At 43.3% G+C, this 144,179-nt stretch overlaps 5 protein-coding genes and 1 long non-coding RNA gene across 22 annotated transcripts; 2 read left to right on the plus strand and 4 right to left on the minus strand.

Moving 5' to 3' along the window:
• Window positions 1-885: 885 nt before the first annotated feature.
• Window positions 886-2,784, minus strand: LOC311019998. The gene is made up of 4 exons (XR_014597849.1): window positions 2,591-2,784; window positions 1,796-1,930; window positions 1,407-1,434; window positions 886-1,318 (listed from the first exon to the last, which is right to left on the minus strand). It is a non-coding gene; the product is annotated as an uncharacterized lncRNA (long non-coding RNA).
• Window positions 2,785-5,833: 3,049 nt separating this feature from the next.
• Window positions 5,834-19,100, plus strand: tmprss4a (transmembrane serine protease 4a). 4 transcript variants are annotated; one of them, XM_084019696.1, is made up of 13 exons: window positions 5,834-5,852; window positions 14,459-14,500; window positions 14,679-14,820; window positions 15,009-15,161; window positions 15,268-15,394; window positions 15,510-15,629; window positions 16,049-16,092; window positions 16,401-16,563; window positions 16,659-16,825; window positions 17,092-17,187; window positions 17,279-17,421; window positions 17,610-17,762; window positions 17,849-19,100. In XM_084019696.1, exons 3-13 carry the CDS (start codon window positions 14,709-14,711, stop codon window positions 17,858-17,860), a joined length of 1,290 nt encoding a protein of 429 aa, XP_083875822.1. In that variant the 5' UTR covers window positions 5,834-5,852; window positions 14,459-14,500; window positions 14,679-14,708; the 3' UTR covers window positions 17,861-19,100. The 4 variants fall into 4 exon arrangements, with proteins under 4 accessions (XP_083875822.1, XP_083875819.1, XP_083875820.1 ...); XM_084019693.1 differs by lacking the exon at window positions 5,834-5,852 and adding an exon at window positions 9,515-9,868 and having other exon boundaries at window positions 14,459-14,501; window positions 14,677-14,820; XM_084019694.1 differs by lacking the exon at window positions 5,834-5,852 and adding an exon at window positions 9,515-9,864 and having other exon boundaries at window positions 14,459-14,501; window positions 14,677-14,820.
• Window positions 19,101-19,610: 510 nt separating this feature from the next.
• On the minus strand, window positions 19,611-25,181 carry mre11a (MRE11 homolog A, double strand break repair nuclease). 2 transcript variants are annotated; one of them, XM_084019460.1, is made up of 20 exons: window positions 25,162-25,181; window positions 24,484-24,560; window positions 24,199-24,331; window positions 23,910-24,070; window positions 23,735-23,822; window positions 23,476-23,617; window positions 23,234-23,348; window positions 22,791-22,976; window positions 22,521-22,692; window positions 22,331-22,411; window positions 22,119-22,248; window positions 21,917-22,017; window positions 21,637-21,807; window positions 21,492-21,551; window positions 21,245-21,410; window positions 20,870-20,956; window positions 20,650-20,711; window positions 20,501-20,565; window positions 20,247-20,346; window positions 19,611-20,011 (listed from the first exon to the last, which is right to left on the minus strand). In XM_084019460.1, the coding sequence occupies exons 2-20, from the start codon at window positions 24,501-24,503 to the stop codon at window positions 19,973-19,975; spliced, it is 2,079 nt and encodes a 692-aa protein (XP_083875586.1). In that variant the 5' UTR covers window positions 24,504-24,560; window positions 25,162-25,181; the 3' UTR covers window positions 19,611-19,972. The 2 variants fall into 2 exon arrangements, with proteins under 2 accessions (XP_083875586.1, XP_083875587.1); XM_084019461.1 differs by having other exon boundaries at window positions 20,247-20,341; window positions 20,499-20,565.
• Window positions 25,182-25,478: 297 nt separating this feature from the next.
• Window positions 25,479-30,983, plus strand: cep57 (centrosomal protein 57). The gene is given in 12 exon segments (XM_084019184.1): window positions 25,479-25,677; window positions 25,977-26,163; window positions 26,458-26,637; window positions 26,709-26,803; window positions 26,806-26,832; window positions 26,944-27,072; window positions 27,257-27,334; window positions 27,456-27,551; window positions 27,756-27,836; window positions 27,946-28,154; window positions 28,235-28,379; window positions 28,475-30,983. Coding segments are annotated over 12 exon segments (1,461 nt in total). The 5' UTR covers window positions 25,479-25,629; the 3' UTR covers window positions 28,661-30,983.
• On the minus strand, window positions 28,193-33,647 carry LOC311019618 (uncharacterized protein). Of its 5 annotated transcripts, none has more exons than XR_014597825.1 (4): window positions 33,223-33,647; window positions 32,290-32,512; window positions 31,773-32,214; window positions 28,221-28,319 (listed from the first exon to the last, which is right to left on the minus strand). XR_014597825.1 is itself a non-coding variant. In XM_084019186.1 (3 exons), the coding sequence occupies exons 1-3, from the start codon at window positions 33,512-33,514 to the stop codon at window positions 28,298-28,300; spliced, it is 540 nt and encodes a 179-aa protein (XP_083875312.1). In that variant the 5' UTR covers window positions 33,515-33,647; the 3' UTR covers window positions 28,193-28,297. The 5 variants fall into 5 exon arrangements, 3 of the variants coding, with proteins under 3 accessions (XP_083875312.1, XP_083875313.1, XP_083875311.1); XR_014597826.1 differs by lacking the exon at window positions 28,221-28,319 and having other exon boundaries at window positions 30,995-31,908; window positions 32,013-32,214; XM_084019186.1 differs by lacking the exon at window positions 31,773-32,214 and having other exon boundaries at window positions 28,193-28,322.
• Window positions 33,648-35,792: 2,145 nt separating this feature from the next.
• dock10 (dedicator of cytokinesis 10) lies at window positions 35,793-91,066 on the minus strand. 9 transcript variants are annotated; one of them, XM_084019176.1, is made up of 57 exons: window positions 90,771-91,066; window positions 65,458-65,577; window positions 63,590-63,679; window positions 62,633-62,715; window positions 61,653-61,725; window positions 61,233-61,367; window positions 60,975-61,109; window positions 59,526-59,712; window positions 58,506-58,594; window positions 58,003-58,086; window positions 57,764-57,922; window positions 57,434-57,682; window positions 57,228-57,350; window positions 55,700-55,782; window positions 55,490-55,612; window positions 55,324-55,403; window positions 55,045-55,232; window positions 54,835-54,900; window positions 54,608-54,700; window positions 54,342-54,465; window positions 54,125-54,243; window positions 53,898-53,981; window positions 52,903-52,995; window positions 52,589-52,707; window positions 52,394-52,463; window positions 51,239-51,352; window positions 50,994-51,065; window positions 50,767-50,913; window positions 50,543-50,626; window positions 50,357-50,453; window positions 50,177-50,209; window positions 49,791-49,969; window positions 49,221-49,337; window positions 48,317-48,434; window positions 48,083-48,204; window positions 47,583-47,697; window positions 47,250-47,316; window positions 46,857-46,904; window positions 44,206-44,316; window positions 43,602-43,714; window positions 43,283-43,398; window positions 42,755-42,892; window positions 42,479-42,661; window positions 42,285-42,395; window positions 41,988-42,203; window positions 41,842-41,899; window positions 41,154-41,255; window positions 40,553-40,659; window positions 40,310-40,432; window positions 40,109-40,222; window positions 38,832-38,978; window positions 38,504-38,714; window positions 38,193-38,383; window positions 38,016-38,116; window positions 37,204-37,342; window positions 36,973-37,072; window positions 35,793-36,807 (listed from the first exon to the last, which is right to left on the minus strand). In XM_084019176.1, exons 1-57 carry the CDS (start codon window positions 90,876-90,878, stop codon window positions 36,749-36,751), a joined length of 6,630 nt encoding a protein of 2,209 aa, XP_083875302.1. In that variant the 5' UTR covers window positions 90,879-91,066; the 3' UTR covers window positions 35,793-36,748. The 9 variants fall into 9 exon arrangements, with proteins under 9 accessions (XP_083875302.1, XP_083875300.1, XP_083875303.1 ...); XM_084019174.1 differs by lacking the exon at window positions 90,771-91,066 and adding an exon at window positions 72,342-72,539; XM_084019177.1 differs by lacking the exon at window positions 90,771-91,066 and adding an exon at window positions 67,783-67,923.
• Window positions 91,067-144,179: the final 53,113 nt, after the last annotated feature.

Raw genomic sequence — 144,179 nt, forward strand, 5'->3', positions numbered from 1 at the left:
CTGGCAGTGGTTTAAACACATGACCTTTTAAACCTACATGATACGGAGGAAGTCAAACATTAGTCTTAGACAATATTACGTATTACTTGTTTTGCAGTATGTGTCCAATGATGACCATGATGGTCATCTTCTTTTTTTTTACCCCTCCATGTTAGACTGGATGAAAGTGTTAACCTCTCCTGGTTGAGCCCCTACTGATCCTTACATTGTGTCCACTTCTACTCCAAAGCTGGAATAATACTTTTTGTGTTACTTTGTGACAATTTGTTTTTCAAAAACAAAGTTAATAAAATACCATTTTGATGCAGGGTTTTCACAAATAAATTACCAACATAGTATTTGTATTTGTGTTTCTGTGCAGAGAAGGAAGCCTAAAGTCATCTACATCGACTTCAATTATATTCACAAACTTCTAAGCCCTTTTTTCTGCTTTGTGCACGTCTTAACTGTGATTTTGACTGAGTGGGAAACGTGATCTCTCTTCACCTTATTGTAGGCAGCATATAATCAGAAAAACATCAGATTCAGAGAAACGTGCTATCGTTTCTTCAAAAGGAAAATATATGAGACACGGTTCCGCCAACAACAGAAACTAAAAAAAGGTAGTAAACATATGGAGGGAAGTCACTTGCAGCTTACAAGAAAACTGATCTGTGTGGTTACTGTGGTTAAGCTGTTCATGTTTTACCTTCGCCTCCTCTGAACGCATTTATTCTCTTTCTGTGTGTGTGTGTGTGTGTGTGTGTGTGTGTGTGTGTGTGTGTGTGTGTGTGTGTGTGTGTGTGTGTGTGTGTGTGTGTGTGTGTCTGAGTGTGAGAGCGAGAGAGAGACGCCACAACACGTCAAACTTAGACAGTTGTCATGACAAAAAGACAAACTATGAAGTGAAATTGCACAGCGATATATATTTAAATGTATAACAATGTCATTAAAATTACATAAAAGCAGAAATTTGCATACACAGCAGCATGTAAGGCTTCTCTTTCCGTTCCAAAATAAAGTGAGCCCTTTCTTTTCCAAGACGGAGTTGGCCGTGAGGCAGTGATAAGTGTTGAAAGTATGACATGATACAATTCATGTAGAAATAAAGGGGTGAAATCCCTCCTCAGGTTTAAAACATCAACATGAATAATAGCAGCACGATACAAACAGGAACAGATACCAAGTTCAAAGATAGGTGATGCATGAGGAAGCGGCAGACGAGGCGGCGCCTCCCGTCATGGTGCTTTCTGCTGGAATCAAATGCCATCGAGTCAGTCGTCATTTAATGACGCTGCTGATGGCGAAGGGAGAAGGGGACTTCTTTAAGCCGACTTTGCTGTAGATAGAGAGACCAACCGTGGAACAATTATAAACGAGCAAAATAAAACTTTGTATTTGAACAGGCTGTGAGGAAAACTACTTACTTGAGCACTTTGTCTTTCAGTGACGGCTCTATATAGAAAGAAGAGGAGATGGCAGTTAATACGCATTTCTATGTGACAATAGCGTGACAGATTCATCATATCATAGCTGTTAATAAATTAATCAGGTGTCGTATTGAAATGGTCAGTTCACTGAAAATATCGAAACCATCTAGATAGTTTTGGTTTTATGAGTCATACAGGTTTGAGATAACTGTCTCTGAGCATTGTGCGTCTTGTTAATACAGAGGAGGTGAAGAAAATATGTGAAAAACAAACTGATGACACATATCTGAAACCTGGGCAAGTAAGACCAAACCTACCTGCTCAATACCACTAGAGATACGTTGATGTTTTGTTTGTGTGAACACAATCATTAAAGCTTTGCTCACCCTTTTTCTTGCAGCATTCTTTGCACCTTTTGCATTTGTACTTGCCGCAGAATTGCACAAGGGCTATGCTGAAGAGGATCCCCAGGATCACGAAGCCCACGATGATCCCGACTGCCGTCGTGTTTACGCTGCTCCCTAATAATACAAATACAGAGAGGTAATTATAGTCATGGTTTAACACTGGTAAATATACAATATAAAGTCATCTGTCTGCCTGCCTTGGCTTAATCGATCAATAGGTATCGGTTCTCTATGAATTGATATTCACTCTGATGAAATGAGATTGGGAAATCAATCTCTGGGAAAGATGCCGGCTTTTAGCTTTTAGAATGAAAGTTTAAGAGATTTCAGCTGACACGTTACAGTGGAAACGTTTATTTCTATACATTGTCCTTTTGTTTTCTCACCTAACTGCTAACAGGATGCATCAACATCAGATCTGTAGCAGCAGATGGGGACATTTCTAAATTGTATTTACCTTATCCATTCGAGCAACAGTATACATGCGCACAGTGAAGCCGATTGTGACATGCACATTTAATGTTATTTATAAGTTCCAAGTTGCCAGCTAAAACCATGACAAGAGATTAGTTAGTTACAGGCAACAAGCGACCCAACAAAACATTACGATGCTGAATCCAAAAGCAGAAAAGTGCATTTTGTTGGAATTCAGGAACAACAATGTAGTAAAAGTAAAATGGTAAGGTAAATCTGGATCACTAAGCAGAGCAGTTTTATTTGTGGAAGTCACAGTTACTGCAAACATAATTGAAACGTCAGCTGAAAGGCCCTTACCATTATTCCCCATAGCCGACCAGCCAGGATGCCGATGTTATGTCTCGTCTGTCTTCTCCTCCTGGTGCGTTGGATGTTGAGCCCTCTCAATCACTTACTTTACATCTGTCTTTATTAAATGATTTGTCTCGACTGTAAAGAGCCGAAGCAGCCGACTCTCCCTCTCTTCAGCCTTCTGTTGCCTTAGTCTGTCTGTCCATGTCCCCATACCAGTCATTCCTACAAACCGGTCCATCTTCTTTCTTTATCTTGCCTCTCTGCTACCCTTCCTTCATTAGCATTATTGTCAGGACAAAGTGGCTGTGGTGGCCTGTTGTTCTGGCATGTCATGATTAGCGATCCTTGCTTTGAAAATAAATTACTCTGGAGTACTTTGACAGTTGTTGTTGTTTGACAGACTTTTAAGCTTTCAGACAACTACAGGAAGTATCCTTCTTTTATCCATCAGGTTCTTAATCAACGCTGTTGTTGTGCGTTTCTAAATCGTTTCTGCACTCTGTTAATGTTACATAGAGTTGGAATTGGCCAAAATTGTTGCTGCATACCCCTCTGACACTGGGTAGTTGCGCTTCTGCCCTAACCCTAAACCGAACCCTATCCCTAACCCTAACCCTAAACCCAACACTAACCATAACACTAACACCCTGACACTGACACTTCCTGGTGCCATCTGGTCAAACAAATCTGCAATCATTACGAATATTGGATTCACAGGATGTTTGTATCACGATGATGATTTTCTATAGATGTTTAAATATGAAACAGCCAACCGCTCACACCACGAGTCTGAAGCCCAAGCCCGGCCCAGAATCCTGCTGTGTCATACAGTAATCAACAGTATTTTCAGTCATAAATCTGATCAATAGCGGGGGGCGATCCAATAACGAGGGGACGGCCTATCGATTAAAGCCTACCTCATGTCCACATTGCGTACCTGTGCATGTCCTCGTGCATGAACTGTACCGTACTCAAATCCACCTCTTCCAAGCAGGCCGGACTGGCCAAACAAACCTGACTTTCGGCTCAAGCGTGCCCAGGTGTGGTACGGTTGGTGAAGTGTGAGTGCGCCCTTACAGATAGTCAGGTAATAACGCCTGGATCAGGTGGTAAATGGGGACTCCTGTTGGATGATTGAGTTACTACAACTCTTCATCACCACTGTTGATAATAAAAAACTATATGAATCTAAATTTAATGTGGGCTGGGAAAAGAACCAAACCCTCTGACTCAAAAAGAAGAAGTCCTGGTGTACTGACTCAAACTCCATTACATTCAATGTATTTTAAAAAGGCTTCCTCAAAAAGAAGATACTATCTAGCTGTTGCATTTGTTGGAAATATAGGCCCCCAGTCATACAATTCCTCCTCATTTTAAATTATATATTCTGGAAAAGTATTATTATAAGAATTACTTGACAGGCTTATGACAACCGGCAACAATCCTGGATATAATTTTAAGAAGGAAGGGGGAAAATTACAGTCATAGTTATAGAGTGGAACCTAGACCGGGATACATTTAAATGTTCACATATTAAAGGCTATGATGGGTAACAATTCATTTCTGTGGTGCCATAGAACTGTACTTCCTTAAATTAAAAGTGATTTACACTCAAATCCTACATAAAGCAATGGGAGCTTGATAGTATTCAATAGTGTATGTTGTTTTAAAATTATTTGTATTTGTATTTGTATTTTTATTTAGCACATAAAAGATGTATAAAACAGCATATTAAAAAAGTGGAACGACAACGACAAGAGACTTACAAAGTATACAGTAGATAAAGCAAATGTGCTGGAGAAACCAAAAAAAACCCTAAGGGCTTAAAATTTTAAAATTATATTTTAATGTACTGATATTTGCATCTTTAACAAAGACATGTGTTGTCTTTTATGATGTGACTGAATCCTTTCCCCCCAACTTCCTGAAAAAAATATTGCCGATTATTTCCTTGTGTATTCCATACATTTCTTTACAGTTCATTTTGCAGAGACTTACATGAGAAACCAGAAGGCTCTGTCTAGAGGTACAATAATCCACCTACCAGCACTTCTTGAGCTCATCCGGATCTGTAAAAACACAAGAAACAACAGTGCAAATAAATCCATACAGACTGTATCCCTGACAAAGTCTGATATCAATATTATGTGTTCAATAAATTAACCAAGCCAATATCTAAGTATATATAAATACTGTACATTTTTCACTGATGTAGCCTATGCCTGTGTCTGTGTGTCAGTGAGCAGGAACAGGAAGGAATATATTTTCAGAATTTGTTTGGGAATATCTCGGTATCTCTGCAGCAAACTTCCAGGATACAATTTCATAATACCATTACATCAAAGAGGAGTGTCACTGATCCTCTTCATGGTAATCAAGGCAATAATATATTATAAAGGCGGCAAAGGGTACAAGCAACCTACTTAAGTTGCATAATTCCAAGCAGCACAGCAAAAGTACTTCCTGATATGGTCATTTCCAGTATTTCATTATGTCGGCCAGGTGAGGTGATTGGAAGCTAACACAAATACTTTTTTCATATTTTATTTTTTCACCTGACAATGACGCAAGAACTTGGACTTGTGTTGATCATTACTGGAATACGAACACAATTAAACCATTATCATGATGTAATTTGAATGCCCACAATAACATATTTGGTATAATTATATATATTTTTGGACAGAAAGTATGTATTATCACAAGTATTCTTGGGGAACTTCTGCATCTCTTTGTTTCATCCACTCTGTTAATGTTGTTAATATATTCCCTCCCTTTGTTTTGTCCCATTTTCCCTCTAAAAACCCAACAAATGTGCAAAGAATTGTTGGTTTCCCCATATGAGACTGGGAGTCATGAGTCCAGGGAACATGACATGGACAGATGTTAATTATTAACTCAAACAGCACTTCCTCTAACATTTCTCTGGCTTAATACCTAGCTACACAAAATGCACACCTGTGTGGACAAAGGAGGGTCTGGGTGCTGGGTGACGGATGGGGAAACAGTGATGTATCCTCTTTGATGGTAAGTGGATGTAGTTTGCATGTGTGGGTGTGAGAGAGAGAGAGAGAGAGAGAGAGAGAGAGAGAGAGAGAGAGAGACAGACAGAGAGAGGGAGACAAAGAAGTGGAGTGGAGGGCAGAAATATGCAGTATTTTCAGACACCCAGAGTACTTTTCTCCACCACCCGTGTGTTCACTAGCCTCACTAGCCTTCGGACGCTTTTCTGAAGAGGAGCGACAGAGTGAAAGCGACTGTACAGGTGAGGAAGAGTACAGTGGTGAGGGGGAACAGTGTCTGTTTGTGTAGTTATCTTGTTTTATTACTTGTGCCTTTTTTTTTTGTTCAATCCATCATGGCATTATTATAATTAATGTGTTTCTATCGCAATTCTATCAACAAAATCATTGCGTTGAAGAACTAAAGAATGAATAGCATGCTATATGAGTATAAATGATATTTAAATATGTTGTGATGTTTTACAAACTCAAAATAGAACTACCCATTTCATGCATGATGCTAAATGCTTAAAAGAGAACCAAATTTAATTTCATGTTTTCAAGCACAGTGGAGGTGCTGTAAGGTCAGGAAATATATTTAAAAAATAAGGTACCTCTTAAATTCTAATTTAGATTTTCAAAATCTACAAAATGTATGTCAAATTAAAGTAAACTATGTACAACTTAATCTGTTTTGCTAGTAAGAAACTGTTCGTGTTCATGGTGCTTTTGATTTGTTCAAAATTGGTCTTGAAATTAAATGAAATTCTTGAACAAAATGTTTCAAAAGAGTGAAGTTTGCTCAGAATTGTAATCCGTTGCCGGCCACGCTGTTTGCAAGTCACTGAGATATAAAATAGATTAAACCTTTTTTCAAAGACGTTAGACAATAAATAATACAATGGAATGGTTTTACCTCCAGTTTGCACATAGTCTTAATTACTTTGAATTAAAAAATCTGTTAATATGTAACCCGTCTGGACTAGATTCAGTTCAGGAGGTCAGCAGTCAATGTAGAGCTTTACCTGCACCCAGTTTGAAAAGAAAAACTTAACAACAGGTGGATTAAACGACAAATTATTGAAGAACAATGAACAAATAAAGGGAATCCTGTGATATGCTGTCATGAGCGCTGATGTCATTCTGAACTTAATGAAGCTTCTTGACTCTGTAGAACAATAAAAGCCTTGAGTCAAACAAGGGCGTACAATTGATTCATAAGATCCCTGAATTGCGCTCATCTTCTCTTTTATAGCGTGTTCAAACATCTTGTTAGTCAGTTTAACCCTGAAACACCCCTTGTTGTAAAATTACAACGTTACCTTTAGCCATCCTAAAAAACAATCTGGTATATTTTATTTTGTTTTTTACCACATATACATAGTCATTGGGTTCTATTGTTCAGTCTCACAATGCTATTAGATCATACATTCGTTTATAAGTCCCGCTTTATGGCCATGAACTCACACAACCTCTCAACAACATCTCTGTTTCATTGGACTGGATTCATGAGATTCAAGTAAGTAAAATATATTTTAGTGTAGTAAGCAATCAACCTTGCAAATGAACCCTTTGTTGTTCTGAATTGTTGTTCAGACAACGTGAGCACAAATACAGGAATTCTGCTCGCATCCTAGCCCAATTTTGCAATATTATTATTTATTATTATTATTCTCTAAAATCATAGGCTACATAAAAAAAAACATTTTTTTAACTCTTTAATTTCTGCATCAAAGGCCTCCTACAACAACATCTGAAAGGTAAAATAACTTTTTTTTTGGTTTTTCTATATCTGGGTCTTACAGGGTTAATCGTGTTGGACTGTCAGACAAGATAATCATTGTGACTGCACAAATATCCATGTGCCATTTCAGAGGAAATGGAAATGCCAATCATTCATTTACTAATTGGTATCTAAATTACACTATATTGACTTTACGTAGGCCCTGCGATAGACTGGCGTCCTGTCAGCTGGGATCGGCTCCAGACCCCCCGTGACCCTAAATACAGGATAAGCGGTAGAAAATGGATGGATGGATGACTTACGTAAGCTCAGTCCTGCACTAGATTTAGCACCAGGGTGGAGCCTTGACAACATTATAGTAACCTGAATATCAACAAGTTTAACTGAGGTCACTGACTGAAAGAGACCTTGCATGGAAAACATTCAGGTCATTAACACATTGATCCATCTATCTATTCCGCATTCGTATACTCAACAGGAAACTAGAGTCCATAGACCAACTTTTATTCGTGAGGACAGGTTGGAAGTTAGCTGTAAGGTTCATTGCATTTAATATGGCAGGTGACGCGACACAGTCAGCTTCTATTTAAAACAATGGCTCTTTCTCTTGAGCCAACCTCAGTCTGTTTTCTCACACTCCCAATAAAACGGGTTTCCCTCCCTCAGTTATCTATGCTCAGTGTCCCATAACATTGTGACCTTGTGACCACTGACTGCATCCTTAAAAAGGTAATTTAATACTTCAGTCACATAGGACAGATATTTGCTGCTGGATTTTTTTCTCTGAGTTGAAATGTTCAGACATGTTGCACCTTTGGCCACAATCCAATCACTGATGTCAAAACAGTTTCACGACATCCATGACTTTCATCTGCAGCATTCTTGTACATTTTTACTGGAAGTGAATCTTTGGCTTCACAGCGATTCGATTAACGATACAGTAGTTGGCGATTCGATTCAAGGACTTTTTTTTTTTTTTTAACAATTCGATTCGATTCAGTAACTTGTAACCAAAATTCTATATCCATGAAATAAACATGCAATAATGTGAGTGAGACTATCTGTATTCTTCTGTAAGGTGAAAAATAACATATTTATTCTATAAAAAGTAGTCCTGCATAATATTTTATGCTGAATACAAAAATGTAATGCTCAGTTATTTTTAACATTTTTCAATAGACTACATGCTGGCAGGGGAGAGTGTGTCTTAAACATATTAAAACATTAATCATAAGTAAGAATCACAATTCATACGATTAAACGCATTTATATCAATTATTGGTGAAGTCAAAATGATTCATTGTATTTATTTATTTTAGCAGATCGATTTAGTTGAATCGGTAGGAAGTAATTTTTACAGTATAAAATTGTAATTCATGGTTTCCAGAGGATGAACGCTAATGACTTTGGTGATCCCACGACTCATTGTCGAGACACAATGAGGTTGACATTTTAGTTTTCTGTGAAATCTCAACAGCTTTTGGACGTATTGCCAGGAAATTAAGGACAGACATGCATGTTCTCCTTAGGATAAATTACAGTAATTACCTTGACTTTCAATTTAGTTGGTTTGTGACTGCAAAACATTCCCATCATCCTCAGCTGTACATTTTTTGTTTCGTATAGATTTAGCAAACGTAAGCATGCTCACATTCTAATCTAAGATGAAAAAACCTAAATTCTGCTAAATAACCAGCACAGGATCAGCATGTTAGCATTGCCATGGGTGCTTGGGTTAACTTGGGATATTCCTGTTGTGTTCATGCTATGAGACGTGACACGGCATGAGTAATAATTTGATGCCAGGAACTCCTGACTGATACCAACTGACTTTCAAAACAAATCAGGTGACAAGAGATACACACCTCGGCCTCAGGGCATGTTGCACACCAACAACCGACTGTTGACATCATGTTAGGTCTGAGTTTGTGTATACGTGAGGTACTGTGACACGTCTTTGCATTTACATGTATTTGTTTTATGTGCAGATGCATGGCTGTGTGGAGGTGTGTTTGGGTAAAATTTGAAAAGCAAAGACAAAGGCCACAAAAAAAGATCAGAAAAGGAGATGGTGCCTTTGTGTCCAGAAGGCTTCAAACATTTGCATTGGGAGGAGGAGCAGTGACAGAGAGGAGGGTTCAAGTTTCAGGTTACCTGCATTACTTTAGTTTTGTTTTGTTTTGGCTGCAGGGTTTGGCCATTCAAACACAGCTCTCTGAATCCGTGGAGCGTCGAAACACAACGCTACACATCAGCATTCTATATTACTGCCTCGGGGTCTCGGAGAGGGCCAAGTCAGGCACCCTTCTCGCCGGATTTAGTTACACTGCTGTAGAAAGAAAAGGGGAGGGCGAGAAAAAGAAACGAGAGAGAGAGACCAAATCAAACCAGGTTTTGTAGTTTTAGCCAGTGTAGCAGGAGGACAGTGAGTTACTGCGGAGTCCCACCTCCAGGGAGGGAGGACAGTGTTTGCTCTGTCCTCCGTGTTGGAAGGTACGTCTGGGCCTTACCAAGAAGGGCAACTACATCATGTGGGTGAGTGTAACTGGGAACTGGAAATTAAACGTTGTAAAGATGGCAAGTGAGGTCACTTGTTTGGACTGGAAGCGTCATTCCAATATCATCACCACATCCTGGTAACGCAAAGTAGTCTGTGTTTGCTTACTAGTGCTCAACCAGTTTCTCTAGCGTACTGGCTCATAAGAGCAGCAATGTTTCGCATGTTAACGATACTATCTGCAACTAAATGCCAGGAGATACAGATGGCTGTAGCCGATACGTTAAGCATATGTTGCCCTGTGCTTTATATACGGTATCTTATCTTATCACAGGTCTGTGATCAGTGGCAGCTTCTGGTGGAAGTAGGAACATGTTGGCTCACATGGATACAACCGATGCTTTTTGTTTGTGCAGTTTTGAGTTTATTTTACCTGTGGATTACCTGTGTTCCACTCTGCTGGGTGTTGGTGTCTCTAAATAACGACTGCAGTGCTGTGGAGAAGAATTTCCCCCTGGGAACAGTAAAGTCTAAAGTCACAGTCATAAAGCCATCTAAACATGTCCAGTCCACTGGTCTAGATCTCTGCCTTTGATTAAAGCTCATCCAACATGTCACGCGTAGTTTCTCAAAAGCCCTTTTGTGAATGCTTCACTTAAGAGGAACATAATCCAACGAAGCTGAGAAGCAGCAAGGGGAACACCTCGTTTGAACAAAAGGTTTAACTTGTCAAGGCATCTGTTCATGCTGACCCAGTTATTATTTTTCGCTGGAGCAGGCTCCACCGTATGGGTCAGTCTGACTCAAAGAGAAACAAAATTCAGGCTTTACACATCAGCTGTTACCGCAAAAGTAAGATTGGGATATGATAATGCTTGGCTATCTGATTGACATGTTTCTCTAGCGCATGAAGTGGTTTGTATTAGTCATGGTACAGATGTCGACATTTATGTTTTCCAGAAGTCACTTGTCGGTATGACAAAACAGAACTTGTGTTTTGTGGTATGCGTCCGTGCACTCTCAGCAACAAGACTTTCTTTAGCCATATTTCTGGTTTCCCAGGTAGGTGGACCTCCCACTTTTTTGCGCTGTGATTCGTCATGCATTTATTCCTCTCTCACTTAATCAGTTCCTACTGTGCACCGTCAGCTGACGATGACCTGGTTTCTTCTACAGTTTTTTTTCCCCACTGAGATTTCTGATATCAGTTATGAGTGTGTGTGTGATTCATTTGAGGATGTGCACATCCTTCATTTGAGGATGTGCAATTCAGATATTTTGATTTGATTTGATTTATTTAATTGTATCAGCAATGTCTTACACACATTAAAAGACATCAACAAAACACGATTAAGGATAGAAAACACAATAGAGTAAAAATAAAGTCCAGGATTTATTTCCATTGTGGTCCTCACATAAAACATTAGGACAGTACAAGACAAGCCACGACCAGACACTCACAGAGTGTATTACAATCTGTAAAAAATTAAATAAAACCACATTTTTCTGAAATATTTTGTATTTATTTAGGGTCCATACTGTACGTCTATGTGAGGTGGAAACTCTGCACTTGAGTCACAAAAAATTCTCAGTCTTTTGATTGAGTGGGAGGACATCTCAGGATCTCCTTACATCCTGTTACATAAAGTGAAACATATATGGCCATAGACAAACTATATGAAACCAAATAGAATTTGTATTCTAAGCGAGTGCAACTATTATGTTACATACTAAAATGCTGCAGGGCTTAATGCACTCAGTGAAACATTCCTTGTTTCAAGTTAAAGAGAAATCTAAGAGAGATTTGACATCACAGCATGTTGACGTGTGCAGATTTTATGCTTTAAGTTGGACGTGATCAATTGAAATACTGTCTTAAATGAGAGTGTCTCTGGGAGCTTCTCAGCAAAACAGTTCCAGCTCTCGTACATCAAAGTGGATTTTGAGCACACAAATGAGGGACTTTACCCTAATACTTAAAAGGAGAAGTGAAACATATGAAGAAGTATATCAGTGTTTGCCATTAGCTGTTTTGTTCATATGGTCCCAGGCATTTCCTCATTTAACCTAAAGATTCTGCCCTAAACACCTAAATTATCATCTAATGTCTACTGTATGTGTGCAGTTCAAACAATGACTCAAATGCTGCGAGGACAAGACAAAGGAAGAACAGCAGGTAAACGAAGGCGTTCCTCAAACCCAACCCGGGAATCGAACCCGGGATCCTCTCGCTGTGAGGCGATAGTGCTACCCACTACACCACCGTGCAGCCCCTCAAACCATTAGTCAGTTCCTATTAACCATCTGCTGAAACCCTCCAAATAGGCCAGCAGTCATATTGATGTGACACTTGAGCTACAACACTACTGGATTAATCGTTTTCGCCTTTGATGAATAACATGAAAATCCTGTACCAACTACAGGAGATGCACTGTGAGTAACACACAACACTGATGTTCTCCGTTTATGGACCAGAAAATGGGTTCAGATTGAGTAATGTCACTAGGGATGGGATGATATAGGATTTCAATGCGAGATAAAATATCCACTCACAATAATCAATTTCATTATCGTATAATCATAAATATCGGATATTGAAAAAGCTCTCTAGCTTGTTATCATGGTTGAGAAGTGAAAAATATAGCCTGCTTTTTTTAAAATACAGGATCAAAAAATACATTTTGAAAATGCATTTATCATTTAAGCAGGGAGACCATATGACTCATGATCATGTTACGCAAGAATATTCTTCACTCAAAGGATGTGCACTAAAAATAGTTGTGCGTCTTATTTCTGTGACGCAATAAAAACAATATTTGATTCTAAACAAAATGTTAAAAGATTTCATTCTACTGTTGAACTTTTCCACAATCCCATGGAGTTGCTTCAACATTCAGCCAAGAAAAACACTTAACAGCCCTCTTTATCTTAATTTGGATCCTTGCAGAACTCAATATCCCATAATCCACTGTGCCCTTTTCAATTGCTTAACTGTGTATTTTATTAACTGGTGGAGCCATGTAAATAATGAATAATCGAAAACGAACACACAAATGCCATGATCACCACGTGTTTATAATATAATGTACCAAAGAAAAAGGACAACGTGATGAATAGCTCCTCTCAGCTTCACAGAGCTTGATGGAGTTCTAGCTCATTTACTTGCCCACAACTTTATCATTTAGTGTATGACAACAGCAGCTTTCATGAAAAAACTCCCAAAAAAACACAGTAAACTAACTTTACCTGCTCAGCACCAAACAGCAGAGAGACAGTTAGCTACATAGCGAGGCATTCAGCAGCTAAAGAGCCAGAGGTTTCCTTCTGTAGTTGGTGGAGACCAAAACCAGAGTGAAAAGAGGGGGACTTACATTCACTGGGTGACCGGAAACACGACTTCAACCGCCGGATGTGTAGCAAGTTCACCGTATAAACTTTAATGATGCTACACAGTAGCTAGTTTAACTCTATCATTGGTGTGGCCGGTGGCTAACGCGGCTAACAAGTCACAACATTTAGGCTAATAAAATAGGGCGGTTACTTACCGGTAGCATAGACGTCTACGGGTGGAGCTGGCTAGCCGGGGGGGGGGGTGGACTGACCGGTTCCCTTGGGCCAAGCTAACACTTCCGACTTGCTGCTCAACTGAAGAGACACGTGTCTTCAAAATCCCGGTAAGAGCGAACAAACCGATACCACGCATCGCTCAAGTAACGGTTTGTTGGATTATTAACTCCTGGATGTAAATGCTCAATTTTCACGATGACGAGTTAAGCACAGGGTTTGCAGTTTAAAAAACAAGAAATAAAAAAATAATCATAATATTTTTTTTTTTTTTTTTTTTTTTTTTTTTAGATTTGCGAGTGTATGATGATTTTTAACCCTCTTGTTAAATATTAGAATGCTTTTACCTCTTCCAAGTGAAATAAATCAGACGTGAAAACTGCACAAACACGTGCATCCTCATTTGAAAGGGTAAAAAAAGGGTGGGAACCCTCAGCTTGGAAGAATCCTGACCACCTGTACAGGGACATAACTGTCAGTTAGTAATCCCACACACACAATGTACTGCATGCAATTATGCAAGTGAGATACAGCCGATGTGCTCTAGGGGATACTCGAGTAGCATGGGGCTTTTAACCCGGCTCCTGTGGCTGAGGGGCGGCCACCCCGTCTTCTTACACCAAACCTGCAATATCAGTATTCTGTCTCCACGATATCAGTTGCATTTGAATGGAAGATACATTAGGTCCCAGTAGACCAGACCATGTCACACCACACCCCACCATACTGTACATTCAGCGTCTATCCTTTTCATGTTGGGGGTCAGCAGCCATTTCCGATAACTAAGATTATGGGAACTGCCTGCAGCGTGTGGTGCGACAGACTGATGTACGCAGGACGGCACATGGGTGTAACGTGACGACTCATAGTGGCACACTGTGTTCCATGTGTTAATGATCAGTCATCCTTTTGTGCCTCCTCCCCTGGATGTGTGGCGTGTACACCCGTTTGCCACATGGCTCACGATGCACAATTTCAAACCTGTGTATTTTTCTGTCGACCCGTGCAATGCACACTGCTGACGGCACCTGCTCACCTTGTCTTCTGCCTCCTTGTTATTCCAGGTGCCTGAGCAAAGCACTAGACCATTGAATCCCGGGCTGTCAGGTAAGCTTGTTGGTGTTGATTTCATGTTGATAAGTTTATATTTCTTACCATGTTTAATACATGTAAGCTGTAGTATAATACTTGTAAAACAAGTCTATTCTTTCATCCCCGTTTTTTCAATCATTGCCTATCTGATGTTTCTCTTTCCCTTTGCTGTGTCTTTTTACCTTCCCAGCGGTTCCACGGCCAGGCCGCCACAGAAGGCCCATGACAGCTTCAAAGACTCAGAGTGACAAGACGTCTAAAAGGAAGAGAGTGTTGCTGACTGTCCTGACAGTTGTGGTCTTACTGGGCATACTGGTCACGGCAGCATATTTCAGTGAGTCAGTTCTTAGGAGTAGTCTCACCAGGACACCACAGGGTGCATTTCCATCAGTCACCACTACTCGGATACTACAGAAACATGTTTTGCAAAGAGTATGTTTCAAATCGTCGCAGCAAAATGCTACCCTAACCTGCGTTTTGCCCTTCTCTTCTCTTCCATTTTGCTCCTCCATTTCCCTCCAGTTAAGCAGCTGATCGACAGCAAATATTTCTTCTGCAGGAGTTCAGTGAAGTTCATCCCGATAGACAAAGCCTGTGACGGGAAAGACGACTGTCGTGGAGGAGAGGATGAACTTACATGTGTGGCAAGCTTTAGGGTCAACACTACCTTTCCAGGTAAAATAGAACTAGCGACTCTTTGTCACTCACAGACACAAAAAAGAAGCTTTAAAAAAAAAAGCCTGACTCCTCTTCTCTTGCTGTGTGCCGTCCCTCCCTACAGTGCGTCTCATGACAGGCCAGCAGATCCTGCAGGTGTACAGTCGTGGCCCAGGTTGGCGGAGTGTGTGTAGCGACAACTGGAGCGAACAGCACACACAGACAGCATGCAAACAACTGGGCTACACGTAGTGAGTTCACACATGGATAGGACATTGCATCCATAGCATAGTCGGTGTTACAAATGTAACGACCGTGATATTTGGACTGAAAGCAAATCTAATTGTCCCCTTTCTGCCTCAACAGTAACCCTAGTAGCACCAGTGTCAGAGTGGACACCTTGATGTCGTCCCTGAAAACTGGACCATTCACAGCTGTCAGGCCCAGGACAACGAAAACACCCATCCATGAGGCTACCATAGACCGGTGAGTGAGCATCATGAACGGGAAAATCACAATTAAGCTCAGACCTGAGGGGGAAAAATCAGTGCTGTTAAGGAAACTTACTGTGTGCTTTTAACTACTTTAAGCCAAGACAGACAAAGACAAGGCAAGATAGAGAGCTGATTCCCATCTGGGGACAAACTGTCCGTAGTCTTGAAAAATAAAAGCCCACTTCTCCCTTCTGTTCTCTCTTTCTCTTTCAGCTTTTAACTTTTGCTCTCCTCCTTGTTTTCTGTTCCTAAAAGAGAGAAAAAAACTGTTTCTGTTCTCTGTATTTTCCCCTATAAACAAAAAACAGTTAACTCAAACAAAGCAGAAGAGAAACGGAGAAGAGAAGTTTAGCATTGAAGGATGACGTTTGACAATTGATTGTGTATTTTGTCCCCCCCCCCCCCCAACAGCAAAGTATGCAGCTCTGGATCTTTGGTATCTTTGTCCTGTTCAGGTGAGTTTCATTTTTTAGAAAAAGCAACCATGACATTAACCTTGTTTACAGTTTTTTTTTAACAAGGCAAAGTGGGACTCATAGGCAGTGGGTGGAAGATGAGACCAGTTTCACACTAACAGGCCTATACACGTCTAGCAGCAACTATTTCTTTGCAAAATATGAGCAGTGCCATAAAAAAAGTATGTGGACGAGGAAAAGAAACTCATCTAACCTATTTGAATAGAAAGATCTAGAAAGACTTGCAATAAAAGTTGGACAACAGTAACAAAAAAAAAAGATCTTAACGAGATAACTTTGTGCATCAGACTGTGGACAGGTGGGCTCTCAGGACCGTATTGTTGGGGGCACAGATGCTTTAATCGAGGACTGGCCCTGGCAGGTTAGCCTGCAGCAGGGAGGTCAACACACATGTGGAGGCTCTCTGCTGTCACTGCGTTGGGTCGTCACTGCCGCCCACTGCTTTGCTGGGTCAGTGCGGTTTCCATATATACCATTTGAAATTCATTTTTAATTGTGGTTTACATCATAAGCTCATGCTCACACGCCTCCTCCTCGCCTTACAGCAGTAAAAAGGAGCTGACTCGCTGGAGAGTGGTGTCCGGCCGCACATACATGGGCACGCTCGGAGGTTCCAGTGTGGACAGGATCATATTGAATGGACACTACGACATGGCACGAAACGACTACGACATCGCACTGATGAGACTCAGCAGCCCGCTCAAAGTGGGAGGTGAGTGTTGTATATTTATTAGTGTGTTATTTTACTGACCTTGTGCAAGCTGTAGTACAGTCAACCTGAATAGTACTGATAGTAGTAAGGAGTCCGTAGGCTTTCCTCTATTGCCCTCTTGTGGTGTACATGTCAAACAGCATGCTCGTCACTTGGGATCAAATTCAGCCAGTGTAATCAACACTTTAACTTTAACTGTACCTTTTTATTTACCAAACCTTTGACAGAAGTAACATAATAAGTAATGCACTGTACCTGTCTTTCAGTGGGCCGCAAGCCGGTCTGTCTACCTCCAAAAGCCTTTGGCCTTCCGTCCAAAGCCTCCATGGCTGTGACTGGCTGGGGATACCTGGAGGAAAATGGTGAGAAACCTACATCATCATCAAATGTCACCTTGTGCACAGGAACAGAGGTTACCTTGATAACTCAAACATTGTACCCTTGCCCCTTCAGGTAAGGTTTCTTCTTCACTTCAGAGGGCCTTAATCCCCCTGATCGACCGGGCTAAGTGTTCCAGCCCCACCGTGTACGGTAGTGCCATAACCCAAAGGATGATCTGTGCTGGTTTCCTGGAGGGGAGAGTGGATGCCTGCCAGGTAACAGACCACTCATTCCAGTCACAATCAGTATTGATTAAGACTGCAAAAGAAAAAGAAGTTTCCACAGCTGCAGCTCTGCATTAGTTGTGTTTTGTAGAAAGATCCAATATTGATTTTCTCTTCTGGCAAACGGTTTGGATATTCAGGTGTTATAAAAAACATTATTGTGCTGTTGTGACTTGCAGGGGGACAGTGGGGGTCCTTTGGTGTACTTTAGCTCCTCTCGATGGCATCTGGTTGGAGTGGTGAGCTGGGGCGTTGGCTGTGCCCGGGAGAGAAGGCCCGGTGTCTACTGCAACGTTGAAGAGATGCTTAACTGGATTCACACAGTCATGGAGGTACAGCACACCACGATACATACAAGAATATGAGAACTCCAATATATACAAAGCTCGCCCTGATCATTTTAACGTCATCCCTCTAGAAAAACCCCTGAGGTCGAGTCGCCACCTCAAGGCTCCACTCAAATCGACCTTGGACGGCCGGTGAAACTAGGAGAGAGCTTTTGTTTCAACGTGGCTGATCGCAGACGGGAGACAGGACAAGTGAAGGGGGAGGTCGAAGGTCGATCTCAGCAGATGAACTGTTAAACAGAGCCCCACACACACACACACACACACACACACACACACACACACACACACACACACACACTTCATACAACCTATTTCAGGTTCTTATCTCAGGGGAAGAGTACATTTATGTTGTTATGTGTCGCTGGTCAGTCTGGGAAGTTTGAAGCTTTTACAATGTTTTTAAAGAAACAATATTAGTCGTTGGTATTGACATGACATTAACTGTACACACTGTTTTAAGATTTTGGACTTCACCAGACTTGCAGACCTCAGCCATAATGTACTTGAATACCATGCGCTATGATTTTAGGTGTGCAATGTGTTATGAGGGTTCACACGATAACACTGCAATGTAAAGAAAGGTGACAGACATTGTAAACGTGTGCTGTGCTAACGCCAGCAGGTCAGTGTGAAGCTTCCGGTTAATATCACCAATATAAGCCATGCCAAATCAGGAATTTCATGCATTTGTGGTGCCGATTCAGTTGATCTGACGCGGGTCCCGATTCCAGGGAAAATGCACCTTACACAGCACAGATGTTGTGCTTGCTTCCTACCACAGGTTGATTTACACGAGCACTTTAAGTGGAAAGTGAGAATTAATTGACCTTACTGTATGTGCAGATGATAGGTTGTCCAATAATGTACTGAAAACGTTATGTGTACATAGTGTCTCCACACCGAGTTTCAAATTGTAATCAGATATCCAGCGTGCCTTCAGAAATAATCACACCAGGAAGAGAATATTCAGAGTGGTGGTCACTGAATGTTTTGCCTTCACAGCTAAAAGTGGTATATAAATGTAATTTCCCATCATGTAAAAATGCGTGGGATAAACCCCAACTCTATTTCTTCATTTTAATCATTCTATTTGCTGCAAAATTGGGGTATAAATTGGCACTTCTGAATTTAAAAATAATAGTTATTATACTTTATATATTATAAAATAGTTGGACAGATGTAGCATTTCATTTAAGGTTTGGTGCGTGCCATGGTGGCTGATCACATTTGATTGTATATATGGTATAGTTTGTTGATTTTCTTTTTATATATACACATCTGTAAATAGGTTGTAAATATAATAAAGACGTTCTTCTGCAACTTGGCAAATGTTCTATCACAACTGACTTGATATTTTAAGTGTTTGTGCTGGAAACTGGATTTTTCTTTGTTCCACTGCCATCGTCCTCACACTCTCCGACCCAAAGTGAAATTCTTCCACAGTCACCTTGTCTTGGACTTATGTCGCCCCCCGGTGGTTGATAAATGTCCCTTTCTGTCTGTGAGCAGTTCTCCACCTGTACCACCATCCTCACACGTGTCACATTTCTACCTTGAACTGCTGCAGAACCAGTTTTGGCATCAAGACAGCAGAAAAAGAGTTTGGTGCTCCAGCTTCATTGCTTGGACCACTAAAACTATTTCTATTAGACACTTCAGTTTTTTAGAGAGAAGTGAAATCAGCAGAGGATGAAAGGCCAAGAGGTGTGAGAATGACTTCTTTTCTTGCTGCATTCGACAATGTATTGCTCTATCAGCACTTTCAAAGGCTATTTCCATGAGTTAGCAGCCGCAAGACACATAATTCAAAAACAAGGAGACAGCTGATTATGTATGAAACACATTTATAACTTCCTGAATATCACAAAGGTCAATAACACAAGGCAACTCTGACCAGTGTTGAACAGTAGCAGAAAGATTGAGGCTGTGAATTACAGACTACGTACAACAAGTATATCTCCACCTTGGCCCTCTACAGCCTTTAGCCGAGCACTTTCACCAAAACAGACTGATTGGACAGTATTACCCTAAGCAGGAGCTGATCAACTTGCATTAATGTGCTGTGAAAAGTCAAACATGCACTTTGAAGTCCTTCAGAACAACATGCAGCAGCTCACTGCATAAATGAGCATTTACAGATATCTTTAGAAACCCAACAATATTACCAAACATTACATTCCAGATGCACTTTGTTATCTCCGTGAATGACGGCTTGGGCCTTTGAATGGGTCCTGTATCAAAAAAATACATGAAAAAAGGATTAAAGCATTCGCCAAGTTAACATAATCAAATATAGTTACGTTAAGCAAATATAGAACAGCATTCTTATCAATATTAATTACCAGAAAACTGCTTGGTTACATAGAAATCCCACTTTAAAAAAGGACGTGTCACTTTTCACCAAAGGCAAAAGCAAACTCAGTGCTCATCCAGCAATCTACATCATTTTCTCTGATCTCTTTTTACCTCATCATCATCACTGTCATCAAATGCAACTCCTTTAGATGACTGGCTCTGGCTCTGAGAGCTGTACTTGGTGAAGGACGACGACGATGATGCTGCTTGTCTGTGGTGAGCGAGAGAAGGAGCCAGGGTGAAACATGTGATTAAAACATGAAGGTAGGGAAAGAGACGATCAAGGCAGATCGGCCAGCTGTGTCTCTCTGCAGGTTTTTCTTTTCTAAATGTACTGGACTACCCCATCGTGAACACACACACACCTTGGAGGAGGTCGGGTAGCTTTCATTACCGGTATATCTTCATCTGAGTCATCATCAATGGTCACCTGGAGATTGATAATGGCGTGAGGCAAACTTGGAGATCGGTACAGTTTAAATACTGCAAGTGTGTGTCTCGTCACTTGACTTACTTCTTCTACGTAGGATGTGCTGGCTGCAGTCCGAGATGACCTCTGGGACGGAGCTTGAAATGCTGATAGAATGAGGTTTAAAGAAGAAGGAGGGGAGACACACAGAAGTCATGGAAGATATTGAAAGTGATGCCTTGGTCTGGTATATATTAGTGTTGTATATAGAATGTTAACTTGTGGCTCTACAGATCATCACACACATACTGTCACACTCTCCTACCTTGCATAATGTTTCTGCTTTGGGTTGCTGCGGAGGATTTCTGGGAACGGCCCCGAGCCGCTGGCTTTGGTTCAGAGGGAGTTGCACCTGGATGGAGGGTTGAACAGTTCAGAACAAGGATTTATGTATAGACCTTTGTTTTGCTATTAAAAGTAATTGAACATATAATGTCATATGCCATTCAAAGAGCCACTCAGGCACTTAGTGGTGTATTTGCTCTGAGTCATTGCCCTGTATCAAGCCTACATTGTCAATTAAGCTTTGGAACAAATATTTGCCACTCCTGTAATGCTCACTTGTTCGTTCTCTCTCTCTCTCTCTCTCTCTCTCTCTCTCTCTCACTCTCACTCTCACTCACTCACTACGGTAACTCACCTCTGCCCCTTCCCCGGCCACCCCGCCCCCTGCCTCCTCGCCCTCTGCCTCGTGTGGGGGGAGGGGCTGAGCCTTCATCAGAGTCCAACGCAATCTCACTGGATATATCAGAGGCTACAGGCGCATCGCCACGCTCCAAACGGTGAGCTTTGGCTCTGTTGATGGCCTGAGAAATAGAGACGTACAGTGCACGCCGTTAAACACAACAGACCACACCATTTTTGGCTTGTGGTTAATCGTTACTCACTTCTTTGATTTCATTCTCTTCCTCAGTCGTGTTCTTTTTGGAGTCTCTGAATCGCTTGATCTGAAAATGTAAAACCATGCACTCTTGTAATAACTGTCTGTAAAAATGTCTCTGCCCCTACCTCCAATGCAAGCCCAGCCCTTACCTCCTCGTTTATATCCTCCTCCGTGGTCACTCCTCTGGCTTGGAGGTGGCGCTGCGTCTTCTCTAACTGGTAAGTGATCAGCTCCTCAATGGCGTCCTTTTCATCTTTGTCTACAAACTCCTGAATGGCCTTCCCCATGCCCTGCTCGGTCAGAAGTGACAGCTGCACTGTCTGAGAAGACATACACACACTTTTAAAACAAAGAATACACTGTAGAACTAAGTGGAGGGAAAGAAGTGTTACCACCCAGTGTGTGAATGTAAATCTGTGTGTGCAGTACCTGTTCGGTTGCCTCAAAGTACTGTTTAACCAGGTCCTCCACTCGCAGCCCCTCAACTGCTGTAGTTTTGAATAGCTTGCCGTAGTCAACATTGACCTCATCTAAAAAGTGCAGAGATTAAAACATGTCAAATAGACAATGCTGCACATCGGTGAGTGGTGTATACCGTAGATCCATAGCTGTGTATTTTTTAGTGTCTGACCTTTGATGTCCTCCTTCTGCTCACGGCGTCTGAGAAAGTGAATGATGTCTTTCGGGTTGGCTACGCGGTCCACAAACTTCTGACTGAATCGAGAAACGTTGAACGTCTCAAAGCCTCCAGTGTAGTCCACCTGGCGAAGGCGATGACGATGACCAATTTGAATAATGTGCAAACAGGAAGATGTGTGCACAAGCTTTGTGTGTCCATCTTACCCTCAGGCGAATAAGAGGTTTCTCTGGGGTGAGCGGACATCCAAGTCTTTCTCTTTCAGCTTCTTCTAACATCTCTGTGACCTTCAGAATGACAGATAAAAAGAGACAGGCGAGGGGAAAGATTAGTAAGACAACGGAGCAACGGACGTAAGGCTGGCTCTGTATGTTTGTTGGTGATTTTAAGTGTTACCTTCGCATAGCACAACTCCTCCACCTTCTTTGTGACATGCGGTGTTTCAGGTGTGAAGAAGTCTTGGTTGTCAGCCAGCACTACATCTTGGATGAAGAACTGACGCACCGTCTTTAAGGGGATCTTTTGCAGGTTCATCTTACGACCTTTCACCTTCAGCAGCCCTATGTGCCTAGATCCATACAAACAGAGTGTTAAGGCTACTTAATACCTTTCTATATAGAATATAGAGTTTACCATCCATTGTGTGTGTATCTGTGTATAATGTACTTCTTAGTTGCTTCTCCAGGGGACAGGGAGGTGGCTACAGAGCTGCCAGGTTGCGTTACATAGAAGAGCTGCTGTTCATTTCTGGTGGGTGCAATCAAACACTCATGCTCGTGACCCCACACCACCAAGTCGATAAAATCATCCAGGAACTGCTCAGGGATGTAGTTAGTAGGTCCGTGTTTACTCCTAGACAAAACACACCGACAGAAAAGACCACAATTCAAAAAAAAAACAGAAGGTGTAGAGTAATGTTGGGAGAATGTGGTGGTTTAAATCCCTGACTTTGTGATATAATGCAAGAAAAAGTAAACCTCAATGCATCAAGCTAACAAACATTGGCAAGTCAACCTATTATTAACCTTCTTAAAAATGAGACTTTACACTTACCAGCAGCGACTATCGTAAAACTTTTTGCTCCACTTTCAACATAAACATGCACACACCTGTTCTGGTGGATGGTGAAGAGGTTGAACCACTCATCTTGATCTTCTTTGGGGCGAAGCATCGTAACCTGGTTGTTGACAAACATCCTGTACAAGCGCTCATCTGGGATAGAGCCTACACACACATCCATATATAATTAATTAATCTTATATAATTAAGATGAAAACATGAATTCATCTTGGCAGAACACAGACAAAGATGGTTTTGCATCCCACCTTGAAACAAATAAACAAACTCTTACCAAGACCGAATAATGCCAGCTTAGTGCTGCCTTTCTGCATGAGGATGGGACTGATCTCTATCTTCTCCACTGAGTGGGAGTGACCAAAGTGATTGACAAGACCGGAAGCACTTAGCAGATCCAACGCACACAAACCTTCAGCCTTCAGGAAAATAAAGGAACCGTGTCATTAAAACAAATATATACAAGAACACATACTTGCATATTGAGATCTCATGTTGTGTCTAATCATTTATTTTGTGCTGGACTCACAACTCACCCCAGTTGGGTCGTCATGATTACCGTGAATGCTGAATGCAGGAATAGAGATGTTGAGGTTTTCATCCTGATAGTTAACCCAGGGGAACCTACAGCACATCACATCACACATGAATAAAACATTAAAGTAACAACAAGAATACAATGTTTTGATCAAAACAAACAGCAGAACTGACTGGGTGGTATTGAAGTTGACAGTTTGGTCACTGAGAATGCTGAATTGTATTGGCGTGTCTCCCATGCAGTATTGTCGTAGCATCGTGATGCAGTTGTGGAGGCATCGGCGTGACGGCTTGTTGTCATGGAACAAATCGCCTCCCAGCAGGATGAAATCTACCTGCAAGCAAATAAATGAGCAAACAGAAAGCAGTGGGCTTTTACAGAGAGACTTTCTCATGTCCTTTCAAGCAGACAGTGATGCACATGCAGAGTCAACCACATACACATCTATGGCCTTGTATGTACCTGATTTGTCTTGGCACATTTCAGGATTTCTTCAAGTGTGTTATAAGAGTCACTGCCACGGATAGCATCCTTCTCGAGGTAACCGAGGTGAATATCTGTAGCAATCAGGATCTTGAACGTATCCTCATCATCCCTGGAGGAAAAGAGACAGCACACAATCGTAAAAAATACCACTCAGATTGTTTTACATCCAGATATATAACTGTAAATGATCTAGAGGTAAATGTCAACCAGCACAATCACAGGTGGTAAAGAAAAGCTTTGCAGGGATTTAAACAGACTCACAAGGTGTTCTCTGAGGACATGATGATGTGGAAAAATGAGATCTCACTCCTGACAGGTGGTCAGCAAAAGGGCATTCCCTGGAGAAATACATCCACCGTTAACCCTGGACATCTTGTTTAAATATATATATATATATATATATACACACACATACACACACACACACACACACACACACACATAGTATGACAAACATGCTACCAAAATACCACACTAATATAATAATCAAATTATGAATGTAGGCTACTAATGTGTATAAAACACATGGTAATATTAAAAGAGCTTATGGATATAGAAAGTCACAATGATAAAGTCGTGAGCAATTCTTGAGAATACTTCTTGTGAAGAGTTCCTGAAAGAAAGACATATTTATGATATCTAATACACAATACAACGCATTACGTTAAGATGTGCGATAGCTAGCTAGCTAATGATCCGTTAGTAAAGGCGTAGCTAACAGCAACGTTACTGTGAGGATGGTGAGTTAAGTTAGCTTTCACTTTCTCAAGTTATAAACGCGATAGCTAACACGGACTGAGCTTGTGTTTAGCTATCGGATGTGTGCAACTTTAACCTACATATCTATTGGTAACGTTAACTTGGATAAACATTACGTTGTGTGTGCTATAAGTTAGAACCACAGGCTACAGCGTGGGGAAAATACTACTTGCTACTTACCTCCTGTTGGGGTCTAAGATGGTAAATAATGCCAGAAAAATCCCGGCAAGTCTTGCAAACCCTCTCCCCGCCTCTCGCGGATGGCTCAGAGTTATTGTAGTTTTATTTTGGAATCGCCGCGTTCGAAACGGCAGAGAGACCGCGGAAGAAAAACTACACTTCCGTTTAACAGCTCGTGTACGTTTGTTTTAGTGTTAAAGTTGCGCCGGCCCAGCTGCCCCGAACACAACGTTACGTTAACGTGTATGTGTTTATCTGACGGGACATGCTGGTGTAAATATCATTCAAACCCCTCACAAACCCTGTATTGGGTCGCTTGTCAAGCGATGTTTTCTTTCCACAACACACATATTAGCAGCACTGGCAGCAACTAATTAAAAAAGGGTTGGCTATAATTTCAGGTTAAACATATTTTGTATATTATATTCACTTGTTCAACACAAGCGAGACAGACTGGATAGGAGTTCAATGGAGACGCTGTCAAAAACACTCGGTGATGAAGCTACGCGGGAGAAGGTAACGTTAGCTTTAACGTCAACTAAATATAGTTAGCTGGACTAAACGGTAAAGCGAACTAGAGGAAGTTGCTAAAACTCAGTCCAAATGATGGAGTTACACGGAAAGTAGCTGTTCTGAAGTTTCACTGTGCTCTTTGACATCATGTTACGCCTGGGGCAGTTCGTGACATTTGAAGTTTTGGGCTCATATTAACTTAATTTTTGGTCAACGTGTGCCGGTTATCCTATTTGTGATAGGTGGCAACCATCACTGCAATATTCCCATGACTCGTATATCGAAACCCCGTTTCTCTGCAGGAGCTCCGTCCACCACCAGCACCCAGTGGAGTAGTGTCTGACAGCCCGTCACTCCCGTCCTATAGACAGTATCCTCCTCACCGTCCCTTCATCGCTACACTTGTGCATCACACACCCCAACCACGTACACATCACTCTTGTCGCCCATCATCGCCCATCAAGGCATTCCCAGAGACCAGCAGTGCAGGTAATTGTAATATATGCATCCGTGTGTGTGTTTCTTTCTCTAAGTTTCCACTGTGGTGTTTCAGAGCTCCATGGTAACAGCATGTGCAACATGATGCCACACTACTTGGATGTCTCAGTTGCACCGACGTCTATTCATTCTTTCACTCTGTCCTCCCTCTCGTTCCACCGTCCTATTCTCTCACACCCAAACTGAAAAATCATATCTTATTACACCAAGGCTGTAATCTTGCCCTAAATATGTCCAGTGTATCCCCAATTATTGTATCTAATCCACGTGTCTGTGCACGTGTAGAGATATTATCTGCCTTGAGGAACCTCCAGGAGAAGATCAGGAGGTTGGAGTTGGAGAAAGAACATGCACACAGTCTGCAGACCGTGGGGAAAGAGAAATCACACACAGTCACACCGAGACTCTTAAAGGATCGCACGGACACAGAAGGGGAGATACGTGGCCAGTCTGACTGCAATCAAGGTTGGTGTATGATAACGTATTTATTTTCCTCTGATTCCTAATATATTAAGGGGTCTCATTTCTCTCCACAGTGTTGATCACCCACCTTGCTGCTGCAGAGTCACGCTGTGTGAAGCTGGAGCGACAGCTGGATCACATGAGGAGGATGTTACGCAGTGCCAAGGTATAGACGGGACCAGCCTGCTCAAACAGCAGGTTCACCGAGTATTCACCTAGAGGGCCATAGAGCTACAAAAATCACCTGCTCCTGTGAGATTGATTTAAAGCTTCTCATATGAGTGTATGAATTGTTCTCTACACTTTCAGGTATCCATGGAGACGACAAAGTCAGCTGATCAACAGTCTGACACACGGTCCGAGCATGCCCAGGTGGAGAAGCTGGAGCGACTGGAGCAGGAGTATCGTAGGCTGACACGCACACAAAACAACGCTGAGGTACAGACAAGGACTCAGTACTGACATGTCAGTTAGAGTAATTGTTTTTGTTTTGAATGCTGAACGCCTTAAGTCCCAATTTGTGAAGGAAAAAACACACCATTGTTAACTTCTTGCGTTTTCGGTAGTCACTGATGTTATTATTAACACAATAATGCTGATTGTGCATGTCTTATTTTGTCAGATGAAGATTCGTGAGCTGGAGATGAAAATGCAGCAGGAGGAGCACCAGAGAAAGCTGGTCCAGGATAAGGCCAATCTGGTAACAATGTTTCCTTTACTTAAAAGGAAGCTTAGTCTATTGTTTTACACACTACATGCTTAATATTAATGTACATTTTTAAATTTCCACACTCTCACTTTGGTTTGTGTGTGTTCCTCAGCTCCAGACAGGTCTGGAGACCAATAGGATACTGCTGCAGTCGGTGTCACCGTGCCTGTCCAGCAGACAGTCCAAAGAGAAGAAGTCCAATTCAAATGTAAGAACCTTCACAAGAGTGGTGGAAAGTTTTTACTAGGATAACCTGATTCTTAAGATAGTAAAATATTCTCTGCTCTTATTCCTCAAAACATTTTTTTATCATTTTTGGATGTTAGTTGGACAGAAAAAAATACTGCTAACCGGATTACTCCCAAATGTACATTTCCGTGTGGACTTGAATTGCTTATGTTTCTCCCTCCAGAAAGCTTCACTCCAGCAGTCATCCTACACACAGCCACACTATCGACTGAGCCTCGGAGATGTACCATTTGTTGCTGGAAAGGTAGAACGGGCGCCTAATCATTTGTCCATTTAGCATTGGAATAAAATGCTACACTACCCTAAGACTGTCTCTCCCTGACTCTCTTTCTCCTGTTCTACATAACCTTCAGTCGGCAGGCTGCAGCCACTCAGTCCGAGCAAACGTCCAGTCAGTTTTGTCTCTCCTGAAGCGACACCAGCCACACCTCTGCAACAGCCGCGTCCTCTCTAACAACGCAAGACATTCAGATGGCTCCTCTTCTTCCTCCTCCTCCGCTAGCGGGGAGGAGATATCGGAGCTGCTGCAAGCACTACAGGAGGAGCTGCAGCTCATGAGCTTGTGAGTGTTGTCTCTTGTGAGCTCTGTAAGGAATGCCTTGCTTAGAGAAGTGATGGATTTTATTCTGTCCCGTGTTGCAGGGAGCAGGGCGAGTTGATGCGGCAGATGGAAGTCAGTGTTTCTGACCAGGAAAGAAAAGGACTTCAGAGGGAGCAGGAGAGGCTGCTGCTGAAAATGGAGAGGAAAGGGGAGCAGATCAGTAAGCTCTACAAACACAAAACACAGGTAGGTTTTCCCACAAAAACAATCCAGTTCACACAAAGACCAATTGTAAAACTAAGATGTTGTTTTCCTAAACCTTTTCCTCATATCTCTGCTAGGTAAAGAAGTTAAGAAAGAAAGCTAATTCCAGGCGCAACAGTGGGAAAGAGGTGGGGGCGACTACCACAGTGTCCACTAGAGGTCGCTCTGCTGCAGCAGTCAAAGTTCGCCCAGGAGAGAGGAGCAAGAGCAACCTGAGGCTGCTGAGGGACATGAGGGCTCTGCAGACCTCATTACAGACCTGAAAGCCACCATGAACACATTAGGTTGATCTTATTGGTGCTACCTACCTCTGGCCAACATTTCAGGATCAACACAGTCTCCGTCTCATGAACGTATGCCTATGATCCCTGGGGAAATATTTAATTCTACTGTAGTAGGAGTGTTTAACACATCTTAAAGACCTGATTGTAATCAGTCCACCCAAAGTGCAATTTGTTGTCTGACTTCCTTTCAAATTACTGTTTCAGTGAAAGAAGGGGCTCTGAATGATTTACTTATTCTTTATTAAGGAAACTGCATTTTGTTCATGGAGCATGCTAAAACATATGACTAGACTTTGCTTAATGTTTAAGTCATTTACCAACAACAGAGCTACATAATTGTAGAGCCAATGAGGGAAACAATGGAAAAGGTTATTTCTTTAGTTAGTTTTTCATGTAGTTTTCTGACCATGGAAACACATTTTACAGTAATGAACAACCTGCATTTCAATGAGTAAAACAAAGAATCCAAAATGTTTGTCCTGGTGCTAAAACATTGCATGGTTGGTTGATAGTATTCTCACACTTCAGAAATATACATACAGTGGATGCAGCAAGTATTGATAGTGTTAAGAATCTGCAGTGATGACATAGTTTGATACATATGTTTAGTTTGCCTTATGTGCTGAATGACCCAAAATGCACCGCTGTATTTGGTTAAAACAACCTCTTGTTGTGTTATGATCAGAATATTTGTAATGATTTCTACAAATATGTGTAGGATTTTGTTACAATCAACAATCATGGGCCCTATTTGTTCTTCTCTAAGAAATAAAAGTATTTGCCTTTGCATATGACTGCAGTACACTTTTATTTTGGTGACAAATGCATCACCATATAAGCAGATTTATGTTTATTAAGTGTATCCTGCTCTGTCTACTTCACAGTAAAAACAAAGGAGTAGCCTAACACTGACTAACAGCAGGTAAAATAAATAAGCATTCATATTTTGTGTTAACATTTAAAATCATACAGTAGGTTTTAAAACTAAAACAAATTAAATAGTGTTGCTTTCTGCTTTTGTTCATTTTGTCTTGCTGGAATGAAACCAGAGGTTGTCTGGAGGCAGTTCTGGGAATAATTCTTTGTGTTTTTCAAACATTCGATCTATGATCACACCGCTGCAGATTCTCGGAGGAAATCTATTTGAATTCACTTTGAATTTGGATGCAACTCATAGCTACCAATCTCCTAGGGCCTGTTCATGTGCCGGTTCTGTCTGGTTTTTAAATCCTGTTTTTCATATTCTGTGAGATTAAAACTGATTCTTGCAGGAAATGAATGCACCATCATTTCAGGTGGAGAGGAAGTGGTGGCACCATGCTTCTCTACTATGATGCTGGCTGTTGGCTGACAGATGTAATGCCATGATCTGGTCTGAGGTCAGATTTATTTTTTGGGGCCATTTTTGCCTTTTATTGAGAGTGAAAGGGGGAGAGAGATGGGGTGACATTGCAGAAAGGGCTGGATTTGAACCCAGGGGCCACTGTGGACTCATCCAGGACCACTGAGCCATCCCGGCAACCCGAGGTCAGATTTATGATCTGTGGTTCAATCAATGTGGTTCAAGTACATTTTGTGTTACTAATAATTTACTTATAATTTAATAATTTAGTATTTTTATGTGGTATTTCTACTTTTATCTTAAATCACCACTGACAAGCTCCACCTGAGCCCAACTGTCAGTTTAAACATATTCATGCTTTAAAAACACATGCCTTCTTACACACTTTGAAGTATACCAAGAACCCCGTGAGTTCCTCATTCTGAATTCCCCTCTCCACATTTCCTAGGGCTTTGAAGAATGAAAGCTTTGTCATCCAGAAGCTCGGGGAGATCAAGGTGAAGGGCAGAGAAGGGCGTTTACTTTCTCGAAAGTAACAGCAAGCAGCAGATTATGGCTCTCTCAGACCTGGAGACTGGGCCTGGACCGCCAGATGAGCTGCCCATCAAGACTCCACAGTCCAGGCCTGTTCAATCCCCTGATTCTAGTGATTTACTTTAAATTGGATAACGAGGACTTGATTGACTAATCAGAGGCCAAACATAAGTAAGGAAACATATGGACACAGAGGGACAACAGCTGATTACTGCTGCCGTGGAAACCAGCAATCAAAGCAAACACACCAGAACCAGGTTCTGTGGTCCCTTGGCTGACTGACTATAAATGATTCAACCACCATGCAGCCTGTTTAACACATCGCTACTGAACACCAGCCACTGACAAAAGAGCTTTTGTGTAGCTGCATCATTCATGCTCACTATTACATCAGCCAGCTCCATTCTCTGCATCGTCAATGTTTCCCTCCAGAACCTTTGGATGCAACACATCAAACATTACACATGGTTTGATTAAGCCTATGTATCTGACATAATTAATAATAAATGCATTCCGTCAGTGATTGGTTCCCAACAAATCTGATGAGAACAGAAGGTTCTCATTTGTTTGCAACATGGTGAATTTAGCGAGCTGGAGGTAAACTACACTCACAGTTAAACAGTAAAATAGGGGTGTCATGAAATCCCACTATTGATAACCGTGATATTTATGTTAAAAATGCACTCGTATTTTGAATGTAAGTAATTTTCTCAAAAAACAGAAAAAATGCACAATAAACAATGTTAAAAAAAATGTCATTGATAGCATCATTTGTTTTTTGTTTTTTGTTTTTAGATATTGTGACGATCCATATTCTAAATGATTTTGCCTACAATAATGTGAGTGAGAATATAGTGACAACCCTAATTTGGAGGTTGGATAGCTTCTGAAAATGAAATTTATTTGCTGGACACAAAATGAGCCTCTTAAAATGTGCAAAAATAATTTACTAATAATAACACTGCATAATATGTCATGTAATAGCTTATAATGACTGTTAAAGGTGCCTTACACCACCTTTTATATTGGTGTATCAAACAGTGGCATATTTAAAAGGAGCCTTGCATTCAAACACTGTCCAGAAGCAGGTCACATGTTTAAACACACATGTGACCCCTTGACTACCCATTCCAGCTTACATGGTGATAGAAACAACGATGAATAACTGATTGAGTCTGAGTCAGCCACCGCAAGTGTCCGTAAAAGGGCCGTCACCTGCAGGTGTGGGTCTCCGAAACGACACCCCGGGTCCGGAGAGGAGTCCAGACATCCGATCCTCGCCGCAGAGGGGCCCCCGTGTAACATCGCGGCTAACTGGCCCTGGATTTCGGTGGCCGGATGAAAGCGACACCTGTAACCAGAGTCTTCTGTTTGTGTGGTCAGGTGTGATCAAATCGGTCTGCTGGCTCGCTCATTAAGAGCCCAATCCACACTGACCTAGATAAAGAGGCTAACCTGCTCCGAGGCTCATTTCATGTGTGCACGTTTTTGTCTCAAGGGCCACAAGTCTTAAAAGGTCTGCTTCCATCAGGAATCCGTCTCCGTTATGGGAGCCAGCTCGCTGATCTTAGGCCCCTCCTGGGGTTTGACCAGAACGGGCCGGTTGGTGTAAATGTCGTCCACGGGTAGAAGGAATGTGACAGTTTTGACCTTTGCCCTGAAAGGTCAAGCACATCACAAGTTGCTCGACTACAAAGCTGCGACCTAGAGAAAGCATACGTGACATATCTACCTGTTTTTGTGTACATATTCCTGCAGCGAGTGCCTGTTGGTAACTTTTCCCAAATCTCCTCTGGCCGAGTTAGCGTAGACACCATCGCCATGCTGGATCTGCTCGTGGAGTCTTCCCCACCCGGAGTCACTGGGCTGGGCCCGGCCGGTCCTCCCCTCTGTCATGGTCACACCAGGCAGGTTGGAGCTCATGGAGTACCTTCGGACAGTCATGACAGCGTTCTCTGGGAAACAACATGACCTTTAGGAATGGATTCATTCTTAACACTAAGGAACGTTTCTGATGTCTAATCTTTCACACAATTGGAATAACTTTCCATAAACCCAAGGTATTCTTGTACTGTTGCTGTGGATAAGAGGGCATTTCATGTAAAATGGTAAATGGCCTCATTTATATAGCGCTTTTACAGGAATGACTGACATTCACCCATCCACGCACACATTCACACACAGACGGCAGAGTCAACCACGCAGGGCGACAGCCAGCTCGTCAGGAGCAATTAGGGTGAGGTGTCTTGCTCAGGGACACCAGGCACTCAGCTAGGAGGAGCCGGGGATCGAACCGGCAATCTTGCGGGTGCCAGCCAAACGCTCTACCGCTCTACCTCTACCAGCCAAACGCTCTACCTCCTGAGCTAAACCCCCCCTTCATGTGTCAATAAGAGGCTATTTTGTTGCATTATGGGAGTTGTAGGATCCAGAGCAGTTGACCAATACAAAATATCAGGATATCTCGGCTCTTAGATTTGAACTCTTCTCGTGAAGACTCCAACTCAATGAAAGTGTGATGCTAAAGTACTGTAGTGCTCCTTTAAAATAATAATTACACATGCATTATTCCACCAGCAGATCACTTGTTCGTGTGCTATAGGAACGTGATGTGATGTCGCCTATATATGTTATATATTCATAAAAGCCACCCGCTGCCTCTGACCGTTGTATTGCCCCTCCAGGTCCGGCGCGGACGCATTCCGCCTCAGGTTCACGTACGGGTTTTCCTCCGCTGCTGAAGCCACCGGGTTTGCTTCCCCCGGAGCCCGCTGGCCGTAGTCTCCCCGCAGCTCCCGGTTCTCCGCCTCCAGCTTCTTGATTTCGTCTCGCATCTCCATGATGACGTGCGCCAGGCTGCGCGTCCTCTCCATGGCGCCGCCGTCGCCGCTGCGCTGCCAGAACCAGGGCTTCCCAAACACCGGCGGGGAGTCTCCGTGCTGCTGCGGGTCTAACATCCCGCTCCGGGAGCTGCCTTTTTAGTTGTCCCGCTGTGTGCCTTCCTCCTCAATCTCAGTCCAGATCTTGTTCTGGGGGAGATTATGTCGCCTTTCACCACTTATACAGCTGAAAGGGCTCCGGTGATCAGCCAGCAGCACACAAAGGATGTTTTATTCATCACCCGGCGTCCGGTTTCAGGAAAAACCAAGCAGGGGTCGGAAATGAAATGCGCACTGCATCAGAGCCCGGATGGAAGGAGACCTTTGGAACTCTACCTTGAAAATATAAGAGTTGATGGCAACGTGTATGTGTATGATGTAGCGACGTCATGTTTGAGCTCCAGAGAGGATGGAGAAGATCAGATCTGTCTGGACGCATCACTCCTCTTGTAATGATCGTGTCTCTGCTGGGATTACAATATCCTCCCTTTAAAATATTCATTACGTCTGTCAGCAAAGATAAATCAAGGAAGGAACAAAACCAACATCTTGAGCCAGAGGTCAGGGGTCAGGGGTTCAAACCAATGATGATGGGCGGTCTTGGAAAAAACCATGATAACAAAAAAGAGGAAATCACTGCAGCAGACATCAAATACAGGCAGACTGCACACAAAGGAGAGAATTACAGATAATTGAGGCCTCCAGCTGCTTGTATGGTCAGGTGCTGCAGTGGAGCGGTTGTAACCCAGTATGAGTAGACCAGACAGTTAACTGGTCCCACTCCATGAAACGGTATAACACTAATATTTGAAATAATAGAACATATGGAACGTTGTCAGAGGGCAAGCAGGTAGCAGGTTTGAGTTATTTTGTCGTCTGTGACCTGAACTGAATGTTGCTGGCTCACAGCAACCTGACCCCGGCAGAGTCTAGGCCACTAGGGAGACAGGCGTACATAAGCCGGTCTGTAGGAGAGAAACCAGATCAGGCCTCTCTTTCTGGTTCACAAAATAGGCTACAGGGAGGGAGGGAGGGAGGGAGGGAGGGAGGAATACTGATCGGATCAATCTGCCCCTCAGGTGTGAGAGTGAAATGTCTCAGCTGTCTCATCAGACAGAGATGAAAAAATAAATAAAGAAATAAAAAGACAAGAGAGACATCTTTTACTACCAGTTGAGTTCAGGGCCACTCAACCTCTTTCTGAGCGCAGGGCTCCAACCCCAGGCTGAGCATCAATAAATAAACAACCACTCCGCTGCTCACTCGGTAATTATACCCAACTATTGGAAAAAACTGACACCAGATCCTACCTCAGTCATTTTCACTTTCAATGAAACACATTTTATACTGGGTGCCAATACATTTCATCAGACTATTACTTAATTTGCCTCTGGGCATATGTGCATGTTTTCAGTCTGTCTTTAGGAATCAAATACTAAACCTGTAAGAGGCCTATTTGAGGAAAGATGTTCATAAATCAGCACTTTTCTGTGAATTCTGTATGACTTTCTGATAACACCTTGCTTTACCCCGGACTAATGACCCTTTGCAGCAGAAGAAGGCATGCCGACCATAATACTGCAGAAAAGGCTCCAACACAATAGACAACACCATTCCTCATTTTGGCGTAGGCTCGTAAATACACACAAAATACTGCATGTAAGGGAGTGTAAAAAATCTGGCTTGTTTGGACTAAAATATAATATTAAAATTTCACATGACTTGAAATGAAGTCTACCAGAGGGTAGCATAACCTTTCCTAACTGGTATTTCCAGATGGCGTCTTATCGACCCACACTAGTACAACAGGATGTGGATATGGTTGTAGTGAGGAGTCGATGATGAAGATGTGAAGCACAAAGGAAAGCAGAGCTTCAGGGGGAAACACAACGGAGACGCCACAACAACAGACAGCGATGATGAGAACCTCCGGGCTCCAGCAGATCAAAACAAACTGCTCGGATTTGGATTTATTTGGCTACTGACTTTGTTCTGACCCCTCCGACTTCGAAAAGAAATCAATGATCTAAAACAAAGGATGGTTGCTTTTCATTTCTGTCCGTTTCATTTAAGGCAGGAGTACTGCACAGCTCCGCCTTTAACAGTAGTTTCTATAATCCATCCACTTACCAGACAATGAAATATGCCTGAAATGCCTGATATATATATATATATATATATATATATATATATATATATATATATAATTATTTTTTAAGACAAGACAGGCCACAACTGATGATAGTTTCACAAAAATGGCAGTTCAACCTCTACAACCTTTGTGTGTTACAATTGGGATTAAAGATGTATACAGCTGCTGTCCATTAACTTGAGCACCATTTTTTGTTTTGTTTTGGACATTAACAAAGTTTTATTTAAATGTTATACATAAAACTTTAGTTTGTTCTCTTTTTTTTCAAATTCAGCTAAACAAATATTTATATATTGTATATTTTATAAAAAGAAACATTTCAAACGTTTTAAATATTAATATTTCTTATTTACAATTCAAAACAGTACAGGAAATAATAACAGTAACAATGCAATTTCCATCATAAAAATGTTACAAAACATATTTTTTTTGTTTGTTTCCATTTGAAAATCGGCAAGCTGATATTTCCAGAACGTTAGCAAGGATACAAAGTAGCAATGTGGAGCTGCTCTACATTCAAACGGGAACAGGAGGCGCGTTCAACTCTTGATGCTTCGTTAGTTAAAAAAAACCTGTCACCCAATTTTTTTTCACATTAGTCATCTTACTCTCTTGAGATAGTTTGAACGATATTCCACAGAAAAAAATTGTAAAAACCGTCATCAAAAAAATGCACCAGAGAGCTCTCTGTTCCATCGACAGCTGAACGCACCTCGAGCTCATAAGGTCACTGTTCTCTAAAGGGACTGGGTTGTGGAGAGAAGGCGCGTGTTGTGTGGATGTGGATCTGAACATGTGCATGTGTGTGTGTGAGAGTCTCTCAGCATGGACGCTGATGAATCAGCCGGCAGGGCGAGGGGGAATCCATACGACACGCGGGTCGAGTCTCTAAAAGCAAAACAAAGACGGTAGCTAACAGTCCAGCAGCCGGGCCTCTACTGCAGATAGTCAACGTTCAACGACAGGACTACAGACTATCACGACCACAGTCTACACACTTCTTCCCTTCTTTTCTCTACACTGGCCATCGGTCACGGTTCCACGAGAAACAACTACAGTCAGAAACAAGCAAACGAGCCACTTTTGAGGCTCAGACTGGCACTCCAAAGCCAGTTATGGAAACCAAAGAAAAGGAAAAGTCCTCCCGGCACAAAGGATCTCTACTGGCCATTCAGTAGGCGCTGTGCCGTTCCGTTCCTGGTTGTCTTGTGTGAGGAATCTGGAGAGAGTGAGAATAAAAAGCTTTCGTTGGAACAGGAACATTCAAAAGGAGGTTTAGCATCCAGACTTGTATGGCTCTTGGATATGGGAAACAGATAAAGTGGGTAAAGCAAGTAGCAAGACAACAAGATGCTTTATGGAGAGCGTTGATGCCATGACATACCGGCCTTAGAAAGAGTGGCCTGAGAGCTGTGAGAGAGGAGGGAGGGACTGGCAGCAAGAACACTTTTTTGGAGCAAAGGTTGGAGAAGAAGTGGAGGAAACTGTAAAAAAAAACAGAAGCTGATATAATAACATAGGAGACGTTATGTGGAGGCTCGCAAATGAGGGAGGGGAAAGAAAGCAAGGACGTGGTAAAAACACATGTGTGGAGGCTCATGGGTGAGAGTGAGACCTGTTCATTCATGATGCCAGACAGCTCCGTCAGCATGTCCCGGTAGTGAGCTCTCATCTCCTCCTGGTACTCCAGCTGGTCCTCCTTGATCAGACGCTCATTCACATCTAAAGCCTGACCGCAGGCTTCCGCAAACTGCCTGCAGGGGGCGAAAGCACCTGACCTTTAATGATCTGGCTTTTAACATCACTGAATACACATAAGCAGGTTTTCTGATGGCTGCTTTTTACACTTTGAAGAAGGTTGCTGCATTTATAAATCCCAACGTGCAGCAGGACCAAATAGGAACTGCACTTTATGAAGGTTTTCCCTTTATATTCCACATGTATTCAACAAAATCTGCTTTATTGTAAAATAATCATAATTAGTGCTGCAAATCGTATCCTTAGAAGAATCCTAAAAATAAGCTATTACAATTAGTTGGTGTCGCTTTATGTTTATTCACTATTAAAATGGATTTTGATTTAAAATCAAGACTGTAAACATGTTGAATTAATCATGATGGTTGTGAAATATTGAAAACTGGCATTATGTTGCTTTTTACACCTTGTAGGTTTGCACTCGTGAACAGCTTTTTACTGATATTGTGCTCCTTTTTTTTATTTTCGTATATTTTTGGTGTGATTTTATTTAGTTGAAATGTTTTTTTTTTCTTATCGATGTATATTAATATTTTGTACGAATGCAACTAGATCTAAAAAAAATACACCTTTAGGGTTAATTGTGTTGAATTTTATTATTATATTCCATAGAAACATATATAAAAATGTAATTCTAACCTTGATGGAATGGAATTTCGCATTTAATCCTACCTGAAGATCTCCTTGAGCAGTTTGACCTGGTTGTCTGGGTATTTCTTGGCATTCTTCTCCTCTAAAAACGCCCTGGCGTACGCCATGGGTCCTGCATTCACCTGGAAATGGGACGATCAGGTGAGACAAAATGAAAAAAACGCCTCAAATCCACTCCACTGTTGGAGGAACCCTCACCTTGACACTGACGCTGCCCTGCAGTTTCAGCTGCAGCCGGATCATGTCCACCTCCTCCATGTTGCAGAGCTGGTTGAGCTCGGAGACTTTACGGGACATCTCATCGATGGCGACCTCGATGGGGTTCATTTCCGTGCTCTGCTGCTCCACCACCTGGATACGCTTCTTTAGGTAGGGGAAGCTGGAACTCGCTGGAGAGACACACGAGTCAGACCCACTACAGGTTAGACTTTCCACTTTTGGAAGGACAGAACCTGCTCAGACCTGTGTGTGTGGTTTGTGTTGACAGGAAGTGGGGAACGAATACATACTGGTCAATATGGTGCGTCTCTTGCACTGCTCCTCCACGTCGCCATGCTTCTTCCCAGACAGAGTGAACGGCGTCTCAAACACGAAGCGGTTGATGTTGTGATGTCTCTCGAAGTCCGTCCTCTTGTCCTGCTGTTCTTTCTCGTCAAAGTAGGGCAGCACGTACGTCACCTGGATGTAGGCGAACTTGGGGTCCAGGTCTTTTGGATTCACCTGTTTTTTAAAGGATGTTTGGTGAGGAATAGTGAAATTACGCGTCCACAAACTCAACAGTGACTGTTATAACAACATCCAGGCCAATCGTTCCATTTTAATGTGACTTAAACAGACCTTATTGGAGTCCTGGATCATCTTGACGTTATCGGCTCCAAACTTGTCGGAGTAGAGTTTGAGTAATCTCTGGGAGATTTCCGACAGCCCCGTCAGCTTCGGCTCTTTATAGATGAACTCTTTGCTCTCCTCCTCCTCAAAGAAACCCTACCAGAACACACATGCACGTTCATTAGCCAAGCCCGTTACATCTGTGGGGGGTTTCTGTGGGAGTGCAATGCACTAATATTGGGATGTTGCTTTTGCTGTCACAACAAGCTGTGTACATGTCAGTGTGATTTTATGCTGCCCCCTAGTGGTTCCTTGAGACACTGGCTGTACAAACGTGTTAGAACAGCTCGGGTGTCAGTGTTACGCTCTGGATGGGACAGTTCTGAGGTCAGATTTAAAGCAGCACCGGAGGCAAATGTCAAAAGGGGAATGAGGTTTATTAAATAAGTTATCTTTCTGTCCGCTGCGGCTGCTTGACGCCAGCTCTTCTGAATGTTAAGGGAGGGAACGACTTCATCGTTGGAGATTATGTGACGTAAAATGGGCCACAGCAAGCTTGATACAGATTCTTCAAAGGGGGAAGAGCAGCAGATGTTAATAGTGGTAGAAGGAGGAGAGAGGTAAAAGTGGTTAGCACTGAGGAAAATGGAAAAGTCAAAGACATACAGAACACTTACCGCAATCTTGATTTAGAATATCATTTTTTTTAAAGGAAGAAAAGAGCAGACAGAGAAATTAAGGACACCGACTCGTTATCTTTCCACCTCCATGCCTCACTGACGAGACGTTGTATTTCTCTCCTCCTTTTTTCCAAATAGAGAGACGGTTTCACGTTCTCATTATCAGCTTTTTAAACTTCACTTCAGAGCTCTGAAATCAATGCATGGAAATACCATCTCCTCATTTACAAACCGTGTCAAGAAACAAGCCAGAACCGCACAGCGCTTCTCCACTGACAAATCTAGAGATTCAACGATAATTCACCTGTCATCTTTATACCTGTGTATCAAATATGCTTTTACACTTTCTCAAGAGGCAGTGCAAAAACCCACCTATCCTTGGTGGCATCTAGCTATGCAAATATTATTTTACTGAGATTGTTTACATTAAAAAATGACATTGGAAAAACTAAACAGAAAAGCCTCTTTGTTGTTATTGTGTCCTATTTGAAAAAAATCTAAACAAGCACCACGTTGGCCTTCATACTGTAGAGCAAAGTTACTGTTGTTGTGTTGATGTGCGTGTGCAAAAACACCCGTGTAAGTGTGCAGCAATAAGGAGCTCACCTGTCCGTAGAAAGCAACGCGGTAGTAGCGGCCGAAGAGACGCTTTTCTGAGTTCACCACCTCGGTCACCTTCAGGTAGGAGCGATGGATGTCGTAGTAGAGCTCTGACAGCCTCTGTGGTCGCACATGTAAGGTCAAAGGTCACTTGGTATGCACACACACACACACACACAAACAAAGAGTGGAAGGGTTAACAGTTACCTTAAAGTCCCTTCTCTTTTCAAAGACGGCGATGACAGGTTTGTTGATGTCAGCGATGAGCTCGTAGCGCTCTGATTTCCACAGGTAGTCCACACACAGCTCCAGCTGCTCCACCAACGTGTCCTACACACCACAGCAGGACGCACGTTAGAGAGGGGTCTTCTCAAAACTTACAGTAACGGGTACGATCATGAAACGCTTTAAAGGAGCAGAGCGTGATCAGGATTAAAGGCCAACACTGACCTCAGTGTAGGGCGTGTCTTGTGTACCAGTGTCTTCCTTCATGGCGCCCTCCTCCTTCACGTTGGGGCTGATGGACATGAACGCTGCCCAGCCCATAGAGAACGACGCTGGCGTGGTGAGAGTGACATCGAGGTTAGCGACTTAGAAAGACATTCAACTTGTGTTCAGCTCGTCGACTCGCAGAAACACAGACATTCTCGTGTCGGGAAGATGGTTCACTGTTTTGCAGTCAAGCATTCGTCATAAGTTGCACCATTTTTGCAGAATAGATAAAACAGTTCCGACGTGAGCGTGCTTCACATCCAACCTCAGTGACGCTGAACGTCTTGAGTGAACAGCGAAGGTCAAACAGTGACAGTCATTAGTGATAACACACAATGCCATTTTAATAAGGCAAGAAGAAGTGGTCATCAAACGTATTTAATGTCCAACAGCAGACGGGTAAGGATCTGAACTGGCATGATAACAATATCAACAGCTGCCACCCAGCTAAGTGGTTTCAACATGTCAGTGCACACCCAGTCTGCCCCACCACGCTCCCATCCTTATCTTCTGAACTCCCAACCCCTCCACCCAGCAGGCCCCAGGCGCTCACACTCACTGTCTTGATCTCGGGAGGTAGTTAGTAAGGAGCTACAGTTAAAGACAGGGCTTTCTTCAGGGGACACACTGGACATCCGGGCCTTGTCAGCTCTCCAGTAGCCTGTTTGGTAGGAGGGGAGGGAGGAGGAGGAGGGTTTATAAAGTCCACTTGCTTTTGCCTTTTTAATGTTCAAGGACGAGGCTCACAAATCAGCTGAGCTTCAGGCATGCTAGGTGTTAGCACACAGGCTCAGTGAGGAATGCGCATGCAAAAAGATGTCAGGAGATCGGCACATGCCTTAGTCGGAAATGAGGAAGCACATGTGAGGCAAAAAGGATGGAGCATGCAGCGAAAAGTGTCTCTATTCCTACTGGACGTGGTACTTGGGATGCAAAGAGAGATCTCTATGACGGCATGGGAATCCATCTTTATTGCTGATTAATGTCACACAGACACACACTCGAGTCACTTTCAGGCGTACACGTCAACCCCCATGACGAGATGAAAGACTGACGCCTGAAGGTGGAAGTCATTTGCAGAGAGATGCGATGTTAGTAGAGAGAAAAAAGAAGGCGTTCTGGTCGACACAAGATGGCTGTGATAGGAGTTTTTCCGTGTCTGCAAAGATGCACACACAAGCAGCGACATATTTGTGCAGACCTAAACACGTGCAAGAAAGTCAAAGCAGCAGCGTGTGTGCACTAACCTCTCCTCTTCAGCGATTCAGCAATCAGGGCTGAGATGTGGATGTAGCACATGGCAGCCTGATGGGGAATTCAGACACATTACCGTTCAATTTCATTCATACAACAACAAAAAAGTGAGCGGCTTGGAAAGTATAAGATGTATAACCTCCGAGAGGTCGCCGTTGCGGACGTGAACCTTCGCCATGCTCTCCAGCCAGGTGCACCGGAGCTCGGGGGTGCTGGCGTAGGAGTTAGCCAGACTGTACTGAAGATCCACCAGCATCTCCGGATCCTTCTCATGCTCCTTCATCTGGGCCGTGGCCATCAGGACCGTCCTGATCCGCTTGGTCAGGTCCTTCACCTCGGCAGGGAACGGAGTGTTCTAGGGGGGAAGTGTTATGTTTTTAGGAAAAAGCACTACGAATCATAATAAGCTGTGATATTAGCCTAGAGCCTACTATACCTTAAGGGGTGAATCTCCATTGGCAAAGTTATTGATGATAGCGAGGGACTGCTGAAATCTGGAGCCTCCGATGCCGGCATCTGCTATCAACTGGCTGACGGCCTTGATGACCTGAGATGGGAATGAGTTACCGTCACGCTGAAAACACGACTCACAGAACTTACACTGCTGAAATGATATGTGACCTCACTGACCTGCAGATGTGAGCGGACTATAGACTTGCCCTTGGTAAACTCAAAGTTTTTTCTCATGAAAAAGTACAGCAGGGCAGCTGCCTCCGTCTGGGTGGAGCTGGAACGGTGGTTACAGCACTTGAGGATCTCATAGCACAGACAGCCACACAGGTCTGCCTTCCCCTGGAAGAATGCACTGGGGAACTGCATGGACACAAAGAGATGTGGATGAAGCCACACACCAGGAAGAGTGACCAGTCAATTAGATGCTGTGCGTTTACATGAAGCTCTCTGGACCTTTTGTACAAAGAGCCTGAGTCCAGCGAAGACATGCCGTAGAGTGGCCGTTGATTGGTTGATCTGAAAGAAGAGCAAGTAGGTGTCCAGCACCTTCTTCATCAGTGCATTTTGTCCTTCGTCCAGCAAAAGCTGCTTCTGTTTGGATGACATAGATTTCTTTAGTTAGTTTAGATTTTTTAGTGTCAGCTAAAAGATTTCAGGTTAAAAACACAACTTCTCGCCACCAGATGGCAGCAGAGTATCATTGGCTTGGCTTCAGTGTGCATGAAATACTGTATGTGCTTGATGTACAATTCATTCTGGAGCCTAAACATTTACACACAAAACATTTTTTTATTTTTTATTTTTTGTATAAAATAAATAAAACAGTGATTTGAAAACACAATAAATTTGAATACAATAAATACCTTATATTATATACACGTAACATAGACTGAAACAGATTCCTCTTTAAAATAAGACGACATACAGTGAGAGCGTGTGACATGGCGTTTCAGGTTGTAAACTAAGGAAAGGACCAAAGACCTTGTGATGGTGAACGAAGAGCTCCAGTACATCCAGCACAGTGAGGGCCACCTCGGTGGCCATGTTTGCCTCGATGTCTGTCGGACTCAGGGTGTCCCCATCCTGAATATTCCCATCTGGAAACAGGATCAGATATCAATAAGTCAAATTCATCTCTCAAAGTGTGTGTGTGTGTGTGTGTGTGTGTGTGTGTGTGTGTGTGTGTATGTGTGTGTGTGTGTGTGTGTGTGTGTGTGTGTGTGTGTGTGTGTGTGTGTGTGTGTGTGTGTGTGTGTGTGTGTGTATGTGTGTGTGTGTGTGTGTGCGTGTGTGTGTGTACCTGTCTCCATCATCTGCAGCAGCTTGGGGTTGGTGAGAGCATTCTTGCCCCTGATGATGGGCATGGTTTGGGAGCGAGCGTGCCGGTGGCCTTCCCCTCCAGACGACGCCATCCTGGATGCAACGGCAGGGACCAGCATGGTTCAGTCAGATCACGCGTTCTCTGATGCTTGTTTACATTATAATGCAGTGAATGTACGGAAGAAGAAGTATCGATTTTGCCCATTTTAGTCGGCAGGTAAATACAAATGGCATCCATGTCCCGAGGACATGCTGTGTAGTCTATTAAGACACGGGAGGACGGAGACAGAGACGGACCACACAGAACACTGCAGGTATGAGGAGGGGCATGCTGGGAACACAGTTACAGTCTAAACACACGATGGTCACATCAATGATGAACATAGGACAAGCATGTGTTTTTATCTTAACCCAAGTGTTGTTGATCTGTATTCAAAGAGTCTGGCTCGTGTACGTTTTTAACTCCATAGTAATTAACTTCACCAGACATCATTAGCATTAAGAACAAATTTGAGTAACCAAAGACTTTTTAAAGCGATTAACTGCAACGTGGCCGAGGTGTTTTCCTGCTGGAGGGTGATTACCATTGTGGGAAGAGGCTCGAGGGATGAGAGGACTGGGAGGGGTGGTTAGAGGCCTTCAGGATGCCATTGGCCTGGGTGGACTGGGCCAGCTTTACTGCCGCTGCTAGCTTCCTGTTCACGAGCCAATCACATCAAAGCTAACGTTAGTTTGTTTATTTGAGACCGTCATTGTTGAGTGTTCACCATTACTCAGTTCTATTAACTATGTGTGGCGTCCTCATAGTTGAGCATGCCAGCAATCAATGAATATTGACCTGATATATGCAAAACGCTTTGCGGTACTGTTTGCACATTTGTGACCTTGGTGCATGTTTATAGCAACTGGGTCACGTTGGATTCCTGTTAGACTAAATGAGATGCTGAGAGCGTACAGGATGTCCGTTCAATCTGACCTTGGCGTGATGAGAGAGGCTAAAGTCAGAGAGAAACGACTGGTAAAGGGAGGGCGCTCAGCCAGATGGAAAGGTTAGTGCCGTAGCAAAGTCAATGGTTTGGTTTGCTATGAGTAGAATACAGCGTGAATGTTATATCAACGCTTGGGAGAGTGTTAGTGGAGAATTGAGCTCAGTAGACAGCAAGGAGATCGGGATGTGGAGATGTGACGAAAGCAATGGGCGGTTGAGCCGCGGCACAAATCAGCTTAGTAACAAACAGATGTTCAGCGTATCGTATTCTCATGATGCTTAAATACAGCTCCATCTACACAAAAGCGCACGGCGCCAAAAGAGGGGAGGCTTAACGACTGTTTGAGCCAATCAACACAAGAGAGCTCAACAAGCAGCAGGTGGAGTCCAGCCAGTCATGAGGCAGAGCGTGGAGGCGGAGGGAACACAAGGTCAACATGCAACACAAAGGGTGTAGAGAGAATGTAACTAACATGCAGCACCGGCGTGAATACCACAGCATTGTACAGAACGGGTGACTGGATGCTATAGATGTGCATGTCACACACAACAGCTGCATGGTGCAGGAAGGCAGGGAGAGCGTGGGAGAGCGTGAGGCATGCGATGTGGTGGAGACGACAGCAGCAACACGGAGAAGATACTCCGAATCAACTTTCATTGTCACACGTTGCACAGCACACAGTGGAATTTAAACTGCATTGAAGCCATCGTAGGAGGAGTGGGCAGCTGAAATACAGCGTCTGTGGAGCAGTTTGAGGGTTCGGTGCTTTGCTCAAGGGCATCTCAGCAATGCCCAGGAGGAAAACTTGCAACCTCTCCCAGCTACCAGCCCACACACTCTGTACTTGGTCCGCGCTGGGCTTGAACCGCCGACCCTCCGGTTCCCAAGTCCCACGGACTGAGCTGCTGCTTATAATGGGTTTATTAATTTAGTGTATATTGTGTATGAGTGTGTTTTTGTCTTAGCTTAAGGCTCAAATATGGCTTAAGTTAAGGGATTCAGGCTCCCTGCCCCGACACAGACGGGAACAGGAGAAGTGAGAAGAATGTCCCGGGTTCTTTCTCAACAAGCTTCTCATGTTCATTGAAACCATGCAGAACACAGTTGTTCCTGGCCAAACTTGAAACACTTTTTGATTGATTGTATTTTTGTTTTTCCTCTGTTCCCTTCTCCACAGTTTGAAGTGGGCGGGGCTGAGTTTAGAAAACGGTCCATGCACCAATCAGGACTTCCCTGACATTTGATCGGACCACATCCACACATTACCGACGAAGCGCATCAGCAGCTCTTTCTGCTTTAATCAACGATATTAAATATTATGTCTGGCTGATTGTCCTCCACCCTGCTGGTGTAACTCATCTCTCCTGAACTTCAGTGGGACTCAGCCAGGCATCAAAGAGCTAGCAGAGAGACAGACACGGGCCTAAGACTGTGAATCCCCCCCCCCTTGTGGCCCGGTATTACAGACGAATGTTAAGTAGCTAGCAGCTCCAGACAGCCTCAATTGTGTCTGAGCGCTAGCTCGGCTTCCAGCTATCTTTATTCTGTTAATGTCTCCACACACAGTGAAGCAGTGTGTTCTCCCAGCCTTTTGTTGGCTTACATCTCAGCATCTTACTGCTGAAAGGAAAAAGAGAGCTAATTTAATTAGCTGGGAGGAACCAGAGGATGGAGGAGTCTAGCAGTGCCAGTGGCTCAGCTCCAGTAAGAGCACACACACACACACACACACACACACGTATGATAACATCCCCCATCCTGTGCTTGCCAACTACTACAGTACAATATCCAGCCGTGCTTTTCTCTCAACAGATCCAGGAGTCCCCCCCCCCCTTCCTTTTCTTCCCCCTTTACGTCTTCCCCTCTTGAAGCTCATCCCTGAACGTGCACATGCATACAGAACACATATTAGTGTTTCTGCCCGACTGTGTCCGTTCATTTATTTGTGTGTGTTTGCACACGTGTCTCTGTGTGTGTGTGTGTGTGTGTGTGTGTGTGTGTGTGTGTGTGTGTGTGTGTGGCTACATTTGTGCATTCGTGTGTGCGCATGATTATACAAATTATGTGGGTGGGGGGGGTGATGCAACCTTTGGCTGCGGCATGTTTTTTGAGTTAATAAGCCGCTTTCAATGTATGCAGCGTTAAATAGGATAGATAAGATATATAAATAATAATATAATAGATGCATGTGAATGAGACCTGGTCCTGCTCTTTGTTGGAGAAAGCAGCGAGGAGCGTGCACTCACCTGGCTATGTGGCGTTTCCCGAGGAACCTGAAGTGCTGAAGACACAGCCTGGAGAAAGGGAAACAAATGCAACGTTTTTGCTTGTTTCTATGCGTTTTGTAAGTTATGAACACAGGACGAATGAAGATGCTGACACACACAGGAAACAGTTAATTAAGTGCACTGTTCAGTGGACAGGGAGCTCTCGTTGGGATCACCGTCTGTTTTTCTTCTCTCTCCCTCGCTTGCTGTGTCATTACTTTCATCTGTTCCCTTCTGGCTGCTTTCTCCTCCTCTCCGTCTCCTGTCCCCAACCCCGTCTGTCTCAATGTTCTGTCCCTGCACAGTATCACCAGTCAGCCCGAACGGGAGCTGTGGGCCATCCCCCGCTATGAAAACAAGGAGAGCACTTACTCCAGGATGTTAAAGAAGTCGGAGATCTCCTGGTGGATGGCCCGGTGCCAGTAGGACACCAGCACATCTGGAAACAGGAAACAATGGACATGTAATACACCACGGCAGGTTTCCAGAGAGTTAGCCAAGTGCCAAAGACAATTACAGTCATACAGTCAGTGATTTTATACTGAAATGGTTTTGGCGTGAGTGAAACAGGCAAAGGTTCAAAAAGTTACCAATAATTACTGTTGTAAAACTTCTGGGCCTCTGTTGATCATGTTTAAAAACAATTCAACAGGGCTCTGGCCTGGATTGTGTACATCTTCTGTATTGTTTGTCAGCATTTCTTACCCTCGGATATGGTTTTCATGATGTGCAAGAAGCACATGAGGAGACTGCGGGTCTCCGCCTGGTCCAGCTTGTCACAGCGAGAACCGTAACCGATGAGGGACTGTGGCCGTGCGAACTGAAGAGAAGCATCCAGAAAGAAAGATTACGGTTAGCGTGGAGCTATCATTGTGGAGATCTCGTACTCAGTATTTTCTTATGTGAATCTGTGGGTTTGAGCAACGTGAAGTATTGTAGTAATGTGAAGTATTTTCTGATAATAAAGATATGGACTACTTTTAGGCAAAAGAGCAATTTCCTACCAAAATTGTATTCCAGGAAATCATTTTGTTTTTTAATTCTTAAGAGTTCTTTTTTGGTGTCTTTGGTGTCACAGTGAAGAAAATGCAGTTTATACATCAAACGCACAATAAATGTAACTACACAAGTCCTATTGATCGACCTGCTCCAGAGAAAACGATCACAGGAGGTCGGCGGCTGTTAACCGCTTCTCTTTTTCTCACCTTCTCACAGCCGTCCATCTTCTCACTGTTCCTGTCACTGTTGCTGGGGTTGGAGTCCACGCTGATCAGTGAACCCCGAGAGTCGGCCTGGTTGCCCGTGGCAACTGCCAAGGATGAGAAGGCTGGTGGAGGGGAGGGGGAGGGGTTTGTCAGCATCAATGTCCTCCTTCACACGTTTTCATACAGACACTGGAAATAGATACAGCTACATATAAACCTGTCAGTCACGGTTACCTGTGATGGAGTTGAGTACTTCTTTGGAAAAGGAGGCGTCGACAGAGTTGCCATGGCGAGTAACAGGAGTCACCCCTCCTGCCACTACCCCTCCTACACTGAGGTCGTCTCGAGAGCCCTGGTGGGGTTGCAGACGGTCGTATTATTATTTTAATTATTCAGACTGTTATTCCTATTAGTTAACAAGCTGCAAAGATACGGCATCAGTGAAGGCAACAAACACAGGTCCCATGAAGCTTTCTCATTTTAAATATTTGACTGTAACCATCCAACTGACAAACATTTGGCTTATTTCATTCAAATTGCATTACAATCGACCATTGTATTGCTGTACTTCCATCTCAACTTGCAGGATGATTCATGTGCAGTTACCACGGCAACGGTGGCGCATGCAGATGTGGCGGCCGGTAGCTTCCACACACTCAGCCGTACTACCAGACTTCAGAGCAGCGTCTTTCCTCAGGCAGTCAGACTCCTAAATTCACCCTTCACTGTATGATATGTAGTTTGGTTTTTGTGTGTGTGGTTTTTCTTTCGTAGCAAGTGGGACGACAATCTACATTTCGCTGTGCAAATTGTACATTTGTACACACAAACCTTTGTTACCATGTGATGGAAATCAAAAAGATGAGGACAGACAGACAGAAAGACAAATCATGCTGCAACTAGGATGACCTAGACAGCATTCCTGTAGTAAGGATGAGAGTCTGGGTATGCAGGTGTTCGGAAGACTCTACATGCCTGAAATGATTGCACTTCATAAGGTAACATGTTGTCATAACGAACAGGAATGAGAGCTAAAAACTATGAAAATAAGACCAACATCATGTACATTCAAACACTGCAGAAAAAGCACAACATTTCCTCTCAGCTGAATCATTTCATCTTCCATCTCGACTCTTACTTGGTCACTTGAAGTGAAGTAGATGGGGAAGAGTTCCCTGAGGAAGAACCGAGGCATGTTGTCCAGGATGAGGCCGTACAGAGGCAGGTAGAGGGATGCTATTCTTGCCTGCTTCTCCTGGAAGGGCAGCAAATGAAGAGCAGCATTTAGAAGGTTCGCGCAAATTATATATATTATATATGCATGGATATACATCCAGTGGCATCATCTGTTTATAACAAAGGAATATGCTCTTTGATTTAGAAAGCTCGTAATCACACATGTAATAGTTTTGCAATGTCCTCTTTCCTGGCAGGACTCGGGTAGCAGCTACATAATATTTCATATGTCCTACAAAACCTGATTTTCCTTGCATTTGGCTCACATTTGGTTTCGTTTAACAGAGGGCAGATTACTGGCTGGATCTGATCTGGAAACTTCCCAGCATTCATTAAGACATTGCAGCTGCCACGTACAATCCCACGTCAGCGTGTCTGCGTTGCGTGTGAGTCACATGGCAGGAATGTGTGCTGCGAGCTCATGACTCATCGTGTTCGTTTTCCCTCCTGTGTAAACATGGGTTCTGTCTACCTTGGTGGCATAGCGTGCATCCAGAGAGTGTTTGGCCATGAGAGTCTTCAGGGTGGCCAAGGCTAGGTGTCTCAGGTCCTGCTCGTACTGGAGTGCCCGCCCCAGTTCCCATAGCAACAGGCCGGTGAGGAAGTGCTTCCTGCAGAACTCTCCGGTCAGGTTGTACTCTGGCACTGACACTTCAGAGGAGAGAGAGCACAAAAGAGTCCCGTTGGGAATGGAAACGCACTGAGCTGATTTGAATAAGGCTCCTGCCAATATTTGTTTTCCATCAGGGAGTTAATTAATCCGCTACGGCGGATACAGTGAGCACATAATGGATTATCATTCTCATCACACCACTGTAGCACACGCAACATTAAAAAGGAATGAGTGAGCGTATTTACCATGAGTGCTTTGTGGCTCTGGTGATGTGTGGTCTGACATGGACAGGCAGAGGAGATGACAGGAAGAGGCAGAGAGAAAGACAAGAGTGTTAATAGACGAATGAGCGTGACAGCTACTGGATGCATGATGGAGACCACGTTAGCACCGGCGTCACTGAACCGCGGCGACGCGAGACACACCTGCGATGCGAGAGGAGGGCAGCGGCAGGCTGAGAGGGATGTAGTGCTCGTGGTTACACACCTCTCTCAAGAATTCAAACTTCCGCTCACACAAAACCTGTCAGACAACAAAAAAAATATGTGTTATTTAATGGTGTCAACGCTCATCAATACAGTTTCCCCTGAATTAGATTCCAATGTCGTCACCTTGCTGTCCGTGGCCGTGATCATGTTTATGTAGTTGCTAATCAGTTTGAATGTGAAGCCTCGGTCTATGAGAGTAAAGCAACGCTGCAAAGAGACGGAGACATCAGCTGATCAAGACAGACACTTTAACGCAGATGGGAATGGAGACCATCCTCATTTTAAGCAGTTTGTATTGAGCAACATACAGTGAATGTAATTGAAATGACAACACATTGTGCTCTCACCTTGACGAAAGCCGCCACAGCCAAGTTTGCGCTGCGCGTCTCTTCTGCCAGGTCTTTGTTTTTCCAGAAGATGTGCTCAGACACCGTTTCCACCAGGGTCTCCACGCGGCTCAGGTAGGACGAGGGGAAACGCTGCGGCCTCGGAACCTGAGGGGACGGTGACACAATTACCTGCTGTGTCCCAGACCTGATTATGAGGACCATCATGGGGACGAAGGCCACCTTACCTTGACCTTGTCAGAGTCGACCAAAGTTTGGGCCATGGACTTGACAATCAGCTCAAGGAAGAACCAGGAGAACTGAGACAAGGAGACGTCAAAAAGAAACTCTTCAATGTGTATCCAGCATGTAAACAGGGAGAGAGTCTCGCACAGATTTATTTTAGGACTTTAGAGACATAAACATCAGATTCCACACTCAAGAATAAAATAAATAAATAAACTGAGGAGGCGGTATGAGGCGCGAGACAAACCTTCAGGACATTCCTGACGGCCGCCTGCTCGTTGCTCTTCAGGTCAAAGGTCATCCCCTTAGCCAGCTCCTCGTGAACCGTCCTGAAGCCGTGGGCCTCTGACTTAAACACATACTACACACAGGGAGAAGAGGAAAGGAAGCGCTTAGAGGTGTATACAATTATCTTCATTATCAATTTAATGGGCTTTCTTTGTTTACTGGGAAGCAGTGGAGCGATAACAGGAAACGAGATGCCAGGTGTGTTGCAGTTCATGGTTCCAACTAGAGCTGCAACCATTAGTTGGTTTTATGATAGGTCACGTTAAATAAACACTAAACACTAAAATTAGATTTTACCTTTTTTTTCAAATTAGAGAATTTGCTGCTTTTCTTTGTCTGTGAGATGGAGCATTCGGCTCCAATATGTACAAATACACACATTCACAAATACTGTAGATGCATTATACAGCAACCTGAAAATGTAAAATGTTCCAATTGGCTAACTAAATAAAAAATACCACACATTTTCAGGATGAAATCATGTAATATTCCTACATACTATTATATTCAGGCTGCAGCAAATTAAATCCACCCTCATTCTTCTCCTTGAACACGCATGTATTCACACAGACACACAACCACTCACTCAGCACTCTGAACTGGGCACCAGGCGTGTTTGTTAAAGCGGATAAATCAGTGAATGGGAAGAAAAACCACGAGACCTGTTTCATGTTGGCCACAGTGAAGGAAAACCACCGTGCTTGAAGAGGCAGCAGCAAAAGAAGAACGGTGGGAGGACTAGAGGGGCTAATGGAAGCGCGGTTGCCATAGTAACAGATTGGCATGTTCAGTAGTAGTGGACCTTGTGAGTCTGATTGAGCGGGCTGAACGTCCTAGTGTCCTCCTACTCAATCAGCCTTTCTCAGACTTCCCTACTTGTCTGTTTGTGTTTGTCTTCTGGGCACGCGGCCCGATCCACACGCCTGCTGGCCCAAACACACGCAAACACACACAAACATACAAACACATAACGCTTCAGAAATCTGCACAGCCACAACAACCGCCTTCATAATTATCATACGAGCATCCCGAGCACACAAACACACTCTATTCCAGTGATTGCTACCAGCACAGCGAGCACACTGCCGTATTGTTGGTATGCATGCGATTATACCTTGATATAGGAGTGCAGGTAGTGATCCAGGTTTTCCTCATGGCACTTTGCAACAATGTGGACCAGCACTCTGCAGACAACAAAGACTTTTATCCTTGACGGCCTTTTATCATTAAACGATGACAGAAAACATCCGTCCATTTATGGTACTAGATTCATCAAATAGTGAAAGGACACTGTAGTACCACTGCATACCTGGTGGTGGCAGTAGTGACCTCGTCATTGTCATTCTGAGTCAGAACCTTGAACAGCTGGTTGAAGAGCACTGGCAGAAATCGGATGATCACTGGGATCCTCTCCATGCTGAGAAGACCCTGGAGGACGGTGAAAAGGCACGTAGGAGGAGGAAGAGGTGGAGAAGCGTGGAAACAGATAAGACACATAAATCAGAAAAAGGCAAGAAGCTCAAGTTTGTTTAGCAGTGTTGCACTGATTAGACATGCAGGCGTTGCTTTTTGTCTCAGACACAATAAATGAAAAGTGAGGGGATGTGGCGCCTTCTCTCTGACCTTCAAGCAGTTGAGGAAGTTGGAGGTAGGAGGTAGCGAGAGGTCCAGCTCTCTCTTCTGGCACTGCTGGAAGAACCGGTTCAGGTGGGGGTCCTGGCACCGACGGGAGAAACCATGACTGTCAGCATTAAGCATCTGCAAACATACTTAGTGGACCGGCTCCTTTTTAAGTAAAAGTTCATCCTCAAATGTGAACTTCATCACCTCGCCACAGCGGTCGTTTTCAATTTCATCAAAGTATTTTAAGGGCTTTAAAATGAACAGAAAATGATTTTATTTTTGGCCGACCACTATGGAGGCCGATGCAATAAAGTTGATACCAAGAGGAGATTTATAATCATTCAGTTGTTTGGAAAATCAGTTCACAATAAATCGGCTTTTATAGGAACTGATATGGAAATGTGTGTTACTGTTTTTATTTGATAGACGTGGGGGGGACTACTTCTTTTTTTTTCATTCAAACTGTTATTGAAATCGAAATTGGAGTACATTATACAGCACAACATACATCATTTACTTTGTAAATTAAAAAAAAAATAATACAAAAAAATAATAATAATGTAACTGGGCTACTTCATTTTAATTGAATAAGCCTCACTTACACGATCCACTAATCCTCTAATTTGTTTCGGGACATCTTGGTAATGTTATGTTTGCAATTCCACACAAGCAGACCCCATTCACTTTACTTGTAGAAAGCTGAGACGGAGCAGCCAAGGTAAATGGACAATTACCTCATTCCAGGTCAAGAGTTCCTTTGAGGCTGAGACCTTGACAGTGCATGTCGTCATTCTGCCTCATTTTAACAAGGATTCACTGGCAGAAATCAGTGATTAATCTTTTTTTTTTATACCTCTTACCCAGTTCGGGTCCAGACAAGGCTGTAAACTATTACAGCGTTCACAGATCACACATCAGCGGTCCATCACAGTAGCAGTACGCCAGTAAAAACAAAGAAAGTGAGGAAACAGCAGGAGAGCAGATGAGCGTTTTACCTGAGTGTAGACTGTGGAGACGACGTTGGTGGATACTTTGAAGATAGCTTTTCCTCCATCCACCCATTTCACATCTGCCCCGTTCTGTAAAATGGTGAAAGGGAAAATGCCACCAACCCATGTTCACTCATGTTATGATTAATAGCCTTCTTCTCACAGATGGTTTGTATTATTCATCACTATTTCTAATATTCATACATCCTGTACCCTCCCGTCCTCGTTCTCACCTTGGTGTTGGCTTCCTTGATGGCCAGGTATCCAGGCGGCAGGTTACAGGAGATGGGGACGCTGAACTCCTGGGACGACAGACGGCCTTCTTTGAGGAGAGGCAGCCAAGAATACCCCACTGTACAAATAATACAAATGTGTACATGTACACATGTTTACACAGCTGTATAATACATGTTTCACAGTATCACAGCATCACATCGACCGCCAGCTCACCTGGAGTCTCCAGGGCTTCTTTCCTCTTGGCATTCGTCTTGGCGTTGATGTCACAGGTGACGTGGTAAAAGGAGAAAAGAAGGTGGTGCTTTTCATGGAGTTGAGTGGGAAGCTCAATCTTCACCTTCGTGACAAAACAGCATGTCATGGGTTAGTTTGCTGCAAGGATGCTGCAGTTTGGTGGCTTATCTGTAAACATGTTCTTGTTCTAAGGAATGCTAAAGTCAATCTGCCTCTTATGATATTTATATCCTCATTCCGTTTACCTCGTCGTAGAAGTCGGGGTTCTGGGAGTGATGCAGGACTGTGGAACAAGCAGCTGTCGTGAGGACGGGACCTCCCGGCTTGCCATAGATGCACTGGAAAAACAGCAGCAACAGGAAAAAAAAGGGCTCAGCCAGTTTCTCATGATAGACAGCGCTCAACCGGAGAAAATGGAGCTGTGTGAATGGCAATAAATGTCCCATCGGCATGTTTTTGGATGGTTTTGTACCTTTAAAGGTTTGGCAACTTCTTCGTCCGAGCTGCGGAACTCCACATAAACCGAAAGGTTACGAGCCTGCGAACAAGAGGATCATTGTAACATTAATAATTGCCCACATGCAAAAAAACAGACAAATAAAAGTACATGAATGTAGTATGTAAAATCAGGAGGCATGGTGATTTTTGGATGAAATGATGCTTTAAAGCTACTCTGCTGTACCTTGGCGAAGCTCTTCTGGCTGTCGTATTTGAGGTGTTTGGGGTAGACGTAGACGTGGTTTCTGTAGACGCGGTGCGGCTGCGTGAACTTGGTGGTGTCCTGGACAAACTCCTCCACCTCCACCGTCGGCTGGTGTTTGCTCAGCTCTTCGAATGGCTTCACCGGCACACAGGAGGATGTCACGCAGTCTGAAAGCACAGAGCAGAGTGGAGAAATGAGACAGCAGAAAGGGAACATGAATGAAAGCAGAGAGAGGTGTTGCCTAAAAAGCAGACATACTCGGATGCTCCAAGGGAATGTAGTCGACGGAGATCTCCAGCGTGCCGGGAATAGTCTGCAGTTTGCTGGTCTTCTCAGCCCTGCACGCACACAAAGATTGAGTCAAATATCGTGAGAAGCGTTTATCTTGGCCAGAGGAGCCTCGGTGACACACAGTATGCTTTACCTCCTGTACTCCGATACCAGCTTAATCAAGTCATCCGTGGAGATCTTGTTGCTCTCCTGTTTGAAGAGCGGCGAGAATCGAGACTCTCTGTCCAGAGCGCCGTGGTTGTCCTTAAACACTGACCTTTAATAGAAAGAAAGAGACGTTTTGGTTAAAGATTAGATCCAGTGGATCATTTCAAAATGTTAAGGCAGCTGAGGGGACACTGACCTGACGGACCAGGCGAATGGCATACGGTACTTTCCCAGTTTACTACAGAACTGCTTGTTGGATTTCAAAATCTTCTGAACAGTCTGTAGAGGACATAAGCAGAGAAAGACAGAGGGAAACGTGAGCCAGACACCACAGCTGATATATTTAAACACAATGGGATGTGGTCCGCCCTGAGTTCTAGACAGAATGACAACCAGAGGTCTAAAAGAGGCTGCAGGTAGGCCTGTCATGATAACACTGGGCGATTAATTGTCCCAGAAATTATTGCGATAAGCGATAATATTGCCGTTTTGAGACCATTTTCAACTGATATAATGATAATGGCATAATAATGCAAGTACACCCTTTCCAAGATCAAAACGTTTATTTCTAAAGATTATTTAACATGAGAACTGGAAAACATTTAAAATATCCAAAATAAATAAATAAATAAAACAAGTCCTTGAAGAACAGGTCACTGCCAACCAGGAGTCACCAGCAGACAACAAGGTCGAGAGAGATAACGGTGAAGCTCCTCAGCAAGAACTTTTATATATATATATATATATATATATATATATATATATATATATATATATATATATATATATAAAAATGCGTTAAGTTGCTGTTGTTTTCCAACGAATGCGACATACCAGTCATCCAGGTTGAGTGGTGGCGTTTGATGCTTTTGGTTATGGTTGCCATGGTTATGGTTGCCATGGTAACCGTTGCCATGGTTACGGTTGCCAGGGTTACTGTTGCCATGTTTCTGTAGTAGAAATGCTGTTTTGGTGTATTGCCATATGGTTGCTATTGGTTATGGTTGCCATGGTTACGGTTGCCATGGTTGCTTGTTTTGTTTTCAAACAAATGACATACCAGCTCATTCAGGTTGAGTGGTTCACCGCGGTCATCCTGTTTGTAACCGAAGTGTTTCCACACAGCAGCTGTTGCGTTTGACTTTGAAACCAGTTCCATCTTTTTAAAACTCCAAATCTCAACTAGCGTGTTTGCTACTAGCGGGGCTCCGATGCTACACGCTACACCAGGGGTCCGTCTCCCCACACAGAGAAAAATGTAAATTATCGTGGCTGGCAAAGAAACCGAGCTCATTAAAAGTTATAATGCGATTAATTGATTTATTGCTTATTGCGACAGCCCTAGCTGCAGGTTGAATGACTGGTGGTTCACTTAGCCGTTTAAACAAGGACCGCATGGAGCAGAGCCAGCAGGGAGGCCAGGAAACGTCTCGGCTTGGATGTCGGAAAAAAGACTAAGTATCCGACCGGACTGGCATTCAGTGATGAAGATAAACTCTGGCCTTCCAGGAAAACCATTTTGTAAATGTCACGCATTAAACTCTTTGAGTGGATTGAGCCATTTCCTGTAGAGTAAACGCCCTAACAGCATGCTTCATGAGCCATTTCTCCCAGCTTGCTTCAAGAGATAAGACAATAAAAAAAGGCTCAGCTCCATGTTGTTGCTGTCTATGAATGAATATTGATGCAAAATAAGCAACGAAACGAAGAAATGGCTTTCTGACCTTGCTGGAGTCGGTATTCTTGATATACGGTTCTGCCCCACAAGCGATATTTCCCATCAGCACCTTCTCCACCCTCGCCACCATCACTATGTCTGTGTGGGGGTTGGTGACTGAGAAGATAGCCTGCATGGAGAGCATTGAAAAAGGCATATAAGACTCGTTCTACATGTGACTCGTCTAAACATATAGTAGTAGCATCCTTGTACCTGTTTGGGGAAGCACAGCCAGTGCTCCAGGTCCAGGCTGAGACAACAGTCTCCTGGCTTCTTCTCGGCGGGAGAGCACAGGCCGTTTTCCTGACCTCCGACCCCCGGCGCGGGACCACCTGTCCCGTTACAGCAGCCCCCGAGCATCTGGCGCACAGTCTCGTGGTTGAGGTCCACGTGGAAGTCCGCGGACACCTTTCTTCCTTCTCGTACGTCCAGCAGAGCCAGCGACACGAAGAAGGGTTCAATCTAGTGGAGCGGAGTCAAACTGTTAGAGCTTCATTCAGCAAAACTCCGTTCTGAAGCATTGACACATGTTTCTGTTCTCACATTAGTGACGGGTCCAGTTTCACTCTCGTTGATGCAGCCCTGCAGCATGAGGTTGAGCGATCGGCACGTTATCATAAACCTTCTGCCCAGCTTCTCCTCGAACGGACGCACCGGTGCGTTCTCGGCTGACGAATGTTCGGTCCGCGGGCTCCTCAGGACCTGTCGGCCGGTGAAATACAGTTACAGGATTGTGCTCATGAGATGTGGACGTATACAGATCCACGTAGTGTAATACATACAGGAGTATCGGGGTCCAGCGAGAACAGGTTCAACCTCTCTTCTCTCCTCGCTGAGCGAATTCCTTCGTCCGTCTCAGAGATATACTGTTACAGTAGAGACGGAGATATGGGGCAGTTAAAGAGCAACTTGGTGCAAATAATACAGTACATTGATTATTATGAATTATGATATCAGTAAAACAAGGGAACAAGGGCATGTTTACGTCCGGTGTTTCTCACCAAAATGAATTGTGTGAACCCCCGAGGCCAATAAAAACATGACAAATTCCTTCCTCATAAAATATTTACAATGCCAGTTTTTTGAATATGTGAATATTGGCAGTGTTTCCATTCACGTTTATTGTTCTTTTTGTTCGATCGGTGACGCTTTGACAAGAAAAAAAATCAGGACGATGTACCTGCTGCATGTGCATCCTCATGCAAAACAAATGGTCAAAACCTCCCAACCTTTAAATAGACTGTGACAGCAGTGCATGCATGTAGAGTTATTAATCATAGCCGACCTTTGCTAGCTCTGGATTGATGCCGTTCTCCGTCGTCGTATCTTCACTCTCCTGCAAACAGCAGTCACTCAACGACAGGTCGAACACATCTGGAAGGAGAACAAACCCCATCAGGACTCATGTTCATGAGCGATGACTGCCAACACCGAGTGGATGGGAAAGTTTATCTAAGAAGTCCATTTTCCCAAAAGGTTAAGAGGCCATATAGCATTTTCTAAAACAGGCAGTACATTAAATACACACTATCCGGAGCCAGCAGACATACATCCATCTCGGAAATAAAATATGACTCCATTTGTGGTATTTACGGGTAATAAGGCAGGCAGGCTGCCATGGCAATATAACCTCCGTCCATGTGCCTGGAGCAGTTCTTCCCAAAGGCCATGCTGAACACAATGTCTCATTAATGGCCGGTCACCACACGCTCGCAGCCTGATTTAGAGGCACGCTAACAGACCGCAGAGCCATGACGGCGGAGGCTATTACATCACTCCACCGCGTTTCACTGGGCAGACGCTCAAGTCAGCCGGTGTGTGTTACGTTACAGGCCGTGGTCCCTCGCTCAGAGCTGGCACACGAGGTCGACCTTCATGAATTATGCTCCCATGTAGTCTTTTAATCACAGAAGTATGATGTATTAAAGAAAGGTGGAGTCGCCAGTTGGTGTCAGGCCTCATTTCCTGATAGTGATGTTATGGATTGAGCCCTAAACCAAGCTGAAATTCCCAATTAAGCTTGTGGCAAGATGGTGGATATCATTTAGTTAAGAGTAAGTCAGAGAGAGAGAGAGAAGAGGTTCATTTTTTGCTGACACTGAGTAGAAAACCTTCCTCTCTTAAGGGCAGTATGATTTATACATGTGATGGAATTATGCTAAAATTTCCGCTCCTTAAATACCCCTTTCGCCACTAAATTACCATTCGTGCTTCCATCCCCTTTGCTCTTTCCAAGTACGCCTCTCTCTCCCTGCATCCATTGGAGGTAGACGCCGCGGGTTCCTAAATGCAAAAGCAGACTCACCCTGCCGATGGTCAGTGAGGTCCAGACTCTTGCGGTCGGGAGCCGGAGCGTCGTGGGGGCTGATCTGCAGGATGCGGGTCAACGTGCTGATCCACTCCTCCATGTCCTGCTCACTCTCCGCGGCCAGCACGAAGTACGTCACCTCGTTCATCTTCAGCTCAAAGGCGTGTTTCCTCAAACGGTTGTTCTGTCGGGTGAATGGAAGGACGCATCGGATAATGTGGTCACACAACAAAACGAGAGCTTGGTTACGTTTTTGGAAAATCTGACTGCTTCTTCCACATGTTTTTTGTGTCATACAGTATGCCCGTATTATAAACTGAGCCTCGCTAAGCTTAGGTCCTGGATGTCGGGTGGATTAAGAAATCCCTCTCAAAATATCAGAAGGGCATATTAAATCATAACAATGAACTGATGGTTTGGAACATCTGCCATCCATCAACCGTAGCCTTAAATAAATAGATGGATTTATGTGACAATAATGAAGATAAATAGACTGCTTAAACATACAATTAAGTTGCAGAGGATAAAAACACAATAAAACTAAAAGCTCACTTCCATTGTGGTGGTGGTGGGGGGGGGGGGGCTGCAACTCCCAGAACACACATACAGTACATCCAGCAATTACTGTAAAATTAAATTCAATAACTGTCTTTATGCAGCACGCAGAGACGCATCAAAGTGTTGGATGTCACTCAAATTCTCCTAAAGCGTAACAAAGCCAATAACAACAACACAATAGGAACTTGACCTGGACATGTGGTGTCATTATCCCCCACATTATCAAGCTACTCGCCACATTTAGAGTGGTACGACTATAAAACACCTCATAAAAGATAATCACTGCTCAGTTACAGTTACAACACATGAACCTTTATCGTTCACAGGGTAGTTCGTCTTCAGCTCACCGAACACAAGAAAACAACAACAAACAACAACAAACACAGAGACAGGTCATACTGCACATTACAAGAGTCGTGTCAGTGGCTGAGATCATTCATTTGGGACGGAGATGATCTCTGAAACACATGTTTAGCTTCCAGGAGGACTCTATAGCGCCTCCTGTGTGAGGATGTTGTTTTGTGTTTAACATAAAGAAGGCCAACTGAGGCGAAGTCATCAGCATACTTAAACAATCTCAAATGTTTTTCAGTGATCATAGTCGTTGATAAGTGAGAGTATTCAAAGGGGAAAGAACACGTCTGACACCCGACACAGACCCTCTGTGGGCGGCTTTGTGAAGATAAAATATTTGACTTTATTACACTTTATTATGTGTTTGATCTTTTCTCTCTTTGCCTCTTTTTGCATTCGGCACATTCTCGGTTTGTGCCGTAGTCTTACAGGGAAGGGAGCCTGAAAAGCCTCCTTATATCACTGTCAATGATATCTATAATGTAGTTCATATAGTGCTGCGCTCTTACTTATATGAATGATTTAAAACCCCACCTGAACCACACCAGTGCATGAGTCAAGGAAGATGCACCCTTTGGGTTCCTTGGAGATCTTTTCATCTTTGTAGAAGTTCATGATGTAGGAGTTATCTGTCAACTGGGTGAGCTGGAAATATCTCCTCTTGAATGACTGCACAGATAGAAGAAGGTACAAACACTCCGTTAAGATCCATAACATTTATTACCAAATATAAAGCGACTGTCTGTGATTCTCTCAGAAGTCTACCAGGGAGAGCATCAGGAATTTCCTCACCCGCACAGTGATGCTGTTGTTGACGGTGCTGTTAAAGTTCCCTTTGTAGAGCCAGCCTGACCGAAACACACCGATGCCTCCTCCTCCACCCCCTCCTCCCCCTCCGCCCTTAGACGAGGACAGGGAGGTGGTATCCTGTAAAACGCAAATACACTCAGTTAGAGAAGCATTAGCTTCCCTTCATCCCTCCGACACAGAGGATCAGATGATCAATAGAGAACAGGAGACGTTCAGAAGCTCCTTCCATCATTTCTCAGTCAAATTATGTTCATGAACAATGTCCCACTGACCTGTAATGAGCTAACTGCTCCTGCAAAGTATATTTTAACAGCTTTGAGGCTGCAGTAAACTAATTTAAACAGGATGTATCCACTATGTAATGTAGTATCTAAAAGCATCTGTCAGAAGAAAGTCGCTGACCTCATCCTTGTCAATGTCCTCGTGGTCAATCTCAAAAGAATGGGATGGCAGCTTCTCGGCTTTGTACAGTTTCCTACAAAAGGAACGGGGAGAGGAAATGTGGAAATATGATAATGAAATATATCGATGCGAGGAGAAAAAGACTCAGGAATAGAAATTCGTCCACTTTATTTGAGTGGTGCAAATGAGTGTGGGTGGCTGACTCCGCTCCATCGTTGCCTGTCAGCGGTTCGACAAAAGGCTCGATGCCGCTCCACTGATTTGGCGGGCCGATCCGCCTTTGTGTGCGAGCCGTGAGGTAAAAGCGCCTTTTGTGTGTGTGCTGTGAGCTGCAGACAGCCGGGCTGCAGTCGGCGAAGGGTCACGCCGGATCCACCCTCTGCTCAAAAGTCAGAGTCGTAAAAAGCTGTCTGAAAAAGCTCAGTGGAGGGGACGATGGTTAGGAGATGTCTGGTGATTGCGGGCTGGCGACTGACGGAGGAATGCTAATATTGGCCTGCAGGGGATGAGAAACCGCTCCGTCACAGCGGTGACAGCAACAATATACAGTAGCTGGCCGCCTCCATTGTGCTACGGTTCCCTGGTGGATTTCACTTTCACCTTGTAACGTATAACAAGTCTGGATTTAATGGTTGGGTAGCTTGTCTGCCTTCGAACAAACAATATGATAGTTTGTGCTTATTACACAGCTGCTAATTACGCAACTAAAGTGGGTATGATTGTGTCCCAATTTGTATCTTATTTTGTAGCTCGCCCTGGATGTGAATTCAGAGGTCATGTGAACTGACGGAAAGTCCAGTGGCAGCCCATGGGACAGCAGAGGGACATTCCTGTGGTGGTGAGCAGGAACTGCAGAGACGCTCTTGGTCAGTCTCACTGGGACGGACTCAACTCCAGCTGACTGACTGATTTAAATAAACAGCTGACCGACTGGATGTATGACATTTAAAATAAAGGGATTGAGGGAGCGAGTGTATTACCTGGGCAGCAGGCGGTAGTCTCCAGCGTAGTCGTCATACTTGAACTGGACCACATTTAGCTCAGAGTTGTAATAGTTACAGGCCTGGAGGAGAGGAAGGAGGACCAGTTGAATAGATCATTAAATATTAGCTTTTAAAAAGGATGGCCTCTTTGGGGCAGCTGGAACGTCTGAAGACAACCAAGTAAGCTACACTACAGTGACAGTACAGACAGACGTCAGCTCTCCTGAGGCCGCCTACTTACCGATGTGCAGGCCTGGATTCATCATTAGACTAAAGTATAGAAAGGAACTGAATTAAGACTCTGTCCCCGAGGAATCTAAAGATACCTTTATGTCTTTATAGATTTTTTGTCCGTCTCAGGCCTTCCATTAGCACTTTCATTGGTTACACACACACACACACACACACACACACACACACACACACACACACACAGGAGTTTCACATCCTCTCATCTGTCTGCTTGTTGTCTTCTTAAATCCACTTGTTTGTCAACAATGTCACAAATAATAAAACAGACCAAACATATTATTAGCCACAATCATTCTCACACACACACACACACACACACACACACAGACACACACTTCTCCAGTGAGCTGTGACAGATCTGTCTGCAGGGTTTCCGTCTACTCAGGGCTCACTTTGGATCGACCAGCCATCTACTGAGTGGAGAAACAATATCGGCTACACACACACATACACACACACACACACACACACACACACACACACACACATATCCATCAACACATGCACACACGTCTAGTTTATATCAGAGGTATGATGAAATTGCACCACCGGTATCAGGATGTCCTTAAAGAACAGACTAACTGTCAAACCACCACCAACCAAGACCTTTTTTCATTCCAAACCACAGCGGCTTCAGTTAACACACCAGGATAACACACACACACACACACACACACACACACACACACACACACACCGTACCTGTCTAACCAGCAGACATTCAGCCTGTACTTCTGCCCCGTCGGGAACAGTTGACCTGAGAGTCCGTCTCTCCTGAGGCACAGTGGAAACCTGGAGAGGGAAGAGGATCAAAACAAGGATAATGATAAGAGTTGTGGAATGTGGCGCTAAAATAAAAAAAACACCTCCACAAACATAAAAACGGACTTAATTCATTACAGGATAAAATGTTTGAACCATCCATATATTTACTTTCAAAGTCAATTATTAATAAAAAGACATTGTATAGATCGATGACATGAATAAATGATGATGTTGTTTTTCCCTGAATTCTTCACCCATCTGTTTATTTAAATGCAGATAATCACAGCAACACAACTTATGCTAACCACATAACCCCACTGGTAAAAATGAACAATTTACAATGTAGTTCTGATCAACAGCCACCAAGCTCGCCTTAATGTAGGAGACAGTGGACTCTGGATTTATTACAGACATTTATGGTCCCCAGAGGATGTATCCTCATCTCTATTACTTTGCCTTTCATTTTGCATCTAGTGCAATAGGTGAAAATTAAAATGTGATCAGAAAGGGTTAAAAAGACCTTCTTGTCTTCGGCTATTACTTTGCCTTTCATTTTGCATCTAGTGCAATAGGTGAAAATTAAAATGTGATCAGAAAGGGTTAAAAAGACCTTCTTGTCTTCGGCTCTACTTTAATTTTCGCATTCACATCACCAAAATAAATACTCTTCCAAGTGATTTTACAGAATAAGAATGAAAACAAGTGAGATCTTTGTGTGTGAACAGAGACAGACTATGATTGATGCAACCCAATCAGCCGGAGCGCTGAGCTCACTAACCAACCATCTAGTAAATTCCTTTTTGTGCAATAGCGATACTCTGCCAAGCCACTTTCACAGAGTCACAATTATGGAAATTCACTTTAGGCTGCGTCCACATGCACTGACGCAGAGACAAAGAAAAATCAGAGGCGATTGTGTCGTAGCCAGACAGAGCTGGGAAGCAGCGGAGTCAGGCGTTAAAGCTACAACTCCGCAAACTCCACAAACCAACGTTTCCCTTTCCCACGAGCAGCCAATTAGATCGTCTTAATGTCTGCAGTAACAACAGTATTAATGAGGGAATGAAGTGTTAGCTGTAATGAAAAGACAGTGTGAATACGTGTGAATAAGTGTGAATACGTGTGAATAAATGTACGGTGCCGGAGTGGAGAAAAAACGCATTTTGCATTTTGCATTTTAAACAACCATCCAACCATCCATCCATCCATTTTCTACCGCTTATCCTGTATTCAGGGTCGTGGGGGGCTGGAGCGGATCCCAGCTGTCATTGGGCGAAGGCAGGGTTCACCCTGGACAGGACGCCAGTCCATCACAGGGCCAACATGTAGAGACAAGCAACCATTCACACTCACATTCACACCTACGGCCAATTTAGAGTCATCAATGAACCTATCCCCATCCTGCATGTCTTTGGACTGTGGGAGGAAGCCGGAGAACCCGGAGAGAACCCACGCTTACACAGGGAGAACATGCAAACTCCCATTTTAAACATCAATGCATCAAATTAAGAACTGACGACTTTGTCCGAAATCACTTCCCCTTTACTATGTAGTGCACTTTATTTACTGTCCACCAAGTGTCTGAATTATATAGCACCTAAAGTTCTCACGAGGGAAGAAAAGACAAGTAATGGCCATAGCACTGCTTTCTGCTAACAGTGCAATGTGTTGCATTTGATAGATAAGTATTTGCCTACTGTTGTGCGACTGGATCGGACTGCATTAACCACTTAATCACCAGGTCCCCACCTGACCACACACACACACACACACACACACACACACACACACACACACACACGTACCGTGAAATCATTGTCGGGGAATAGGAGCAGGTCTCTCAGAGGGTCTTCCTTCAACTCGTCCCCCAGTTCAGAGATGACAGTCTCATAGTCAAGAGGATCGATCAGCTTCGGCTTCTCCTGCTGCAAATGGAAACACAGACACGTGTGATGAGTGTTCACTTGTTAATAAATAATACATTTCATTTATATAGCGCTTTTCTGAACCCAAAGACGCTTGTTGGGCATCAAACTCAATGGAGACAGTTTCTATTCTTTTTTTCAACGATAATTATTTAGGGTGCTTTTGTATGTAATTTATTCTATGTAACGTCTTGTCATTTATCTGGACCCTGAGTCTGTAATAAAGCTTTGTGGCATCTACTCTGTAATTCGGCTGTTTTATTTTTAGATTATAAGCTTAAAAAAAAGTTATTTCTAATTCTGTATATAATGGAAACTGTAAAAGCAGAAAAAAATACACAGTATAAGTAGAGTTATGTTCAACATCGTCTTTGCAGCAGACACATTTGATTAAAAGCAGTATCCACGATAGTGATTTCCTGTGTTTTGCCATGACATCAAGAGGATCTAAAAGAGTCGTAGAGGAAGTAACACTACAAGCTGAAGTGAGGCTGTGACACACCACACCTAAAAATACATATTAGGTGTAGTTGTTTCAAATGATTTTGACGTTAAAATCAGAAAGATTAGATACCAGCTGACATTGTATGACCTTTAACATGAAGCCACCAAACTAAAAACTTCTAAAATGTTACTGCACCACAGCCAGTAAGCAAGAAGTGGATGACGTCATCATGACGTCTTGGATTGTGCACTACACTTTTGAAGCCTAGAGTTCGGCATGTGGGCCGTCACAGTCTTGGTTTTTTGGTTAAATCATCTTGGAACCAATAAACGGAAGTGACCATATTTGGAATGCGGAGGAGCGACAGGTGGATCTGAGTGGCAGAGAGACAACCCGACTGCAGCTTGCTTCTGGCACGACGCTGTTAACAAAGTTAGCTTCCGTAATCAAAGTCAACTTTACAGCTAAGTGTTAAAGTAATCTCATTGGTAGCGTGGTAGCGATCAATCATCAGGAAGCCCCGCCCCCTAAAGCAATCCATGCTTTATCGTCTATTTGACTGGAAATGGGAGCATAATTCACAAAATGAACACCATGCTGTGCTGAAGAAGACTGGAAACTAGAGATTGTGACCATAAACTCAGTTGCAATTGGACTTTTCTGTTTTGCAACCAGAGGAGTCGCCCCCTGATGGCCAGTAGAGAGAATACAAGTTCAACGCACTCCAGACTAAACAATCCATTACAGACTAACTTTGTCTTTTGAAGGATCAGAGTCACACATGCACACAATTCAACATTTTAAACATGTGTTTTACACATAGATGGTAAATGACTTCAGTCACTCAGGGCAAAGCAACGGAGCAGCAGCAGCAGCAGCAGCAGCAGCAGCAGCAGCGAGGCTGTGGTGAGCAAGGCGGAGGAAGTAATGATCTCTGGTTTGGTTCACACGCATGCAGAGCCGGCTGGGGCTTTTACACCACGGCTAGCTTAACAATAAGAACAGGCCTGTTGGCACTCAACCAAGAGAACAAAGGGGAAAGGAGCAAGACTATAACTCAAGCCAAGGTGATATATGTTTGAGGAAAGCCATTAGTCTAAGTACTGCCCTTACCACACACACTCTATACCATTAATATTCTACCACATGCAGTATTAAAAACCGGCATGCTGATTAACGACTCCACAGTCCATCTCGCTCTTCGTTCCTCTTCAAACTTGTAAAGTAGTTTTACTTTTACAAGTACATCTGTTAGTTGATTAGCCAAAACAATCGGAATGATTCATCAATTAAATCAATTTGGCAAAAATGGAAAATGGGAGCGTGAATGACACGAGTGAAACTGATAGATGACGGCAGAAAGCGACAGGCAGGCGAGTAGATGGAGCTCGAGGTTTTCACATGTGCATTGTGACTGCTCTGACCCACTGTGACGTCAGAGTTGCTGTTTCACGGGAAAGTCTTTGGCTTTCCCCTCGTGAGTCGACATCTGTCATTAGCTCTGCGGGGCGTGCATCATTACAACAAACATCTTCCTGGCTCAATGTGGCGTAAGAAATCTTCAAACGGAGGAGGAAATGAAGTGCACAGGTATCATTAAACTCTTTATATAACGTATAATCGCCACTGATTGTGGTCTTTAATCATTTAAACTGTGTAAATCACAGCTATGATTGCCAGCATCTAAACACATGTACGTCACTGATAGTAAACTGTAACCTTCAGATAGACCAGTAATACTAGAGAAAGAGAATACATACAATACTCAGCCGGCTGAAATCCGAGCGCACTCGTTTGCTCTTTATTTTCCTCCTGAAGGTGATTTTGCTCCTGAAGCTCATTGCCAGCGGCATCGAGTGTTAATGTGTATAATCGCAGGCGTGTGCTCCGTCAGAAGCAGAACTAACACTGAGAGGGTTTTGTGAGCTTGTGTCAGTGCACGTGGAAGTAGAGGAAGTTGATGTTTGATGTCCAACACACACACACACACACACACACTCAACCACACACACACACACACTCACACACAGAAAATCCCCTGCAAACGAGAAACGAACCGACCAGATGTTTCTGTTTCTATACATCATACTCTAAAGGTGCTTTCTGACACTTCAGCCAGACACTATTATCTGTACTCAACAAATTAAAAGCTTTCAAACAATCTTTTTTTTTAAACCGTTACACATGCAAACCCCTCTCTCACTATCATGCACTCACACACACTCAAAGTCAAACTCTCAGCATCTTATCTTCCACTGTCCAAATGTAACAATAGCACACAAATACACGAGCCTCGGAGCCAGTGTGCAAAACATCAACATGGTGCCATCTGCAAGACAACATATATATAAAAAGACATGCAAAAAAGGTGTTCACTGATGCAATACACACAATATAAATACACAATAACACACACACACACACACACACACACACACACACACACACACACACACACACACACACACAGACACTCACTTCCTCAGAGTAAACCTCATAGCAGAACAGAGATCTGTACCAGAGGACACACAACTCCTGACGATACAACAAACTGCTGCTATCAGCTGTGAACACATTACATAATGAGCTGCCATTCGGCTCTCCGGGAGCACTAATGGATTGCACATGTATTGTACTGCATTTTCCCACATTAAAGGGTAAAATCACCCATATTCCAAAGGCAAACACATATTGTATGACTTACTGAATATAACAATGTTTTTTTATCTGCACACATTTAGTTTGAAATTGTCTGAAATGTGTCTCCACAACAATGAAATACCAGTCATGGTGCTCACAGCACTGAGAAATAAACATTAAACATAAATCCTGTCCACTTGAATTGTATTGGAGGAGAGGAAGCGATCTCAAAACCTAAGCAACCAAAACCAAGAACTGTCTGCATGGCCGCACACAGCAGGACCAGCCCTCGGGGGTCGCAGAGTTCCTGCTGGGGGTCCCCAAAATGATTTGATCCTAAACTTTTTTTTCCAAAAAATCAAAATATGTCCAAAAAATACACATTAACATGAATACAACAGATTTAAGCAAATACTCTTCTTATTTGTTGTATGTTATGAGGTGAAATTGTGCTTTTTTTGTAACATTTATTTTAATGTCTTAGCATTGTATACATATAGAATACTTTTATACATGGCACTATAAGCTGCACTACATATTATTATTGTCCCGGTTTCATATGCAATATGTACGGGGTCCCTCCACCGTGTCACTAATAAGCCTTGGCTTGAAAAACCTTGAAGACCTCTGCTTTAAAGCATTTGTGATTAATTTGATGTTGAAATGTAGAATATTCTTGTTAACGTACACATCTGAGGCGTCACACTCCTGTTAAGTGTGTGCACACATGCTGTAGATTACAGTATGTGGAGCTCAGTTGGTTATGATTATGACAGACAATTTGAGGTTAAAGTGCAACAACGGTTCCAAACGTAACGGAAATGATGCATGAAATGCAACGGTTTGTCTGTTGAGCTAACATCTCGCTATTTAAGAGCCTCCATGATTCATCCGAGATGACGCTACGGTACGTCACATGACTGCAGCTCTGATGCTCACGAGAGAGAGGGATCAACACACTGCGAGTCTACCAGGTCATAACATCTGTAAGTAATCATTCGTCTCAATCTACTGTATATTTTCCTGATTTAATAAGAATTAATAACTCTTTGATGTTTTGTTTCCGAGACATGGATCATAATTATGCTGTTAGCGCTGCACTCCTTCAAACCCATTTAACGTCCGCAGCTCAACCTCCCTCCTCTTCTTCACTCTCTCTCCCTCCATCTGTCCTGCAGCTGCCTCCCTCCCTCCCTTCTCATCCCTTCTTCATTTCATCAAACATCCTCAGCAGCACACTCCTTCGTTTCTTCTTCCTTTGATTCTCTCTCTCTGTCTCGTCCCCCGATCCCTTGTTCTCACCCTATTAAACATCCCTTTTAACATCTCTCCCTTCAGTCCCTCGCTGCTTTGTTTCCCTCCCTCCCTCTAAGCAGGGGTGAGATAGAGCGGGTGTTGATGTTGGTAAACTACAGCTGTGCGGAGGGCACGGATAGACAGGCTTTCCTCCAGCATAACGAGACACAGGCAGAGGAGGACGGGGGGCTCTGGATTGGTCAGAAGAAGAAAAGAAGAAGAAGAGCAGAGTGAATCAAAGCTGGGAGACGGTTGGGACAAAGATGGCGAGGATTTGCAGGGTTCAACTCTTTCCACGTTGTACGCACAAGCTGCTTTGTGTCATTCTCAAGCACAGATTTAAAGGCTTATCATCCTGTTAAAGGAGAGATGTGAGGGAAGTGTGACAAAAACAAAGAGAGGGGGAGATTGGAGGGAAAAAAAGAACAAGTGTGAAAGATTGATAGGGAGTATGGGAGAGAAAGGGGGAGGGCGGGGGACAACTGAGAGCAGAGAGGAGAAGAAAGGAGACAGAAGTCATCTGCTTTACATCATTAGAGCGATGCAAGGTCTGGGGAGACATAGTGGGACTAATGGGGATTTATAATTCAAAGAGAAGAAAAAACACTTTTCTTCGCTTTCGTAAGGCAAATGTGACGTGTTGAGTAGATGTGACAAGAATATGAACCTTTATTCTAACTTTCTCAAATTCTTCCAAAACTCACACCGCCTGTTTTCGTGGTGGCTGTGGACTTCACACATCTGCTGCTGGTCCATGCAGCTGTGAAGCACCAGGTGACCGAATGTCAAGCTTGAGGTCATCGAGATGTAAGCTACCGCACGTCTGACAGCTAGAGGACAATGTTTTATTAGGTCTTATTTGGGGATTTTTCTGAATTCTACGTGTTATAATTTAAGCACATTTTGTCGTCAGAAAAAAATGTATAATCATGTGATTTAATACAATTTCAACAATTCAGAACAATCGAATTGTATTGGAACACCACACTGCATGTTTAAATCTTGTATTTAATCTTGTATTTAAAGAAATAGTTTTAAAACAAAATGTGCTTTAAATTTAGCTCCTGGTGTCAAAATCCTCAGATTTGTAGATGAACAGGCAGCCTCTTCCCCCAAGTTTCCCCTCAACACGTGTCTTTCACTCTCATTGGCTAAAGCTCCCCAACATGTCAGATACTCAGCTTGCTAGGTGGTGATTTCTGAGCCAATTGTGTTCTCTGGCTCACAGACACACACACACACACACACATACACGCACACACACACATACACACACACACACACACACACACACATTGATTGATTGCCTGCAACTACCAATGTCTGCTAATTCTGGAGACAAATGTTAAAATGTAAGATCAGTCATCATGAAGGGTGGGACAATATAGGATTTTATCGCGCATCGAGATATAAACACTCACAATAATCGGTCGTGGGGTCATAAATATTGTCGTGAGTGACTTGAAAAAGATGTTGAGCTCACTATTATGGTAGAGAAGTGAAAATAGCCTGAAATCAGCCTTATAAAAACACAGGATGCTGTATTCTGTTCTAGATCTGCACACGCTCTTATACAGTACAAGAATCAGCAGGCAAACATGACTTTGCAGTGTAAGCCATTACGGGTCTTTGCCACAGAGACCAGAAAAACAGCCATCAGAAGGTTTATGGAAGGAACGAAAGAAAGGGGAAACAGAAGAGGCGAGTATAAAGATCCTACTCTGCCAAAACTATAACATTTTTTCCACTGGGGTTACAGAAACCAGGGTCTTCCTGGGAATAAAACAATGTGGCCAAGACTTGTGGATACAGACACCAAACAGATGTACTGACTGTACTGAAAAGAAAAGTCTGTGAGGAGACACAAACTTTTAAGTGAGCCAATCATCGATTGCTTCATCCGGTCAATCATTCGCTCAAATAACTCTCATCCAGCGTTTAATTCATGGTTCTGTTTGAATAGCTATTTTTATCATCTTCTCTGTTGACCATATGCAGAGCAAGCAGATTTTTCCCACAGAAACTAGATTCCTCATGTCTGACCCCACCATCCCCCTTCTATTCTCCTCCCTCCGTTTCCGTCTTTCTGCCTCTCAGCTGTGAAGGAAAACAACCAGGCCTCAATCACGGATCAACCTCAGCAGCAGCTGACAAGGAATGGCAGCGATGTAAAGAAAAAAAGATTGCACATGGTAAAAAAAAAGCTTTTGGACATCCATCCATCCATCATTGAAATTCAAATCCCAAAAATATACACTCATGCACATCCAGATATGATGCCACCCTGCACCCCCGCATGCTGTAGCCCCCTCTACCTGTCCACACATGCATTAGTAGAAAGGCAGAGCTAATGGGGAGCTGCAGGTGCAGCGTTGCTGGTTACCATGACAATGATGGTCAGAGGTGAGGTGGTAGTGGTGTAACCCTCTAGGGTGGGAGTGGCGGCGTCCAGGGACATCTGGTTCCGTCGTGCACACATGTGTCCGCAGTCGGCCCCGCCCACCGAGCGTAGCAGCAGGACCACGCTGGCCGAACAACCCATAATCCTCTGCTGTTGACAGCCAGGTCCCGTCCAGCAGCGGAGGCTTCACCTGAACCTGAGGTGCCCTCGTTTATCCCTGAACCTCGAGTGTCTGCCCTGATGACAGTCCAGGTCAGTCCGGTCAGCCTCTGGTCCAGCCAGTGGTGGCGTGTTCTGTTCAAGGGCAGTAGGATGAGTGAAACTCCATCCTCTACCCTCCTCGGTCTTGATTTACATCAACCAGTACTGCTTTGCAAGCGTTCTGTTCCTTTCCTGCAGTGCTCCACTCCAGTCTCCAGCTCCTAATGTTGCTGAGCTTACACACTGGCAGCCTTACATGGCTCTCTCTCTTCCCCTCTCTCTCTTCCTCTAACACACACACACACACACACACACACCCAGCAGCTGTGCACGGTTCAGCCCAGCCCAGCTCACACAACAAATCACAGTCCGCAATAGCTGTCAGCTGACCAGAACCAGCTGCCACACACACACACACACACACACACACACACACACACACAAATCTACATCATTTTTCTGCTTTTCTTCTGCAGCACTCTCCTTCAGCATTTTTCCTCCCAGTCACACCAGTCCTTTCAAGTCACAGTTCTGCTGGCTGCGTTTGGCGATGTGCGGTTTGTGCATTGAAGACATGAAGCTGGAGACGCAGTCCCACGGTCTGATTCATTCAAATAAACTGTTGCTTTAAAAGTATAAAATGTGTTTGCATATTCATGTGTTTGCTACATTAAATCCAGCTTAATGTTCCAGAGTGGAGGTTGGTGTGTGTGTGTGTGTGTGTGTGTGTGTGTGTGTGTGTGTGTGTGTGTGTGTGTGTGTGTGTGTGTGTGTGTGTGTGTGTGTGTGTGTGTGTGTGCAGCTCCAGGGAGAGTCGAGGGCGTGGTGAGAGAGGCTATTGAAGGGAAAGTGGGGAGTGGGCGGCATTTCAGATGAAGCGTGGATGTGGAGTTTTAGGACTGTAGAGCGAACATGTGAAATTCCCGTCAGCACAGACGAGCAAACTGACACCGACTGGGCTTTTGGTTTCATCTTTAACACAAAACAAAAAATAGAAAATTCCATTACATCAGTTCTGATGTCCCCGAGTCCCCGCGACAATAACTTTAACCGCTCCAGTTGTTCTCATGTGGTCTCGCTTCATTCTTCATGTTCTCGTTTCATTGTGTGTGGATCAATGGAGATAAATAAATTAATCTGCACTGTGAGAACAAAACGTTTTTTTGCAGCAATTTGAAATTCTTCTCATTATAAAATATATATATATAAATATATAAAATCCCCCTTTTTTATTTCTTGCCAGTTATACTTGAAGTTATGGATGTAGCACCGGTTTTGTCATCCAGAAGTTTCCTAAGGGACCCTTTGAAGTCTGGATTTTGGTTAACTCTGCTCTGCCATCTTTGTCATGCACTGGAATTTAATTTGGTTAATAGGGAGGAAGCGGCCCGAGGCAGGGCCAACCAGCACGACAAACCCAACGTGACGGGCCGAGACAACTGTCAATCAATCAAGCACCGCTCAGAGCATCCTCCTCTTATAAGCCGTACTGTTTCCTCAACGGCACAATGGTTGTCAAAATCACCACCAAGGCACACAATAGAGGAAGTGAATAGAACTAAAATAAATGATCCAATAATGAATTGACTGTATTCAAAGAAGAAGGAGAAGTTGGAAGATTTTTCCATTGACCTCAACACGGAGTTTTAAATGGAACTAGAAACGGCACCTCAATGCAGACAGACAGACAGACAGACAGACAGACAGACAGACAGATAGATAGATAGATAGATAGATAGATAGATAGATAGATAGATAGATAGATAGATAGATAGATAGATAGATAGATAGATAGATAGATAGATAGATAGATAGATAGATCAAAATAAATACCAAAGATAAATATAAAATGTAAAGAATATATAATTAATATAATTAATTGGTGCAGAGACGACATAATCTCTTATGTTCTGGGTTAGAACATTTTGCAATTTAAAAACCCTTTGGATTGGCTGAAAAATGCAGTGCCACAATGATGAAAACATAACTGATAAGCTGCATGGTTCACTTGGCAACGACAGGCCTGTGTGAAAGCTGATGAGGGGACACTTAAACAATGACAGGAGTAGACATTAACAATGCTGCAGAACCTCCGAAGCGTGACTGAAATAGAAACCCTCACCTTGGGTCATTTGAGGGCAGGTCTTACATGTTCTCCTTAATAATACAGATTAGAATTTAGCTCGACTGCATGCATTGTTTTCAGCTGATCTATAACCACGTGACACATAATGTATAGGCAATGACATTTGCACACTCTCAGCTCCCTGCAGAGTAGGAGGTAGCCATGGTGATGTTGTTAGGTCGTGATTAAGGTCATTAGTGTCGACGTCAATGTGGCAGCAAACCCCACCCACCACCCTCCTGAATGCTCATTATTATAATGCTTCAGCTAAATATAAACATGCACACATACAGAATTGCTCGCACACAGTGTACAGCTGTTAACTCAGTAGGAGATGACGGTGCATGTGTCCAGTGAACTGATCAAAGGGGAGAAACCTTAACCACGCCCACCGCCATCACCCCTCCACTCTGCACGCCTCCGAAAACCACGGCTTCTCACCAAAGGCTCCTCAGTGCAACATGCCTGCTAGCGGCAGCTAAAACACACAGAAGACACAGAGACGGGCTTTGTTCCTATGCCAGGCCTCCACAATGGTCCTGTCATGCAAATAAGCCCACGCAGACATGCCCTGTAGTCGCCAGCGAAAGTGTCCGCGTTAAACGGCCCGCGTGGTGTTCAGCTCCCATTCAGTCCGCCTGCCGAGTTCAAACGCGGATTCTATCACCACGCTGGCTGCTGCGAGCACGTTTCCACCAACGCTTCAACCAGTCGTCGAGCCTTTCCATTATCTGGCGGCATGCAAACGTTTACAAGAGCGGGATGAAGACATGGGATCATTTTGAAGAGCATCTCAGACGTGGCATTTGTGTTACTTGCTTTAAATGGATCTCTCTGAGCCTAGTCCTTTAAATTCCTTCCAATATATTGGGGTGGGCTCTCTGGTATGTAACAGTGGGTGGCGGTAATATTCTGAAGCTGTGTCTACACTGCCATAAATAAATTAAGAAGAAGAGAATGCAGTCCTGCTCGTGTATATTCAAGAAGTATGTTTTAGCTTTAGCTTTACCAGACTTAGTTGTTTTTCTTCACATTATGTTTATGCACAAATGGAAAATAAATGTGCATTTAAGAGTGATGGAAAGGAGAGATGCAGTCTGTTTGTTTAACTGTATTATGTCACTTTCACCATTAATGTGTGTATGAAATGCAGTCTTGAAGCAGAGCCGGTGCAGGTGGCCAATGGAGGGAAGCCACAATGTTTACAAATGTCTCCACATTTTTGAAATTGTTGCACTTTCATCTGTTTTATAAAATAGAAAGGAGAATTTAAAGCTAAACGCCCGAGGCGACTTTCAGCGAACGAGGTGGTGAGTGTTGAATAAGTGATGAGGACCTTGCACTTCCACGGAAGGGGATGAGGAAACTGACACATGGAAATAGAAGGGAGCGAAGCAGTTGGGCTCCCAGGACACCTGTCTGTTACTTGGCGTCGATTGGGAGAGTAAATAAATCACACAATGATATAACATAACGCAAACTCTACAAGGAGAGTTTCACGTTTCCCGGACAAAACCACAAACAGCCGCACAACCACAATATGATCGAGATAATCTGCTTTTTAGTTCTTCCTTCTGCCCCCTCGTTTTAGTCCCCTGTCCCTCCCTATGTCTGCTAAAGTCATCATTGGTAACGCAAAGATCCAATTTCTGAACTCCCTTGGGGGGATAATGAATGCCAAAAACAATAACTGTATCTTTGGTAATGCTTTATTTCATGGGTCATTTCATTTCCAAATAATTTCCTTTAAACGTACTGATATATCAGGGTAATTTCTAAGATGAAAAATGTAAATTGATGCTTTTTGAGAAAATTGAGAAAAACTTTGTAAATATCTAGTTCTGACTGTGACTTCAGGAGAAAATCATATTGTAGCTACACAGATTATAAACAAGCACAGTTGAGTTCTTCAGTAGCTGTATTTCCAGAGATATTTCAAATAATTTTTAAATAATATGAATTTAATAGGCTGCGAATTAATGAATTTTATAATTATATTATTGTCCATATTTTTAAATTGTATGCTTGCCTTTTTTTGCAATAAAAACTATTCAAATGTTTGACTTAATTTCTGCATAAGTTACATGTTATCAAAATACTCCATTTCAAGTTTACTTGACTTAAAGGAGTTGTTATTCATACTACGAGGCACGTTTTATTTGTTATTTCTAGTCATTACTTTTGTAGGTTAAAGGTTAAGTGCAAAGCATAAAGAGTGGCTTTATGATGTTGCATGTTCTGCTGACCTGATGAACACCAAATAAAACGGGCTGATAAATGTGCCACGCTGATGTATGACTTTCTTACAAGCTCGTAGCAGTTATTTACCAATCGTAGCTGCTAAATATGTTTTTGATTTTCCAAAATGTTATAATAGGAAATCTCACAGAAAAAAACTGTTGCATATCAGGTAATTAGTACACTTATCAAGAATCGTGTGAACCAGTACAATAAACCATTACATTCCATGTGTGTCCTACAGCAGCCTATGTGTCCTCCCTGTGCTTGGAGTCGCTTCCTTGAGTGACCCGGGTGAAGCTGGCAGTCTGAACCTCCGTCAGCGATGACATCATCGGGGTGTATATGGCAAGTGTTCTGCAATCATTTGTGGGGTTAATGTTTTCCAGCTGTGCAGCCTCAGCCTCTACAATCCTTCTGTTACTCGCTGAGCAACGCTGACGGTGACAAAGTGGCAGTTCTGTTCTCCAGACGGGTTTGATGTGTGTGTGTGTGTGTGCTGCATACACGTGTAGGTTAACTACTGAGACAAAAGAACAAAACAAAAGTCGAAATACCTCAGCCAACTAGGCCAAGTAGGAAACCACAGTCCATTAAAAGTCCTGCCTTGTAAGCAGTTCGCTCTGCTATAGTTAGGTTCCCTGTCGCGCTGGAGGCTGACTCATGGCAGCCGTGTTTGATGTGGTGCAGAGCTTCACTGGGTTTACTTGGGAAAACACTCTCCTGTTCCCATGGCGACCACAACAGGAAGGATGCTGTCACTCAAGGAGTGCAGGGTTCTCAGCGAACGATACGGGTTGGCCCTCTGGCACTCACAGAGCAACGAGAGGGACCCAGGGGTCAAACCTTTTCTGGCTGCCATCCTCCCTATTCTCACGCAGCACGCACACATGGCGTTTCCCTACGAGGCTGCAGAGACGGAGTGAGTTCACTGCCTGGACTCCAAAAAAAACAACAACTGGGAAGAAGTAGAAAAACACAGTCAGGAGGAGAAATCTGGAAACTGCAAACTTCCAGATGAAGTTAATCCTGTCTCATTTTCTTTGGAACTCGACTGCAGAGAATGCACGTAATCATTTGATGCGATTTGTTGGGTTAATCTTCATCAAAAGATCTGTATGTCTCCTGAATTCTACCTCTCTGGTGTTGCTATGGGTGTGAATATTGGCTGAAACGCCGGTGAGCTGTTCTCAGTAAAACCTCAGCCTGCAAATGCAACACAACAGCCACCACCTCTTGCACAAACAGGAAGACAGTCTACCGAGTATCAGGTACCCCACGCATCGATTTCTGGATAAGTCAACATACAGTGACAACCGAAACAGTCTTGCTAGGAATATACAGTATAAGGGGCACATTTCATTTAAAATCCCTGCATGCACCTGGATTTGAGCAGGTTTCCTGCTCAGATGGCAGATATTTGAGGCATTTTCATGGCCTTGAGCGCTCCAACACATTGTATTGTGATGTTGTATCAGGTGGTTGTATACATTTAAGGTGTTGGCCTGCTGTGCTGCAGCTGTGGCAAAATAGTGCTTGAAAAACAAATGTGGTTTTTGTGTCTGAAAAAGTTCCAGAGAGCAGATGTAAAACCTTTTCCTTTCAGCGCTTTGTTTGACCTGGAGGAGTTTTCTTGATTCTGACTCATTTTCGCTCTTGATGTCGTTGCTCCTCCAGAGATTTTCCTTTCACTGCATTACTCCTCAGTCATTCTCTTTAACGCACAATTTGTCTCTGCCCACACTGACGGCGCCCGCCTTCCACATGATGCACCGTTGTCTTGTTATTTTTTGAAGCAATTTCTTTGATGCAACCACTAACACTGCATGTACATTTTCATGTGAGAATGCAGTTGCAAATATGAATCTCCTGATTTATTTGTACAACCTTACTGTAAGTAACAACAACATCATGCTGTAATGTCTGACTATAGGAACAGAGCTCCTTCCCTGGATGGGTTACCAGAGACAGCACACTGCCAATGCCATCTAGTGCTGAGAGGCGCACACAGCAGGCTGCATGGAGGACGGGAGGGGTGCCAGTCTCCACACCTCAGCGTCGCAGTTGCCCTTGTTGCCACGTGTTTAATGAATGACCTCCAGGAGGCGCTCTGTGCCAGAGATACTATCGGGTCTTCTGGCAGCTGGTTTGTTTGGAAAAGGAAGCTATTAAAATGTCTTTAACGGAGCACTGGAGTCCCGAGGCACGAGGGATGTTGGGGGAGGGAACAAGAGAGGGGGAGACGGGGTGGAGAATATGGGAGAGGGGAAGTTGGAGAGAAGAAACTGCTGGGAAGGGGGAGGCATTGTTCAAAATTTCCATTCAATCTCCTTAGATTCACCTCCCTCTTTAAATTCACCCACCCCCAACGACCATCCACCTCACCTTCTGTCCTGCACATCCGTCTTACTATACTCTCCAAAGAACTCTTTTATTTACAGCATTTCTGTTTTTTCCATCAACAATTCAGCAGAGATAAACACAAACTGCTGATGATGTGCATATCTTTATTATAACAGACAACCAGGCAGCATATTGGGTCAAATAGAGGAGACAGAGGAGCAGCTTTAAATGGTAAGCAAACAAGGGGAGACTACTTAAGCATTTATATTTAGTCATCATTCAAATGAAATATAAGTGGGATATTGCACAGAGATGGGCTTCCATTCAATGCCAGATCGGTTTCAGTAACCGTTTTGCCGAGGTGGGGAGCCCCCCAGATGTTGATGTCCCTCGTCTCGCGGTTAGTCGTCACGCTCATTGAAGGCATGCCATTTGCTCCTTTTCACCTAAAATGTTACATTTTATTTCATAAAAGCAGATTCGTTTTTACAGTTTTGCTGGAGGTGGTCCTTGTTTCAGGTGAGGTGACCCACATCGAGTATAAAACACTAGCTAGACTACTGCAAGTATGTTTTTGTTCTTTTATACTCTGTACAACACTTCTAGCTTGGAATAAAAGGCGGTAACAACAATAAAAGCTCGTACCTACCTACCTACCTGCTTCCTCTTAACGTTCACTCACACACTAATAAAGAATCTGGCCTGTGAGATGTGAAAAGCAGATGACTGGTATTATATAGCAGCAAAAGCAGCAGAAACACACAGTTACTGTACTGTCAGCTGGTGCCTCATTAATTCACTCCCCCACGTGGCATCTCTCCATATCTCCCTGCTGTTCCCCCCCCCTACCCCCGTCCTGTCCCGACTCGGGCCTCAGCAGTCAAGCATAGACGACTTCTATAAGTATTGTCTATAATACCCATCCTGTCTAAGGAAGTAACACTTTTTTGGGGGGGTTGCTTTGAAACAGGCGTATACTTTTAAATTGGATTCAGGAGAGCATTAAGGTAATAGCAGCAAGCTGAGCTTTTCCTTAAATCACGATTTCCTGCCCAAGAGGGAGAACATTCATTAGAAACAGAAACAGTGCCTTATGCCAGCATTAATGTGTTTGTCATAACCTGATATTTACTGGAAAGAGTAGTGCAGCAGCATAATAAACACCAGTCCAGTACGGTAGTCGGGACTTCTCTCTCGGCCTCGTTTCTCTCCGATCTTATCTGGGCCATTTACACAGCTGTGAGACCTCTCCTGTTTCCTGTCCAGGTAAGACAGTTCACGTATTGCATCTGGCCAAGTCAAACTCCCAAATACTCCAAACCTCTGCTTCCACTGCATGTCCGAGCCTCTGACACTCGGAAACCGTAACTGTTCCTCGGGCAATTATCCCTAATGATTTCTGTTTCCTGTAACTCTGTTAGCTTGCAAAATGTGTCCTCACTCTGAACCTGCCATATTAATCCCAAAATCAGGCCCAAGGCAATATTTACTTTCATGCAGACATGCCAGAAACACATACCAGCACAATGGACGCTGTGGTTATAAGCTACTATGGTTAGGATCGGTCACATCATTCCTGTCTGAGTGACAGAATAAATCATAAGACTTTATGCCAACCCCCGGCCTACACCCTCACACAGAAGAAAAAGCCCACTCGAATGCCTGGTTTGCAATAAATCATTCAGTCAGGACGCCTACATGACACCTCCACAAAGCCTACATGTAACCTCTGTGTAACCTCCATACCAGTGCTAACTATCTACCAGACGCCCACTCAGCAGAGCTCCTTCTCCCTACGGTCCCTGTTTAGGCCGAGGACGCAGCTGTTCTGGAGACTTTTTTTCATATTCATCATCATGCCTTACCTTTCCCCCTCCCCCCAACATTCTCAACCCCTTCTTACACGTCGTCTCCTCCAATGCCCGGTGCTTTTTTTCCTTATTTCTTTTGCAGATCCCCTTTCAGCTCTTTGGCTGACATTTAAGGCACACAGAATCGATGTACTCACAGATACAGTCAGACATACGCACAGGAAGGCTGTAAATCCAGCACCGCGACAGACAATCGCTTCTTCGCCTTAACTCCGTTCTGAGCGTTTTTTGGCCTCGCGGCTGTGTTTCCGTTGGGACAGAGCGAGTCTCTGTGACAGTCAGGGAGGATAGCAATGAGTGGAACGGGCATATTTCAGTCAAATCCATCTCCACTCCCGCCACTTGACAGAAAGAGGCCCAATAACTCAGAGAGAGATCTGCAATAATGCTATAGTATTTGTTTTATAAACATGTATACAATTTAAATATAAATAAAAGTGCATTGATTTCCTTTCTCATTGACTTGTCATTCGTCGCCCCCCTCCAAGATTAATCTTGAATTAGTTGAGCGGGTCTCAACTTACATATATACCTTGGAGTTGAAATTGAGGAGCACTTAAGATCCAGATGTTCTAGAAATCTGTCTTGCAGAGCGCTCTGTATTTTTGGACTGTGCTGCACCTTGGAAATATGAGTTTTAAAGAGCATGCCAAACTGCAGTGATCAGGATCCAGGTTGACTTAAGGTTTGTACTCTTCTCTTACTTTCCTTCAAAAACAGTTACGGTATTATAGTGTGTGTGTGTGTGTGTGTGTGTGTGTGTGTGTGTGTGTGTGTGTGTGTGTGTGTGTGTGTGACTTTACTGCGACTTGAGTCCAAATGTCTGGTGTCCAACCATCTCTGGTGTGCATACATGTGTGTACTTCTATCTCTGTGCACATGTGTGTACTTCTATCTTTGTGCACATGTGTGTACTTCTATCTTTGTGCACATGTTGGATGTGGGGAAACCTGAGATTGTGCTGGTGGTGAAACAATAATAATGGCAGCTTGATCCCGTCTCTGTCTGCTGTGCTTTCTGACACCGGGGGCCAAGAGGACAGACACGGTCGGACGGGATTATTGGCCGGTCAGCCAGGTTGATCAAAGCCAGCGGGGAACAGTGAGACAGGCAGAGGAGGAAGGGACAAAAGAACAAAACATCTTAAGAGGATTCAACCATGTAACAAAAACACAGTTCTGTTGTAGGATTTATAGACTTTGAGGATTTTATGGTGGATACGTTTTATTCTCCTTGACTAATTAGATCATGTACCCTCTCTGTCCAGCCAGCGGAGACAGCTAATGAGGGGAAGTCCACATCACATATCACTGCCACAATTATACAGTGTGTGTGTGTGTGTGTGTGTGTGTGTGTGTGTGTGTGTACAGATACGACAGGGCAAGGGCAGCGGGGCATGGGGGTCGGACGGTAATGGCAGTAACATATTCAGGCCTCCTACTCTGGAATGCAGAGTGAGGGAGAGACACAACACTGCAATTCACTCACAGCGAGTCACTGAACTATTCTTGGTCCAGTATGTGAAGTGGACCCCCCCCTTCCCCCCCTCACCCCCTTTCCCCGGGGGCCGTGAAAAGAGTCTGGACAGCGAGTTGACGTGGTGTCTATTAAAGGTATACGGGGCCAGGACGGTGAAGCTGGAGGGAGAGCTTCACAGAAAGAAGGGAGAGAGGATAAAAGTCAAGCTCCAGTGAGGCAAAGCCTGGTCAGCTAAGTGTGAATGGAGCAGTTCACTGGCTGTGAAGCCTCTCCAAAGAGCCTATTGTGAACGTACACTGGCACAATGCACGGAGCCCCGGGGACCTCTCTCTCTCCCTCTCACTCTCTCACTCTCTCTCCCTCTCACTCTCATGTGACCTCTCACAAACACTGACATAAAAGATGGACACACACTTTCTCTCCAACCAGTTCTCCTCCCTAGACTAAACAGACCGTTTTTCGTCTTCCAATGCAATTCAACAACGGGCAGGTTACAAGGTTACTTGTATTTCAGGGAAACAAAGTGAATTTCCTGAGCTCACACCCATCGCACACACACACACACACACACACACACACACACACACACACACACACACACACACACACACACACACACACACACACACACACGAGTGAGATCAGTGCGCAGCCTCACACAGACTTCAAACAGTGGGGGGATTCAGCCAGAGACTGTCAGAATAGTAAACAGAATTTTCCCCCCTTCTCTCTCTCTCTCTCTCTCTCTCTCTCTCTCTCTCTCTCTCTCTCTCTGCTTTTATTTCTCTGTCCTTTCTGAATGAGTCATTGAGAAGATGGGGACGGACACACACCAAGGCCTGGCGGTACACGGTCCCACTGTTATCGGGCAAACACGGCTGAGTCGTCTGCAGCGCAGTCATAACAAATGTCAAAGAGCTATTCATCTCCCCTAATCCCTTTCTCTATTCTCCTGTCTGCATATACACACACAGACACACACACAGACACACACACAGACACACACACACACACACACACACACACACCCACACACACAGACACACACACACACACACACACACACACACACACACACACACACACACACACACACACACACACACACACACACACACACCGGTGACACTAGAAGCATTCACTTAACATGACAAGGAGTGAAAACCGGAGAGCCAGGCGAATGTAATCCGGTTGATTTTGAGAAAGAATGAGGAAGGAGGTGCAGGCAAACGGGGAATTGGTGTGGAGATGGAAAAGGCAAAGAAGAAGCAGAAGAGAGATATAAGAGGGAGAAAGTGGAGGGAAGAATAGAGGGTGGGGGGGTGATGGGAGGTTTGACAAGAGGAAGAGAATAAGTACGTGCCACCCTGCTGATGAAATCTCTCAAAAAGCGGTACGAACACACGTTTAAGTCGCGGCGCGCGACGACGGCGCCCTGAAGAACTGCACAGCGTGGCGTCTCTGAAAAGCTGCGTGTTGAGTTGTTCAGAGACAAAAATGTACCGTGTGAGAGAGAGAGCGAGAGAGCGAGCATGACATCCTGTCCTACCCAACACGATCACGGTGGCGACACTTCCACGACGCGGTTTGACACATTTGGAGTAGACGTACGACATGAAACCGAGATGGAGGGGGGGGAAACGCAACGTGGGCGTGCGAGTCATCGGCTACAGTAGGTCGCCAAACAGTTGAGTGAAGAGGTGACGTGCAGATTCATGATGAAGAATTTCTGCTGCACGCCACTCCAACAGCTTTGTCATTACGATTTTGCTTTTCATGGCGTGCGTGATGTCATAAAGGGCAATTTACGCCTCTAATGGTCTAAACAGCAACACTCATTCAAAATATGGCATTTGCTGTGTGAAATTGCATTTCTGACTTTTATGTTTTATGATGTTAGAAAACCCTTATAATCATTCGACAAAGTGCTACTTTAATAGTTCCATTATATCGTTAAAGGCCCAAAGCTCCGTTCCTTAATTGTTCTCGGTGGGAGAGTCTCTTTTGTTCTGCCTTATTTAAATGGTTATACAATCAGACTGTGGTATGATTTCCAGAAATGCAACTTATGTAAGAGAATAACTGTATTGGCAGGCAGGGAAATGATGCCTCTGTTGATTTGTGAAGCAGCTTCACATTTAACTCTATGGAAACAAAGACGGCACAGTTTGTGTTTTCTATCCTGGAGTGCTGACAAACCAACTTTCTTCAACTGGAACACGTACATGAATACCCGCGGTGACCTGAAACGTTGTTTGCATGCAAACTTATCAACGTAGCGCAGAGATACTCACAACGGCATGCTAAACATGTGACCAGACACACAGACTCGTGTTTAGAAGAGGACTAATGATCTGCAGTAGAGCTCCTCTGAACTCAAACTCCTCTGAGAGATGAGTCAGATCTGCTGAATCTTATCCTCTTCTCACCCTTCCTCGCTCATTTTCTACTCGGTTTTTCCCTCTTTATGATCCAGCTCTCTAAAATGATAAGACTGGTAACGTCTGACCCAATTAGGAGCTTCCTGTCCTACCTCGTCCTGTCCAGATGTAATAAGAGGCATGAGACAGAATGTCAAGATCGTTGCAGATCTCCTGTTCAGACTCATCGTTGTGCAAGCATAAGATACATTTAAAACTAATTTTAAAAAAATATGACAAAAGATGGGAGTGGGTGTTCAGAAAGCAGTTGAAGGAGGTGGGCTACAGGAACAATTAAAACAATAAGTGTAATATAAGCAGCAACACGAACACAGCTAAACTCATTTATCAAAATACTTTGGGAGCGTGGGAACACAAGATGAAATAAGATATACGACGAGGGGAAGAGTAGAGATACGCGAGGAGTGCTTCCTGTTAGAATTCCATCCTAATTGACCTTTCTGCGTCGCCATGGTAACAGAGGCACGGCTGATTGCTGGCAACCCAACTGGTTTCTCTCCATTCATTTTTCACTTTGACCAACTTGCATGAGACGGAGATATTAGTAGACGTGAGGATTAACGTGACGCTGGCGACTGTTTTCTTGATACAGAGCAGCAGCACACTGTGGTCGAATAAACCTAGACACAAAAGAAAAAAACAAGCATGCTACAGGATTTATATATATGTAGGCAGGTCAGCAGTCATGCACGGTGCATCACAGGCAGTCGACATGACGTGTCAGGAGGAGAGAGCAGAGTCAGACTGACAGCATGTCCCGCACCCAAAAGCAACCACACACTGGCAACACAACCCCCCTCCAACGCATGACGGCTCCACGCACTCTGGCACACATTTTGGCTCCAGACACGCAGACATGCCCGGTGGTGGTATTTTACTTGAAAAGAAACACACAACAGCAGAACATGACTGGTACAAGCCCAGAAGGCGGAGGCAAATGAAGGCTGGTGTACATACAGATTACCAGAAAGCAGAGGAAATTGAACTAATTTAACGAGACAAGCCAAAAAAACAATCCCATTCCCAGAAAGAGGAGCAGAAAGGAAAAGGAGATCCTGAACAAATCTGCTGAAATATGCATCGTCCTTCCTTTCTTGTGTTAACTGAGTTGAGTTATATAACAAAAAGGATAACACTTTTTTTTTTAAAGATGAGCTTGAGGGACACCATTTAAAAAATATTCATAAATATGTTATATTTTTGGGTCATGTATAAAATGTGGAGAAACAGGAAGGAAAAGCATCTGTATGCCAAAGTCCTTTCTATATGTTGCGGTGTGAGTGTGTGCTCACATTATGGCGTTAAGGCCAAAGAACACAGAGGAGAGCAAGCACACGAGCGTGGAGGTGAACCGCATTGGTAAAGGACCGCCACAGCAAAGGATTCTGCATGTTTAAGCCCATTAACTATAAGTCACATGTATTTCACATCACTGTCAGACACTTTCCAAAGCACTGCATGCATTCACGGAGCGATTTCATACTTTACAGGTGGTTCGAAAAGCAGAACACTGACTGAATAACTAGAATAATCTGACTATCTAGCTAACAGAATTAACGTAAGTCTATTTATTTTTTCTTGTTTTTGAACCTTCACAATCTCAGTGAATGTTTCTTGGGGCCTTGATGGCAGCCACTGGTGCCTGTATAGTGCTGAAATAATGATTTGAGTCACCATTTAATTGATCAACACATGATTAGTAATTTCTCAAGCAAAAGATTTGCACTGTGACACTGATGGGGATTTTCACTATTGTCTGACATACTGCATGTGACTTGACAGAAATCAATGTGCATAGAGTACATTAATCAATTCATTGACAAAAATAATGGACCGATGATGAATAAAGTGTCAGAGTCCTCACTGAGTGGGGGAAAAAGCCTTCTCCTACTTTGCCCCCTGGTCTTGGAATAATGTGCAATTGGTGTTACATATTAAAAAGCTAGTATCCCTGGAACAATTTAAAACAATTCAGATGGCCCATGTAACTGAACATTGCACTTGTTTTACCTGAGTTGGATTCAGTATCTTCTTGTATGTATGATGTATGTATTCCCTGTTTTTCTTTATCTTCTGTCTTTTAATCTGTAACTGGCACCCGTTCTTGGCCAGGTCTCCCCCGAAAAAGAGATTTCAATCTCAAGGGACTTCCTGGTTAATTAAAGGTTAAATAAAAAATAATAATAATAAATAACGGAGATAATTGTTGGTTGCAGCCATAGTCAATATGATATGAAAAAAAACCTGCAGCGATTTGGAACGTGCATGAAACAGCTAATGAACAGTGATTTGTAGCTTAATCAGGAGAAACCCTGGTATAATGATTACACACTAAATACCTTCACATTATTGGATAACTGGTCCATCTCCGTGACTGCATGGTAGGTGACTGGAGCCTGGGTTTGGGTCAAAACGCGATCGGGCGTAAAGCGAGTACCATAAGGGCACCGGGAACGCCAAGAGCAAGATGTGGCATGATCTGATGCCAGGGACAAGACAGGACAACGATGATAAAACCCCAAACATTATGATATCGTGTGGAAAAATGCATGAGCACACAGGCAACCCCGTGTTACAGGGGAAATATACTGCGAGCTCCAGTGGGACGCCACATGCCAGGGTGGGTGCATTGGCCCAGATCTCTGGCTGTGTGGTTAGTGTGGCTGGCATCCTCCGGGCATGGTATGACATGTGGTTCATCCCAGCAGGCAGCCAGAGTCACAACAAGAACGCCACTTGTGTCTAACGCTGCGATGCTGCTCACTTTTGCGAGAGAGTCATAATAAACACTCTGTGGTGCCAATAATCAGGACAGCAGTAGCCTGAAACACAGTGTTAAATTCACTGGTGACGTGATTTAAAGCACTTCGGGCGTGTTTGACACAAATCCTGCTTCATTATTTTAAATATTTAACACATGTTGGATATGTCTAGCTATTTATATTTGTAGTCCGGCAGCTCAGAGCCAGACAGAGGCCAGCAAAAAATGTAATGGAAAACATCTCATGGTCACTGAAGCAACAAACTGCAGCTTGTTTTATAAAAACCCAAACTCAACCACTGTTACTTCCTTCGTTCTGGTATCTATCTCCCCTTCCACGCTCCCTGCATATTTAGAGATGGGTGGGCTGACCACTATGAGAAACAGTGAAGTAGTCAGAAACACAGTGATTGCTTTCGCAGAGCACTTCATTGGGAAATGCGGCGTGCACCAGGGGACTAACCAGGTATCACATATGCTATATACTCAGGAAGACACACACACACGCTTCAGAAACCGATCTAGCCTGACTGAGGACCCACGCAGAGCAGGGGACGCTGAGAAACACAAAGGGAAACTGTGTCAACTCAAATATGGAAGATTCTGAAACAGCGAAGGCCTGGAGTGATGGGGAGTAAAGTCAGTTACGTGAATATGGATAAAAAGAAACTGACTACTATAAAGAGAGAGAGAGAGGGGGGTTAGTGGGAGAGAGAAAAGGGCTCACGCTCCATTGGATTTCTCGCCATAGGGCCCGATTCTGCTGACCTGCTTTCTTTCACCAACAAAGCGCATGCATTAACAACAACAAACGTCATACACACACACACACACACACACACACACACAAACACACACAACGCCGGTGGACATTCAAACACCCACTTAACCTGAACCCATCCACACAGGTGTTGCAGCCTCACACATGCTTTCTGTTCAAGCCAGTTATCCAGCATCTGTACATGATTTTGAGTAATTATTTATTTTTTTCAAGTGATTATCAAGAAGATGTATCGCATCCCAACATACATATTTATATTGTGATATAGTTACATTTACTGGGGTAAAAGGTTTTATCTATATTGTCCGCCCCTGACTCGACATGGATTTAATCGGCCTAACATTTTATATTCTTGAAAAAACTCTAAACATACTGAGCCAAAAGTTATTCAGGCACTTTTTTGGAAGCAAAAACCCTTGAGCGCTTGTGCAATGGAAGCGGTATCTATAGCAACACATCTGGAACATCAGACTTTGTGCACATTAAATACTAAATACACACTAAATAAGTGTAACTAATAAGAAGCACAACAGGACTCTGGAGCAGAAGCGGACAAATGAATCTAAGCCATCAACATGTCAGAATGGTATCCGCGAGCCTCTACGGCTCAAGTACATGTGGACTGTTACACCAGGATCAAAGGTGGCTTTAATGAAGAAAACAAACACGTTGATTTTTACTAGTGAATGTCTTGATCAGCATCACTGCTTATGGTTATAAACGTGGTGATAGTGGAGGGACATGTGACAACACTGAGAACCAGTTCTCTCTCCACATATCTCACTTCCTTTCTTTAAACTTGTCACTTTTTTTCAGAGTCTCTACTTGGAAACCACATGCTCCGACTCTGAGGCGAAGCTCGGCGTGTTACTTCTGCAGTGCAACACATGAAACGGTGTCCTCAATGACACCAGCACAAGGTGACTCACCACTCAATTTCTACATCCAATAAAGGAATCAATAAACTGGTTGGCTGATGGATGTCAGTGAAGCTCAACTCTTAAGGTCCATGCTATATCTGTTGCATTCTGTTCCATTAAGATGACCCGGTGCCTGTGGTGGTTCAAGGGGAACTCCAATTTATGAGTGAAAAAAGCTATTATTTTCCATTGTAATCACACATTCTGCCACGCAAACCAGTAATGTTACATGTCCTGTCATTATTTCCAATCAATTCTCACTACGCCGGTGTCCCACTGACACACTAACACCAGTGAAGAGGATGGAGAGGAGCAGCAAAAGCGACTGGAGTGGAGTGACCTTTCTCTATGCTAATCTCTACAGCGTGGCCACGCACGCACGCACGCACGCGCACACATACAAAACGTAAGGCAGAGGATTTGTCCTCTGAATAAAAAAGGACATCATCAAAACACCAATCCTCCTCCTTATATGTGTGCGCGTGCGCGTGCGTGGATGTTTTTTTCCTGGACTACCCCTCCTCCCACCGTCGTATGTGTCAATCACAGGCTCTCATTATGAGGCGTGACACACCCACTGGAGAATACGTTTCACAACTGACGACATTGAAATAGCCTGATAGAATAATTAGTCGTAAATCGCGGCCGGTGGTTGAATTCACCTCCCTCTCTCCGCTCCTCCCTCCCTCCCTCCGTGTTTCTGCGCACCGCTGGCCAGATGCAAACGGCTGCCCGTGTCATGCCGCATCCCACTATCCTACTACCGAGCCACTATTTACTGCGTTTCATTCACTCCAGCCAGACACGCCGAAATAAACTCCACAACCCACGAGGGAGACGTGATAGGCTCTACTTTATAGCCACATTAACAGCCAATAAGCGGGCTCAGTTCAACGGTGGAACGAAATGTGGCGATCCCTGCACTTACTGAGCATTATCCATTCAAACCTATTGAATCCCCCCCCCCCCCCACACACACACACACCCATCTCTCTCCCTGCAGGATCGATAGACAGAGGCTGTGATGCTCCACCGCTGCAATGAAAGGTGCAACACGAATGCCAATGTCAGATGTGCCGGAGAGCCGCGGTGCGTTCACAGACCGATTCTCATTCACCTCCAGATGCAAAGCTTGAGTGGCCGCAGCGTACAGACGCTCAGGAGCCGTAAACGCTTCGGGCCCACAGGTGGTGATGCCCCCCCCCCCCACTACCACCATGTTTTTACAATTACACACGGGTCTCTACTCACAGTCACTGCGGAGTGTCTGACCGCGTTGCACGCCGTCTGCCGTATCTCCGCCGCGGTTCCCGGTTTCAGCAGGTTCTTGGTGAATCTCCGGGTCGATTCGGCTGCCATCTCCTCATCTGAGCGGCCACCGAGCGCGTTTCAGCCTGATGATTTCTGCTGCAGTCAGAGCGACCGAGCCCTCTCTGCCAACATGAGCCGACCGAGCTGTGTTTACACACGCACACGCACGCACACACACACACGTTACACACGCTTCACTCACACACGCACACACACAGCCAGTCCGCACACACGTAGCGCGCGGAGTGCAGAGGAAGGATGCCAGTGCGCAGAGATTGGACTGAATCGGAAAAAACGGTACTTCCGGCATGATTTTCGAAATAAAACAAAACTGGCGACCCCGAGCGAGACGAAAGCTCGAGCGGGATTGGTGCATTTATTTTGAAGACCAAAAGCACCAATTGCACTGTAGTAATTATGTCTCTCATGTGAAAAGAAACATCATTTTTACACAGCTGCAATTTAAGTGTGATTCCCATTAAGCCGAATCAACATATGCATTTGAATAATTTGTTAACATATAATTATACTCATCATTCAGCACAGTCTAAACTGCTAACATTGATGTATACTGTAGGCTACACAAGCATCTCAAGGGAAGCACTGAAATATCAACTACTTATCAGCAGTCCAGTCACGACCCAGGAAGGATGGAGCAGTAGGTTGGAGGCGATAAGAGAGACACGCCGACAGCGACACGTGGCGTTAGGAAGTGGTTAAGACGTATTTGAAACGGAGCCAGCATCCTATCAGTTACTTTAAAAGAGAGGCGGGCTGCGACAACACAGATACGTAGAAGACATTTAGCAGAAACAGTGGAATATAGTTTAACAGGATCCGTTTGCGACTATCATGTGACATGAGTTATTGTCAAGATGATGATCGGTTCGTTCTTTCATTGAGAGCAACTAAAGAGGATTAATGAAATTATCTTTCTAGAAACCCGGTTTAATCCTATCACACACACACACACACACACACACACACACACACACACACACACACACACACACACACACACACACACACACACACACACACACCCCGTTAAAAAAAGGTTTCTGCCTCCCTCTTGTGTACACAATCAGTAGTGCAGTAGTCTATGCGGCGAGATATCTGAGCCGTGTGGTCAAAAACCCACAAAAAACACGTTTTAATGGCCGTAATGCATTTGGTAAGGGTAGTAGTTGTTGTAATTGCTGGTGTTTGGAATATAAAGCGCAATATAATGGAGATAATGGGACTTTCTGCTGCCCAGTGCATTATAATAACATTTAGAAATATCACAAAATGACGGGAAAAAAACCCCAACCTTAACAGCACAATGTCTCTTAAGAAGTCTCCTGGTATTCAAATGTGCCAAAACAATTCATACTAATCATTTAAATGGTCTACTATAATTGTGTTTTCCACATAACATGACACCCGCAAACTCCTCTTCCTCGTTTTCAGTAATCTCGTCTAATGCGTGAAACAGCGCCCCTCTGGGATGTAACGGCTGGCCGTGTGGTCGAAGGTGGTATTGCAGTCGAGACAAGTCTACTGGAAGTCAGGTGAAGTTCATTCGGTTTCGGTCACATCCATGACTTGAAGTAATTATGAATGGACAAAACACTTAAGTGAACTGTGAGGCCAGTCAATCTCCAGTTTCACGAATAAAATAAAGTGAATGCAGACAACGTTGTTTAAGCTATTTGTGGGAACACGACCAGGGGAGATAGCTAGCTAACATTACTTTCCCCAGTGTCGCTAATAATATCAGCTACCGCGGCTTTTGTTAGCTAGCATTTATCAGTTAAGTCAGCTAGCAGTGACTGAAAGAAGAGAAGAGGAGCCGTGAAAGCAACAGGAGCAGTTGGACATAATATGCCATGGATACTAAACCTCGATGTTAGAAAGTAGACTGGACTTCATAAGGTGAGTCAGTTAACCTGTCTGTCTGCTTAGCAGCTAGTCTACCTGTTGACTGTGTGATTTGTGATCTAGTTGCGTGTGACAAGTTTTCAACCTTGTTTCGTCTTTTTGAAATAATGATGAAATACTGGTTGGTTTTTTTTGAATGGCAAGCATTAACCTATATAAGAAAGAGTAAGTCACATGCACAAGGCATACAAGTCATGGCATGTACCCCCCCCAAAAAAGAAGAACAGCTGGCTGCAGTCTGGCCACTGTGGTTTTCAGTATCACCCCTTTGGGCCATTGGGCATGTGCGCCATGACCTACCTACCGATGTAGCTCTCATCCACCCTTGCAAATTATGACAGCATCGTGACAGTGTGCTCCTTTTGCTGTGAAGTCTTCAGAGTGATGTTGTTCATAGAATGAACCCTTACATGAATACATGTAAATAGTGATATCCCTTCACACTGACCCCTGGGGCCACATATTATCTTGTCTACAGAAAGGTACATAATGGTGTTAAGCAGATAATCATGTATTTAAAGGTCAAAATGTGAGGTCAAAGTACTTGGGAAATATACACTTAGTTGCCAGTTTATGAGTACACCAAGCCAAAGCTACTAATTCAACAGTCCTGCAATAAATTCTACCTTCATGAAGGTTATAATGTATGTTTTAATACAGTGTTGATATAACTTAAGGGTTATTTTGAAGGCTGCATTTTGTGGTGCTATTAAATTATGTTGTTTTACAGTGTTTTCAATATTTTGTCCACCTCATCTATATAAAAAGGATAGACAAAATAATAGAAACGCCTCTCAGCATACAGTAACACAATGCAAATCAATGGCACCATGAACTGCAGCCTGCGAAATGTCTATTAAGTCGATCAACAACTCGCTAAAACAGTTTCTACAAAAACGGAACATTTTAACCAGAATGGGTTTAGGGTTTACTGCAAGATTGTTTTAAAGATGGAGTCTACGATTTTTCACTTGAGCCAAACTTTAGCCAATAGTAGCCATCCGGTCCGCATGGCTACTATTGGGGGGGTGGGGGTTGGGATTGTGGCGACCGATCACCGACCAGTTTGGGATCGGGGACGTACTGCAGTCGGGGTGAGAGAGAAATCCGACCGGCACCCGTTGCATTTCCTCGATAATGTTTCATAATTCGTGGCCGTAATAAACACTATTACTGCTTTGTACATGTTGTGGAAGTCCCGGACACACCGGGAAACTAAACGGCGTCCTGCCTGAGTTCATAGCGGAGGGAATGTTCCCATTCATTGTCTATGTAAGAAGCTGTGTAATGCCGGCGTGGAGCGCCGAGTTTCCAGAGACGGCGCCACCCGCAAACTCTCGGAAATCTTTCAAACTGAGCGTTGTCGATCCAAAATAAAGACAGATTGAAGACTGCATAGCTTATTTCTCGCCTAAAATGTTTTCAGAAACACATTTCGCTGAACTATTTTCGTAAAAGGTAGGTGGGAGGCTGCGAGGGGAGAACGATACGAGCTTGGAGGAGCACAGAGGAGAGGGGTGTGTGTGTGTGTGTGGGGGGGGGGGGGGGGGGGGGGGGGGGGGGTTCAAACCTTTCAAATCGTAGAATACAGCTTTAAGGTAGGTGCAACTAATAAAATTGTTATATCCAATTTGACCTCTAGGTGGCAGTAACGCATCAGGCATTGCCTTAGTTGAGCCTGTGGATCTCAGCAGAACAAACTATCATTGAACCTTGTATGATACAATTATACATCACATAGAGTATGGGATATATAACATAAACAGCACATTCATTCTTCCATTGATGGCTCAGTGAAGGCTTCTGCAATATGTTTCTTTTATCATACCAATGAAGCCAGCTGATAAGATGTTCTGGATTCATATGACTGAAATACATGAAAACTCACTCATTGGCCACATTGGTAGACTTTTCCCTTCTGTAATCAAGACTGATCTCATGAAGTAGCGTATGTATGACACGCCAACTCATATGCCATTATGGCGTGTTACACTACGCACAATCGCCTTTTCGCATGTTTATCAACGCCGAACCCTAACCCTAACCCTAAAGGGCGTTTACAAACACGCGGATGTGATGGGTCGTTTCGCTCAGAACGTACACATACACACGGATAGCTCGAATTGCGTACAGATAACAGATATATTTCCGAAAAGTCATGATGCCACGTTGTGTAATCTGAGTTTAGTGGAATTGGACAAAGCAGTGTTGCTTGGTTAATTTAGTATTTAGCTAAAGGTTAAGTGACCTTTAACATGGCCTGATCAACGGTGCTGGACACCCATGCTCCAGGAACTATAAAATCCACCCTTTACACACACAAATACTTTATTACCTTTCTGCTTAACTATGGTTTTCTGGCATATTTTGTGTTCTGTCTTATTTGCCTGTAGCTATTTTTTTTGCTGTTGTGTATTTTGGCTAGGGCAGTTTGAGTTTGCTTCTGCAACTTCAACACAAGCACAGAAGTAAAATAGCCTCACATGACTGGCCAGACCATAAAAGTATTTCCATGTTTCTGGATCTGAAACAAGCTATGCACCAAGCCTCATGTTGTCTAGCAATGTTGTATCATTATAATTTGGTTATGACATACAGACGATTTTAAACACCATGTTTAGCACATAGGCTGCAATTCAATACATTTAAATTAATCCAAATCAGTTGATGCACAGCAGACAGATTAATGAATGTTACTGACAGAAATTGCTGCGGTTGACGTAATTGTAGACCACCCTCACCTTGTAGGCTTCTATGTTCTGTAAGGACCAACACAGTGACCTGTTGCCATGGTGATAACTCATACCCGTAATTACTGTATGCTGTTGTTGTTGTCATGACGAGATAAGACTCCATTCAGGAGGCCAGATGAGTGATATTGATGCATCGAAACATTGAGCCCTTTGATTTTTCCATTACTCTGCTTTGTTGCTCGAGCATTGTCTTGGACCATAATACCGATGTATTCCTCCTCTCTATACTGATCCCATATTTAGTTTACTTCAAGGAAATTAGACTTTATTCCATCCCTGAAAAGCAGAAAGGGACTCAGCATGCTTCTGTAATTAAGATATGCTTTTTGGCCCAACATATATCCTGGATTTGCACAGGTACATGTGCATTTAACTTTTTGTGTACGCTGGAATGGAAGATGGCCGATATACATTTTCACATAGAAAGCATTTTTGTTTATGATTTCTTTTATGAAAGGTAATTTCAATAATTGCAGAATTTAAGTATTAAATACATTCTAATTAAAACCTATTATACATCTGTGTTAACTGTAGGTCGACCAAAGGACCACATACAACTCTCTTCATGTATTAGAAAGATCACTCTCTTCATTATTTCCCTATAGCTCCAGTAACATGATAGCAGCTAATAGATGGCCTCAACGTCTTGATGGACTACAATTATTTTTCATGCATGCTGTGGAACTACTTTGCAAGTTCCTGGGAAATATTCTTACCTTGTGTTGAATCTATGTGTCTCCTCTAATGTTGGGTGTTGATGTGTTTCTCAAGAATGAAATTACAGAAGTGTGGTAGTGAGGGATTACATTTTCAAATTCAGTAAACATTACCTTTTACGAATCAAAGTATTTTGAAATTTTAAGAAATGTACCTGTCATCTCTGTGGTGCATAACCATAAATTAGCCTTAGCCCTAACAGCTAGGGGAAGAAGACGTTAACATAGTTTGGATGCTTATGAGTGATGCAGAAGGACAGCCTCTGCCAAAAGAGGCTGAATTTGCCTTCAGGTAACTCCAGCGTTGTCTTGCATAATGTGTCTTGTAAGCTGGCTAGCTAGCAGGTATATCCAGTGGGTTTTGTTCAAAGTTGGGAGGCTGAGTGAAGCTTCATTGTGAGGATGAGGGCCGTGTGGGGTTGCCAGGTCTAAGCTAGCTGTTCACTCTTGGTGAAGCTTCACCGATAGGCTGGCGGCCCTTCTTTTGTATTCCTACACTGTTTTAAATACAGAAATGCGTGTGGGTGTGATGTCCTTGGACGGAGCTTGCCTTTCTAACAGATAATCAGTACATTTATGTGATTGCATATTCCAGGTACAAAACAGCATAAACATAGAGTGACTTGCACATAAGTCCTTCCTACTAGTATTTGCAACGATTAAAGTTGCCAAAGAATGTAGACATACTATTTGGATGCATGACAAAAGCTTGTGCGGTCCGACAGACGTCTAGGCCCACCTCGGAGCTGTAGACAGAGGCAGCCAGACGGGGAGGGCTGGATTTATAAGAGGGGATAGAGGCAAAAGAGCAGAAATGAAGAAGACAGCTAAAGTAGTCAAGAAATAAGTGCTGTTGTACTCATAAATGATAAATTAATCTCATAATGCGTCAGCCAGACAGTTATGAATGCACTGCATCGCCGAATGGCTGACAGTAAAGGTTAACCGAGAGGTGATCTTGAAATGCAGGATATGGAAAAGAGAAAATAGAGCAGCCAAGACAGAAAAAAGGGAGTGAAGAGGGTTGGTGAAATGCTAGATCTCTTCTGGCAGAGGTTGGACATAGTGCAGCTTTAGGCAGCCTATTTTTCTTGTCAAGTCCTCAGATTCAATAACAAGATAGCACTCTTCAGCGTCCACAGGTTCCTCAATTCATGACTATCTGGAGGACAGAGGAAAGAAAAAGGACAATTTGAAACGTTTTGGGAGAGCAGCAGGATCACATTTCTGCAGGCCAGGCTTTGACCGAGTCTAATTCTAATTTCCTCTTTCACAAGCTAACGCAAAAGGAGTGTGTGTCCATCTGAAATAGGGTCCCCCGGTGGGAAAGACAAAATGGTGTGTGTAGGTCTAATACTTGCATGTGTAAGTGTGTATGAGATTGTTTAAGAAACGTGGATATGATGAGTTGGAGAGTTGGTGACTCGTGTAAGATTGAGAGAGGAAAGGAGATATTTTCCTAGAGGACAAGCTGATGGTGGATATACAACCACAGAGAGAGAGACTTAGATGGAGGGAGAACTCCTGTGATATTAAAAAAGTAGGTGCAAGGCAAAAAGGGATGAAAATGGTTTTGAACATATGGGCCTCTAACTGTGGAGGACAAGTGAATCTCAAGGGGGAAATCCCACATATCGCTGAAGTGCAATTTGTTTTATTCTAAACCTTCCAGGCAGTTAAGTTCATAGATGTGAACTTAAGTGATGCCTTTGCAAAGGTAAAGTGGAGGCCAAAAGCAGCCTGGTGCTTAAATGAATAACTTAATGTTTTGTTAATAATCTAAATGAACTTTCTTTTATTGATCACGTGTGCGTCGTGAATTATTCCTTTACCCGTCAAGCCACTCTGAGTATCACATCTGACCTCCAACTATGGTACTTTAGGGCAGCTCCAGCATTTGTGTCATCATCCGAGAGACAACTGTAACCCTTGAGATCTGGACCTTGAGAGCCTGACTCACAAACTGGGTGTATACGTTTATCACTGTTTTTTAATAATCTGAATTTTGCAAAGTATTGATCGAATGCAATAAATAATAATACAGTTGATATTGGTTATGAGTTTCTCAGAGATGAGGAGGAGATCTGAGGAAGTATGAAGGGCCAATTAACCAATTGATAAATTGACTGTGTTTCACCTTAATGATGAATATGAGATCGGACATACGAATCCTGACAGTCGAATGGATGTCATGTATTTTGCCTGGTACATGGATCCAATGTAAATGTGTGTGCTTACTGTACATATGTTGGTAAATATAGTATCTCTCTCTATGCCTGCATCAATATCTGCCACAGGGCAATGCTTTTGCACACTCTCATCCTCTGGTTTTTCTTTTTTGTTTAATCCATTTGGCTCTTTTTTTTCTGTCTCCACACTGGAGTTTTACAAAGTCAAGCAGATATGTGAAGCATCACACTGAGTCCAACACAGATACTAGATGACATGCCCTTCTCTATTTGTTTTGTACTTTTACTTTCTAGCTTTTCTTTGGGTTCTTTAATAAATGAATAGTGTTCATCAACTCTTATCCTCCCTCATTCAATTTCTCTGCGTGATTGTGTGTGTGTGTGTGTGTGTGTGTGTGTGTGTGTGTGTGTCAGAGAAGAGTGTCTGGTGCCTGGGGTGAAATCAGGCAGATAAAAGGCAGTGATGAGGTCTGGATCGTCAGCATCCTGACAGCTGTAGATTAAATTAAAGAACTTCTGACAAATCAAACAGATTTCTCTCTCTTTCTCTCCGTCTCTCCCTCTCTCTCCCTCTTCACCCCTAGAGCCCTCATCAGGCAAGCTGGTTGCGGAACTTGAAACAAAATGGATTTCATCTTTAAGGGCTTGGGCAGGCTTTGAAACAGCACCAGCTGCCGGGCCTGCTTGTCTCTCTTTCTTTCTCTTTTGGACTCGTTGCCGTGCCTTTTTTTTTTTCCAGATACTTCAACAAACTTGAGCCATATTGTGACAGATAACGGTAGAACATCAGTACTTCAAACCCTGACAGTAATTGAGAGATGAAACGGACACATTTTCCAGGTTCTGAGAGGCCCACTCCGAAAAGCACATCAAACATTCCCACTCGGGATTCCAGGGAATGGCAGAGAGCGGCCCTCCGCTCCCACTGGATCTAAATGCCGTCGTAATAAGATGTTAGTACTGTCTAATGTGGTCTATTGGCAGTTAAACCCCACTCTGATATGAAAATACAAGTCAAATAGGCCCACTGCTGATCCTGCTGAAGCACACACAGACGCTCAAAAAACCGTCATGAAAATGTGTCTGTCATTGAAATATTGCCTGCCCCCTGATGTGTAACCCTCGTGTGACTGCCAGTTTAACATTACACAGATTTATAATGGATGTCTAATTCAGACACATGCTGCCCCGCAAACGGAGTAACTGACATCTGTGTCAGTTTTAAAAAATGGAATTACTGCCTGAGTGCCATGTTACCAGACTACTGTAGTCTTTATCTTTGCATCTGCTTACAGTTCCACATGCTTTTCCATCCGTTAATCAAATTAATTTAAAAATAATAAATGGATTGTTTAAGATGAACTTCATACAGCACGCTTCTGGACCAATTAGGACTATCTCATTTTTTTGGTACTTGTCTGATGGATGTTAAGCAGAAATAAGTTAAACGTGCCTCACAGAGTTAAACTATGTGAGGGGCTGCAACTATTTTCATTATGTTGATTAAGCTGGTGATTATATTCTGGATGAATCGCTCCATTTAAAGAAAACATTTTTGCTTGAAAATGTACTGCAATAATTACCTGATTATGAAAATGGTTGCTGACTAATTTTCTGTCGATCACTGAATCGATTAATAAAGAAGTAGTTTCATATCTACACAACAATCTCCTATAAGGTGGAAGGATGAAGGAGATCTGGGGATTTCTAAATTGAAAAAAAAGAATGAATAACTTTTCCTGAATTGTTTTATTAGTTTGGTGAGTTGCTGTAAAAAAATGTTTTCTTCTCCCTAATGTCTCCAGACAGTCAGAGGAGTCCACTCCTGAGGGAAACACCCTAAAAGTATTAGACAAACTCATTTACAGGACAACTTCAAGAATCTTTTCTGTCACTAGAGAGCAGTATTGGGCAGCGATGGGAGGGGAGATATGCCAATCTGTGTGTGTGTGTGTGTGTGTGTGTGTGTGTGTGTGTGTGTGTGTGTGTGTGTGTGTGTGTGTGTGTGTGTGTGTGTGTGTGTGTGTGTGTGTGTGTGTGTGTGTGTGTGTGTGTGTGTGTGTGTGTGTGTGTGTGCGTGCGTGTGGCAGAGAGAGAGAGAGTGAGAGAGAGAGAGATAGAGGATGTAAAAGAGTGTACTCAAAGCTTCAGCAGCTGGCCAAACAGACTGAGCAGGGGTTCAGGCATGGTGTGTGTGTGTGTGCGTGTGTACGCGTGCGTGCGTGTGTGTGTGAGTGTGTGAGAGTGTGTGTGAGAGAGAGAGTGGTGCAGACTGCTGAAGAGAGGCCTTCTTCTTACCCGACTCCTCGGCCCTGCTGCTCAAACTAACAGAATTAATAGGCTCGTTTGCCAAGAAAAACACTCTAATCAGTGGGTTTCCTCTCATTAAAAGTTAATTAGTTTGACACGAGTTTCCTGCAGAAGAAAGTATTGGCCACTTAGAACTCATTAGAGCCAAAGGAAAACATCACACTGAGGAGAGGAGAGAAAGGAGGGCACAGACACACACACACACACACACACACACACACACACACAATGTAACACAGTACACACACGGAAAGACTCACGCTAGCTGGCACATCTACACATTTACAATACTTTGTTACTCCAAATTGTTGGAGACATATGTAAACATGCATGCCAGCATACATATACATATAGACACACATAACCGTTACATGCACATGTGCACACACACACAGATATACAATACTGTAACCCCATCATATATGATTCCTTCACCCCCATCACTCACCCACCCACCCACCCACCAGAACAAATGGAACATTTCAGTTAACGCTTTCCACCCTAGTCTTTTTGTTGTTGATTACTTACAGCAGGTCCTGAAGTATGTGAAAATAATCTCATTCATTTGAAATAGTTTATGGCAACACAGTAAGTTAGCAGCAGACTACACAGACACTGAGCTGGTAAAATATGGAAGGAAGTGGTTCAGGACAAGTACCAAAATCAAAACACTGCAATTCATGAGTATTATATAGCTTGACAGTAATGGTTGCCAGGTTGCTATTGGCAACCATTTTGAGAAATTGCCAACCAATTCTTGCCAACCACTTTTTTTGTTAACAAGAAGGGCAGCAACCAGCAAAACGAGCACCCCGAAATACATTTTGTAATATTTGCTGCATGAGTGATTATTTGTTTTTAAGCTCACAGAGAACTGTGTAGTATCTTAATTAGTCAAAATATAAGGTGCCTTAAAATGGCAACCATATTTTAAGTTCTGGCAATTAAAAACTGACGCCTGATTGCCAGACCATCACCCATTTTTAAAAGTTATTGTTGAGTCCTGGTTTTTATTGTAGTTTTATTCCAAATAAATGATTGATGATTTTTTTTATCCTCATACTCCCAGGCGGTTAAGATAATGACCTCTGGAGGTCCTCTAGACTGCAGACGGTTGTGGTAGCCTTTGTGATTAGTCTTTATTTTCAGATGAAATAACTTCACAATGTGTTCATCTTGGCAGGACTTGTTACAATTATCTGGTAGGCTGGTTGATGAAGCAGCAAAAACATCACATTCAGTTCTGTTCTGATTGTTATTTCTTAAATTGTGTTGAGATTTTATGTTTAAGTTCTATGTGAAGTACGCAAAGAAAGTGGTGAGGACGTTGTGGACATTGTTTGAATCTTCAATCTAAAAATACTGGACTACTCATAGTGTGATGTGTCCCAATCCCTAAAATCAAAATAGTTTAAAAATATGAATCAAGACATAATTTCAACATATGCTAATGTTTAATGTGTTTAAAGCATGTAAATACAAGCAGCAATATATATAAAATTGGTTGAGTGTTTGACTTAAATACAGACTTATTACAACATTTAGACAAAACACCCAAGTCTCAGACTCAAAGTCTGACTTTGAAGACAAAGAGGACAGAAGTCATAACAGACCTGAGAGTAGAAAGGAAAGGAAAGGTGTGTGTCTGTTATAAAAGTAAATAAAAAGTAGGCTATTATGTGACTAAAACAGACCACATTTTAGTGCAGGGAATTATTATTATATTCTATTATCATATCCCCAGTACATCAGGTGGATGCCAGTCTCTGCCACCCCACACCGTTAAGTAACATAGACACACACAGAGAGACACACACACTCTCAAAGCCTCCCCCATTTCCTCCGTCGCTCCATCTCTCCAGTCTCACTGATCTGTCCGGTCTGTTCAGACTTCCTCTTCTTAATGAATCATGAAGTTTGACTTCTACTCCTTAATAAGCCGTGTTTTGAGGCGAGCGAGTGGAAAGTGCAGAGTTTGTTTTCCTTTAATTAGCCCGGCAGGTTCCCCGGGCACGGGTCTGAGCGAGTGAGAAGGGCCCGGGCCCGATGGAGCAGCATCAGACGAGGAAACGCTGAGAGGCAGCCGGCGCTGCCAGGTGGCCGTAAGACGAACGGGCGTGGGCACAGACTGAGACGGGGCAGGAAACATAGAGGCACGGTGCTGCGAAGTGAAGCACAATGATAGGAAATGTCCTGGAGAAAACACACTCGCAAGTGGTGAAAGAAGCCTGGAAAGGATGGAGGGAATGAAGGATGAGGAGTGAGGAAAGGAGAGAATTGGTGGACAAAGACGAAAGAAAGGCGTTAAGAAGGAAAGAATGTTAAGATGGAGAAAGAAACGGGAAGCAAGGTAGAGGAGGAAAACTGTGTTTACTGTAACTTAGACTTGCATAGTCTCATTTTATGCTACTCCTTTACATTTCAGCTAGGAAAATGTACTTTTTACATGATTACATTTATTCACCAGTTAAAGTTATTAGTTACTTAAAAGATTAAAGGCCCGGCCACACCAACATCTTTAAACTACTTTAGAAAGAATGAAGCTCGAGAGTCACTTCTTCAGTTAAGTGTTTTTTCGTTTAGTTCAATGTAAAACTAGTCCTATATAAGCGCTTTTATATGGTTGGTTGCTGGTCAGTCACTTACCTTTGACAGTAATCACATTACTGTGGCTCTTGGAGTCTTTTAATGAGCTTCTAACCATGAAGTAATGCACTTTGTATTGCATCTTAGGTTTCAATGTTGCAGTGTTTTCTGCTATTAAAGCATGAAATGAGTTGAGCCATTTGAGTTGTTGCAACTGAATACACACCAGAGAGAAAATAATGTGTTGTTTATGCCAGGCTCTAAGCTATTTGTTATACTTAAGTATTGCTGTAATCAATTCAAAGCAATCCTCGGGGCATCATTATTATTTTGACTGCATGTCTCGGTGTGTGTGTGTGTGTGTGTGTGTGTGTGTGTGTGTGTGTGTGTGTGTGTGATCACAGGTATTAGATTCTCATCAGAGCGAACCTTTGTAGAGTCAATATCAGAGGCTTCACCTCAGAGTCTGACCTTTCCAGCCTGTCCCTCCTCTAAAAGACCCCCCACACCCCTTCCCATGTGTGCGCACACACACACACACACACACACACACACACACACACACACACACACACACACACACACACACACACATGCATTCAGACACACACACCCCTACGCCCCCACGATCAATCTTCCCTCGGCCACTACGACAGCAAAGCACAAAGCCAATCACATCAACACGGCTGGGATGCCACACTCACCCTCTGACGAAATGTCACTAGAGAGGCTATGTCAGGAGACCTCGGGCCTGTTAAACATCTGTGTGTGTGTGTGTGTGTGTGTGTGTGTGTGTGTGTGTGTGTGTGTGTGTGTGTGTGTGTGTTAGAGAGAGAGAGACCTAGAAGATTCTGGTTGCAGATGTAGAAAGGAGTTGATAAGGATTGTGTATCTATGTGTGTAGTTGCAGCAAGAAAGTTAAGTTCTTTGACTCACACACAACAGACAACGGACTAACCTTATCACCAGCTGGTATTTCAGCAACTTTCGTAACTTTTGTGAGAAGGAACAGAGTTGAGGTTTGTCCATGGGGGATCCCTGTGGAGGCTATAAAGATAATGGCATTATAATGTCAATAAAAGGGCAGCAGTTTATAGGTTGGTTAAGAGACAGCCAAATAACAGTCACACAATACAATAAAGCTATAATATACTTTCGTTAATTCATCAGGAAATCAATTTACATCCCGCAGACTCAGGTCTTACCCTGAATGATTATGCTTCACACACACTAATTAAACAATGATTTTTTTCTTTCCCAGAGTATATTACAAAAAAAGGACTCTGGCCAATCAAATGCTCCATGGAGCCCCGCCAATGCTGTGTACTGTATACTGTCGCCTTACCTGGGTTACATTGTGTTCCCGTGTGAAGTGGGATGCCAAGACGAGGCTTCAGAGCCCGTCTGAGTCTCACGTCCTACAGACAGCCGTCTGCGTTCTCCTGCCAAGCTCACCTGGACGGCTTCACCTGTGCTGGTGACCCAGTGGTGCAGCGTAGCTCTGTATGTGTAGAGCTGTTGGCTGAATCAAAGAAAAGTGTTGTGTAACACTGGTGTGTAAGAAAAAGGTTAGCAAGGTGCAGGACATACACTCACAGAATGAGAGATGCTCTGCGGTGCCAGATGACGGTTCTTTGGCGAGCTTTTGGTGCGATACTGACCGTTTTTCTTGTAGTGACGTATAGCATCACTTCAGAGTACTGACGCACATCAAAATGGGTCTTTGTGACCCAACATAAAAACAGCTGCTTTTTATGTTGTTGATTTCATTGACAATTTCTACACCATTTCAAACGGTAAGACGTGAACATATTAATATGGGATAACTATTTATATGATGAATCAAGTCAAATCAGTTTTTTATCATATAGAGCAGACAGAAATACAGACATTCCAATTGTTACGCTACAATATGAATATGGATCAAAGCGGACGTTGAGCAACTTCCAACTGCCGCCAAGCCACAAAGAGCTGGAAAGAGCACTCTGTTTTTGTTTTACATTTTCTTTTCTTTTTTATGTAAAATGCTTCTGCTGTGAATGCAGGTGAAACTAGGTTGTGTCTGAAATCACTCACTCATTCACTGCTTCCTAATCACTAAACAGGGAGTTCTATGTAGAAGACAATATAATGAGCTCATCAGCATAAAAACATTTCGGACACTACTCTGCTAATTTTCTCTGCACCGTTATTTACGTCACTGCTGTTGCACAAATAAAATGTGCCAAATCAACATCGGCTGGTGGACCATCCATAATAGATAATTACATATTTTTGTAATAAATACACATTGCAAGCAAATTTGTTTTAATTTAAGTTCCCCTGGTTAGCAGTGCCGTCTAGGGATTTTACTGTGAAAGGTAAGACTTCCTCCTCCAGTGTTTCGTGTGTAAAAAGAATTGCAGATAGAATGTCAACTAATGCCATATTGTCTGTGTATTATGCAGATTAAGAGACCAAATTAACTAACAACTATATTTATTTTATTTTTATTTTTAAATAAATATTGCAAGGAAAATGGTGTTAAAGTAATCTGTACAAAGAGAACTGCACACAGTTTGGTTGAGAATAGCTCTGAGGACTGTGGGATCAATTCTGGCTGGCAGCACCTACATCTCAGACATCACAAACATTTGCATTGTTTGATTGTGGATAAACCAAGTTTAGACATAAGAGTATTAGCCCTGAGGTTCGCCCTGCGCTTTGTGTTTTTTAAATATATATTTATTTGTTTAGGGCAAAGTGGGGTTATATTTAGAGAGATTGATGTTCTCTATTTACAGAATGAATTCTATTAACCAAACAAGAGGTCACCAGCTCTGGCTAGCAAGTTGGGGCTATGGGAGTGTCTGGAGTTGAACAATATCAGCGTAACCTCTGCTTTAACCCCACATATGAGCACTATTGATTCATTCACTTTGAAGAGGTCCTTGAAATTGTTTCGATAAGGAACTATTGTGGCAGTCTATTGGGGCATCCAAGGCACCAGTCCAAATGAGAATGTCTCCAAGCTGGAGACAGATAGACAGACAAAATTACAAAGGCTGTGAAAAAAAGACAGACAGAAAAAAAGGGAGAGAAAGAGCTATAAAAAATAAAATAAAAAAACGGAGAACTCCTTGTCTCAGAAACAATGACTTTCCTGCCGATAGAAAGCGATGCCTGAGCTGTTGCAATATCCATGTCTCTGACAGAACTCAGGGCGTATCAGGCTTATTGCATTACCCGAAAAAAAGGGAAAGGGTAGAAATAATCAAAAATGCATCAGAAATAATGCACTTTTCAGACTCTATCCATCATTGTTTCGGCACCCTCGATCCTTTACGAGAAGTGAGTGAGCGCAGGGAGGGGGGCGAGGCGCTTGCTCCCGCTCCCATAGCCAAAGAGGAGGATGGGTAATTAAATTGTGTGTCGCTCTCTAAGAACTAAAATGAATGAAATAGATGAATGCTATTGCATTATGCCACAATCGTGACCTGCAGAAAACTAATGGCAGAATAATAGTTTTAGGTACTGGCTCTATTTCTCTGATGCAGACAGCCACTTGAGTGAATATGCAACTGTACTCACAGTCAAAATGGTGTGTCCTCCACCGTGGCTATGTAATGGTCTGTCTGTCTTTCTGCAGTATATGTCTGTCTCTCAGTCTCTGGGCCTGTTTATCTGAATGCTTAGATCTTTCACAGCTCCATCCATCCACCCACCTTTCACTCCCGAGCTGTCACGCTCAGATCAACCTATTTGCCAGGCTAACATGGAGTCCAAAGTGGCTGAACCGATATAGTTTTTTTTTTTGTTTCAGAAGCAAGCAGGCAAACCAGCGGTCTTTCTCTCAATTCAACATGCCTCCCAGAGACAGCGGCCTTGCTTTGTAGTTTGTTGACTGTAAAGAGTTGGGGAAAATTGTCCTGAAATCCTGAGCAAAAAGCAGTGTAAATAAAAGATCAAACCAGGCCTGTGAGCAGAACCAGCGGCCTGGTACTCAGTGCAATAACTTACCACGTGTCACCACCTATTAGCTTGATGCGTTCAGCCAGGGTGGGGAGAGGTAGCCAGGAGCTTTTTTCCAGCCGCTCTGTAGTACAGTACAATCACCTGAGGAGATACAGCTTATTCCGCTGTAAAGAAACGCAGCCTATTGAAGCTTTGAAGTTTTATAAGTTGCTCATTGTGGATTGTTTGCAAAGCAAAGATTAAAGTCTGCGAAATTAGAGTCCGCTCACATTATGAAGGTTTCTTTCTGTTTGAAGCAGGAAGGGAGAGAAGTCTTAAAATTATTTTTTAAGCTGCAACAAATGACAGGTTTTACTTGGTTGTAAGTGTTGCAGCATCTTCCTCACTGGTAAATGATACACAATTGTTTAAACTGCAAAATAAGCAGGAAGTAATGTACAAAACATGTATGATACTTCCCACCAGATGCATTTGCCGTCCCCATGTGGCGCCTGGCCAGAAGATGGCAGCACCCTGCTATACTTTGGCCTCCTCTGATCTCTATTGTGTCCACCGGTCTGTTCACGGATGTGCTGTGTCCAATGATGGATAGAGATGTTTCGTGGCTGCACTCGCTACAGAGTGTAGGTCACTGGGCTGATTGGGGGGGCCTCGCCGCTGCTCTCTACATTTAAACTTGCTGAACCAGTTAACCGCAGCGTTTCCTGGATCGGCCCACGAATCAACTGCTGATCAACAGAATCGCTCATGACACGTCCTGGCAGCGAATACTAAACATAACTTAACAAATAGCTGTCTGGGGAAATGAACGAGAAGATCCCAGCCGTCTCCGAATACACAAGTAGACAAATACACACAAGCCTTTTAAGTGACTGCTCAAACTTCGCAATAGCCTTGAAGTAAAAGTTGTCGTCCTATTGTTAGATATAGACAGCCGAGGTTTATTTCTGTTTGTATATGCTGGAGGGGGTTGTAGCTCTGCTCCTGTTGGCCCTGTTATTTGATTTCCTCTTTTACAAAGGCCACAGTCAGAGCTCATGTCAAAAGAATGCATGCAATAACAAAACAAGCTTGACTGATAAATACCCTCTTTTCAGTGTGTGCGTGTGTGTGTGTGCTCGTTTAAACGAGTGTGTGTCAGGGCTGCGCTGTTAGTGATCTTCCTCGAGTGCGTCTGACAGAAACAGTCTTGCACACAAAAACCAAAGCAGCATGAGACTCTTCCAACCCTCTAATGATGTTTAATGATACGTATCAGTGATGGAAGACACACACACACACACACACACACACACTAACATACGTTCGCACCCTTCAAACCCCTCCAGGAGTAGCAGCACCTTGCCGACTCTGGAATTACAGACAGGCGATAATCAGGTCAGCCCGCAGGTCCTCCGGGATTTGAGGTGTTCATAAACATTCCTGCTGCTCTTTTGTGTTACTTCCTGCGGTAAAACAGCAAGGCGCTCCAGTCGAGCCAACACAGGCTAGCTGGTGCGTTAACTCGCCCCTGGGTGCACCATCCCTGTCTCTATGTGGAGGTAGACACACACACACACACACACACACCTTCTCTAGGATATTAAAACACACTCAGGCTTCATGTAGACATATCATCAGAATATTAACCACCTTATTAGCATAAAAAAACCCTCCCAGTCATCTACATCTGATTTGACATTTGGCATTTAAATCAGTACCTCGACTTAAAATAATATCTAACAGCATTATACATTTCTTTTAAAGACTGAACAAATGTGTGTGTGTGTGTGTGTGTGTGTGTGTGTGTGTGTGTGAGATATTACTTGAGGTTGATACTCAGAGCCAACTACCTCCTCCTCCATGTACAAACCTTCTACAAACAAAGACCAAAAGAACACAAAGGCGTGGGTTCAGTGCATGCGGGGTTTTTTTTTTGTCAGCCTCTGCTTTTCAAAGATTTGACTCTTGCTCTGCAGTCAAACAAAAAACCTTTTGGTAAATTGATTAGGCTCTCCAAACTTTTCAGGTTTTTGATGCAGCTCAATGTGAAAAGTTCAATATTCCACTCGCTCGCACTGAAAAGTTCACAAACACGTCTTTTCTCCCGTCGGCGACCCAGGGCCTTCTATGGAGCAGGTGCAGAGGGTGCTGTTGACTTTTTCTACCAGGGGCTTTTACTCTTGAGGAAAAGAGAAGTTGCTTGTGTGACAGATTCGGCTGTATGTTCTATATCAGGCTCCATTTAACCTCCCAAAACTTGTGGTGGGACGTTCATTTTGCATCATTTCTGGCAGTCGAGGACACTTTTGTAGAGATGACCCCTATCAATGAGACCAAAGGAGGAGGATTTTAGTAAGACATCCAGTTTGGTTTTCTAGTCCTGTTCATTCCTCGGCCAACTCCTGTTGCTCCATATTTTACTTACTTTACTTTTTTTTGTACCCAGTGTCACTCTACCTAAAAGAAATGTATATTTCTGCCTCATTCTGATTGCATTTTCCCTGCATGACTTTAACATGATAAAAGTTGTTTCTGCATTTTTGCAATCAATCTCTCCAACTTATTGATGAGAAAAGTATGGGCCACACTTCCTCTCTGTCCAACCATTTCTTTTTTTGATCCCCTTTGTTTGCACTGGTTGATCTGTCCTCCACAACTCAGATCCAAATACCGTCCAGACCTTGAGAGAAGCTCAGCTCTTCGTCTCAGCCCTTCTCAGTGTCAACATATCTCCAGCAGACCTTTGTAAACAGCTCAGCCACAGCACAGGGCCCACTGTCAGAGCCTGATTACCCCTAAACAGATCCCAATCAAATGGAAATATGAAATAAATCACAAGAGACTGGCTCTGCTTCGAGGGTTGGCGCGGCTTTGCTGTTGTGGCCGATTCTGAGGGTCAGGTTTAAATGCATCAAAATAAACAAGTGCGACCAGCTTTGTTTGTTTTGCACACCAGACTATACAAGAAATATTTGGTCTTTTTGCTGTTTTGAGAATGAAGCTGAGAGAACGAGTTTGAAATGACAAAAGTTATTCTGTTACTTTACTTTTGTAAAAGTAGTAATACCACAATTTAGAAATACTCCAAGTAAAAGTCTTTCATTCAAAGTTTTGCTTCTACTGCAAGTATCAGCACTTCATCAGCATTCTGCACATTGAGTATATCTTATGTTATTGTTACTCATATCATTATTTTATATATTTTGGGCACCTGAATGTATATAACAATGCGTCCTATTTTAAATGGTCACACAGTCGGTCTCAAATATTGATCTGCAGATTGATTAACTAGCTGGCAAATAGATGCGAGCCAGTAAAAGAGAAAACATATTTTGCCTCTGAAATGGAGTAGAATGCAGGTTGAAGTATTTTAATATTCAAGAAAAGTACTGTACTTGAGCAAGTGTTCTCATTTGTTTCCCACCATAGTCAAGAGAAAATTAAAAAGCAGAAAGAAAGACAATGAGGGGGAAAAGGAGAAAAGGAAGAATGTCTTTGTGAAAAGTACAAAACAACAGGCTTAGTGAGTGGATCAGGGCCTAAACGTGATATAGCCTACGGTCTGTGTGGGACTGGGGCAGTGGTTGGTGTTAACATGATGCTGTAAGTGTGATAGCCCTGTAATATCATGTCATTAAACTGTTATGGTTACACAGCTCACTGGAACAGAACAGTGGGTGTCTAACCTTGAACAAGGCAAGGCTCTTCAAGCTTCAGCCCAGCAGTGATCTATAGGGCAGAGGTGTGTGTGTGTGTGTGTGTGTGTGTGTGTGTGTGTGTGTGTGTGTGTGTGTGTGTGTGTGTGTGTGTGTGTGTGTGTGTGCACCTCATCACAGCGCCCGGTTTGATTTGTGTATTCATCATTACAGTTTAAATAAGCAGAGAGCCCTTGTGCCACTTTTCAAGTATTTGATCAAAATCCAATATATCTAAGTTAAGCAGAGCTGCAGTCCGGACCACTACCCAAAGAAAATACACTGACAAACCGTGTTTCGGCTTCAAGCCTTTACACAGAAGTTAGAGAGAGAGGGAGCGGCAGGGAGAGAGAGAGATGTTGGCGATGGCAGCTAGGGGAATTTCTGATTTGCATGCGCATAGTTTTTGTGGGCTATTTTTTTTTTTTTGCTGTAGCTGAATGTTTACTGTCATGACTCAAACCGCGTTTATTATTTTACCCCAAATGACCACTGAAAGCATGAAGACACGCACAAATTGTTGACTGAACCTAGTATGTATAACAAAAGTATGGCATCCTGATTTGAAGAGTGTTTATAGAGCGTGACCTTGCAGACCTCGTTCTCATCTCCGTCCAAATGTGGTTACACCTCTCCTCCTCTGTGCCAGCATCCGTCTCTCTCCGACCGCTTCTCCCCTCGCCACAGCTGTGTTACAAACCCTTTAAAAAAAACATCTGAATTAAAAATCTCTGTCCTGACCGATGTTATTACAATCCTTAACATTCCAGTAAACATTGATGAAGGCGGGCAGTAATGTGACCTGCATGTGGATCCAAGTAGCCCTGTGAAGGCTGGCTAGCTGCTGGGTGGGTCGTGGATGGTGCCGGGAGACTGGGCTGTTGTCAGCCTCAACGCTGGCCCTCTGATCTCTCTCTTACTCTCCCTCTCTCTCTCTCTCTCTCTCCTCTGCTAACAAGCCCTTTCATTTCCTTTCTGGAAAATCTGTTCTTCATAATATCACACACAGAGCTGGAGTGGGAAAGTGGGAAGACGCCAAGGAGAGGCAGAGGGAGTCAAATTTAGGAAATTTTCCAGACAAAAAGACTTGATTCTCACCATCTTTCCATTCCATGTGGACGTGGCTGGCTTCCAATGATGAGCACTGGCTGTGTGTGTTGGTCAAAGATATAATTGAAGGTTCACTCTGGCTGTTGATGGAGCGTTGCTAAATGGTACAGGCGAGGATGGGATTATACATACAAGAGCTGCAGGGTGGAAGAGCTTTGTGCACCACCAGAACGCCAACACAAAGTCCAAAGAATAATGAATGCCTGAGATGTTCTTAAATAAAAACCCACCAGGATCATGGCATGATGTGGTAAAACTGAAAATACCTTCCATTATCACCACACTACTATGATACTAAGGCAGTGAAAAGATTAAAGCCCTGCACTGATCTTGTACATGTTAATTGCAAAAGTCCCCATAGCTAAAACAGTTATTTTGTCATTTCTGATTCATTTGAGCGTTCCAAAAGTGATTATTTAAAGTGTAAGACATGTCGTTAAATCCCGCCTGTAGAGGTTTATGGAAACCTTTCACATTACACATAGTTATTTGATCCATTGATAATATAAGCTGTTGATGAATGCAGTTTTAAACAACCTGGGCTGGCGAACTGCATGTCTGGTTAGCTTGTTTGGGACTTTAGGGAGGAAAAGTACTCTGAAGAGAATGTTTCCGCTGAAGGAAGAAGGCTGGATTAACGATAAGATGAATGACAAGCTTGGTGATGGCAGGAGGCAGCAGTAAGTCAGCATAGAGACCAGCATTCAGCTTGACCCTCACTGATCTCTGCTGTCTATAGCACTCAGAGCCAAAGAAAGCTGATTCACTTTCAAAAAACACATCACTTGTCAAAAGGAGCTGTCAGACACGGTAAGGTAGGAAGGCACTTCAATTAGAAGATACAAAAGTAAGCCTTATCCTGGATGTGACGTTTCTGTTGATCTGGCATTTTTCTCCGAAAAGAGCACAGAGACGGGAGAGACTGGAAGAGAGAGAGAAAACGAGAAAGAGGAAAGAGAGACACATATGGGGGAACATAGGGAGCTAAGGAATAAGGAATGTTGGATCACTTTTATAATGTTTAAAATCATGTTTTAAACCATTACCCCACGTACATATAGAAGTCTATAAACCATCACAGCAGCACTTACTGCCATCCACGTTACAAAGCAAACCATAAGGCTTGATTTCCTTGGAGTATTTCCATTTTCAAGACTTAAAATCTGTTTAAAATAGGTAAGTCGCACAGATAATTGACATGATTCTGGTATTTCAAAATCATATGACCAAAGTTAACTGTTCATTGTGAAGGATCCCTTATTTCAAGCAAGTGTCAAGTGAGCAAGTGGATTTCCATACCATTCTTAAATGAACTGAAACAATGGACTGTCAAATGGAATGTCAAATGTTTGTAAAATGGTCCTTATTTAATGTAATGCAGGTTATATGTGATCTGTAGCTGTGGGCTAACATGTAAAAAAAAAAGTCTATAAGGACAAGAGCAAAACAAGCCATCAAAAGAGAAACATCTATGAAGTGTTTGTTGTTCATGTCCATTTTCTCTATTTCTTTCCTAGTTCTTATGTACATCCTCTGTTATTTGTCTCCAATCATTCCCCTAACTGTCTCTTCCTTTCACCTTCTTTATTTTCCCTTATTCCTTTCTTATTTTATGTCATTTTCATGGCTTTCCCACTGTAGCTCTCCTCCTCCTCCTCCTCCTCCTCCTCTCCCTTGAGTTCAGTGTTGAGAGCACAACAGTAGAATTTGTTTTGCTGCCTCTCATCCGATTAGTGTTGATTTTCCTGCCGCAGTTCAGCAGAGTGGATGAACTTCTTTAACTGTTTATCAGAGGCGCATTTACGCTGCAGCGCTCAGCGGCCTCGCGGTTTGTTACCTGCCATTACGATGAAATAAAAATCGATGGATGCTGAAATGGGATTTTATGGCCCGCCGTTATTGCGACCAATGATGATTTCCTGCTTAACAGGATATGGAATGTCAGTCCCGACGGTGTGCTGTTTCAACAACAGAAAGCTGGTGTGGTAATGGTCGTTTTAGAATTTAACTACACACACATTTGTATCCAGGAAGTCGTTCAATAGTGCAAAAGTTTTTTGGGGTCTCATGGTGGCTGTCTGGATCGATAGGCAGCGAGTCAAAGCTCAGTATGAAATCCTAATATCTGCTGATGCAGCTTGAATCAAACATCCTGTGGTGACTGTTGTGCGCTCGTAGCTCCCCTCACACTCTGTCATTTACCAAACTACAAAGGGATTCTGGGCTGCCCACAATAAAAACAGTAGTTAACTTGAAGCCTCTCCACTCGAGAGGAGTTGTGCGCCAGACAATGATGACACAGTGTCCTGTCAGAGCAGTAATGACTGAGATTTACACTCTATTATTAGAGCTGGGCCCCTTTGAGCTGCCCTTGGAGACCCCTCCCTCTCTCATCCAGATCCAGCAAGAAAGACAGAGCACAGATCGCAGCTAATGCACTGAATCACGAGGCCATAGGATAGCATGCTGATAAGAAGTAAAATTATAGCGTTCGCTTAAGTGTGTGTGTGCGTCACTGTGACTATGCGTCTTCATTCCTCCGGTACCTCCAGCAAGAAGCACACAATAAAACACCAGATTACAAGATGTAATTCTGTATTACTGGTTCTCATAACAAACCCTGTGTGAATGTGCAGAAAAAGCAGCAGGCAAGGTGACCCAGTCTGCATGTCAACCCCGTAAACGGCTGTTAAACACTCTTGCAGAAGGGCATCAGTAACAGGAAGAGATGCGTGAGGAGGTTTAGTCAGCACAATGCATGTTCCAACATCATTTATTCAATTCTGTCTTGTTTGCACATGTTACCATCTGATTACCACTATTCTTCATCGTAAAATAAATCTGGCAAGCAGTAAGAGGCTAGATGAGGTCAGGGGCTTGAGTCTGTGCTATATTTTTTTTCTAAACATGTTTTCTAGATTAGTATTCTTCCTTTTTTCCCCCTCCTTGCGCCCATCTGCGGGTCTGCTGTTCATTCGGCTTTGGTTTTTACTGTTCTGGTTGTGTTTCCTGGTAATTTTACTGCAGATCAGGAGCTCCCGGACAGGGTCATGCTACTGTAAGGCCACTTGGCCTCTCATGCTCATTTGCATGAATCATTCCTCTTTGTTTCTGATTCATCTTTACGTGATAACAGAATGTGTTTTCCAGTAGAGTAAGCATCATCTGTGTTGTGTGTTTTCCAGTCCCCAGACCCTCGCTAATGAGGTCATATACCACTGATAAACACTGAACACAAAAAACACAAAGATGTAGATGTCCTCACCAGGTGTTTGTTGAACATTTCTGGAGCCTCTATTCTCTCCTCTTTGGTGACAGTGAAACGACACACACAGAGCATGTTTGCACACTTGTGCACACACCCTCAAAGAGTTGTAAGCTCCGGGGATGGGGGCAGCTGCCAAAGGAGGAGCGAAAGGGAGGCAAAGGGGTGGGCAAAGAGGAAGAGCAGGGTGAGAGGAGGATAGGAAAAGGGTCCACTATCTCAGCAGGCGGTTCAGAGCTGCCTGGCAATGTCACCATGTCATCGCCATGGGAACACAGAGCCTGCAGACTCTTTTGGACTAATAGGCAGTTGTCAAGGCAATGATAAGATAAATGCTGCGTTTGATGGAAACATAGAGCGATGGCCTGATAGGCACCAAGAAGCCCAAACAATCAGCAGAGAGCTGCTGAGAGGGGAGAACTGGAGGGGTGGGGTGGGTGGGTACAAGGCACGGGGTAGAGAGTAGGGAGACAGGGTGAGGGGAGAAAACAGGGGATGGACTCCCACCGGACAGGCAACGTCAAACCTCTTTCTCCCCCTCTGTCTCTGCCAGGGTCTCTCTTTGTCTGCCGGGCTTGTTGGCTTTTTTTTTTCTTGATTTGTGCCTCATTCCCCCTCTTGCTATGTGACCTGCACACTAACACTTGACTGTAGAAACAATCTAAACCTGCTGCTATGTTTGTGATATGTTCATAGACTCACACACACACACACACACACACACACACACACACACACACACACACACACACACGCACACACGTGTAGAGGGGAGGGGGTATGTGCTTATCTAATGTTGAGGATTGAATTCAGTTAGCCCCAGTGGGATTGGGTTAGGAGATGTCAGAAAGATAGATGGGCATCATGCTACACCCCCACCCCCCCGCCCCCCACGCATGTGTGTGCGTTTACGATACATGTGTGTGCTCACAGAACGCATCGCATCCACTTATGTGTGAATCAAAAACATTTTATGGGTCAAATGTGTTTTCAATACCGCTCAAAAGGAAATGAAGTTCATATATTGTCAAAAAAGTGGTCTTTTGCATTTAGAATGAGCATCATACACATGCTGTATAATGCAGGATTAGTACTTGTCCCACACTGAAGCAAGATTGCATGTAGCAATACCACATCTGTCCCAGACCAGCTGTCACTGATCTCTGTCCTGGAGGCCAGTCTGTACATTTAGTGATGAAAACTGCTTTCAATTGAATGTTTGGTCAAAGTTATGAGAAGAGAAAAGAAAGGAGGAGAATAAGAAACGCAACACCACAGCAGTTTGCTGTGCGTCTCAGAGTAAATGTGTGTTTGTGCTGTAAGTGTCGAAGCCGCACCTCCAGTCTTGCCGATTGGCCTCCGATGGGTTTTCCTGTCAGTGTTGTGGTCGTGTATTGATTTGCCAATAGTCGTACAACAACACAGTCTGACTTCTCTTTCTCGGTTTTCTTTTCCGCTTCTGTTTCATATAGTTGCAAACATGCACATGCGGTGCAGGGTCATCTGATCCTGATCCAAAACGTCATTTTAACTGTGTAAAGGATCACCATTAGGGTTCAAAAGCTCTGGATCTCCTCAAAGCCTTACGATGTAGCCAGAGATTATGTGCTTCTTCTGTCTGTCTTTGTCGCACAAATGCATGCACACCTGCCCAAATAGACACACACTGTCTACTATATGGGTGTGTATGATCTTTTCTCCAGAGAGTCTGATAGTCTGATGCCCTGCAGTAATGGCTAGCCGTACCTGGCCATAGCTGCCTGCTCATGGCCTCGGGCTACTGCTTAGCAATTCCACTCTGAATACAATGGGCTGCAGGCCTGCACACACACACACACACACACACACACACACAGAAACCCATATACATCCAACAGACCTCTTTCAAAGCTGCTGTCCAGTAATGAATTTCCAGACCTTGGAAAGCTCCTTCTGATACACTTCAAACAGGTACTAACAAAAAAAGAGACTACTCCTTCATCTTGCCCTACCTCCACCGTCTGCGTCTCTATCGCCTCATGAAATCCAGACAAAGTGCATTTATGGATCAAGACCACCAAATCCAGGACTGTGCGGCGTGTGCGCCCATATATCCTTCATATCAATTTTAAGAACATGAAAACCCAAATGTTCTTTTTTTTTTTTTAGGACTACGCAAACGTTTACAAACGTGTCTGCATAGTCTACCTCTTTAGTGGGGCTCCCTCTCTCCCTGTCCCCAGCTTTGGTGGGTGGGGGGGGGGGGATTTATTTTTACTTATTTGTTGTTTGACACTGCCTAGTCGTACAAAGTAGCGAGTCGCAGGAAGAACAGGATCCACATATGAAGACATGCCAATCACAGGCAGAGAAGAGAGAGGACAAGAGAGGAGCTACGGCAGCCTCTCCAACCAGCGTTTGAAAGGAGAATACATTTCTGTCACACATACTTCCCATCTGCCGATTCAGCCTGTTTGAGGCAGGAAGAGGAGACACATACAGACACGGGGATACACAGGCCTCTCCTGAAGCAGCGAGCCTACTCTCAATGCTGTGAATGTACAGCAGAGTATCCCTAAAATGAGGTCCATATTTGACCATTTTGAGCCTCACAAATCTTCCATGCAATGCAGAAAGTAGTGTGCTTTGCATTTCGTGAGAGGGAATGTAAACTGGGTCGAACCTTGAGCATAATTTATTTGCCATAACCACAGTCTTTCTCTAACCTTTAAGGAATAGTTAGATGAATCGGGAAATATGCTTATTCGCAGAGATGAGAAGATCAATACAACTCTCATGGCTGTACGGTAAATACGAAGCTACTGCCAGAAGCCGGTTGGATTAGTGTCGCACAAAGACTAAAAGCAAAAGGAAGCAGGTGCCCCAGTTCTGTTCAAAGGTAAAATTAATCTGCCTACCAGCACATGTAAGGCTCACTAATTAGCATGTTAACATCTCATTTGTATAATCTGTACAAAACCAAATTGTAAAAACGACAAGTTGCCGTTTCACCAGGGGTTATGTGCAGGACTTCTTGGCTGAATATTTCCAACGTGTGTGTGTGTGTGTGTGTGTGTGTGTGTGTGTGTGTGTGTGTGTGTGTGTGTGTGTGTGTGTGTGTGTGTGTGTGTGCCTGTTTCCGTGTTTATGAGGGCAGGGTGATGTAGAAGAGTGTAAATATAAAACCATGACTTCCTGCTGTCTCCTCCATTATGGAAACTTAATCTGCCTGAGCACTACAGCTGCCTGCCAGCCTTCTTCTCTACTGTCTCCCTTTACTCCCCGTTGTTTCTTTCCTGCCGTCCCCGAACTGTTTCCTCCCTCTCTCTCTCTCTCTCTCCCTCTCCCTCTCTCTCTCTCTAGCAACATCTTCCTTCACTCAAATTTCCTAATTTCTCACCAGTTTTTCCATCAGTATTTTCACACATGTGCACATGCTGGTTTCCTGTTGGACTCTCTTACATTCCCTGTTGTGAAAAAAATGACAGGACAGCAGGAAATGGTGAGACAGACAGATGAGGGAGAGAGGAGGAGACGGGGGACGGGAGCGAAGGACAGAGAGAGCGAGACATTAGCTGCATGGGACACTGCAGGCGGCAGCCATATTTATCTTCTATTGTAGGTGTGGTGGCCCCAATGCGATTATCTAAGTTCCTCTACTTTTTTTTTTACCTTGACCTTGCGTGTGTAGGGTATTTTCCAGTCAGCAGAACGCTTTATCTCTGAGAGCAACAATCAATAAGGATAATTAATGATGCCCGCCGCAATGATAGCCTCAGCAGTCATTACCAGGCATTAATCCATGCAGTCAGAGGAGGGTCAAGGCCGGCAGCATCGCTCACCTGGGGGCGGGGCGCAAATTAAAATAATCTACACACTAGTCGCTCTGTCAGGCCTTTTCTGATGCATTCACCTCCGTCGGACCATAATTAAAGATGGCCCATTGCTAGGTGGTGGGGCGCCAGGGTGACAATCCACTGCGATGTCTCTTTAATATACAACACTTAGCCCCGAGGATGACACTAACAGCAATCTGCAGGAACTCATCTCACCTGCAAGCGTGGGAGGGTGGATGTTTTTTTTTTTTTCCTCTAGATATGCCGGGACATAAATCAAACGCACAACATGCAATTTTCTAATAACGCAGCGCCATCAGAAATGTGATTTAGCAGTAAATATAATTTGGTCTGGGTGTGAGACATATCAAGTGGATGTATTATCTTTGCACTGATCCTGTGCTTAGGGAATGAAATATCACAAAGACATGTTTTAACAGGTGATCTTAGGATAAGTCTGAACACTGGAGACTGGTGTAATATCTTATTATAAGATAGAACATTAGATACTGTGATGCCTGATGTGGAACACATGATGTCTTTGCCAGAGATTCAACAGTTTGCCCTGAAAATATATAGGTTGAACCATAAGTTAAAGATTCCCGCTATTGCAGAAAAATACAAATCGGGTGTAAAAATGAGGTCAATAGTGGTCACTGCATCTCACTTTCATCTGATCACTTTCATTACTTTCATTTTTCATGCAGAGAAACAGCCCTGCAAAAGAGTATTATCCTTTCTCCACTTCTGATTGGCTGTAGCGGCACATTAGAAAGGAGGGAGCGACGGAGCCTCCAAGTGCCCACCTTGTTGTCAAGGACATTTACATTCACAGTTTAAAGTTTGGAGGAGAAATTCAGCTTGATTCCATAATTCATGGGTGACATTTTCATTGTACTTAAACTTTAAGGTAAAAATTGGAAATGTGAGATTTAATTTCCTGTAATGTTTAAATTACTTTCTGCTTGGCCGGCGTCCAAACGCGGGGAAGCGCCGAGGGGCACAAAGGAGATGTTTAAGCAGAGGTTGCTGTCGCTGCCAGAGGAGAAGTTGAGAGAATCTATAATAATGAAAAATGCATTTATTCTCAGCTGCCATTCCTCCTTTTTCTCCCCCCCTGAAAAACCTCGCTGTGTGTTAGTGAGACAGAATACGCTATGTGTCATATTCAACATGCGCAAGCAAAGTGGAAAAATAACTACATCAAAATCAAAAAAGCTTCGAGTATGTGAGTTGGAACTTATCCTGAACGATGAGGAAAGTCAAACTGCAAGCATCAAGAAAGGCGCTTGATGATGATTGACAAGCGCTGGTTATATCTCACTCCCACGCATGATTACGCCGTCTTCATCTATCCTCCAGTAGCTCTCTCACCTTCAGCTCTGTTTGGTTAAAGTGAAGAGGCGTGCAGGCGCAGCTCAAGACGCTCGTGATTTCTCTGAAGTCATTCTCACCAAGTTAACTTCTCTTTCCCCCGCTTTAAACACTCATCTTATTGGTTTTATTACTGGTCAGGAAACAGAGGGGTCTAGTGTGTGAACTCCCATTCCAGCAAGTCAGAAATGAAACACACGCGGCCTCTAGTAGTAGGAGAATGTCAAACATACACGTGCAAGAAAAATCTAGAAATATCCCCTTTCAGCAAATGATGTGCTCACCGAGTAGCGAGTCTCCTCTGTAAGTATTTCTCCTGATTAATTCCAGTGCAACCAGCAGTGGAGATAAATGTTTTATATGGCTGCGTGGAGTAAACACTGCCAGCAGACTTCAGGAATATGGCAGTCATGTTGAACATTTCCCAGCAGGCACTCTTGCCACTGTGACATTTATTTTTTAGCTTACTTTCACATCACATCACTGGTGATTTAGACCAGCAAATCAAACACAAGAAGAGGCATAAATCTCATTCTTGGCGGCCAATATACACCTTCTCCCACAGCTTTTAGGGTCCCATTTTCCCCAGTATTGTAACTGTATACACTGTAGACGCAGATGAATTGGACTGAGCGATTAGATACTGCAGCAGGTCCCTTTAAACACACTTAGGTTTTCATGTATAATTGATCAGTGAATTCAATACATTTTGAATGTGTTTGTTTTTTCCCTCAGTTCTTTGTGCACTGCTAACATTGTTTCCCCCCCATTTTCTTTCCATATATCCATCCAATAAGGTAATGGAGAATTACAGAGATTAGTGATATGCACATAACAAACTGCCAATCATTTAAAATTAATTCTGTAAAGGGTCTGATGATGTGACTGTAAGATTGCTGATCTGCAGACACGAGCCGTCATTAGGCAACAGAGGGAGGTCTTTATTGAAAACGGTTTGTCCCGCTGACTGTTTGAGAAAAACGTTGAGTTTATGTTTTCCAATCTTATTTGGAAAGTGATTATGAGGAACAGCAGGAGTGCTTGGAAACAAACATTTTATTGTGCTGGATGTGTTGGTCTTTATATGTCATTTTTAACACACTAAACAATGCAAGGTCAAAGGCCTGAAATATAGTTTTCAATGGGTTCAGTTTTGCAAAGTTTGTGATAATTATGTGTGTGTGTCCATGTGTGTGCATTATCCTGCGTTTTTCTGGACAAGTGCCTGTGTGTAGGTCTGTGTGCACCCTGGTCTTGTCATCAGGTCAGCCTGTAGGATTCCTGATATCGCAGAAACCTGCCAGCCGGTTAATTAGAGCCGGCATCCAGCCGCCATGGCTTCATTTGACTATCAGCCACAAAGCCACTTACACCATAATTTCCTGCCTGAATTGGTGGGCTTTACTATCGCTCACCCAGGCACATCGGAGGTTTCCCTTTATCTCCTACATAAAACCAGCAAGCAGGCAACCAAACTAAGCAGCCTCACCACCAGAATACATATATACGTTATGATTACAAGCCGAGGGTGTGACGTTGAGACACAGGCGAGCTTCAAACTCACAGCAGACAACAGATAGCATTGTTTGGCTGTGTGTGTGTGTGTGTGTGTGTGTGTGTGTGTGTGTGTGTCATGGTAAAGAAGCTTGGAGAGCTTTCAGGTCTCGAGTTTGTTTTTGTTTTTCTGTGTGTGCATGTGTGTATATTTCATATTGGTGGGTGATAACAAATGTGTGTGTGTGTCCTTGTCTGAGTGTGTGTACACGTTGTCGTCCACCGTGTCACGCTGCCTTTTAACTTTTTATGGTTTTCTCTTCATTAATTGAAAACATGACGGGGTGCTCTCGGGGCCTGATGGATGGAGCAGGGGAATTGAGAAAGCCATTAGCTTTACTGGAATCACAGCCTGTCAAGCAGTCAATACACACTGCTTTATGTGTCTGCAAGCAAAGATGGGACAATTATCCCTTTTATTAGGCAGCCGCAGCACGCACGCTCGCACGCGCACGTGTGCACACACACATGCGGTGCAATCGCAGGCGAGAGGAGGGCAGCAATAACGATCAGCTAAAATCAGTCATTCATTACTGTCAAGTACACCTGACTCTCAGCTTATTAAAAACAGGAATAATAGGAGGAAGGAGATCGAAAAACTTAATTAGTAAACAATTGTGATTAGTAACCTTTGGAATAAATAGACATTTTCTTAGAACACTGTTATCGTGTATCAAATTAAACTACAAGTAACACACAGTTTGCATTTAATTTGCATATGCTCCCGTTTCTACACGGACAAACTGACTGTTCAGAAGTCTATATACAAACCGCTCCACATCTCTTTCTCGGTGCTGTGAGCCTCTCTATCACAGAGCTGCTCTCACTTTCCACTGTGTTTTTAATGAGTGTTAATGCATGATAAACGCAGGCAAAAACATGATGATCGGGGAGCTGTGAATAACACATACGGCTATCCAGAGTGTCCCTGGCCTCCCAGCCCCTTGTGGGGGTCAAGCCCCCTCGCTGAGCAGCGCCGAGCAGGAGGGGTGTCACAAGTTCACGACCCGGGGGCTGGTTTAGTAATAGCAGGACACTGCAGGCGGCTGTCTGCGAGGGGCTGGCTGATGCTGAGATCAATACAACAGGTAGAGGAGCAGCACGGGGAAGATGTCTCTGAGGACATCAGCGTTATCCGAACATACATTTATTGTATCCAGTGAAACAACTTGTGAGTGAAATCTCTCCTCGTGGTTGTACTCCAACCATCAATATTGCTGATAATAACTAAAATTTTGGAAATGCAACTTAGACTTCCTGCTGTTCATGGGAGCGACCGAGACGGTGAGGATGGAAAAATAAGAAATAGAGGAAGAGTAAAAAAAAAAAAAGTGTCATCTTTTTCTACCACATCTCCGCCATTGCTATATAAGCGTGGAGCACTTTACATAAGATTTATTACATCCAAGCAGAAATATTATCTTTTGCGGGTGCCATTCATCACCCGGGCCGTGAGACACTGTGAATGATACCACCAAATTATGTAGATCAGCCATGTCTGAGGGGACGATTCAATTTGGTAACCTTGGTAACCCCAGGTACTCTGAACACCCTGGCTCCCGTCACATTTTGGTGCAAGTTCAAATACTGAAACACATTTAATCACAAAACGGAAAATACCGGCCATCACACAATTAATGCAGGCTGTGTGTATATTAACACAGAGTGTGTGTGTGTGTGTGTGTGTGTGTGTGTGTGTGTGTGTGTGTGTGTGTGTGTGTGTACGTTCCTGCAAACACAAATATAGAGATGTTCAAAGACATTTTTAAGACATGAGCACACAGTCTGAAGATAACAGAGTAGGTACTGAGAGTCAGAGAGGCCGTTACATGCATGAAGAGATGGATGAATGTGGGGGCGATGTGCCACTGGGACGGATGTTATTGACCCCTCGGCCACAGATCAGCCTCAGACGGTCATGTGGAGTTTGTGTGACTCGGCCAAGGCCACGTCTGTGGAAACTGTTGCCCAGTAGGTATAATTCCTGTTAATAGCATCCTCTGGTGTAGTTTGATGGCAGTAGCGTTTGAAGTGTGATTTGTCAACCTTGGAGCCGACCCAGATTTCTTAATTCAGCGTTGATAGTTTGCTTAACCCTCACCCTGACCCCCTAATATTATCCACAATGAAGATTACATTATTTTTATTATTTATTGTTTTATTGTTTGTTGTGTTTAAAGCCTGATATAGTGCATGTATACTCGACATATCCTCACTATGGTTCATATGAAAAATGTGTTATTTAACGAGCACCTGCAACAAAGATACTGGGTTAGTTTTTTGTCAAAGGTTGTGTTAAAATAAGACTTAAAACTATGGAGGTGGGATTACTTACTTACAGAAGTAATGTGACAAATGAGTCAGCGTTGACTTCTGGATTTCACACACTGTTTTTGCATAAACAGCAGCAACAAAGAAAACAATTCTCAGGGCAGATGATATGTTTGGCATCATAAGGGAAACATTGTCTATTAATTTTGACTGTGTTTGAACACAAAGCATCATTGATGTAAACACAGAGTCCACCTCCATGGCGTCCAGCCCAGGTGACGTGAATAAACACAAATGATCCCGCGAGTAAATATGACTGATCTACCGGCTGAAAATGTGCTTTGCGTTTTGTGTTTTAATGGGCGTTGGACCTTCATGGGACTCCCAGTGTAACCGCTTTCAGAAACCAATGTGCTCCCTTTAATAGGAAGAACAGCTATAATATGTTTGCAGTATTTTATTCTTTGCAGATATTTCCCCGTTCAGCCTGTAGTTTTTTTTTTATCCTAATTACCTTTTAACAGTATAAGTCCAAAGTGTAATAATTTACTCCTGGGTTTATATGTATTAGCAGAAATCATGGTACAATTGTTAAAATAATGCTCATTTTATTTGAACTTTTCATCTTGTTTACTTGTTCTGTTAGCAGTGGTCTTCACTGGTTCTGAAAAAAGTCCCGAGACACATCTCTGCACGTTCTTGATCAAAAAGCTCCTGCAAATAGAAACACCAGCAGCCTTCAAGTCACACCCCCCTCTGGATCCAAAGCATTCAGTATTTATCATATATATTTTATTATTTCAACCCAGATATTATAGGGTCGTTTCCTCTGCCGTGGTTCAAAGCACACACAATTGTTTTGTGTAAAATGAGTACAAGTTTCTCTGAGCCCTGTTAGGTGTATCATAATTACCAATCATCTCCGAGTGTGTTCACAAACAGGCATCTTTTCCCCCACTCGCTGCCGTTTACTCCGGCGCAGAGCTGACTCAATTATGATGCAAAGGGGTGTTTTTGAAAAGCCTGGCTCATTTCTAATTAAGCCACACACTCATACCTATTTGTAGCTCATGTCCTGACATAATGCAAATGCTATGTAAATTAACTGCACTGATCTCCCGCTAGCGCCGCACTCGGAGCTCCTCAGAGAGGAGCAGGGCATTTAGTCATACTTTATACTAGTTTGGTTTCTCATTGGCTGAAACACGGGCCGAGACGGATATACTGAGGATTTCGGCTAGGAAACAGACAGCACAGTAGCCTGCGAATAATAATTTTGTTGTTTTTCCGTCTCAAACTCCCTCTTCCCTTTCTCTCTGCTTGTCAACGTATTGATGAGTAATGAGATTATAGCTGCTTGAGTCGATCTCCTGTCTCCTCTTCCTGTGGTCTCCGGATGCCTTTACAGGGTACAACCTGCCACACCTCCAGCCTGTGGAGTAACCAGAAGGATGTCACCCCCCCCCCCCTTACTCCCAGCTGAGGCTGTTTAGACAGGCCATTAACACGCTCGCTCTGCCGTCACTAAACAACCGTACAACGGCTGGTTAGGCAGCTGACTGACCGTGTCTGAATGCTGTGGAGGGGTTACGGCCCAAGCAGTGGCTCCGCTGTGGCAGTGGCATTAAGCTCTAACACTTGATATATTTCCCAGAAGACTTAGAGGGGTGAAGTCTCTCCTCTTCCCTTGTCCCCCATGGGAACTTATTTCAGAACAGAATATGTACGGTAGTCAACAGTCAACAAATCGCTTTTTGATCCAATTTGAGTTGGATTTTTTCCCTCCATTTAAAATATAATTTTGCAAGTGAAAAAAGTCAGGTTTTGGTTACGCTGCCTGGAAGGCCTGGTGGGGAGCGGTGAATAAGATTCAGGAAACGGGCCTTGGAACAGTGTTCTGCATTCTCTATGGATATCATGGCAAAGGCGAAGAGATAGAATATGATGTTGATGGAGGAAGCTCGCCCGACAAGCGTAGTCAAAACTTCAGACTGGCTTTTAGTTGTTGGCAAGAGCTTTGTGGAATAAAAGTCCACAGACACCAAGCTGGCCTTCTTGATAGTATAATATCAGTTGTAACAGCTGACTTTCAAGGTCTTGTGTTCTTGCACTTGGTTTTTGGCTGTGTCAGCTAAGCTGTCTTGCTAGTTTTAGTTTAAGTAATGTAACCATAACAAATGCATGTGAACAGCTGTCCAATGAACCAAATTTGCAAAAACACAATTATTGCATAACGTTGCATTGAAGATGAATAAACCTGGCCATGCAATACATTTCTGGATGATAGTGGACATTTAATTGAAAGAGTCATGAAGTCCAGTCTGGACCTTGGAAACAGCAAATGAGAAAACACCACAATGTCCAGAGCTTTTGATCCTATCACATGATCTTCATCAGCAGATGGAGTTTGTGCACTTTTCATGAAATAGGGGATGTTAAAAATTCCAATTTTCCAATTTTGCTAGTTACAACTAATTACTTAAGTTGATTAATTGTATCCTTATTATAAATAGGTGAAATATTCAGTCCCAGTTCATTTAATATATATTTTAAAGCTTTCGGGTTTTTAGTTATATAAATAAAATAAAGTAAGTTAGTGAATCAATAACTGAAATTAGTAAAATAATATATCATGTCTTAATTATTGTAATCAATGGTTACTTTATTTGGTAGTGAAAGTAAATTCTATAATCCCATGACAACTAGGCAAATCCATCTACTGATGAAGATGATTGATAAAAAGCTCCAGAACGGCCAATAAATGCACCTTTTTCTCAACTAAAGAAAGTCATGTTTCACCGATAATTAAAAAGAGTGCAAATTCTATAATGATGCTAAATATGTGAAGTAATTTGGAAATGGAAAAACATCAACATAAAATTGTTAATATCAGTGTGTAAAAGGGCATTTTTCAACCAAATATTATGAAATGAACATTTCAAAAGACGTTTGATGCCATTATCTCTTCAGGCAAATCATTTATTTTAATATGAATTAGTCCTGATTGTTGTATTCTGAATATAAGCCACATGCAGTATCATACTGTGCCAGGATTTAGTCAAACATCTACAGTGTTTTAGATTATTTCAGATATTTGAGCAGCGGGCGCCCGTATTTCCTATTCAAACTTAGCAAAATAAAAAAGAAATGGAGATACAACAATAGAAATCATTACAGTTAATCTGTCCGGGTCTAGACGTTGCTCTCTCTTTGCTCATCTGTGCTCCCAGTCATTTCTTTGTATCTTTGTCTCTTTTTTGTTCTCTCTCTCTATATCTCTGTGTCTAGGCTCAGCCCATTAATTGTGCCCGAACAGTGCCACATGCCTCAATGAAAATAAATTGCTTTTAATTTGAGCTTTCCTTTTTACCACGGCCGGCATCACTTAATTTCATTAGCTCTAAACCTGTAGAGCGCTTTTTCAAAAGCGTCATCTCATGGACGCACTTGAAAATGAAAAGAAGCCCCTCTTTCTCCCCCCTCCCTCCCCTCGCTCCCTCTCTCCTCTCTCCTCTCTCTGCGCTCCTCAATTAACAGAATCGTTTCCTTTCAACTAAAATGAATGTTATTGAAACCAATTAGCATGGACTGGAAAATCTCTCGTTAATGAGGGGAGTGTGGGTGAGTAAACAGGAATGAAAAGATGAAATTAGAGAAGAGGCTCTTCTTGTTGGCCTGGAATAATGACATGCTTAGTCGCCTAATTGTCTGGTGAAAAGCACCGCTGCGATAGTAACAGATTGCGGTGTTCATTAGGCAGCAATGGGCCACCTGCTGCTGGGGCGGCGAGCCCGCAGTCCCCGTACACGTGTTTATCCCAGGGGGCACTTTTTTTTGGACACAACGCTCACTATGAAAAGCAAATGAGCCTGCCAATATGCTGCAATGTTGTGTCCTTATTGCCAGAGCACAGAAGCATGATATGTCAAATCAAATGAAATGAATGAAACCCAATAGTGTGAAGCTGGAGGGTTTCCTCTCTCTCTTTTTTTTAATGATGTTTAGCAAGAAATGACCTACAAAAAAACACAGGTTAGCATCCATAATGAAACTGTGTAATTTCATTATAAATCCTAAAGATACGTGTTCTGTTCATGGTTTTTGTTATCATATCTCATCACAGGGCGCTTTATTGCTGCTTTTGAGGCCGGGTTTGTAGCGAGTGTGAGGGTTGAGAGAGGGATAATGGCCCTCTAATTGCAGTGTGGATCAGGTTGGGAGGGGGCGGCATTCTCTCAGTATTTATCCCCCTCCATGAAATATTTAATGGGTCGCCGGGAGAAACAAACTCTACACACATTCTCTTATTCATAACCCGGAGACAGTCTTACACATACAATGCATCCATATCTCCATCCCTCCTCTTTGTCTTTCTCCAGCTCCTATTATTCCTGACGACACAGAAAGAGAGAGGAGAGAAAAAAAGATTTAAAAGTCGCTGCTCCTAAGTGTAATGTTAATTAATTCATAATTAATTCTCGCATTGGGACTAAAATGGGGAGCGCATGCTCTTAAGCTCAGTGGGGTCCACTGTTGCTTTGAGGCAGAGTGTGGATTTTAAAGAGCTGTGACCCCTCGATGTAAGAAAATAACAAAAGTCATCAGCTGTGGCTTCTTTTCAACCATCTTTCCCACTCACTTCAAAGCAGCGTGAGGCTTTTGTGTGTCAATACATGTTGGAGTTTATGAATCTCCACTGTGTATTCATGTGTACATATTTGTGTGTGACTATTCTACATATCAACGTTGTTTGAGTGTCATTCATGTGGCTCGGCACTCCCTGACAACAACTCCACCGGCATGCAAATAAGTCCCATTGTTGCGTGTTGCGCCGTCTACAGCTGTTGGCCATAATTATCTTGCAGATAACTTAAAGGGTGTCAATTAAAACGCTGCTCTTTTTCACTGCCCTCATCTATTGCATGTGCCTCCTCCCCCCCTTTGTGCACCCCCTCTGCCTTTCAGGGAGTTGAGGTTAAGGGTGAGAACGGAGGTGGGAGTGCGAGGAGGTGAGGGGTGGACTGCTCCGGGATGTTTTAAATTAATAAAGCTGAGTTGTTGTGAGTAAACATAAAGATCCAATCAGATTATATTGCTGTGCACCCAATACTTTTTTTTTTACGTGTATATTATGTACACGCTGGTTAAACACAGGAGATAAATTCATTCATGAATTTCTAATAAAACGGGGTGAGTCCGTCCCCGTGGACCTCCCTTTAAAGGGCAGGGTTTGGGTGTTTCTCTTACAGAGGCTAAGCGTACCCTAGATGCTCGCTCCACCCCACTCACACCACATGCACCCTCCCATCACCCTCCATAACCCCGGTGCCGCTCCCCCCTCTGGGACAATCAACCTTTGAGTGCCGAGGTTTGGCTTCACAACCCCTACACTGCAGTTGTTTCAGTGTAAAACAATCACTGAAAGATTTGTCTTTGTTTGCAATAATTATTGATGTACATATTTAACCCAGAATTAATTTCCTGTACCTTCAGCCTAAGACGAGGGGCTGAGATGTTGCCTATCTGGCTTAGACACCTGAGGTACTGGGAGACTGGATTAGACTTTATGGTTCATCCGAAACCTAATTTGATTAAAGATGGAGTTGATTAAGCAACACCGGTTTGATGCTCAAGTATAAGCAATGGAAATATAATCACAGCTGATTTCTTGCTGTGGGGTGCAGCATTACGGGCCTGCAGCAGGCTTTGTGATGGAAACGCAGATTACATTTTAATTTATGTGTGTATTTTAAGGGTCTTTGGGGAGTTGAGGACAGGAAGCAGCACCTCGCTTTCTCTCCCTTGAGATTCCCTCTGCTTAATTGATTTACTTTGTGCACAACGGCACGCCCGTTCACACGTGCACGTGCTTACCGAGTGTCACTTGCTGGGATCCCCTTCCTGTGTAACCCAAACACACACAGTCACAATCACAGATGGGTCGTCAACTCAACAGGATCTGCAGGGGGATTTAAAGCCATCAGTTTTTTATTATGAATGAAGAAAATGTACGTGAGTTAGTGTGTTACCATGCTAATATTTGCTAGCGCAAAGTGTGAAGCTGATTAGGATGGCCTTAATTTGCAAGTATTTCATTGTAAATGTAGTGGAAGTACAAAGTAAAATTTAGATAATCTAAAAACAGTAAATTCCAATTCCATAGTTGATGATATATTTTTTTATTCTGCATTGATCCACGACCAACTGACCTTTATTGCCAAATAAGGCTCAAAGAAAATGGAAGAAAAAAATGTGTCAAGCCTGTGACAGGTGAGACACATGGGGAACGAGGAGTAGTCTTTAGGTATTGATGAATGGGTGAATAAGGAGTTATTGAAGAGCACATTGATTGTAAGCCAATTCAGGATTAATGGATGCCAATAGGTTGTCTTGGTTCTTGAATAGCGGATTAGGGTCAGAGGAGATGGTTACACTGATGCAGTCCGCCCACTTTTGCCACCGCCTCCTGAACCTCTTCCTCTTATTAAACCCTCTGTCTATATCTGGGTTATGCATGGCTAGTAATAGTATAAATGTTGACAAGCTCTATTCATCCTCATTTGTTTTGGCATGATGTTTATAGAGTTAAACTAGTCAAAGTGAGAGGACACGGCAGGTCCATTGGCAGGGTGATGGTAGAGGGGTGGACGTTAACGGACGAATGGATATGCATTGTTTTAAGAAAACTAGAGTCTGAACACAAGCAGGACAAAGGATTCAGAATATGTCTTAAACTTTCTCTTCCTCTGTGATTAGATAATCTAACTCTGATTTCCGGGTTTTATAATCTGACATTTCCTGTTGAACTCTACATTTCCGTCTTCTGGAGTACACACAGTGAAGAGGAGGAAACTGGAGACTCTTGTTCTGGATTTGATTAAAAGGAAGTGTGTCTCTATACACTCTCTCTTTGACCTCAAGAAAACAGTTATTGTCTCCGGCTGCAGACTTGAAGTTAATTGTTACTGGATATCTTGTACATTTGCATACATGGTATAAAAAAACAGATTCTGTTGGTCGAAGTGGTTTTGATAATGCCCAATTTTATTCTGTTCCTAATTATAATAGACTTTGTCTCGTCTGGTATTTGCTTTTATAATTCCATATTTAACCTGTAACAATATGAATCTGAATGCACATTATTGAATTATGTTGCCCCAGAATGTGTTTTTCCTTGTCTGGTAACATCCAGGCCTAATGTATCACAGTCCATTGTAGTTTATCTGAGAACTTTACATCCAGTAGTTGAGCCATAATCCACTCCAAATACACTTTGACTCTGCTTTAACCACAAATAGCATTTGGAAAAATAACATTGTGATTAATGCATGCTAACTACATAATAGAACTTAGAAATGCAATTAACAGTAACTTCCTGCACCTAATTGGTATAGCTCTGTTATTCATTAGATTCCACTGAGGACAAAATATGGGATATTAGATGCATATTAGAGGCATTACTTTTTGATGTTAGGAACACAGCTTAAAGAGCACCATTTATTATTTATTGTCTCTTTTGTTTTCACTCTGGGATTGCAGCAGTGAATACAGCAGTTAGCGTTAGCTCTGCCATGAGCCTACAAACGGCATGCGCTTTAAAGGGAGGGTGTATACTCTTGTTGAAAAAGACAAACTCACTGATGCATTGCATAGACATTCAGCTTGTCAGTTTGAAAAAGACAAGGGGGTGAAAAGAACGGACTGCAGCTGCTTATAGCACCATGAATTGCGCATCATATGAGACACTCTCTGCACTGTCTCAAGGTCTGATTCACAAAAGATAGGCTTTTTCTAATGATCTTTTTCTAATGATCGTGCAAAAAATACCTATGAAGTGTTGCAGCTAAGTGCAATTTGCCTTCTTTTTCTCTCTCTTTTATTTATTTATTTTTTACATCTCATTGCAATTATGCATGTGCCTAAGTATATGTCACAAGGCCGATGCATCAGTTGTGAGAGGTAAGAGTTGTCCTGAGCCAGAAGCCCATCAGAACCCAGCAAACCCCGATATGCTGAGTCCAGTCAGGCTCAGGTTGGACTCATTTCTCTACTTTCATTTTGCCAATAAAACCCTCTGTGCTGCAGAGCACACATATGCTGGTGGGTGAAATAATACATCATTAATGAGGTAAATATATATTCCATTATATTATTAAGAGGTTTTGTTTTTTGAGTCATTTGGGACATATTTTGTGTTATTAAATCATTTCAGCGATCCCACTGCAGCAGAAACGATAAGTGTGTACGCTATTGCAAAGATTCTCATTTGCATAGGAAGGAGCCTAAATGCATATTACTGCACTTTGCTTAGCAGCAGGGTTTGGTGTGAATTTCAACCTTTGTGGGTCTTTTTAGAATTACACGGTTTGTCTTTGTCTCATTTGCGCAGGTTTAGAATTTGTCCCAAAATTGAGTCATACACAGAAAAAAATGATCTTTCTCTCATGTATGTGAAAATACTCATCCATGGTCACGGTCATCTTTGAAAGCTTTTTCGTAGGCAACGTGACTTCCTTTAGATTTCCTAAGCGAGTCCAGTTGCCTACGATAAAGCTTTTCAAAGATGATCTTTCTCTCATACCTTTTTTTCCCTTCTTTTCCCACATAGACAATACATACAGAGCAGATGTAACGGCTGTTCAACGTTTTGTTGCAAAATGTGTTTTCAGCTCTGCAATATGTTTCTCAAACCAATTAAGATTGTCTCCTACACTTGAAACAAAAGAGAAATACTGCACTCTGTGTTAACTTGAAGACCAGATAGTCCCAAGTATTTAGCAAGGAACTAAACTAGGAGCTAAAAAGTGTGACTGCTATCATATAATACAACACAGTTATCATGTTGACTCTGTTTGAGTCGGATGCGATGAATGAATAAAAAGGAGATATGCAGAGGTGGAAAATAACAAATGCGTCTCTACAAAGTTTACAATCTGCAGAGTGTTTTATGGTTCGTTATTTCTGCTTAATGTTGATGAAACTATTAGCAAATACCGTTTTATTTTGTCCACTCGCTTTCTTGTCTCATCACCACCCCCCTCACTCACTACTGTAGCTCTCTCTCTCTCTTCTTAAAGTACTCTTGAAGCCAACAGCCCAATTTTGCTTTTAACTGTACAATACATTACAAGAAATGTCCACCCCTCATCCTAATATATTAATACTGCTGCCACACACTGCTTCCGTACTTTGTGAATAAATCTGTACACGAGTTGTAGTGTCGTGTGGTGTGTAATTGAGGTTGGCCCATTCAACACATTCTCACTCCCAACTACTGCAGCTTGATCTGTGGTCCTAAGCTTCATACTCCAGGTACACAGCTAGAGGCAGCTTTGGACCATGCAAGTATCTTTTCAAAATAAACTTAGGTTTAGTTCATTTTTAGGATTTACTTGTGCAACAAAACTACGTGGTTAGGTTTAGGCCACATAAGTACTTGGTTAGTCTTTAGTTTGGGTTAAAATAAGTATGTTTGTTATGTAACAAAGTAACTAACAAAGTAAGGCAAAATAAGTTAAATACAAACTGCGGTGTCCTGCGTGTTTGTTTGGCCCATCTAACCTCCCTCCGCCTGCCATATGCCCACTTTAGTCAGTTGCTTTGACCATCTAATAATGAGGAGGGTTTATATGAGAGTGAAAGCATGGTGCGTTTAATACAAACGCTCAAGGGTACCTTGGTGTCGGCATCAGAAGCCGAGGGGCATCTGTCCATATTTGATGAGTTGGGAATGAGAGCGGGTTGCCTAGATTTCCTTGAGTTAGAATTGTGTTTTTCTCAAAGGATTCTGGGAAAGTTCCTCCTCTATTAGATTTTTCTGGTCGTAGTGCGGTGAACACTATGAGCCCAGAGCCATAGAAATGCACACAGATATCAACTACGAAGGCCAATTGTCATTGGCGTCATCCATTTTGATATTGTGTATTTACATTTCCTTTTTGCATTCATGTGTGCATTCATTTAATTTACTGCATACATGTTTGTTTTTTTCCCTCTCATTTGTGTGACATTCATTTTGGATCATGGCTCATTCTTTCTGACCTATCTGAAATCTGAGTTAAGCAGAGGAGGATTAAGCAGAGGAGGCGGTAGGTCTTGCAATGTACAGCTGTGTGTGTGTGTGTGTGTGTGTGTGTGTGTGTGTGTGTGTGTGTTGAGGTCATGAAGACAGATTGACCACATACTGGGGGAGAGAAACAAGAAAAACAACATGAAAACCCCAAATATGGGTGACAGAAGGACTGCAGCTTTCAAGTCACTACGGTCAGCACGAAGCCCTGCTCGAGAAGCACCTCTTCTATTACTTAATTCAGTCACCACCTACTAATATTACAATACAAATTCCCCATAAGGTTGCTTTATACTGTGAGGAAAATATCTGACCACCTGTTCCCTACATTGTCTGAATTTAAAAGGTTAGCAGGATGCTGTACAGGAATGTATAATGTGCAAACTTGTTTTGCTTCTTGGCAAACTTGCATTGCATTACTACAATTTGGCTTAGAAAACGGCTGCCTTGAACAGTTGGCTTGTTTTCTGTCTTCACTGTTTGACAAAGAAAATACAAATTAAAAAACACACAAGAATTAGAATTTTAGGTGGGCAACAAAATGCCAAATGGTGTTCCTCATCTACATTTTTGAAACAAGCAGTTCATGATGCACACGGCGCACACACGCTGTCTCCCTTCCTACAATCTTTTGTCACCTGCTGCAACACATGCCCCATGCAGGACGAGGGCACAACAGTGGCCTGATGGGAAAATGGGAAATGGGCTATCATCAAGCTAACAGGGCACCGCAGTCCGCTAATCAGATCAGGAAGCTGTGTGTGTGTGTGTGTGTGTGTGTGTGTGTGTGTGTGTGTGTGTGTGTGTGTGTGTGTGTGTGTGTGTGTGTGTGTGTGTGTGTGTGTGTGTGCTTGTGTGTGTGTGTGTGTGTGTGTGTGTGCACTAATGGCAGTCATGTTTTAGGAGGCAGCGTTTCAGGCATCAGTTTGACCCGGCGAGGGGCGTTTCCGGCTCCGTGTGCGCTGTCTTCTGAGCGTGAGTCAGCTGGCTGTAGAAGAGGGTAAATATTTAGGTCTAGGAAAGGAAACGTGTATTTCCCCTCCCTAGCTCCAGAACAATAATTCCCTCCTTCTCCTGCCTTGTGTTTCTGCTTCTCAGAATAGCAGTAATTATCACACTTCCCTGCATTCATTTGAGGACCTCATTGTCCCGGGCAGCTCGCCGGCGGGCAACTGCTGCCGGTGACGTAATCTCGTCAGTTCGGTCATTTGATTGTGTATACGATGCTTAAATAGATACACTGTGTATATGTATTGTAAGCATTTCAGTGTGCTTGTTTAAATGTATTATTTTTGAACATACCATAATGCCGTGGTAAGATCATGCTCTGTAATTCCCAAATACTGCACACGGCTGAACGCCCTTGTAATAGTCCAACACAGAATCTGTGTCGTTACTGTCATTCCAACGAGCTACTATCGCTTCCGATTTTGAAAAGACATCAGAAAACTGAAATATTTATAGTAAATTACTGAAATGCCTCTGAGGTTTTTTGCGAACTGTATAATATACATTAACATCTCTCCATAAATGATTCAGATAAGCAACAGAAAGACCCCTCAATCAATAACGGCCCACAGAATTCTCCAACCACAGGACCACCTAACCCTTCAAATAGAAAGAAAACTAAAAACAACCCATCAAAACCACTTATTTGTGGTTTTCAACACAAACTCATTTCTTTGTTGTTGGATTCCACCGCTTATATTCTCCCCAAAATCTCTCAAAGTTTCAGGTTTGTCCTTCAGAGAAGCAGCACCTGCTGTCAGCTGAAACAAATTAAAATGATTAAAATGGATACTTATTCTTGAAAAGATAATCACTTATCACATTACTGCAATGCATTTTAAGAAAAAACACACAAAGGGACAAAGAGAACTGATTCACTTAGTATAATCTGACAATTTATTCATGTAACCCGTCAATCAGTAAAAAGATAAAAAGGTGGATTTCAGTTTGTTTTTTTTACTAACTCACTTTTAAATAATGTTTTGTTTTTACACTCACACACCATATTTAACATCTCTTTATTTCTCCATATCTTTTCCAACACTTGGGTCATTTCCAGATTGTAATAGAAAAGCACAGAGTATCACACAAATCATAAGAGGTAAGACAGTTCTAGAAGAGATGGTATTATGATTTCTACTTAAACAGCTAATTGTTTGTGAAAGAAGAAACTTAACAGCTCCTTAGTGAGGAATACAAAATCAATGCTGTGCCGTCAAAGGAGTTTTTTAAAGACCGGAAAAGCAATCAGTTATGAATAAATATAGAAATATAGAATCAGCACATTGATTGGAAAGCCAATACCACTCAACCGGCCGATACCGCCGACGAAGCGGAGAGAAAACGGTCCGAATTAAAGCTGGTTTGATGCAACTGAACCGGCCGTCATCACAGTAAAGATTGTGGGACTTTGACAGGATCCGAGCAAGTGCACAAGACGTGCATATGAGGTGCTGTCACTCAGACACACACACACACACACACACACACACATGCACCGACACATTAATGTCTAAAAGATACTTGATTCTGACAAGCTGATAAATCAGCATTATAAAGCTTTACTGCCTCCTTTTTGAGAACACACACACACACACACACACACACACACACACACACACACACACACACACACACACACACACACACACACACACACAACACACTCTGCAGGAAAATCTCATCTTATTTACAATAACCTGACACTTCACTGTGGTGAAAATGGTATTAGATTCTTCATGACAAATACAGAGAGTGAGGAAGAGAGGTGGAGAATGACGGGAATGTTGGGATGGGAGTTTTCTCTGGATGCTGCATTTTTTATTTTTTTTTATGTATGCATGTTGATCCTGTTAGGCTGAAATGCAATAACAGATTCGTAGGTCCGCTCCACAGGAGGAAAGACCCTCGCAACTCTCTGACTACCTTCTATTTATCATCTGCACATGGACTGTCTCTGCAAAGAATATATTGCGTTAAAAAGTCGCCGCTGTAATAGCATTGATCTAATTTCCATAAATTTTCATCTGGAATTTGATATTTTCTTCATCGGTGAACAACATAAACTGTTTAAAGAGGATGCTGGTGTGGCAAACTTTTCCTCCCCGTCCCTAAATTTACTTTTGGATGTTCCCTCGTGATGGATACCGCAGGAATCGGCGTAGGAGGGTTTCACATATTGGGCAGCCGGAGAAGCGCACGCACACACACACACACACACGCACACACACACAGACACACACACACAGACACACACACACACACACACCACAAATAGAGTACGCTTCATAACAACACCCACGACCCTGGATGTTCCATTCATAAATCATTTACTTTCAGTGTCAGCTCTAACTCTTTTCAAAGACTAACCTATTTATTTATTAAACGGTACTGATAAATCCCCTGTTTGTCTCTCAAGTGCTGAGTCATCTGTTTGACCTGCGTAATCCGTTGTTTTGTCCGGATTTCATGTCCATAATACAGAACACGTTGCCGGACCAGAATACAATTCTCTTACTGATGGGATGGGTGTTTACTGGATGTACTCATGCCCCTTAAAACAAACCACTCGTTGCCTTGTATGAGTGTTATTAGATGTGACATCCCTGTCAGCAGAAAGACAACGAAACAGCTCCAATGATTGTTGACAAAAAATATTATGATATGAGTGTTGTTCATATCTGCAACCTCCGTGGTTGGTGTTTGCACCCGATTCAGGTGTTCCACTGGGTTCTACTGGGCATTTTAGCATCCTTCAGCTCATTGTTTTCATTTTGATCGTTGTGTTTTTCGGTTCAGTTGATTGGTTTGTTTGTCCATTTGTCAGCATTAGGATTATGGAAAAAAAAGGAATTTTTATGACATTGGTAGACGGGTGTAGCATGGGCCAAAAAAGAATACTTCCCAGATCATGGGGAGGATACACGCATTATTTTTCACTTATGGAAACGGAAGTGCCCTTTTAGTTTTTTTTTTTTCATTTTTCCAACCTCGTTTTCCGCAAAGCTCTGCAACTCCATAATTCCATAGAATGTTGCATCAAACGTGTGCATCGCAGTGTGACCCTGAGTTTGTTGTGGAGGTCTACCACACCAAAAATAAAGGATTTGTTTTAACTGTGGTCATGGTAAAGAGATGTCAGCGTAGGTAGGAGCCAAGATGCAGTCACACACTTTGTTGACCAAACCATAACCCCCTAGGAGGTGTCGCGGCAACGCCACGCTGCTTATGCCTTTGTTTCCAAGTAAGGACAGTCATTATTTGCTGGACCACATGAGATCACTCATCATAAAAGAGCCAGACCTACAATAGATTGTGTAAAAAAACAACCAATTGTGTCATTTTCCTGGTGAGGACAGTGTCTTTCATGTTGAATCAGTTTGCAGTGTCTGCATGCGGTACACATAATTTCTCTATGTTGTATCTGATGAATGGTGATTGGCCATAATAGGCATACATTGTGTGATGGCATTCAGATCCACGTTGGAGCCTGTTAGATTGATGTTCTCAAACAAACGCCACATTAAGGGAAACTGGTAAGATGTTGATGGTGAAAGCCAGAAGCCCACTGTTACGCCGGCAGAAAACAGTACAGCAGGACTGTATTGTATCACCATCAAAGACTCCGTTTCTGGAGAATGTCATTATCTCTCTCCAAGCATCTACGTCCAGATGGCCCCCAACCTGCTGCTACCACCACCACCAACAACAACAGGCTGTGTTTGTGTGTGGAGATGCTCACACTGTATGGAGCTTGTGTATGCATCGCAGTTATTTAACCCATCATAAATGTACTGGAATGAGATGGTCTGTTAGTGGTACAGAATAGCCACGGCATGTTTGCAGTCGGCGTAAGATGCCGCAGAAGACTTTGACCAGCACTAGGAAGGTGAAGGGAACACGTTGCACTCAGTTTGGCATCCTCACATTTGGTTGTCAGGTTTGAAATTGATTTTAGGATTTTAATGCAAACTTTCAAGGGTTATCAAGGCCCTGCTCCTGGCTACCTCTGTGACATTTTAACCCCGCATGAGCCAGAGGTCAGCTATAGTTCCTCAGGCAGGGCTCTCTTGGCTGCTCCCAATTCTAAGCTCAGGACAAAAGGCGAGCAGAGCTTCAATGTCAGACCTCCCGGATTCTAAAACGCCTGTAAAGTTTAGGCTGGTTTATATCGGCTTTCTGTATTACATCTTTTCTGTATGTCAATTTAAATAATTCCTGTAAATGTCCTGCAAGTTTTATTCTTTTTATTTTATTTTCGACATCAGTAGAGAAAATTCAATAACTAATAATAATTTGTTTTTGTATTGGAAATTAATATCAATAAATATGCAAATGTGTCATAATCTTAAACTACCTTTGGGTGAATCTCAGAGAAATCTATGGACACAAATGGACAAATGGACCGTAAAATACACCTTAATATGTATTGTGGATGCTTTCGATCCACAAGCCTGAAAGATGTTAAAATTTCAAACTGCATTAAAAACAATATTTTTGAGTGTCTCACCTTTGAAAAGTTGTAATCTAGCAATGAAGTCAAAAATACGTAGAATGTGTAGAAGATGGAGAGCTTTAGAGGTGAGGTTTGGACTTGAGTCGCAGCAACATCAAGACTTTACTCGAGGTCTTGATTGAGATTTGACTTCATGTACATGTAAAAAAAAAAATGGAAAAACGGGAAGATTTTGCATTTCCACACGTCGTGATTATTCAGTGATGCATTGGATGGCTATGTAAAAAATATAACGGCATTTTAAGGTTCGTATTCAGTGAGAGAGTTTAAAATATGAGCTGGACTTGAACGTCCCCAAAAGGTTTCAAAACAGCTCTGACAAGACAATCGGCTGGAGATGAGACGGTGTTTAAGATGAAGCACTGCGTGTCACAGTGCGTAACTTTGGGTAGACCTTTGTGGGTGAGGTGGAGGTGAGACACTGGGAGAAGTACGGGTGAGGAGGCAGGCATGCAGAAGACTGAAGGGTCTAGCGGAGACGGGGTGGGAGGGGGTGCGTCAGGCAGCAGGTGAGCGTGTGCCACCAGGGGGATTCATCTGTCCTGGGTTCAGACAGGGCCTCATTAGTGAGCAGTGAATTACACTCCAGACACGTCTTTATGTAGACTAATCATATTACAGCTAGCACGCTCTGCTTCACCTCGGGGGAGACGGGGAAGAGAGGGAGAGAGCGAGGCAGCGGCGGTGGAGGTTGGAGAACTTTACAATCTGATTTGTCCGGGAGAACTCAATGTAATCTAGCACCTCCGACTGACACCGTTTTATCTATCTGTCCATCTATCTGCCGACGTGCGTCACGTGACTCCGCCGCCGCTCGCTCGGCTCCCTCCGTCTCCCTCTCCAGCGCACATCCACCCTGCAAACTCTTTCCCTCTCAAACCCTTCCTCTCACTTGTTTTCTCTCCCCTCCCTTCCTCACCCTCCCTCGCTATCCTTCTCTCTCTCACCCACCCACACTCTCCCTTCAAGCCAGTGCATCCCTGCCCCCACGTTGTCAGTTCTGACAAGCTGCTTTAATGGGCGATGTGGCGCGTGCCTCTGACCACTGAGCACAGTCATTAACCTTCACTGGCATAATTGAATTCAAGGTTGATTGCTCGTGACCCTCCCCCCCTGCCGAGGTCCCTCTCAATGTACATATTCATTACAGGGCCCCGGCTCTAAATGGATTGCACAGGGAAAGCTGTAGCAATCATCCGGGCCGCTCAGTGGGGGCAGCTGCACGCTGCTCGGGGGCCGCGAGGAGGCCGAGGACGGAGCGATGGGTGGAGGGAGAAAAGGGGAGGGGCACTAATTGCATGCTAGGGGAAGAGGATCAGATTATGAAAAGAGTGAGAGAATGAAGATGGATCCCCGTGACACTGTCAAATTAAGGGCAAGCCTTGTAACGCGGCGAGACACTGAAATGTACAGTGGCACCCGCTAGAGGAAGAGGGGAGATTGGGGGAGGAGATGGAAGGAGGAAAGACGGAGTGAGAGAGATAGCGGTGGGTGGGGGGGGGGGGGGGGGGGGGGGATGAGAGAGAGGCCATTGAGGCTAAGAGAGAATTGAATGTAGAAGAATGAAGTAATATAGACACACACACACACACACAGACACACACACACACCACTCCGTTCCAGTGTGAAGGGGAGCATATATCACATCACCCCAGCACCACCATTACCCCCCCGAAACACCGCCGCTGACCGCCACCCCAAGCCAGCAGGTCTCTAACTCTCCCCTCTCTAATAGCTGTCAGATTACTATCAGCCAAACAAGACATCCAGCCTCGCCTCCTCCCCCTTCCCTCCCCCCCCCCCCCCCCTCCCGCCTTCACCCCCTACCATCTTCCGTATTACCCTCCGGTCCTCCTTGCCTTCTCTCTTTTCATTCACTCACAAATCCTCCACCTCCCGTGTTCCTCCACCCTGTGGTAGCTACCCATCACCTCCTCCTGCTGCTCTACTCCTCCACTGTCGTCCCTTAACATGATCTACCACAGCTGTGAGCGCCTTAAAGATCAGTTATCAGCTATTAATAAGAACCACTTTGCGGTTGCCAGGTTGTGAGAAATGCGTCTGGTCGGAATTTCTCCTTCTCCAGCATTTCTTTATAGGTAGCTCGAGATCACCAGTAAAACACCCATGAATGAGTATTAGCTCAACAATAAAGGGTCAGTCAAAACTGGAACATCTCAACTATTGGATGGATCATCATTGAACTTGGTTCATGGTTTCCAGATGATGTATCTTAATGACTTCATCTAGCGCCATCATCATGTCTGTTTTTATGTGCTCTTTTTTAACTAACAACTTTGTTTTATGAAATATATGAAGAATTAATGACATTTCCATCAGCCTCAGACACTTTTACTGCTTAAAATAATAACAATAATAATAACAATAATGATTATAATAATACATACAATAATAATTGCTTCGCTAAGATGGATAACATTTTACCTGTTAAACATGACCATGTTAGCTTAGTCAATTTAAGCATGTTAGAATGGAGATGTTAGCGTTTATATACAGCTTCATGGCTGTCTTTTTTTACTAACCATTAATAGAAAACTACTAAACCCGTTTTATGGGATTCCTCATTAGAGGTTGTACCGGTCATTGTGTAAACAGTGAGTTCTGAGTTTGCCCTTTTGTTGGCCTCATACATCGCTACTGTCGTCTGGCCGGAAACCTCTCCGCCCTTACAGACAGCCGGCGGTCCACAGAGAGTCATCCAACTGTCAGTGCCCTGTACTGTTCCAGCCTTGTGTATGTCGTCTGTGTGTGTGAGCCGTGCGAGTGTGTTTGTGTCTGTGCGATCGTCTTTTATCCCCCCTCATCATCACTAACAGGGTTTCCCAGGCTCTGGCCAGGAGAGTGTGGGTCACAGGGCAGGAATCAAACAGCAGAACAATGGAGAGCTTCCTCTACTTAACCTCCTAATGGGCTCTCAATGGCTCCCCTGGCTCCCTCAAAACTATCAGCCACTGGATTCACTTACCTCACTACACCAACCGGTCTGTGTGTGGGGGGTCTGAGTGGTGTGGACGTGCCATACTGCGGAGGAAGTGTGCGTATATATGTGTGTGAATGAGTGTAGGTGTGAGACAGCGAGCCAGACCTCGCGTGACAGACAGAGGGACAGACAGAAACACAGAGGAGGTCCAACTGTTTCTGATGATCTATGTGTTTTCTGTGTAATGACATGCAGGCGGCGGATGGGAGAGCTGGAAATCTTACATTCTCACAGCCACCTACTCATCAAGCTCACACGAAGCGCATGACCCGCCACCAAAACACGTGTTTTCAGGTGTGCGCTTGCACTGACTCCGCTGACCGATGTAGATGTCAGCATACGTGAGTGCATACGACTTTTTTTGCGTGGAGGCACTCGGCTGTGCTGGTTACACTTCAATAATTACTTTCAGTGTGTGCTCCATCCCTGAGCACCTCACAGCCCCCAAATCTGCGAAGACAAGTGGCCTCATTTATTTCCATAGAGGAAAATAATTTAGCAGTGTCGGGCTCTAACGAGCTAGAGCGGAGGGATTCCTAATTAGATTCACTTTGTTTGTGTCATTTTAATTACATTGTGGTCCCCGGCAGTGGAGCCACCAGTGCTCCTTCAGTCTCCTAGCTCTGCTGCCATGCGTGCTCCCGCACCCGGAGTCCCAGCAGAGCATTACAAAAAACAACAAACTGAACCCTCCTTCCTGTCAACCAAAGCTGCGCCAGGCCGGGGGTTAATGTTAATTTGTTGATTCCGAGCATGTTGCTGCTGCGTCACTTTAATCACCAAAAAGCGCCACAAAGGTCACCGTCTTCTGATGCAAACAAATACACCCTCTCTAAACTTTTTTGGTGATGAATCATTATTTATTGCTGTAAATGAAAGGCATGGGGGACAGCTTTTCCTGCCTGTGTAGTTATAAGCGGTGTGTTTATGTTCTGCTTTTGAAGGGAAAGCTTCACTAAGCCGAACCACTTTGAGGTTCCTTTTGAAGTATTCCCCTCAGGCACGGTTGCTAATTATTTGGTGTTTCATGATGAATTCAGCTCAGTTCATTAGACTGTTTTAACTGATGTTGCTTTCTTAGATCCCGTCAGCCTGGACGCACACACCGAACCATTAAGATAATTGAGTGATTAATTGATTCCTAATGATCAGCGTGGACCTTATGTTCTACTTTCATTTCAAACTGGATCATTTATTATCAAGTTATTACGCGCAACTTGTGTTGCAGCAGAAAGTGACGTGAAGTGTTCAAGTGAGT

This window comes from Eutrigla gurnardus (assembly GCF_963514095.1).
Source record: "Eutrigla gurnardus genome assembly, chromosome: 10".
NCBI lineage: Eukaryota > Metazoa > Chordata > Actinopteri > Perciformes > Triglidae > Eutrigla > Eutrigla gurnardus.

What these genes read in the sequence shown, in the direction of transcription:
- tmprss4a (XM_084019693.1), top strand. An exon ending in GCCGCCCACTGCTTTGCTGG is followed by an intron (nt 16,564 to 16,658) that starts GTCAGTGCGGTT and finishes CTCGCCTTACAG; the next exon opens with CAGTAAAAAGGAGCTGACTC. An exon ending in CAGCCCGCTCAAAGTGGGAG is followed by an intron (nt 16,826 to 17,091) that starts GTGAGTGTTGTA and finishes CCTGTCTTTCAG; the next exon opens with TGGGCCGCAAGCCGGTCTGT.
- mre11a (XM_084019460.1), bottom strand. Translation starts at nt 24,503, where the DNA reads ATGTCCTCAGAGAACACCTT. An exon ending in AATGTGCCAAGACAAATCAG is followed by an intron (nt 24,071 to 24,198) that starts GTACATACAAGG and finishes ATTTGCTTGCAG; the next exon opens with GTAGATTTCATCCTGCTGGG. An exon ending in GTCAACTTCAATACCACCCA is followed by an intron (nt 23,823 to 23,909) that starts GTCAGTTCTGCT and finishes GATGTGCTGTAG; the next exon opens with GTTCCCCTGGGTTAACTATC.
- LOC311019618 (XM_084019185.1), bottom strand. Translation starts at nt 33,514, where the DNA reads ATGTTAGACCCGCAGCAGCACGGAGACTCCCCGCCGGTGTTTGGGAAG. An exon ending in CCTGGAGGGGCAATACAACG is followed by an intron (nt 32,513 to 33,222) that starts GTCAGAGGCAGC and finishes GTTGTTTCCCAG; the next exon opens with AGAACGCTGTCATGACTGTC. An exon ending in GAATATGTACACAAAAACAG is followed by an intron (nt 32,215 to 32,289) that starts GTAGATATGTCA and finishes TTGACCTTTCAG; the next exon opens with GGCAAAGGTCAAAACTGTCA.
- dock10 (XM_084019174.1), bottom strand. Translation starts at nt 72,500, where the DNA reads ATGGGTTGTTCGGCCAGCGTGGTCCTGCTGCTACGCTCGGTGGGCGGG. An exon ending in AGGACATTGACAAGGATGAG is followed by an intron (nt 61,368 to 61,652) that starts GTCAGCGACTTT and finishes TGCGTTTTACAG; the next exon opens with GATACCACCTCCCTGTCCTC. An exon ending in CCTCACTGACCATCGGCAGG is followed by an intron (nt 58,595 to 59,525) that starts GTGAGTCTGCTT and finishes TTCTCCTTCCAG; the next exon opens with ATGTGTTCGACCTGTCGTTG.